Genomic DNA, 128417 nt, shown 5'->3' on the forward strand with positions numbered 1-128417 from the left:
CCAGAGGCGCTGCCCCTTCCCATGCGGGGCGCGACAAGCAGATAGCCACCCTTGGAGCCGCCGACAGCGGAAAGTCCGCGGCCCGCAGGCTACGACAGACGGGCGCCCCTGTGGGTCCTCGGAGCAGTCTGGGTTGGGGAGGCCTGGAGCCTTCACTGCCCTAGCGGGCCGGCCAAACGCTGCCGGTGGTGGCGGAGGCCTCGTGGGCCGCCCTCTTGGTCCGCGAGCTGCAAGTGCTGGGGAGGGGGGGGCGGGGCGGAGGGGGCGGGAAGTGCATCCTGGGAAATCCACCAACATGGGGCGAAGCCGCCGCCGTCGCCGGGAGTCGGGGCCGCGGATGGTGCCGCTTCCCTGACGCCCAGCTGGGGCCTCGCCGCGTGTCGTGGCCCAAGATTCCCAGGCACAGACTAACCAGCGCGCCCTCTGCCCGCTCGCCGGCCGGGGCCATGTGAGGGGGGCAGCTCCCTCCGCCGCCGCCTCCTCCTCTTCCTCCCCCGCCCCTCCCCCTTCCCGTCCCCCCTTCACTTAGGGCCTTAGAGGAGCCCCCAGTGCTACCCGCCCTCTCTACGCAACCCCCGCGATGGACAGGAACTACGCGACCTCCGGCTTTACGGACCCGCCGCCGCCGCCGCCCGCGCCCCCCACTGCCCCGGCCGCAGCCACCGCCGCCAACGCAGCCCCACAACCCCCCGCCTCCGCCTGGGCCTACGAACCCGGAGCCGCGGCCGCCGCCAGTACCAGCGGTACCAGCAGCAGCACCAGCCCCAACCTCAAGGCCAGGTAGGGAGGGTGGGCAGCGAGGTCGTAGTGGGCCAGGCAAGGCCGGGGATGCGTTTGGGGCCTTCGCCCCGGTGCAGCACCGCCCAGGGGTCCGGGCCGGGCGCGGGAAGACTCCTCTTTCGGCCCTCGCCGCCCGCGGGAGAGGCGATTGAAGATTCCTTTGCGGTTGTCTGGGGGTGGGTAGGGACGCCCAGTGCGGTATTCGCTCCTGGGACTGAGCCGGGACTGTAGGTAAAAGGGAGGGCTGGGCGGGAGTCGTGGGTGTCCTTCACCTCCCGGGTTCTGAGCACTCACATGGTGAAGTTTGGGTTCGTGGCTGAACTCGGCTATCTCGGAGACCCGCGAGTGCCTCTGGGGGGCGAGGGGAGCTCCGAAGAGTTGGGGGCATTGACATTCCATTGTATTGGAATCGACAATGTGGTCTTGGGGGCCCTGGCAGGGTGAGGGAGGGGGAGGCGAGAGAGGAAGAGACTCGGAGCCGCGTCGCTGACTTTGGGGGACCCAGGAGAGCTAGACTGCGGGAGAACCCCTGGGCTGTGGGGTCCGGGAGGGGTCCCGGTGGCGCGCGAACCCTGCTGCGGGCTGAGTGACATATGTTTGTAGTGGTGGCCAAGATTAAGCTATTTTTTTTCCACGCGTTCAAAGTTACTCTTTGGTTTCCTTTCCTTTCAACAACAGCAGGAAGTAAGGAATCTTTCTTTGCCCTCTGTGTCTTGGGGTATCTAAAAGTTGGGAAGAAATTGGGGGGTGTCAGTGAAGGCCTTAAAAATTGAATAATAGAAACATGCTTCTTCATCCCGGCTTCCTGGAGCCCTGGTTCATTATGGAGCACGGGGTTCAAGAGTTCATTTCTCCTGCATGACCGAGGGAATCAAAAATGTTGACTCTTACTCGGTATTAAGTTCGCGGGAAATGTGGAGTAGTTCCACTTTGTGAAACGGTCGTTTGAATGATAACTGGAAGGCGTGGTCTGGTTTGGATGATTCCTGAGCGGGGTGTTTTAAAGCCACCTCTGCTTAACAATGCTGAATCTGGTAGGTAGGTGCAGCTTCTGATTCAAGGACCGGGTAATCCTGGGCTGCTAATGACTTCATCCTCAACTACCAACAGGAAGCCTCTTGGCTTTATCTCATCAGATTTTTTCATTATTGTCACCACAGAATTGAACTTCTTTTTTTCTTTATATATTACAGTGTTCTAGGTTATCTTTGTCTTTGTAAAAGTTACACGTTCGTGATTTGGAAAATAGGTGGGAAATCAGCTGGTCTTTGTCTTAGTATCTTGGGATGACTGAAAATCAGAAAAATGTGGTTCAAGAAAAGGGAAATAAGCTTCTTTAGAAAAATTTAGGTCCTTTGTTTAAAAGACCTGGAATTTTTAAAAAATGTGATGTGCCAATTTGGAAGTAAATACTTAAATACTGAAACCTTTCAGAAATAGTCATGATTTTTCATTATATACAATTAAGCAACATTATAAAGAGTTTTATGAAAGATGTTTGGCACCTTTCCCGTTATTATTTTTGGGTGGTAATTTGACTATCGTTTTTCAAGTAGCTTTTGCATTGAAAACGACAATTTACAAATTAAAACTACTTTCTCTTGTGTGAACAGCAATGATAGGTATTTGGCAGCGTTTTTTATGTTTTAAATGAAAAAAATGTCTTATTAGCTAAATGCAACAAATGCTACTTAGTTACTTCTGTTATTTCTTTTAGCAGAATACTTCTGAGGCAAGAAACTAAAATCTACTTGTCATATTTTCCAAATGTTATTTATCAAAATAACCAAGAATGACTTCCCAAACACATTTGAAAACAGTAAGTAGATTCATTTGGAACACATAATCTAAAAGGACTTTATTTTCTGTTTATTGGAAGTTACTGATCCCTCAGTGCTAAGTCCCCCTGCCTAAAAAATATTTTGGAGGATGGGGGTCAGCAAAATTATAGTAGAGAAAATGCAGGCTTTCCCCCTCCCCCGCCAACTCGCTTTGTTAACATCTTGTGTTAGGATCAGGCCATCTGTACAGGGCTACACACACTTCTTAATTGTACTTCATTTTATTCCTCAAACCTTGCAATGCCCTCTTTCATTTCAGTTATAGAGAAAATACTGAATCTGAAATACGCCCTGTAAGTCTTTCAGTATTCTGCACTTTTTACTAGGCCATTCATATTTTTATAACATTTTAAAGAGCTTTTTCATAATTTGGGTATCAGTTGAAATGTTTTTGTTTCTCTTTGTGGCAGTTTCTTCTTGAAGGTACAAATGAGTACTAGTTATGATGATGTAATATGGGTACTTTATCCATAAAGAATTAGCTTGTCTGTCACCTTGTTTCTAGTAACCTATTTAGAAGCTAACAGATGGTAATGACATTCAGTTGTTACTGGCATGCCATCTAACATCCTATTTTCTGTCTGCTTGATCCTGAAATGGAACATTTTCGTGAGTTGATGGGGGAAAGCATGGTGAGGATTAAGTGAGGTAACTTGGAACAATGTTTAAAACAGTGTCCAACATACGGAATAGTATGTAGAATAGCGTATAAAATACTGGCTTTATTGTCAGCACTTAAAATAATGTTTGGCACACTGTAAGTGTCCATTAAACATGCAGTGAATGAATAAAATAACTATACTACTGAGCAAAATATTTGTCTTTTAAATTGTTTTATTTATTGATTTTAGATAAAGAGAGAGAACACTGATTTGTTTTTCCATTTAGCTATGCATTCATTGGTTGATTCTTGTACATGCCCTGACTGGGATCGAACCTACAATCTTGGTATATCAGGATGACACTAACCAACTGAGCTACCTGGCCAGGGCAATATTTGTTTTAAAAAAAACCAATATTTGTTTTTTTATTTGTTTTTGATTTGAAAGAGAGAATAATCAATGTGGAAGACAAACATTGATTGGTTGCCTCCCAAACATGCCCTGACTGGAAATGGAACCCTCCACCTATTGGTATATAGCAGGCACTCCAACCAACGGATCCACACTGGCCAGGGCTTTGTTCCTTTTTAAGAGGTACAGAAATGCTTTGGAGAGTTAGAGGGGAAAAATTACGTTAAGTTCAGTGGAATCATGGAAGACTTTGTCAGTTATACTTCATATACATTGATTAAAATTACTGTTAATATTTCATAAATGGAATAAGGGATTAGAGAAAGCTTCTGAGCGCAAGTGTTCTAAAGAGGGAGGAAGTGGAATCTGTTACACCTGTCAAGGACTGGTTCTTGGACTGGCACAGCATCACTTCTACCACAGTCTACTGGTTCCAGTGCAGAGTTATGGGAGGGAGACTACACAAAGCTATGCTCCATTGGTCACCAGAGTACCACTACCACAATGGATTAGTAGTAGAAGGGGTTTTGAGGGCAGGCCATGCAGTTTAATTTCTACAGCCAATTGGGAGTTTTGAAAGGTATTGGAGAAGGATGATGATGATAATATGAATACGAAAATGTTTTAGTAGTAATTTGGCAATCAAGTACAGAATGTGTTAGAATTGGCAGAGTTAGAAAAGAAGATACCAAATGAAAGGCAATTCATTAGACCAGACAAGAAGGAAGTTGTATTAGTCCAGAGAAACGGGACCCATGTTGGGAGGGAGGGAGGGAGAAAGAGAAAGAAACATCAATTGGTTGCTTCCTGTATACACCCTAACCAGAATCAAACCTGCAACCTTTTGGTATGTGGGATGACGCTCCAACCAACTGAGCTGCCTGGTCAGGGCGAAACAATTTTTTTTAACAGCAGCCAAAAAGCTCTTATCTCAGGGTTTTGGGGGCTGCTTCCTCTAAGGACTGCTCTTCCCTCGATACTCTGCATGGCCTTCTTCCACACTTCATTCAGTTCATAATGTCACATTGTTGGAGAGTCTCCCTTTAATACCCTCAATGAAAAGGTATCCGTTTACCCTACCTACCCTCATTACTGTATAGCCCAATACCCTGCTTTAAGTTTCTTTAAAAAAGCATATTTTTAAAAGTTTGTTGATTTTAGAGAGAGAGAAATGGAGAGCGAGACAGAACACTGATTTGTTGTTCCACTTATGCACTCATCGGTCAATTGTTGTATGTGCCCTAACCAGGTGAAGATGCAACCTTGGCGTATGGAGACAACAGTCCAACCAACTGAGTTACTTGGCCAGGGCCCCTGCTTTAAGTTTCTTCATAGCACTTACCAACCCTTGATATTAAGTATTTGTCTGCTCTTGTTTATTGTTGGTTCCTGTCCATTAACTTGGGTGTTGCTTGACAGTTCAATTCAAACTGTTTGTTTTTATCTATTTGTGTATTATAAAAGTATTTGTTTTATAGTAAGTGTTCAGTAAATATTGATTTAATAAAGAATATATTTTATGATGGAGTATACTCTCTTTTGATGTATTGTCTAATATTTAATTTTGGCCTCCAGAAGTTTAATGTTGTTTAGGAATCATGACCATGTAAGTTAGTCCTATGGTAGGGCTCTACCCATTTATGGGGTGTAACTAAGCGTAAAATAATGAAATTTTCATATGACTTAATGCTATCATTCTCATTTCAGTAGTGTGTGATCACTGATCCTATTTTAAATACTTCCAGAGAAGATTTGTCTGACCCAGTGAAGGGTAGCAAACACAAAAATGTGAATTACCTAAAATACTTTGCTTGAATCTGCTTAAATTAGATGGCTTCACATTTTAAAACATTTCTCACATTTGAGCAGACTGCAAGATGAATATTATTGTAGTACAAAGCAGCTGGTACTGTCCTCACTTAACCAGACATAAAACTGTTTAACTCAGAATTAGATTTAGTCAGAATCACAAAGGATTTAGTGGAATAATGCAAAATAAAAGGGGTAGACCGTTTGGGAGGGTGCTATTTAAGGAGAACTGTGTGGCTCAACAAAACCAAACCTCAGAATAAAGCAAATTGTCTTTTACTACTGGCTAATATCTTTGTTTAACTTTATTAAAGATATATTATTTTTAAACAAGAGCAAGTTTGGGCTCAATCTGATCTTCATCATACTGATTCAAATTGCTTTTAAGTCTCAACTTCTAAGTTGTGTTTTAATGTAGCATTGGAAATGACCATTACAAACTTGCTATTTGAAGCTAATGTAATATACCAGCTAATCTTGATTTTATTGTGAACCCTTTATTATCATCATCATTTTATTATCATATTATATCATCAATAATTATAGTATTATTTTAACATCATCCTCAAAGTATATTTTGGAGTATGTCTGTTATTCACACTTAACAGACATGTTTATTAAGAAATTTTAAGGGTAAGCTTGCAAATTATGACACTTGCATAATGTTTTATGAACTATTAAAACTATTGTTTCAAAATATATACCTTATCTCTAATATTCATTATCATTTCCTCCACATTAACCATTGTTGTGAACCAGAAATCCAGAACATGAATTACCCTACTTAGAAGTTGTTTTTCTGTACTATGAACAATAACAACATTTGTATTATGGAAAATTACAAGCCAAACACATGTAGAGAGAATGGTGTAATGAATTCCTATGTGTCCTTTAGCCAGCTTCAGCAATTTCAGCACATGGTCAGTCTTGTTTCATGTGTATCTTCCACCTAATTTCTCTCTACTTTGGATTTGCTTTGGATTATTTCAAAGCAAATTTCAGGCCACATATGTATTTTTCAACCATAATATGTCTCTGAAAGGTAAAGACTTAAAGTTTTTTTTTAACATAACCATATATGTTATTTTTGATCTATAAGTACCTGCTTTGCTATCTGAAGTATAAGTAATATAGTACAATTATGATTGTACAAATTACTAGTGGTTTTATTATAAGTCTTTGGGGGTGAAAAATTTCTGAGTAATTTTAATTAAAATCTCTAGAGAAAGAAGAAATAGTGTAGTGAGTATCAAAATGAATATTATAATTTTGGATTTTTATTTCACCAGAAAATCTTTTTCTCTATTCTGAAATGTCATTAAGTTTTTATATTAAACTAAATATGTATACACGTTTGTTTGTTTATAAATCTAGTGCACATCCTGGACTGGTCGGTGTAGCTCAGTTGGTTGGGTGTCGTCCTGCAAAGCAAAAGATGACTGGTTTGAATCCCAGTCGGGGCTCATGCCTGGGCTGCAGATTTGGTGCCCCTGTTTGGGATGAGAGGCAACCGATAGATGTTTTTTTCACATTTGCCTTTCTCTCCCTCTTCTTTTTCTCTCCTTCTCTTTTTCTCTCCCTTTCCCTGTTCTAAAAATAAATGAGTAAATAAAATATTTTAAAAATATAGTGCACAAATGTGAAAACTGATAAATATGCATCTTTTGATAGTCTTTCATTACCAAGTGCCAGAAATCCTAGACCATGCTAATCAATAATAGTGAACAAAACTGTGATGTAAAAATTCAGCTCTACTAGTTTCTTAACAGGGAAGAAATTTAATTTGTTAGGGGAAAGACTAAAACAATAAGATGATGCATTGCAGAAGCTAAAATAAAACATGGCATCCATACATTTGAATTATGGAAATATAAACTTGTAAGAAATAACCAGCTGTATATTAATTTATTTTTTAAATATTTTATTTATTTTCAGAGAAGGGAAGGGGGGGAGGAAGAGAGGAGAGAAACATCAATGTATGGTTGCTTCTCACGTGACCCCCACTGGGGACCTGGCCAGCAACCCAGGCATGTGCCCTGAGGGTCACCCTTTGGTTTGCAGGCCAGCACGCAATCCACTGAGTCACATCAGACAGGGCTATTTTAGTTTATTTTTAATAATTCTTTCAAAACCTGAAATGAGAGAGAACCATCCAGGACTCACATGACCATTTTTGTCCACCTTTTGAGTGAACAAGTTAATGACTGGACATTATAGGTAGTCTATACACTGTAGCCATTTGAATCAAAAANATGGTTGCTTCTCACGTGACCCCCACTGGGGACCTGGCCAGCAACCGAGGCATGTGCCCTGAGGGTCACCCTTTGGTTTGCAGGCCAGCACTCAGTCCACTGAGCCACATCAGACAGGGCTATTTTAGTTTATTTTTAATAATTCTTTCAAAACCTGAAATGAGAGAGAACCATCCAGGACTCACATGACCATTTTTGTCCACCTTTTGAGTGAACAAGTTAATGACTGGACATTATAGGTAGTCTATACACTGTAGCCATTTGAATCAAAAAATAACTTGCTTTGACAGATATATTACTTTTAAAAGAAAGGTGCTAAAGAAAAATATTGGAGATGAGAAAAGTTGGACCTAAAGATGTTATCTTTGTTCAAAGGAAGTGTCAATAATACATACAAGTGATGACAGAAATAAAAAGGAAGATGATGAATAAATAGGGTTTTGGAGTTGTGTCCAATTCAGACTTTGGTGACTCTCGTTATCATGGATATAGCCAAGCATACACCCATGCCCATCATATTTCATTTATTTCCTGACAGAATAGATGGGAACTGTAAGTAGCCTTGACTTTGGCATTGTTCTTTCCTTGACATCTACTACAAATGCCAAAATCTCTCTGTTGTGGAAAATGTTTGGAATGGAATGATAGGTGAATATTCTCTACCAGTTCATTAGGCAGGAAATAACATAACTAGTCTTCATTTTACTTTCTAGGGAAAACAGAAACACCTTCTGTTGAACCAGAATAATTGTATTGTTTGTGTATAAAATGAAGTAGGATTTTTTGGTAAAGATCATTAATGATGTATATAATAGTTAAACTTACCTCAAGAAATCATACTTGATTTAGCAATTATTATTGCAAAGTACCAGGTGTACCTCCGGTACCCCAATTATCACTTGGAGTCCTGCATAAAACATGATTGCACTGGATGGTTCATATGAAGCCATTTTAATGAAGGGTTCGATTTTATAGTTGGGAGGCCAAAGAGGAGGGATATGGGGACAGTAAGTGAGTACAGGCCTTGGGAAGCCACCTTCAGTGGTTCTGTGAGGAGAAATCCCTACTGGAGCCCAGAGCGAGCTGTATTTGTGGAGGGATGTGGCGGGACTCGAACCGCACCTGAGTTAGAAGGAGGGAATGGACAAACAGTACAGTTCTCTCTTCTGCCCTCAGGCCTTCCGAGGAACCTACCAGTAGCGTAGGAAGTTACTTTGTTCTGAACTAGTCTTAAAAACGAGCAAATTAAGGCCCAGAGCAGCTTTAACTTGCCCAGGTCCTTTTAGATCAAATCCACCCTGTTTCACTATTCCTGCATTTTAGAAAAAAATTAACAGCTTTATTGAGATTCATTTTACACACTGTAACATTCATATTAACTGTATAATTCAGTGATTTTTTTGTCTTTACATCACTTACCGACACAATCTAATCTTCAAATGTTTTCATTGTCCCCAAAAGAAACCTCATTCCCATTTGTAGTTACCATTCTCACCCCTAGCTCTAGGCAACCATTAGTCAGTATTCTGTCTCTACAGATTTGCCTTTTCTGGATATTTCATATAAGTGAAGTCATAAAAAATGTGTTTGGCTTTGACTAAGCATGATGCTTTTGACATTCATGTATGTGGTAGCATGTGTCAGTACATGTAAGTACTTACATTGGAATAATTCTCAGTTGTATAGATACAGCTCATTTTGTTCATTTACAAGTGCATGGACATTCGGGTGTGTTTTTACCTCCTGGCTCTTGTAACTAATGCTGCTTTGACAGATGTATTTCTTTTAAAAGAAAGGTTAAAGGGAAATATTGGGGATGGGGAAATTGAATCTGAAAATTTTATCTTTGTTCAAAAGAAAGGTAGCAATCTTACGCAAATGCTGTGAACATTCGTATAAAAGTGTTTGTTTGAACACATGATTCATTTTCCTTGGGTAGACACCTAGGAGTGGAATTGCTGGGTCATGTAAATCTGTGTTTAACATTGCAGGAACTACCAAACTTGTTTTCTAAAGTGACTACACTGTTTTACGTTAACACCAGCAGTGTGTGAGGGTTTTAGTTTACGCCTTCAAGACTCAGACTTGTTTTTTTATTATTGCTATTAATATTCTGAGGAGTTCACCATTTTTAACATGTAGGTTTCTCTCTTCCCACGATTTTATGCAAAGTCAGGTTTAAGGGAAGGGAAGTGTCTTTATCATCAACAACCGTGTTATTTTCACTATTTTTTAAACTAAGACATTGCTGTAGAATTACTCAGCAGTTGGTAGCCAAGTTTATTAAACTCTGCGTCCCTTAACATTAATTTTTAAGTAATTTTTAGTTATATATGGAGCTACTTGGGTAGTAATGTGAATATGAGGGGGCAGTAGTTATGACACTGAAAGGTGTATTTGATTTTAGGATTCCCTTTGCTTTCGATTTTAGTGTGGGAACTGATGGAAATGTAGCATGTAGCAGCTAGAACCACCTTTTAAAAGTGTATTTAGTCACAACCCTTGCTTTAAAAACCTTCAGTTTTGCCCTGGCCAGATGATTCAGTTGGTTGGAGTGTCATCCCATACACCTAAAGGTTGTGGGTTCGATTTTGGGTCTGGTCACATGCCTAGGCTGTATGTTCACTTATTTGTTGAGGCATTTACGGGAGGCAACTGATTGATGTTTCTCTCCCCCTGCCTTTGTCTCCTTCTAAAGTTAATAAACATATCCTCCAGTGAGGATTGAAAAAACAAAAACCCTTCAATTGTTTTCTGTTGCACTTGGAATACAATCGAAACTCCTTATTGTCTGCCTTTTGCCTACTGCCTCTTCAGGTGGATGAATCTCCCTGCTACTTTCTCTTCTCTCAGAACACTCAAAACATGATCTCTCTTCAGCTTCCCTATGGAGCAAACTCTTTCCCATGTCAGGCCTTCGTATAACCCTCTTCACTTCCTCAACTTAGTGTTTCCTTTTTGTGGAGACTTGTCAATCACTGTGTCTTCCAAAAGTAGTGTCCCCGTAGCTTCTGTTCTCAACCCATTTCTCATGTAAGGCACTTTTGGCCATGTCACCTAGTTCCATGACTCAGAAATATCATTATTTCCCACTTAAATTTCTTTTCCTGAGTTTTAAATAGGAATGTTCATTAGTGCTCTTTTGAGTATTTCTCACTGTCTATGAACACCTCACCTCAAATTTAAGGCATCCCAAGTCAAACTCTAAAATATTTGTTCAGCCTTATGGGCAGTTTCCTGTCATTCATGATTTCTCCATCTTCCCCCACAACTATTTGTTGGCCATGTTTGCCAATTCTGTTTAAGAGTTCTCAAATAGCTAACCGTTGCTACTTTTCTGTCCTTAAAATGGCTTACCTTATTTCTATGGTAGGATGTTGGCCTTCTTGCCTTCAGACACTCTGTTGTTCTTCATACCACTTATCAGACTATCCTTCTACGAGAGGGATTCTCTACCACCAATATAGAATTGTCTGAAGACAATTCAGGCAGAATTGTCTGAAGAGCTTTTTCAGTAGGTGCCCGTGTCAGAATTACAAATACATAACCGCCAGAAGTGAGAATGGGGAGTACGGAGTGTGAAAACCCCACCAGATGATGCTCATGAGCACCCCTGTTTAAAAACCATTCTTTTTAAAAAATATTTTATTTATTTATTTTTAGAGAGAGGGGAAGGGAAGGAGAAAGAGCGGGAGAAGAACATCAATGCGCACCTGCCTCCCACGTGTCCCCCACTGGGACCCAGCCCACAACCCAGGCATGGGCCCCAACTGGGAATTGAACCAGTGACCCTCTGCTTTACAGGCCCATGCTCAATCCACTGAGCTACACTGGCCAGGGCAAAAAAACCCATTCTTTTAAAATAAAATTTTAATACTTTAGCTGATTAAAACTCTTTACAGGCTCTTGATTCCTTTGAAGATAAAAATGCGAATCTTATTTTTGACATAAATTTTCTATAATCTGGCCTCTGTCTGACTCATCCCCATCCCTCAATAGAACTATGCAGAATTGTGCACAGGTCTACTCACATATCACATTTTTCCGGTTTTTATATATGGTATTCTCTTCTTGAATGCTCTTTGTTTCTTTCCTTGGATAATTCTCCTCTTCCAAATACTCAGGTATCATTTCTTAGAGGTAATGTTATTGATGTGTTATGTTTATTTACTTATTTTATTTTTCTACCTTCTAGTGCTTAGCATAATATTTGGCAGTCAGTAAATGTCAGTCATATAAATGCAGACCTCACCATTAGATATAATAATAGCATTGATTGAAAATGATGTGCCAAACACAGTATTTTGCAAAATGCTAAATATATGCTTTATCATGTATTCTCACAACAACCTTATGAACATGGGTGTTCTTACTACCCATATTTTAAAGTTGAGGAAACAGACAGGAAAAATATGTGGTTAGCCTCAAGTTGCAGAATTTGTAAAGAACAGAACTGGATTCGAGTCCTGTGGCCTATTTGCAAATCCTGTGCTTTTACATAGGTGTTTCATGGTTTATTTTTTCAAATTTATGATAAATAATCCTTTAATAAGTCCTGATTATTCTTATGCTTCAAGTTTTGTTTGTAATTCTTATACCATGAGTATTTAAAATAACATTAAGGTATGAGTGGGACAGATATGCTAGAGTTGTGAACACGGTTAACTGAGTGAACCCGGTGTTTATGTCAATGCAGTTTTAAAGACAGACTTTATACTAAAGAATACTGTGTGATAAATGAAGCAAAAATATTTAGCTTAACTCAGAATATTAGAAATACAAAGAACATTAGATTTCATAAATAGGAAAACTAACACTATAAAAGATAAGTACTTTGCTGAAAGTCTTGAAACGTTATTTGTAGAATCAGGACTGGAATCGAGGCCTCCTGATTTCTAATCTAGGGTTCTTATCCTTTCCAACTATGAAGAGTTGATATATGTAAGAAGGAAACAATATTTCCAAAAACTAAAGAGAATTTTGTTATTATATTAGATTGTATTTTTTCCAGTGGCCAAATTCTTTTTTTTTTTAAGATTTTATTTATTTATCTTTTAGAGGGGAAAGGAAGGAGAGAAGGAGAGAAACATCAATGTGTGGTTGCCTCTCATGAATCCCTTGCTGGGAACTGGCCTGCAACCCAGGCATGTGCCCTGACTGGGTGGCCAAATTCTTTAACACAGAAAAGAGTGATATTACTACTTAAAGGCAAAATCATCCATTCAATTCTTAAATAACTTGTGACTTGTGTGCAAGTTCTGGCTTGTTTGTTGGAATTTAACATATTTCGTGGAACTTTTGCTAACTGATTTTTAAATTTGGAGTGTGTTTTATCTCTTACGTATTATGAACATAAAAGTATCTTATGCAAGGAGCAGAATTTGTAAATTTTTTAATAAAGTATTTATTAAAGAGTTTATTAATTTATCTTTAGAGAGGAAGGGAAGGAGAGAGGGAGAGAAATATCAATGTATGGTTGCTTCTCGTGTGTCCCCTGCTGGGAACTGGTCTGCAACCCAGATATGTGCCCTGACTGGGAATCGAACCACTATCATTTGGTTCGCAGGCCCACACTCAATCCACTGAGATACACCAGCCAGGGCAGAAGATTTTATTTGTTTTTAGAGAGGGGGAAGAGAGGGAGAAAGCGACGGCGAGGAACATTGATGTGTGAGAGAAACCTCAGTCAGTTGCCTCTTGTGAGTCCCATAACTAGGGACCTGACCTACAACCTAGGCAAGAGCCCTGACCAGGAATCAAAGTGGCAGCCTTTCCGTTTGCAGTACAACTCCCAGGCCACTGAGCCACACCAGGCACGGCATATACCATCATATGATCATATACCATCTTCATTGCAAAAACTGTCATCATAAATGACAATTTTGTGTCAGCTGACAGTTTTTTGTGTCAGCTTTCTCGTCTGCCTTAAAACTTTATTTTCTTCGTTAAATAACTTAGATTAAAATCAGGAAAGTTTAGTGAAAGAATGTTCAGACTCAGAATAAAAAAGGTAAAGAGTGGTAACTGAATCATTATCTCTATTGGTTTGTCTTATTTCTAAGGAAAATGTCAGTCAGTTTTTAAAAAGAATTTAAGTGACAGCTCCTGAAGGAAGGTACTTCCCCATGCCAAATTCTGCCCCTTCTTACTAAGATTGAATTTATACTCTGCTGTCAGCGTAAGGGGAGAGAATGGGAGATTAAAGTTTTATGCTAGGCTGGGAAGAAGACTGAAGCATTTGTTGTCGCTCATTCCTTGGCTCCTTCCTCTTTAGACCTTAGCTCCTGTAATGTTTAGAGTATGTAGGAGGACAGTAAAAATCTTCACTCTCTCCCTACCACTCATCTAGGCCTTGGGGGCTAGGTAGAGAGCCATGTCATCATGGTCCTATATTAAATAGATGTACATTTATTCAAAGGAGATTTTACAGTGGCTCACATATGGGAATGAGAAACAGGCCATGTCTTGAGGCATTTTTTTCCAGGAAAAAAATACCTTTTAATTCTCACCCGAGGACACTTTTTTCATTGATTTTAGGGAGACAGACAGAAAGACAGACATATGCGAGAGAAACATTGACTGGTTGCCTTCTTGTACATGCCTCAACTGGGAATCAAACTGGAGACCTTTTGGTGTACTGGATGACACTCCAACCCACTGAGCACCCGAGCCAGGGTCACACATTTTTGTCTTTTTTTAAGGGCAAATATTTGAACAGACATTGCTAAGAGAAGCTAAAAGAATAGTTTATAAACATATAAAAAGATGCTTCTCATCATTTGTTATTAGGGAAATGCAAATTAAACTACAAGGAGATGCCACTATACCTACCTAGAATAGGTAAATTTAAGAAAACTGAAAAAGATCAAATCGTCACAAGGATATAAAGCAAAAGGAATGTTCATTCATTGTTGATGGTAATGTAAAACAGTACACGCACCTATTTTCTCACCCTGTAATTCTACTCCAAATATGTAATTTAGGGAAATGAAAACATATGTCCACAACAGACTTGTATACAAATGTTCACAATAGGTTTATTCAAAGTAGCCCCTAACTGAAAACAACCCAAATGTCCACCAGGCGACTAGGTAAACATGCTGTCACATAGTCATACAACTCACTGGAAAGGAAAGAACTACCTCATGTATACAACAATACGGATTTATCTCAACCTGCTAAGTGAAAAGAGCCAGCTATGAGTACAGACTATAATTCCATTTATATGAACTTCTAAACCAGACAAGCCTAAGTTTTAGTGACATTAGACTTAGTGGCTTTCTGGAGATGAGATGAAAAAGAAACTGACTGCCAAAGGGCAAGATAAACCTTTTGTTGTGTTGGAAATGTTCTGCAAGTTGGTAGGTATTTTGATTATACTGGTGTGTACATTTATTTAAAAATGTGTACACATTGAACATTTAAGTATACTTAAAATGGGTGTACTTTTATTGTGTATAAATTATACCTTAATAAAATTTATCTTTAAAGTTAAAAAAATTTTAGAATAATCCTAAAATTGAATCTTCAAACAGAAACAAAATCTAATTCCTGTATCTAATTAATAAGGTAGCTGTAACAAAGAATTACACAGTACTTTTGAATCAGTGTTCTAAATGTATACACTTGGGATAATCTTGGGACAGAAAGCACTGTGAACAAATACTGATCTTTACTTAGTGGATTTGTTTTTGGCAGAGATTGTGTTACATTATTTTCAAATAGAGCTAATGAGTAAATATGTTGAAGTAGTTATGAACTAGGAGTGTAACTTTAGGAAGAGGGAGATATACCGGTGAAATGATGGAAGATGAGGAGTACTATATTGGATATGAATTAGAGTTGTCAGTATTAACTCCAGTATTTATAAAGACAATTATTTTCCTAGCTTCATCCACCAAAAGAGCCTAGAAGCAATGAATGACACCTTGGGCATTGAACATACTTTACACTTAGATCTTGGTTTCTAAATGCCATTGCCCCAAAAAAGGGCTGGTAGAAATGGTTGATTTCAGGTCTTGTACAGGGAAAATAAAAAGGTGATCTTGAAACATCATGTGCTAGAAGAATGTGTTTTGAACACCAAGGAGGACGTATCAAAAGAAGACAGGACCAAAGGGGCAAATTGAACATCAAGAATCTACAGTAATATATCTTTTGAAAGTATAATATATATACATTCCTAAAAAAACATTAAAAAATAGAAGTACAGTATATAATACACACAATAAGAGGGGAAAAGGCTCATTTTTTTATTTTACAGAAGAATGCTTTTACATATTGAAACAATGATATAATTGGAAACCTACCATTTCCAATTTCCAGTACAATAATTAAAGATCTTGAGTGGATGATATCTAAAATCATTGGCTGTTGGGATCAAGGTATTTATAAGTTGGAATCAAGTGTTAAAATATTACCTCAAAATTGCATATTAATTTCCAAGGAGGTAAAAAATTACATGGAGAGATCTGACAGTACCGTTCAGTTTAGCATCGCCCATAATGAGACAAACTGACACTGTGAGCATCCTCATGTATGCAGTAAGCTCAGAACATCACTGTACTTACCATGATGTAAGGATCAGACCGACCCAGAATTTGGGATAGCCTATAATGCAAGAAGTCTGTCATGAAATCAAGACAAAGGGGATCTAGGATCTGAGGGCAACTGTTCTAAATTTAAAGAGACAGAACCAAATGTAATTCTTGAATTTGATTGGATCCTATATTGAAAAAAATTACATGATAATTGAGGGGATTGGAATAGGACCTCTGTACTGCATGTTATTTAAATTTTTTTAAATTTATTGATTTTAGAGAGACAGAGGAAGGGGTGGGAGAGACAGACAGACAGACATTGATTTGTTGTTCCGCTTTCTTATGCATTTGGTTGCTTCTTGTATGTGCTGTGACCAGAAATTGTACCAGCAACTTTGGTGTATTGAGACGACGCTCTAACCAACTGAGCTACCCAAGCTAGGGCACATGCTATTGTTGGCTCAGTGTTAAGGTTCTTCAAGTCTAATAATTGGTTAATTAAGAGAATGTCTTGTCCATTGGAGATACAATTAAAGGAATCAAGAATGTAGTATTGTGATGTCTCCAAACTATTTTCAACTGGTTTTGTTTAAAAAAAAGTGTGTGTAGAGAGAAAAATAAAACAAATGTAACAAAATGTTAACTGTTGAATGTTACAGACAGGTGTATGGGTTATTCCTTGTACTATTTTAAGTTTCTCTGGGTTTAAAATATTCAAAATAAAAATCAAGGGAAGAAAACATCTTGTTCTGAATGACTCTCCAAATGTACAAGCTTGAAATTTTCTAGGTGAGCTTTTGGAAAATAGTATTAATGATCGATTTATTTGAATTATCTTCTATTCCACAGAATGTTAGAATTAGAGGGACCTTAGAGATGATCTTGTCTGTTATTCATACAGATGAGGAAATTAGTCTGACAGTAATTGAGTCAGTTATTGAAATCACACCAGGGATTGAGCTTGGATAATGAATTCAGCTCTCTTGTTTTCCAAGATACTGCTTTTCCCACTGTAACATGTTTTACTTCTCTCAGGTGGTACAAGTTGAAATAAGGAAAATACTATTTATTATTTTTCTTCCTAGTATATCTTCAATATATTTTTTCTGTTTTGACAGTATTGTGAGACTGTTTGTTTTGATATCTTCGTCTATATAGGTCAGGATTTTAGTCAAAAACTTGTACTTTGATCATTGCTCTCCTAGAATATTTTTTTCTAGAACTGATTTGATCTTATGTTTGGGTGATATATTTTTGGTCACTTATTTTTATTGTCCTCTAGTTTAAGCTATGAAGAAGGACATCCCTCACTCTCTGAAACAAATCTCCTTCAGAGACAGACTTTTGCAGCCTCTCATCAGCCTCCTGGATATTCTACCACAGCTCAGCCAACTGGTAAAAACTCTATGTGAAATACACGAATCTGGGTACATTTAGTGAACAAGAAGAAAACTCGGCTTTCACGTGTTGGGGTGTGAATGTGTGTCAGGATGTAACAGTGCCAAGGGAAACTTGAAAATGAAAGTGAGATTAAAAGCTTCGTCTTTTATTGATAAGGAATATCTATGTAATTAATTAGTTGGAAGATTTTTTTTCATGCATCTTTGTAGATTTTAAATTAAAACTATGCTTGGTCAAATTAATATTTGTTTGCTATTTCAAAATAAATCAGGTGAGGGTTATAGTATAGAACTTTTGCCTTCAAATTTCAGAGATGTTTTTTAAAAAATACAATCAGGAATGTAATTTTATATATTAACAATATTTTTAATTTGGGATATATTTTGTCTTCAAATGTAGGTCCGTCTGGAATATTCGATACTGGTGTGAACAGTGCCAGCACTAACACTAAAGAATCTTCAGTAATGAACTTTCTCTCTTCTGTTGAATCTCGAACAGCTCCGGCTGCTTCTTCAGGAACTACTCTCTTACCACAGTTCAGGGCTCCATCCTGGCAGACAGGTGACGCTTTGTTTTCAGCATTTTTAAGTCTTATAAAAATATACTTTGTATGGCCTTGTCATTATAGTATATCGTTGAGAGGGAAGTTAATTCTAGATTTTCCAGTGAACTTTGAAATCTGGAACTTTTCACAATTTAAAGGTGGACAAAATTCAAGAAATTGTTATTAGCAGAAATTCAGTTTTACAACTTCAGTTTTTTAGATAAAAAACCAACAAGTTGAAGAGGGTGGATAATTAATTATAAAGATAAACATAAGTAAAATTTTCATCTGTTAATTTAAATACAGTTGGCTCTTGAAAAATGTGAGTTTAGGGGCATGTTGACTTTCTGCACAGTTGAAAATTCACATATCACATCTTTTTTTTTTTTAAGGAAATGTAACTTACTTTTTTTCAATTACAGTTGACATTATTTTATATTAGTCTCAGGTGTACGGTATAGTGGTTACACATTTATATAATTTGTGAAGTGATCCCCTAGATAACTAGTACTCACCTGGTATCATATATAGTTATGACAATATTGACTATATTCCCTGTGTTGCATATGACTTTTGACTCCCCTAAAACTTAACCAGTAAGTAGCCTACTATTGAATGGAAACCTTACCAATAACATAGTTGATTAACACATGTTATATGTTATATATATTATGTACTGTATTCTTAGAATAAGCTGGAGAAAATGTTGTTAAAGAAAATCTTAAGGAAGAGAAAATACACTAACAGTATTTATTTTAAAAATTCTTACATAGCCTTGGCTGGTGTGGGTCACTAGATAAGGTGCTGGCTTGCAAACCGAAAGGTTGCTGGTTTGATTCCCAGAATAGGGCACGTGCCTGGATTGAGGTCCAAGTCCCCAGTTGGGGGTGTACAAGAGGCAGTCAATCAATGTATCTCTTGCATATGCATTTTTCTCTCCTCTTCTCTTTTTCCCTCTCACTCTCTAAAAAGAAATAAAGTCTTTTAAAAAAAAATCTCATATAAGTGAACCCATGCAGTACAAACCTGTGTTAAGGGCCAATTGTAGTTCTTGTATACTTGAAAGGAGTAAAGATTAATTTTTTGCATTTCAGCTTTATTGACTATAAAACTGTAAGATATGATGATTTAATATACATTTACATTGTGAAAAAAATTCCCCGTCATCTAGTTAATTTATACATCCATCACTTTATATATTTCTTTTTTGGAGTTTTTTATTTTGGTGAAAGATAAAATTTCACTTATTTTAGTGGCTGTAGGCAAGGTAGGTGGCATGGTAAAAAACCATCATGGGACTGATTTCATCATTAAAGTTATGTAAACTTATCTTTAATCAAAAAGATTGAATCACTACTTAATAAAACTCTTAATAAACTGATATTATATAGAATGGGGAAAAAGTAGGTTTACAGTTCATGGAAAATAGTACGGTAGTTAATAAATAATACAGTGATACACTTTCACATAATTATAACTGTAAACCTACTTTTGCCCTACCCCATGTTGTGTCCATTTATATGCACTTTTAAATTTTATTTTTTTCAGCTGTTTTTCACCCATAATTATTGGTATGTATTTTCTTTTTTTGCAGGATGACAGGAAGGTTCATTTTTAAGGTTTCATTTAAAGAATAAGAAATGTCATAGTACACTTGGCAAAATATTTGTAAATGGTAGCTATAGGAAATTATATTTTATTCTGATATAAATTACATTCATAGAGCTTCTCAGTATTCCTCTGCATTTTTTCTGCTTCCAAGGAGATAATTAATGTTTTAGTGTGAAATATACAGGATATTAAAAAACACAGCGGCTTCATATTTTGCTTCCTGAAATAGTTTTATATTACACATATCCAGTTAGACTTTCTATTCCTGTGGTTATATTATTTTAACCATTAATTATAAGTGTTACTTATTCTTTTAAGTGTTAGTAGGTATTTTCATTCCTTGTAGTAGTAATACTTTTTTGACATTTAATGGAAAGAAGTGAGAAAAAAATGTTTTTGAAAGGGCTAGAGAATCTGTTTTCCCTTGGGGAAAAAAAAATTAAATGGAAGGAAGCTCACTGAAAAGCATGTAAACAATAAAATACAAGGGTATATAAAATGGAAAGTGATCATTTCTAACAACAGTCCCACTCTTTTAGAGCAGATTTAACAGTTTGGTACTTACTCTCTTTTGATATCTTTGTATCTCAAAATACATACCCACCTAATTAATGTTCATACCAACAATATTATTAGGATATGCCGTCTTTATTTGATCTTGATGGACATTTCGGTTGTTTCCACTTTGTGTACACTAACTATAATGAATATCTTTTTCGATGTCTTTGGGTCTACTTATAAGGGAGCACCTCAAAAACCCCAGAATTTATGTATAAAATATTGTGTAATTATTCTTATATGTTTAAATTTTAGTCACCTTCAGAGTACTCTCCATTTGATGCAATACACCTATCAAGACATTTTTTTTCCACTGCCCAAAACAGTTTTTGAACACATTGATTTTGATGCCTTTTAGTGCTTTATTTGTTTGTTTATTTGACCTCTTCCACATCAGCAAAATTTTCCCTTTGAGGATTTTTTTATTAGGAAAACAAAAGTACACTCAGGGTAAGATCGGGTGAGTAGAGAGGGTGGGGCAATGAGGGTCATGCTGTTTTTGGTCAAAAACTGCTAAATGCTCAGCACAGTGTGGGTAGGTGTGCTTGTAAATCACCCGTCATGAAATGTATAAATGTGTTGAGTCTTTAAAAAAATTTTTTTGCTGGAGCCAAATGGAGCCTCTCACAATAGTGCCAGCTGGTCCACTGATAAACTGATACAGATGGGTTCCTAGAACACTCACCCAGGTGGGGAAGCCTGTACTACAAAGGGCTTGCCTTCCAGAAGATAATTCTGGGGTTTTGGGTTCCCCTTGTATTTCCATAGGATAGATTTCTAGAACTGAAACTTTTGGATCACAAGGTGTACACTTTTTTACTTTAGCTTTTTATATGTCTAGAATGCTGTTCTGAAATGTTAGCAATTTCTTCTTGACAATACTTTATTAATTTCGGATTAGCCTCTTATGATAAACATGCATCTATTGCTATTTATTGGAAGTTGTTCATAGGAAGTCAAAACTTTGAAATGCAACAGGTTTTTAAATTTTTTTTTAAAGAATATTTTTCTGAGATGGAAGTAAAAGACAGAAAACTGTTACTGAACAATAATTAAATTAAAAAATGGAGGAAAAAAGAATATTTTAGCTTCTCCATTCGTTTTTTGCATTGGGTAAATTAATCACTAGAGATTATGAACATTTTTACCAGTTTCTTAATTGACCTCATCTAACTATATATAAGCTCATTTTTATATAACAATTATATGTATAAGTTGCCGATACCTGTAACTTTGTTTTTGCTTTAAGAAACCTAGTATTTTGAAATGTAGTTTTCAGAATTTACATGTAGAATTTTTCAGTCTTACATAAATTTTGATGGGTTGCTGTTAATATAAGTATCTACTATGAAAACATATATATGTGTATATATGTTAAGTATTGTGCTGTAATTGCATGAAGATCTTCATGTTTTCTTTTCATAGGTATGCATTCCCCAGCAGCAACTGAGCTGTTTGTGACTGGACCTTTGCCAACCACTGGAACACTTCCGCCTTCTGCCCTCTCTGCTTATCAGCATCCCACCACTTTCAGCAATAGGAACTTTGCTACCACCTCACCTTTGGTGCTTCAGGATTCAACTTTTAACACTACGTCAAATGGAATTTTAAATCCTCATGACCCTTTGCTACAAATCAAAACTTCCCAGGGAACTGTTCCAACTGCTTTGGCATTTGAGCGCCTGGGCAGTTCTGTATTGAGTAACAGCATACCACCTCAGTCCTCAACATATCGCTCTGCTCAAGAGTCTGCACCCCATCTTTTACAACCTCAGTTCAGTTTGTTGCCTTCAGCACTTGGGGGAACCCAGCAAACTCCTCAAGCCTACAGTTCAACTCTCTTTACTAATTCTGCTGCTTCCATTGAAAGAGCTCTTCTTCGAGAATGTAGTGTTATTAAACACCATCAGCGGCCTTCAGGTACCCAGTCTATTCAGGCACAACTGACTGGTTCACAGCATTCCTTACATAGTTATCTGTCAAACTCAAGTGTAGTTAATTTTCAGGAAACAAACAGGCAGTCATCTTTATCTTGTAGCCCAGTCGGAGAGTCCACTCAGGTGAGCAGTGGAGAATTGCAGCAGAAGAGCTCCCAGGTCTCAGTGGAACTTGCTCAGTCGTATTCATCTGCAATTCCATCATCAGGGTATCCTCCTTCCACTACAAAAGTAAAAAGCTGTTCTACAAAACAACCACTCACATCAACTAAGACCCCAACACCTCAAAGTGTAATTCCTCCTGTGCAAACACTAAGCTATTCCAAACCTTTACACAACCAGAGTTCTGTAGTATCAGGCCAAGCACAAATTTATTCTACAGCACAACTACCAAGCCTTTTATCAGTTAGTCAGTCCCAAAATTATGGTTTAGTACAGCCACATAATGTGCCATCTATTGTTCATTCACAGGTTTATAGGTCCAGCAAAGTTGAAAAGTTGCCATCCTTATATAAAACATTGACTTTTTCTGGCTCATCTCAGACTATAACTTCTGAAAATCAGTCACTTGATTATTCTTCTAATCAGCAAGAAGTATTATCTTCAGTTACAAATGAGAATTACCCTGCTCAAACAAGAGATCTGTCTTCAGTTAGCCAGTCTCAAAGTTACTCATCTGGTCATTCTCAGGGTCTGTCACCAGTTAGCCAGACACAGGTTAATTATTCATCTCAATCACAAGTTTTGTCAGTTGTTAGTCCTTCAGAAAACTATGCATCAGGGCAGTCCCTAACATTAACAGCTCCTTCTCTTTCTTATTCTTCTGCCTCTCAAGTTCCGAGTTTGCCAGATTCTAGCACAACCCAGAATTATATTTCTATGCATTCTTCCCAAAATGCTCAGGCTCAAGGGTCATCATCTCCTCAGTCTCAAAAGTTTTTGCCTGCTATCCAATCATCTTTTACATCCTCTACTCACTGTCAGACACTACAGAATAACATATCTTCCCCTGACCCAAAATCTTACGCTGAAAGAAAACTTGACTCAAATGTGTATACATCTTCAAAGCCAGAAGGTGATTTTCCAATGCAAGAGTTACAGGTATCTCTTGAGTCATCAACCCAAAGGCTATCTGATGGGGAAATTAATGTTCAAGAATCAGCTTACAAGGTGTCAAAGGCAGATGAAAGATATTCTCAGAGTGTTATCAGAAGTAATTCCCATCTTGAAGACCAAGTTGCTGGAATTGCTCTACAAGGTTCAAAGAAAGAAGAAAGTATGGTTCATTCAGTGACACAACTTAACCAACAAATCGGCCAAGTCAATAATACAGCAACCCTTGATATTAAAAAAGCAACTGATTTAATGCAAACTCCACAAATAAGGTCGGATACAAAAGACCTAAACCAACAGCACTCTCTTATACATAAAGTTCATGAAGCCAAGGTTCAGGAGCAGCATGATCAAATTATTAATGCCTCATCTCAGATTCAAATTCCAAATCATACTTTAGGGCATGGCCATCAGGCATCTCTTCCTAATACACAGATCCTTCTAGATTCTGCCTGTGATTTACAGATTCTTCAACAGTCAATACTTCAGGCAGGTTTAGGACAGGTAAAGGCATCTTTACATGTACAGCGCATTCCAAGTCCTCAACAAATAGTACATCCTTTTCTTCAAATGGATGGTTCTATTATTCAGAGCAACGGTGATCATTCTCAGCAGCAACTTCATGCTCAAAATTCTGAAATTATGAAAATGGATCTCTCTGAGTCTTCAAAACCTTTACAACAACATCTAACAGCAAAGGACCACTTTAGTGAAGCAAATCAACATGATTCAAAGAATCATTTTGTTTCCCTTGGATCAATATGTTTCCCAGAGGCAATGCTGCTCACTGATGAAAGAAATATTTTGTCAAATGTAGATGATATCTTAGCAGCTACAGCTGCAGCTTGTGGGGTTACACCTTCTGATTTTTCCAAGTCAACGTCAAATGAAACCATTCCGACTGTTGAAAATGGTGATTCTAAATCTCATTTTCAGCAATCATTAGATGTCAGGCATGTGAATTCAGATTTTAACTCTCTAACAGCTACAGTAGGAAAGCCACAGAATTTAAATGATATTGCTCTAAATGGAAGTCAAGTTACAGTAAACCTTTCACCAGTGCCTACCCTTCAGTCAAAAATGACTCTTGATCAACAGCACATTGAAACACCTGGTCAAAAAACAGCTCCTAAACTCACTTCACCAGTGGCTGGGCCAAATCATGAGGTCCAGGAACAAAGTTCTGGCCCATTCAAGAAACAGTCTGCTACCAATCACGAATGTGAAGAAGATTGTGAAGTTCCTATTGATAGTTCATTAAGTAATAATAGAAACCAAGAATTTGTTTCTAGTAGTAGAAGTATAAGCGGAGAAAGTGCTACATCTGAGAGTGAATTCACCTTAGCTGGGGATGACAGTGGTGTGTCCGTGAACCCAGCTAGGAGTGCACTTGCACTGTTGGCCATGGCCCAACCTGGGGAGGCAGTCAGTGTCAAGATTGAAGAAGAACATCAAGATTTAATGCATTTTAACCTTCCGAAGAAAAAAACTAAAGGGAAAGGGCAAACTAAAGAGGAAGATAACAGTATTCAGAAACAGCCGAAAAGACCTGCCCAAGGGAAACGCCAGAATCCAAGGGGAACAGATATGTATTTGCCATATACTACTCCTTCCGAAGGCTGTCATGATGTTTATCAGCATCAAGAAAAAATGAGACAGAAGATCAAAGAAGTAGAGGAAAAACAGCCAGAAGTCAAAACAGGATTTATTGCTTCTTTCTTAGATTTTCTGAAATCTGGGCCCAAGCAGCAGTTTTCTACTCTTGCTGTACGAATGCCTAACAGGACTAGACGCCCAGGGACCCAGGTTGTTCGTACATTTTGTCCCCCGCCATTTCCAAAGACTTCCTCTACAACACCCACACCGTTAGTGTCTGCCACTGGGTCTAACGGTCCATCAGAAAAAGTTAGGGAACTTAAAAACTTAGAGCATTTATCTTCATTTTCTTCTGATGAAGATGATCCTGGAGTATGCAGCCATGATAGTCATAAAAGCACCTCTGCTACCTTAACTACTTTGGATGCTACTTCTGATAAAAAAAAGAAGACAGGTAAAGTTTTAAAATTTAGATACATAATTATGGCTATCTATTATTTTTATGGTTATAAGACTGGGTTTTAAGGTTTCTTCATTTGAAGCAGGTCTGCTTCAGTATTTAATTTTCAGGGCAAAAATGGCATAGGTAGCTATCTTAGGGAATTGACTTAGTTTTTAAAATGTTCCTTGCCTGTAGGAAAGTTCGGGGCTTCAGGTTGAGAAGTTCTGTTTTTATCTTGGCTTTTTACCATATGCAACCTAACTCACATGGTATGCTGTCCAGGCTTGTTTAATCTGAGGCAGACATTTTGAAGTGGCTTGCAGATACGAGGCACTGTATGAGGGCTTTATTGTAGTATAAAGTGGCATACTTTCTTGGTATGCTGATTTTACCTGAAGATTAACATTTTACTATTAAATATGGTTATATTGTATGTGATACGCACATTAATATAAAGCTTTCCTCTGGTTCCAGACTATATGTCCAAATCTTCAGGTATGTGTTTTACTTTACTCTGTAGTTAAGGTAACATTTAGAGAAATTATTTGAAGAAGCACTGCTTTATGTAAATAGTTGACAAGTATAAATGTTACTATGTTAAGGAATATGCAAAGGAAAAATGTTTAAAACAATAAAATAGCTACCACCTTTGCACAAGTAACTAGTAGCAATGGTGGGGAGATACGAATTGTTACCGCCGATGTACAGATGGTATAACAGGATAAATGGATTGCCCGGGTCTATACAGCTAGGAAGTGGCAGAGCTGGAATCTGAACTCAAGTTTGCCTGGTTTTTATAGCCTATACTCTGCCTCGCTCTTTTGTATAAATAGAGTGGTGTTTCAAGAGTTAAACCTTGTTTTGTGGTGTACTTCTTAGCTTCTTTCTTGACTTGAGAGTACCCTTAACTACTAAAAGGGAAACCAATGATGTTCTATTAGCAAAACTATCTCCTAGTATATTTCTAAAGAATTCCTGTTTTCTTATACAGGGAAAGTAGCATAATGGAAAGTCAGTGTGACAAAGACATTTATGGATGTGACTAATACTAGTAAGATTTACACTCCTCTACCCCAATTCAGAGTGCTTTGCGATTACTATTATAATATTCCCTTACATTCCTAGGACAAACTTTTTGTAATTTCTTTTCTAAAATGTGTCTTAAAATAGATTCTTTGCGATAACTTATCTTATTTTTAGTTAAAATCATCACCATTGACCCAATCCTTACTATCATTAGGTCTTTGAAATTATCTTTACTAAATTATCTTTACTACCTCATCTGCAAGAACTCATCTCTTGCTGGGATTATTGCAACAGACTTCTCACTAGAATTCTTCCCACCAGTCTCTATACCAGTCCATCTGCAACATTATCAGATTTATCTTTATAAAAAAGGAAAACTTATTTCTCCAGTTTGAAATACTTCTTGGTGCTTAATGGGAAGAAAGAGACCTAAAATATTAAAATTCTCCTTTTTCAGCTTTTCCAGTACCATTTGTTGAAAAGATCATTAATCCGTTCTCTTTTTGATTGCTTTTGCCACCTCTGTGAAAGTCAGTTGATCATGTTTGTATGAATCTATTCTGGCACTCAGTGCTGTTACCTTATCTTAAGCGTGTATGCTTTCACAAATACCACACTGTATTAGTTGCAGTAGTTTTATGGGAAGTCTTGAAATAAGGCAGTGTGAATTCTCCAAATTTGTCTTTTTCAAAATTGTTTTGCCTATTTTTTAGTTCCTTTCCTTTTTCATATAAATTTTCCAGTCAACTTTTGGCATCTACATAAATTCCTGCCAGGATTTTGATTTTGATTTCTTTGAATCTATAGCAATTTGAAGAAAACGGAACTGTTGACAATATATTGAATGTTGCCCACAAACTGAAAGGTGGCCTGTTCAATTCCCCTACCCCACCCCCATTTAACTCCTGGTCAGGGCACATGCCTGGGTTGCGAGCCAGTTCCCACTTGTGGGCATTAGAGAGGCAGTTGATGGATGTTTCACGTCACATCCATGTTTCTCTCCCTCTCTTTTTCCTTTCCTTCTCTCTCTAAAAATAAGTAAATAAAATCTTTAAAAAAAAAACCCAATATATTGAGTCTTAACAATTTATACACATCTTTAATTTTTTTCACTAGTCTTTTTTGTAGTTTTTGGCATATAGATCCTGCAATACTTTGTTGGGTATCTCCTGAAATACTTTGGGGGTGCTATTTATTATAAATTTTACTTTTTAAAAGTTTTCCAATTATTTAAATTCCAATTATTTATTGGTAGATTATAAAAATGTTGATTTTTATATGTCGATTTTTAAATCCTGCAAATCTGCACAACTCATTTATTCTAGAATTTTTTCTTTTAGATTCCATAGGATTTTTTTATGTAGGAAATGATGTCATTTGAAGATACAGTTTTGTCTCCTTTTCCAATCTCATGCTTTTTTCATTCCTATCTTAATATACAAGCTAGGATTTCCTGTACAATGTTTAATGAGAATGGTGAGTCTGGACATCCTGATCATGTTCTTGATCTTTGAGGGAGAGAAATCAATCTCACCATTAAGTATTATGTTAACTGTACGTGAAAGAAGTGCCTTATGTATCTTAGTTTGCTGACAGTTTTTTAATAATGAATGGAGGCTAAATTTTGTCATGCTTTTTCTTTTGCTGGCTTCCTAATGCTCAACCTTAAAAAAAATTCTGCCTACTCTGTTTGGTCATGATGAGTTGTTTTAACCCATTGCAAGATTTAAAGTTTTTTATCTGGGATTTTTTCACATAGATTCACAAAAGAGAGTAGGTACTGCTAGGTTTGTTTATTTTAATCTTATTCTTGTTTGTATTCAGGAATATTCTGATTTTTTAAGATTTTCTTTATTTATTTTTAGAGAGGCGGAGGGAGGGAGAAAAAAAGGGAGAGAAACATCAATGTGTGGTTGCCTCTTGTGAACCTCGTACTGAGGACCTGGCCCACAACCCAGGCGTGTGCCCTGACTGGGAACGGTACCTGTGACCTCTTGGTTTGCAGGCCAGCACTGAGTCCACTGAGCGACACTAGTCAGGGCAGAATATTCTGATCTTTGAAATTGGAAATGCTTATCTCATATTGTAGGGATTTGGTTAAACTTTCTAAGAATATATCAGAGAGTTTGCAGTGGTTTTCCTGGCATGATCTATCTTGGGTCAATTTAAGAAAGATATATTTTCTAGTAAAATTATCTCTTTCAGTTAAAGTTAGTTATGAAATTATACTTATTCCCTTGTAAGTTTTTGCACCCTCTGTTTCTGTAGTTGTGATCTTTCTTACTCTAAATGTTTATTTGAGTCTTTTTGCTGATCAGTCTGTGAAAAGTTTGCCTATTTGATGATTCTTTTCAAGGAACCGATGTCCTTTCTTTTTCTTGTTCTTGTTACTATTTTTACTTGATTTTTCTTAATTTCTGCTTTTATCAATTCGTTTTCCTGTCTTCCCTGGGTTCAATTCAATATTCCGTCTTTGGCTTCTTGAGTTTATTACTTAGGTAATTTTTATTTACTTGTTTTCTAACTAATGGCATTAAAGTGTGAGTATTCTTTTTGTACCATACTGTGTCTTTACCCCTCTGGCTTCAGTTTGTGTAATGCTCTCACTGTCCTTTCTAAATGATTTGTCATTACAGTTTTCATTTCCTTTTTAATCCAAAAGTTACTAAGAGTGAAGGTTTTTCTGCCTGTTTCTTAGTAGGTTTTGGTGTTTGTTGATTTTTTGGTGTACTTTTATTACTAATTTGTGGCCCAGTTGTATTGTCAAGGGAAGGCTTAAATAATGTCTGCATTTTTAAATGGATGGAAATTTTATTAGCAGTTAGGTAAAAGGTCAATTTTTATAAATTCCAAGTGATAAGAGGTTTTATTTTGTAATATTGTTTACCTTTATATCTTTTTACTTTTTGTTTAATGTAGTAAAGATTAGGTTATATAAGGAAATGTATGTTGTGGGGTAAATGGAGGCAGTCTGGCTCCCAGGGACACTCAGGTGCCTGGGTAACTAAGGGAAGCAGTTTTCCCATAATCTTGAATGAGCCTGATAAGTAGTATTTTCCTGGCCTTGAGACTAGGTCCAATAAACAGTTCCCATATCATGAAGTGGGCTTACCATGCACAGAATCTTACTACATTATATGATTGGCTTGAGGCTGGCTTTATTTGCCTAGAGTACTTAAGCAAGTAGGAGCTTCTCACTAGAGACTTGCAGTTTACAGTGTGTGTGGCTTGCCCATCTGTGAATAAAGACATGTCAAACCTCCCCACAGCTCTGCATTTTCTTCTGTCTGCCCAAATCTAGAATGAACCTGCCAGGTTGCAACACATACGTGTATATGTTGAAAGTAAATGACAGGTTTAGAATTTGCTTTAAAGTATCCTGGCAAATATAAAAGGGGTGTTGGATGGATAGATAAAAGAAGTACAGCAAAGTGTTTGTGGTTAACACTGGGTATGGTACTTCAGGGTTGTATTCTCTACTTTTGTGTTTGTTTGAAATTTTTAATAAAAACGTTTTTTAAAATCCTCCCTATCCTTATTTGTTTTTAGATTGCTTGATCTGTTGATTCCTGAAAAAGGTGTGTTAAAGTTTCCAACTATGTTTCATTATCTGATACTGTTTACTTGATATGTTTCGAAAATATATAATCTGAAGTTAATTTTCTTTTATAATAAAATCTTTTCCCCATTTAATTTCCCACTTCTGTTTTTAATATTGTCCTACTAATTTTATTGTTATTAGCATCTTTTGTCTATTTTCTTATATCTGTTTTATGTATTTCAGATCTTTTAAAAATATTTTATTTATTTTATTTTTAGAAAGGGGAGAGGAAGGAGACAGAAAGGGAAACATCCATGTGTGGTTGCCTCTCTCAAGTCCCCTACTAGGGACCTGGCCTGCAACGAGGCATGTGCCCTAACTGGGAGTCGAACTGATGATCCTGTGGTTTACAGGCCAGTGCTCAATCCACTGAGCTACACCAGCCAGGGCTCAGAACATTTTTTTATGAAATAAAATTCATATGTGGAACTACAACACATATATGGAAAACATGAATAAAAATTTCTCTAGCTTAAAAAATTTTTTCCATAAATTTGAAAATGCAGACATTATTTAAGCTCTACTCCATGACCATAATGCAGTAATTTTATTAAAGAATATCAGAAAGGAAAAATAAAGGTATAAAGAAATAAAGACATGTTTTTATTTAAAAACTTCTAAATAACTTGTTACAACTTCTAAACAAGTCATAGCTTAAAAAGGAAACCACAACTGAAGTGACAAACCACTCAAAACAGAGTGTTATATTTTAAAACCAATGGGATATGCCAAGAATGTGGGGCAAAGACAGAAATTTATGTTAAGTGCTACTCATTAGAAAGCAAAAAAGCACAAAAATAAATTGAGTGTTCAGTAAAACCCAACCCATGTCTTCTAGAATTAACTACTGTCTGAATTGGATGGTGATCACTTCTTTGCTTTTCTTTGGTAATTTTACCACCTGTGTATGCATCCCTAAACACTGTGCTTTTATTTTGGCTTGTTTAAAACTTACATTTAAATACATTTTTCCCTTTACTAATTTGGAAATTACTCATTTTAAAAAATACTTGCTGAACTTTTAATTATGGAAGTTTTCAAACACAAAAGTACAAAGATTGATATCATGCATCACTGTATTTCAGTAATCATCAACATATGGTCAGTCTTGTTTCATTCCAAGCTTTACCTACTCTTGATTTCATAGCTGATTTTGGAGACTTGCCATCCATACAATGTTGTCTTTTGATCTATCAACATGGGATATTTTCCTGCTTATTTAGACTTACAATTCTTTCAGTAGTGTTTATAGTTTTTTCAGAGGGTAAACTTTGCACTTCTTTTGTCTTTTATTTCTAAATGTTTTCTTCTTTTTGATGTTATTATAAATGGAATCGTGTTCCTAAATTCATTTTAGGATGGTTTATTGCAAGTATATAGAAACACAATCGATATTTATATATTGATCTTGTACCCTGCTAAATTGCTGAACTTACTAATTCTAATGGTTTTTCAGTGGAATCCTAAGGATTTATATATGGAAGATCATGTCATCTGTATACACAGTCATCCCTCAGATTGCTGGTCCAGTCCCAGACTACCAAAGTAAAGCGGAATTCACAATAGAGCAAGTCCCATGAAATATTTTTGTTTCCCATTGCATATAAAATTGTATTTATACTATACTGTAGTGTATTAAGTATATAGTAGCATTATATTTAAAAAACTATGTACCTTAAAATGCACTAACTGCTAAAAATGCTGCATTAATTGACTTACAAATAATTTCTATGTTATCATGTGATGCTGTTTGATAACATTTTAAAGTTTTATTTATTTTTTTAGAGAGAGAGGGAGGGAGGAAAATGGAGAGAAACATCAGTGTTTTTCATGCCCCCCAACTGGGAACCTGGCCCATAACCCAGACATGTACCCGACTGGGAATTGAACCAGCAACCCTGTGGTTTGTAGGTTGGCACTCAGTCCACTAACCCATATCAGCCATAGCTGTTTGACAGCATTTTGTCCACATTAGAACTTCTTTTAAAATTGGAGTCAGTCNAGATTGCTGGTCCAGTCCCAGACTACCAAAGTAAAGTGGAATTCACAATAGAGCAAGTCCCATGAAATATTTTTGTTTCCCAGCGCATATAAAATTGTATTTATACTATACTGTAGTGTATTAAGTATATAGTAGCATTATATTTAAAAAACTATATACCTTAAAATGCACTAACTGCTAAAAATGCTGCATTAATTGACTTACTAATAATTTCTATGTTATCATGTGATGCTGTTTGATAACATTTTAAAGTTTTATTTATTTTTTTAGAGAGAGAGGGAGGGAGGAAAACGGAGAGAAACATCAGTGTTTTTCATGCCCCCCAACTGGGAACCTGGCCCATAACCCAGACATGTACCCGACTGGGAATTGAACCAGCAACCCTGTGGTTTGTAGGTTGGCACTCAGTCCACTAACCCATATCAGCCATAGCTGTTTGACAGCATTTTGTCCACATTAGAACTTCTTTTAAAATTGGAGTCAGTCTGCTCAAACCCTGCCATTGCCTTATCAAGTAAGTTTATGTAATCTAAATCTTTTATTGTTTGTTCCATAATCTCATCTGAAAGAAGCAGCTCCTCATTGTTAAAGATGCAGCAATTTAGTCACATATTCAGACTCCACTTCTAATTCTAATTCTCTTGATATTTGTACCATATATGCAATTACTTCTTCCAGTGAAGACTTAACCACTGAAAGTCATCCATGAAGGCTGAAATCAACTTTTCCAAACTCCAGTTAATGTAGATATCTTGACCTCTTCCCACAAATCATGAATGTTCATATATATATATTTATGTAAGATTTTGTTTATTTTTAGAGGGGAAGGGAAGGAGAAAAAAATTTTTTGAGCTGTATATCTCAATACTGGGCTTAAAATATTCAGTAAACCATGTTGTAAACAGATGTGCTGTCATCCAGCCTTTATTCTATTTATAGAGCACAGGCAGAATAGCATAATTCTTAAGGGCTGTGGGATTTTCAGAAAGCTAAACACGCATTGGCTTTAACTTAGAGTTACTAGGTGCACTGGCCTTTAACACAGAGGGATCAGCCTGTCCTTTGAAAATTCGAAGACGGGCATTAACTTTTCCTCTCCAGATGTGTCCTAGATGGCATCTTCTTCCAGTAGATGGCTGTTTTCATCTACACTGAAAATCTATTGTTTAGTGTAGCTATCTTCACTAATTATCTTAGCTCTCTCTTCCAGATAACTTGCTGCTTCACCTTGCACTTTTGTAATAGAAGTTTGTTACAAAAGGCTTGTTTCTTTAAACATCATGAACCAATCTCTGGTAGTTTCAAACTTCCGCAGCTTCCTCACATCTCTTGGCCTTTACAGAATTGAAGGAAGAGAGTTCAAGTCTAGCTCTGGGGTAGGGTTTTAGCTTAGGGAATGTTGTGGCTAGTATGATTTTCTACCTAAACCACTACAATTGTCTTCCTATCAGCAATAAGGCTGTTTTGCTTTACCATCATTGGTTTGCTTACTGGAGTAGCACTTTTTTTTCCTTCAAGAACTTTTCTTTGCATTCACAACTACTTGGCATAGAGGCCTAGCTTTCAGCCTATCTTAGCTTTAGACATGAGAGAAAAGGAGAAATTTTGGGAGAAGTACTAGATACAGACATAAAGAGAAAATGCCATTGGTAAAATGGTGCTGATAGATTTCCTTGACTCAGGATTGCCACAAACTTTCCATTTGTAAACATGCAATATTTGAGAAGCACAGAAAAACAACATCTAGTGGTTTGTTTTTTTTTACCATTAACTGTGATGTTAACTATAGATGGGCTTTTTGTGGACAGATGTCCTTTATCAGGTTGAAGAAGTTTCCTTCTATTTTTACATTGCTGAGTGTTTTTATCATGAAAGTGTTTATTCATGATACTGAATTTTACCAAATGCTGTTTCTGTGCCCACTGAGATGATTCCTAAGCATGCATTGTAAGGATAAAACCCATTGGGGTAACGATATATAATTCTTTTTACATGTTGGTGGATTTTTTCATATGTTGTTGAATAATTTTGTTTATATTCCTAAGGAATATTGGTCTACAGTTCTTTCACAATGTTTTTCTGTGCTTTAGCTATTGTAATAATACTAGTCTCATAGAATATGTTTGGAGGCATTCCCTCCTAGTTTTCGGAGTTTCTGATCCATTGGTAGTCTTATTAAACTGTTGGGAGAATCCATCTGTGAATCCAGTTTGGCCTGTGCTTATTTTTGTGGGATGTTTTTAAATTTATTGGTATATTTTAGTGATTTTCAACCTTTTTCTTCTCATGGCACACATAAACGAATTAATAAAAATCTGCAGTACAACAAAAAATGTATTTTTTGCTCATCTGACAAAAAATGGGTATAATTTTGATTCACATTGGATGGCTATTGTTGTGTTGGCTGTTGTCATTTTATTTGACAATCTAAGGCAAAAGTACCTCGGACTGAAGAGTCAGGTATCACATGTTTTAAAAATTCTTGCTGCACACTGGATGAAAATTGCTGATCTATTCAGATGTTCTATTTCTTCTTGAGTCCATTTCATTAGTTTTGTCTTTCTAGAAAATTTGTCTGTTTCATCTAAGTTGTTTAGGATACAGTTTTTCTTTCTTTTTTTTTTAGGATACAGTTTTTCATATTATTATATTAATCTTTTTTATTTCTGTAGCTTCTAGTGCTGATACAAAATATTTTAGGGGTGTTTTTTTTCCTTTTCCACATCCAGTCTGCTTTTCTTCTAGGAATTTTTCACAGCTCTGGTCAGATGACCCTTACTTAGTTTGTGTGTCTATTTCTAAAAAATATCTTTGCACTACTTAAGTAGACTTAAGAGTCATTGTAGGTCGGTGTAGCTCAGTCTGTGATTCTCACCACTTTACTGAATTAACAACCACTCTTTAATTTTTTACTGCAGTTTTGATTGTTTCAAAATAATTGTTTCTTTTTAAACTGTTAGGGTTTTATTCAAAACAAGTAAATGTCTAATCATTTGTGTTATTTTTTTGCTTCTGCTTGATCTAGTTTCAGAAGCCATACAGGTGGCAACTACTAGCCCAAGTGCCAATGCTACTGGCACTGCTACTACTTCCTCCGCCACTGTGGGTGCAACTTCATCGGCAGTAAACATCCTAGAAAATAAAAGCTCTACTGAACTCCCCAAACCCATCAAACTTGATGGTCCTCCTTCAAACCAACGTGCAAAAGGACAGGACACTGTTGCCATAGAAGGTTTTACAGATGATGAGAACACAGAAAGTGGAGGAGAAGGCCAATACAGAGAACGTGATGAATTTGTGTTAAAGATAGAAGACATAGAGACTTTTAAGGTGATATAAAGTATAAAGGTTATAGTTTAGTGGGAGTACATTATTAGCCATCATGATGACTATAATAGCATATATCTAGCTTGAATTGCAAAAAGTTATATTTTCAAATACTCTGTTGTTAAATAATAAAATCACTACTAGATACCAGATACTATACAAAAGAAAATGGCTTAAGATAATTTTAACTTATAGCTGAGTTTAATATATTTCTGATTAGTCAGTTTGTTATTTATGTACTAGTGATTAGAGAAGTTTTGAAATGTTAATTGTTTTTCAAGGCTCCCAACTATTTATATTATTAGAAGTTTGGAAAAAAGAGCTATTTTTATCTAATTTTATAATTTTTTAAAAGATTTTATTTATTTATCTGTAGAGGGGAAGGGAAGGAGAGAGGGAGAGTAATATCAATGTATGGTTGCCTCTCGTGCGTCCCCTGCTGGGAATTGGCCTGCAACCCAGGCATGTGCGCTGACTGGGAATTGAACTACAGTTGTTTGGTTTGCAGGCCCGTGCTCAATCCACTGAGCTACACCAGCTAGGGCTTAATTTTATAATTTAAAGAAAATAACAGGAATATAATGTAAGTATAATTAGGTGTATTTTTATAATTTCAAATTAGAGAACCATGAGTAGAATGTTACAGTTTTTTCCTAATTTTTATATATTGATTTAAGAAAGGAATATCAATTTGTGGCTCCACTTTTTGATCTATTCATTGGATGATTGACGTATGTGTCCAGACTGGGGATTGTATCCACAACGTTGGCATATCAGGCTACTTAATATGTTCTAACCAACTGAGCTACGTGGCCAGGGCTATAATTTCATACAAGAAAATTTTAGCTATGTTTAAGAAAACCTGTGTTTGAGTTTCTGTTTGCTTGATTTTGGTTTTATTTTTTAAATGGGGTGGTGAGGAATGACATTAAAAAGTACAGTATAGCCCTGGCTGGTGTGGCTTGGTGGATTGGGCGCGGGCCTGCGAAGCAAAGGATCGCGGTTCGATTCCCAGTCGGGGTACATGCCTGGGTTGCAGGCCAGTTCCCAGCATGGGACACAGGAGAGGCAACCATACATTGATATTTCTTTCCTTCCCTTCCCCTCTAAAGATAAATTTAAAAAAAAAAGTACAGTACATTCAACTATCTGTATTACTTTTATTCATAATTAACTGCTGTTAATATTTTAGCATAAATAATATATGACAGTATCATTAGAAGAAAATTTTCCATAAGCTATACAAAAGGGTAATGGGCTACTTTGCATGTTAGTGTGCTATTTCTTGGAGAATTTAAGCAGAGATTGAATAGCCAGCTTATAAGAATGAGTATAAAAGTTCAGCTAGGTAAAAGATAAAAGGTTGAGCTACATAGTTTTTAATGATTTCTTTCAGCTCTTAAGATTCTGTAAATCTAGAATATGTTGCTAGTTTTTGTGAATGTGATGAATTCTGCTTATTACAGGAGGCTTTAAAAACAGGAAAAGAACCCCCAGCTATTTGGAAAGTACAAAAAGCTTTATTACAGAAGTTTGTTCCTGAAATTCGAGATGGGCAAAGAGAATTTGCTGCTACAAATAGTGTAAGCAAAATGCTTGTGTATATTAGCCTTCATTTTTTTGACAGTTATCCTGAGGAAATATAGAATGGTTTAAACATTTTATATTGAGCATTTCTAATATAAAATAGCATCAAGTTTGAATTACAGAGTACACGCACACCTCAGAGATATTGCAGGTTCAGTTCTAGACTATCACAATACTGCAATCTTTGTGCTGGTGGAAGGCCTCGCCTTCAATTCATTAAAAAACACAGTATCTGTGAAGTGCAGTAAAGCTTGGTGCGTGTGTGTGGTACTCTCTGATGGACTGATTTTAAACTAAATTTACAAATACCAGCCACTTAAAACTATATCATTTCATACTGTTGCTTAACCTTTTCTTATTCTCTAATAAAGGAAAGAAATTAGTGCTAGTTTGTGGTGAGCTAGAGGGGCTCAGAGACTCTTATTCTGCCAAATACCCTGATTTACCAGAGGACTTACAGAAGTTACTCTTTTGTGCTCATGTACGTGTTTAGTATCATAGAGTTAAGTAAGCATCTGATCATTAGCCAAATGAGATTGCTTCTATGTATGGGGCCTGCCGTTAAGGACCATTTTTGTAGAGGGTGAAATTAGCTTGGCAAGAGCTGAATTTTGAAAAACTTGAAGGATAGTTATGAGACAGTCAAGCTGACAAAGTAATATATTCTGTGTATGGAATGTATAATTATGTAATTCAAAGTGGTCTTTTCCTTAGTACCTTGGATATTTTGGAGATGCAAAGAGTAAATACAAAAGGATATATGTGAAGTTCATTGAAAACACAAACAAAAAGGAGTATGTCAGAGTGTGTTCCAAAAAGCCAAGAAGTAAGCCCTCACAGACTATCAGGTATTTATTTTCTTACGTAATATATTTGTTTAGTAATTATTGGAAGGCTTATTGTTGGTGATGTCTTGTACAAAGAATTACGTCACTTAAAAAGACTGATTTTTTATTATTCAAGTCTAAGAATTCAGTGCCCTATGAAATAATAGATTCCTTTTGAAGTAATAAGACAGGAATTGTAAAGCTCATGGCTATTTGTAGTGGGACAGGGACCCTCTTTTTCCTGAGTCCTTTGGAGTCACTGTAATGTAGTTCATGGCTATTTGTAGTGGGACAGGGACCCTCTTTTTCCTGAGTCCTTTGGAGTCACTGTAATGTAGTAGTGAGGGAACAACAAAGAATTTGGAGACAAAAGGTTTCAGTCTAGCTTTTTGTGACAGAGTCAGATAACCTTTATTGTATATAAAATGAAAATATTAATGATGTCAAGTTTAAAGTAATGTAAATTTTGAGATTAAGACCTGTATATTACTAAGCAAGTATACAGTAGACTTATTGTTATATTAAGGTAATTCTGAGTCATCTGGAGCATGAATCTGGAAGATTACTGACCTGCACACATGCCCTGTGATCTGTACGGAAAAGGGCATATAACTAGTTATTTTCAATCTAGTGCAGAGAAGGTCTTGTTTGTTTGTTTTAAATTTTGTTTCATCTTTATTGTATTTTCTTTCCATTACCATTTAGTCCCTTTACACCCCTTCCCCCAGCAGTCACCACACTGTTGTACGTGAAGGTCTAGTTTAATTAAAATTCTAACCCATTGGAAACAACTCACCTCATTTTTATAATGAGTTTGGTCCATTCAGATCTCCAGAACTAGCTCACAGCAGATCTTCTTAAGAGACTCAGGACAGATGGAGTTGTGTCTCCATATCAAACCTGCACCACCTGTGAGAGTCTCTGATGCTCAGAGCCAGATGTGGCTATCAAGGGTTTTATCACACGTTACTTCCCAAAGCCCACTGACGATCTGTTGTCCAACCTCATACCTGGGAAAAGGAGTTCATAAAGGGACGGGGGAGGGAGAGAGTGAAATAGTGATTGAATTAGTAGTCCCTTAATAACTGAATAGTGAATGTTAATAGTTAAAGAATGTACTTCCAGAGAATTGGGGGGGAATCATCATTGGAGAAATATAGGACTTGGGCTTTATTTTGGAGGTATTGTTGGGGTAGTTAAACTTTTCTTCTCTAGTGTTTCTTTTTTAAAAAGTTTTATATATGTTCTTGTTTATGCTATTACAGTTTTCCCAGTTTTTTCCCCCGCTGCCCTCCAGCCCACCCCCCACTCCCATAATCAATCCCCACATCATTGTCCATGTCCACAGGTCATTCATATATGTTCTTTGACTAATCCCCTCACCTTCTTCCAATCAGTCCCCACCTCCCCCTTTGTTTTATTTTGTCTGATTTATTTTAATTTAACAAGATTTCCGTGTATTAATGAAGTCTGTTTATAACATTGCAGAACTGTTCAGGCTAAGCCTAGTAATAGCAGTAAAACTTCTGATCCTCCAACACCAAAAACTACAACTACAAAAGCCCCTTCCATAAAACCCAAAGGTAAACAGCTGAAAGTAAAGGCTGAGCCACCACCAAAGAAACGGAAGAAATGGAAAGAAGAATTTTCATCATCCCAATCCGAGTCATCTCCTGAAATCCATTCTAGTAGTGATGATGAGGGTGAGTTCTCCATGAAGTGAATACCTTGATTACCTAAATTATCTGCATAAATGGGGATGAGCAGTGATGCTGACAACTCAGGACTTACTTATTTTTAGGGGATTTAGCTACCTATTAAGTTCTGCTTAGACTTTTATAAAAATAAATTCACTTTCCCTGAGCACAGTTTGCTTTGTGAAGTAGAAAATGCAGTGAAGTGAAAGAATGTTATGGGTTCTAGCCTTAGAATGCCAGTTATCTCAGCTCTTTGGGTCGGATGAGGGTTAGATCACATGACTGACTAAGAGTCTTCTCATTCTAAACTTCAGAGTTTGTGTTCATGCCAGAACAGTAAAGCCTAGGAACAGCAACTCTGAAGCTATATATACAATAATGTAGACATCCACATATATGAAATCCTTATCAATTACAAATGCATACTACTGTATTATATAGTATATAATACATACTGTAATGCATGCTGCCACTTGCCAGCTAGTTACCCATGGCTAAGCTAGGCAGCCACTCTGTGCCTTACTTACTTTTGTAACGTGAAAAGGATGAAATAGATCAACAGTTATCAGTTTTCTTTATTTACCTTAGAACCATTGTACATTCTTAAAAACAAGGACACCAAAAAACATTATGTAGGCTAGATATAGATTTTACTTTATTACAAGTAAAACCTGAGGTGCTTGTAAAACACAAGAATGCATCAGTACTTAACTGTGTAATATACGCAAGAAATTTCAAATGTTTCGGTAGTCTAGAGCAAAGGTGCAAACTGTGGCCAGAGAGCCAAATCTAATCTGCAGCCTATTTTATAAATACAGTTTTATTAGAAAACTGATCCATTTGCATATTCTCATAAAATTGTTTTCCAACTACAGTGGCAGGGTTAAGTAGTTATTACAGAGAGCGTATGACCCTTAAAGCCTCAAATATTTACTATCTGGCCGTTTATAGAAAACGTTCGCTGATCCCTCCTCTGCAGCATAAAGTTTAAGGTAGGAAGGAAAAGACGAAAGGTTGGTGGAAAACTGTGTGTCATGCTAGAGTTAAAAACCTTTGGATCCTGTAAGCAAAGGAGTCTTTGGAGAGATTTAAGTAGGAAACTTCATGAGAAATTTGAAACTGAATTACAAGACACCGTAGTTCACTTAAAAATTGAAAGTCTGAACCTAAGTTATGGCAGCAGGGATGGATGTACGGATGGGAGGGGATGCATTTGAGAAATTGAGTTTATTATCTTGATAGAACTTGAATGATGAATCGGGTTCTGGGGGTGCTGTTTATTGAGAATGGTTTCTGACATTGTTTACAAGTATCATTGCTTGGGAGCTCATCTTAAGAGATTATTTGAATTGGAAAAGAATCATCACAAAAATTCTTTTTCAGCCCTGACTGGCTCAGTGTGTTGGGCGTTGTCCTGCAAACCAAAAGGCCACCAGTTTGATTCCTGACAATTACCTGGGTTGCAGATCAGGCCCCTGGTTGAGAGAGAGCCTGTGAAAGGCAACCAATCAGTGTTTCTCTTGCACATTGATGTTTCTCTCCCTCTTTCTCTCACTTCCCCTCCCTCACTTCCCCTCTCTGAAATAAATAAAATACTTTTTTGAAAACTTCAGTGCAGAAGTTGACTTAAAATGTATTGTTTTTAAATCCTACTTAGGAATGGTTTTTTAGAAATGTGCTTATCAACATTTCTAATGAAATTCAATGCTTTTAGTATATAAGCAAAGCATTATACATAATTTTTGCAGTTAGCATTCCTACTTCCTGTTTAGAATACAGAGGTTTTGGGTTTTGAGCTTACATTAAATTCCCCAAAGGACAATCAAGATAAAATTTGTTTTTCCTTCTTAAATGATAAAATTTCTGTTTCATTGGTAAGATGAGTTACCACTAGGTGTCACTTAAAGTTAGGCAAAGGTTTCTAGTACTTTATATTTAAAAAGCAAATATTAATAATAAATAAAAATTTCTAAGCTGATGGTTTTCAAACTATTTGTTTCAGAATTTCTTTATAATCTTGATATGTAATGAGGATTCCAAAACACTTGGCTTTTTGTGGATTAATTGATATTTACCAAATATCATCAATTAAATAGAAATTTTAAAAATGTTAAAATAAACCTATTAGATATTAATATGTTTTTTTGAACAGCTGTGTTCTTAAGATAACAGTATTTAGAAAAGTAGCATTTTCATACTTGCTTCTGTATTCAGTTTGTTACATATTTTGGTTAAAGCAAGTGAAGAAAACTCAGCCTTACATAGATATGTAGTTGGGAAAAAGAGTATTTTAATTACCTTCTCAGATAATTATGGATATTTTTATTTGCTATTCAAGGAAAGTTTTTTACTTGATAAACTTCAACTTTTCCTACTTGTTACATTAAAATCCTGGTTTATCCTACCTTTTGAATATGTCTTTCATCCATAAATGATTTTATAACATTTCATTGGTTATGTGAAAATACTTGTTTGCTCACTGACATACATACTCTATTTCATTTTCTTTCACTTTTTAAAAATCCTCACCCAAGGATATATTTATTGATTGTTATAGAGAGAGGGTGGGGGAGAAAGAGAAACATCGATCAATTGCCTTCCATAGGTGCCCCAACTGGGGATCGAACACATAACCCAGGTATGTGCCATGACGGGATCAAAGCCACAACCTTTTGGTGTGTGGAGTGACGCTCCAACCAAGTGGTTGACACTTATGCAGGGCCATTTAAAAAAGTTGTATAACAAAATTTGCTGTGTTAACCATTTTAAAGTGTACAATTCAGTGGCATTAATTATATTCACATTATTATGCAACTACCACAGCTGTTTCCAAAACTTTTCTTCATTCCAGACAGAAACTTTGTAACTATTAAGCCCCTGTTCTACATGTCTCATGTAAGTGTATCTGGCTCATTTCAGTTAGCATGTTTTCAAGGTTCATCCAGGTTATAGCATGTATAAGAACTTTATTCCTTTTTATGGCTGTATACTATTACATTGTAAGTGTATCCACTGTATGTTCATTCTGTTATCTGTTGATAGACATTTGGATTGTTTCTACCTTTTGGCTATTATAAATAATGTTGCATCAAACATTGGCATACAGACATCTGTTTGTGTTCTTCTTTTCAATTCTCTGGGGTATATACCTATGAGTGGAATTGCTGAGTTATATGATAATTGTATGTTTAGCTTTTTGAGGAACCACCAAACTATTTTCTATATGGTTGCACCATTTTATATTCCTACCAGCAGTACATAGTGGTTCCTATTTCTTCACATCCTTACTAACAATTGTTATTGATAGTATCTCATTGTGATTTTGATCTGTATTTCCCTAACCACTAATGTCTTTGAGCATCTTTTTCATGTACTTGCTTATTGTTGCAAAAATGTCTATTGAAATCCTTTGCCCATTTTTTAATTGGGTCATTTCTCCTTTTCTTGAGTTTTAGGAGGGTTTTTGTGTATTCTAGATATTTAACCCATATTAGATAGTGGGGTACCTCAGTACTCATCGTTAATTTGTTCTGGAACTTGTGACAAGTGATGCATTTATGACAAAGCATTTTTTTCTGTGGGGCAATGTCATGACTCATACAAGACGCAGTAAGTGTAACGAGTCCCAAGCAAGTGCCAAGTGCTGAAACATTTTTTTCTTCTCAAAATGTGCTGAATACAGGATTTGATGAGGTCTGAAGCTGATGAGTACCAAGGTATAATTATATATGATTTTAAAATATTTTGTTCCATTTTGTAGGCTGACATTTCACTTATGATAATGTCCTTTAATGTACGAGATTTTGAAATTCTAATGAAGCCAAATATATTTTTTTCTACTGCTCATGCTTTCTGTGTCATATTTAAAATTCACTGCCAAATCCAAGATCATAAAGATTTACTACTACATTTTCTTATAAGGTTTTATGGTTTTAGCTCATACATGTTCATAGTACCAAAACTAACATTTATTAATACTGTCACTGTTTTCACTGATGAAGTCTTTAAGTATTGGGACATTGCCAAGCTCACAGTGGTAGGTATGTTTTCCAGAATTCTAATTTTCACTCTAAATTTCAAATATTATTATTTGCAACAAATACCATTGTTTTCTTTGAAGTAACAGATTAATTTCATTAATTTTTAAGAAAATGTTTGCTAAGTACCTAAGTCTGAATAGGCCTGTTGTATCTGTCAGTCATTCTTTCAGATAAAAAATGGTGTCCCATTGGGGCAGGGGGTAAGTGTCTAGTTTATTTTGTGGCTCAAACAATTGCATGGGTGTTCTTCTTGGACATTACCATCATATTTCATAGCAGAAATGCTTTATATATACCTCTTAATTCAAAGAGGAGAGATATAGTACAATTAATCTTTACTGCTTTATTATGGACTAGTACATGACACTGGCTTTTTTTTCCTCTTCAAATTCATGGCAGTGAGATGACAAAATCATGGCAAATATATGGCTGCTAGACAGTTTTGGTGTCAGTCCCTTAATGCACGCTAAGTAAGGCACCAGCAGTGTTACCCCACATTTCCAAATGTCAGCAGAGTAAAAAAGATATATAGCATCTTAATATTATGAAACAGTTTTGACATCAAGAGATCCCTGAAAGGGTCTTTGGGAAGGCCTCAAGGATTCATTGGACCATACTTTAAGAACTGTGGTTAAAATCTGTGATAATGGTTATACATTGGAATGGGAAAAACAAAATTGAGATACTTCTAATCTTGCAGTTCTTGCCATTGAATTTTAGAGAAATTTTCTCTAAGCAAAGGCTATGTTTACATTAAAAATTTTTTAGATAGTCTTGGCCCTAGTCTAGAATTTTCTCTTTTAAAGTTTTATTTACCTATTTGTAGAGAGAGTGGAAGAGAGTTAGAGAAACATCGATGTGCAGTTGCTTACTGTTTGCCCCCCACCGGGGACCTGGCCCGCAACCCAGGCATGTGCCCTGATCGGGAATCAAACTGGTGAACCTCTGGTTCATAGGCTGGTGCTCAATCCAGAGAGCCACACCAGCCAGGGCCCTAGTCTATATAGTGATATAAGTGTGGAAGTGAAAAGAAGAGATATCTATTAACTCATTAGCTGGATGTCTTACAGTTTCTTTACTACTTAAATACAGAGAAACCATCATTCTAGAGTAGCACGACACAGCACTGATGTCCGTGTTGGGCTGGGGCGGACAAACAGGGTCCAGTGAGGCTGATGTTTCCAATTCAGAGTCACCTAGGAACCTTCTGTAAAGTACATTTAAGTTTCATTGCAACAACCTCCCCACCAAAAGACTGATTTAATAAGTCTAACAACCTGGGGGGTGGTTTTTTTTCCTTCATTTTATTTTGCTTTAAAAGCTCTACAGTGATCGAGATGTGGAAAACCATGTTTGAGTTTTTCACCTGGGTGATTTTAGGGCAGAGTGGGAGAATTGTAATTTGAGAAATTTTATCTACAGCCTTTCATCTGCTTATATGGTCTTGTTAGAGAGAAATATGCTCTAAATTTGTGAGGAAGGAATATTTAATATTTCATCTTTTCTCCCTCCCAGAATTTGATCCTCCAGCTCCCTTTGTCACTCGTTTTTTGAACACAAGAGCAATGAAGGAAACCTTTAAGAGTTACATGGAATTGCTTGTTAGCATTGCCTTGGACCCTGACACAATGCAAGCCTTAGAGAAGAGCAATGGTACAGTCTGCTAAGTAGTACTTTCTTGGGTAGTACTTTCTGGATCTTTTACTATTGTCTTTTAGTTATATGTTTAATATATGTTTTTTAATATATACCTATACTTTCAGTTAACAAATCCATGATATGTATATATATTGTATAAAATGGTAATTTCTTTTCATGAATTGCCTGGGTATATGAACAACTTAATATTGGATGTGTTTTTATCAAGTTCTACTCATGGGGAAATTAAGCAACTACCCAATGGTCTCTTTCAATTCTAGAATCTTTATCATCCTTATAATATTGCACTAAATGTCTGTATTATATGAAAGATCCAGATATCAATATATTCTGTTTTCAAATAATTGGAAAGATGAATCAAATACTAATGGTATAAAAATAAAACTGTATATTTGTGTCCAGTAAAAGATACTTAACAGAGTAATTATTTTCTAATCCATTAATAGTAAAATATATTCATTGGGTTTATTCTTTAGTATTATTCCTTTATATTCTTACATTAGTATTTTTTTCTTGTAAAATAGAGATGAAATTGTTAGTGTAAGAAACATTTAAACCTATAAGAATTTTTGGTCAGTTTATTTGAGCTAAACTGACAGCAACTGCTGGGAAGCAAAAACTCAACAAGTTGAAATAATGCTACAGAGAATGGTAATTTTGCACCTTAGTTTATACATTACAATCAAAAGAGGCCAGGTAACTGAGTTAACATGAAATCCATGGGCAATAGATTAGGGGGGCAGGAGTAAGCAAAGTGGGGAAAGCTGGGATTGGATAAAAAGTACAATGATAGACACTCTTACACAAGTGGGTACAGGATAGGTAATAGCCAGCAATTAGCATGATAACAGTAACAAGGAAGGGATTTTTGGTTTCCCCCTGGTGCTTTGAGGGGTCTGGAAAAGGGAAATATGACATTTGAAAAGTATGTTGTTACAGATGCAAAAACAGAACAGATAGGCTTAGTTAAGGTAGAGACTAACCTTTGTTAGGCAAAAATTCCAGCCCAGGACATGACTTCTTGCCATGAACTGCTTTTAGTTAGGTTTAAAACTTTTCTATGTGGTTAGTTTAAGTGTCTGATTTGAGAGGCCACCAAGCAGGCCTCCCCTCAGCTTTGTCAGGTTTAGTGTATGGCTCCCCCCCGCCCATCTCCTTTTCCTCGTAAATCAATCCAAAGCAGGCACTGATATCCAACCTTTTGGTTGGCCAACAGGGTCCATTTTGCTAGGAAGGCATATTCCTACGAAGTTCCAGTGTCGGTGTTCGTCTTGTTGAGTGATCTATCATTGAGAGGGGGCAAGACTGTAACCTTGGATGGAAGTCTTGGCCAGATTTTTTCCAAAGTGAAAGGCAGGTAAATGGGAGGCAGTCAGGTCTTCAGGTCTTATGGGCCTTTATTAAGAAAAACTCTGGATCATTTCTAACCTGAGTTATCACAATTCAGATTTTGTTGCCTGTCTAATTTTTTTAATATTTTGTATCTAGTGTACCATTTACTCACAGGTTAAGGGTACACCATACACCTTGTCAGTTTTCATAATCTGACATGAGATGGGTTTTTATTTATTATAGACCATTTACTTCCCAATGGAAGCACTCAGGTGCAATTATTAATTTGATTTCCAATAGTTGTATAATTGGAAGCTGTAACCTTAAGTTAGAGCCAAGGCTGTAAGAACACAATGGTGTAAGTTATAATTACCACTTAAAAATCTCTGAGTCCAGGTTAACAAGAACAATTTTGTAAGTAAATTTTTCTGTGCCTCAGCACCAGTTATAGATAGCCATGTTTTTATTGTCATTTCAGCTCTTTTTTTCCTCCAGGTTTTGTTCTTTTTACATTTTCATTTCAGCTCTCATTTGAAGTAACAGTAGAATTTGTTGGGCTATGGGGTAGGCATATTTAGGACAAACTTTTTTTTTTAACCTTTATAAATATGTGCATCAGACTTCCGATCAAGATGGTGGCATAGGTAAAAACACAGGTCACCTCCTCACACAGCCACACCAAAATTACAACTAAGCTGTAGAAACAACAATCATTCAAAACCCTCATAAACGGAACCAAATGGAAGTCCTACAACTACAGAATTGAAGAAACCACATTGAGACTTGTAGGAGGGTCTGGTCCAATACCCACATATGGCAGCTAAAAATCCAGAGGGCTGTTTCTGGAGCCAGGGGTCCCAGCCCCACAACAGGCTGCCAAGGCCAAGGTTATAGTGCCAGGAAGATACGTCCAGTGACTTCTGGCTGTAAAAACCAGCAGGGATTGAGGCTCTCGAAGACAGAAAATGCTGGACTCCCAGGCAGTTGTTCTTAAAGGGCCTGCGCACAGACATGCTCAGATTCACTCCCTCTGACCCCTCCAGCCCTGGGGCAGCAGCTTGAAAGGCATCAGAAACGTGGGGTGGGATTGAATTGTCTGGTGTCATGGTGAGTGACAGGTGGCTTTCTCCCAGACAGATGTGCTGACAGAGACCATTGTTCTTTTCCTGAGCTCTGCCACCACAGAGCCAGCAAGAGGGTGCCATATCTGAGACTCCATCAACCTGGGTCACACTGCTCACCCCAACCTGGTGATTTCCCTGAGGCCCTGCCCCACCCTACTTTCAGACCCACCTAAGCTGTTTTGTGGCTTTTTCATACAAATGGCTTGTCTTGGTTCATGCTTCAGATTTTCCTAAATTATCTCAAACAAGTAGCATTTAGCCTCTGTGAACCCGATACCTCTCACTAAGTTGCCCCAGGCCTGGCACTAGAAGCAGGTGGCTGTGGTTAACAACTCAGCCTCTACTAGGAACCTCTAAGCCCAGCACAAGTAGCAGCCATCTGTGGATTGCTTTGTAGCTCATGCTGTGTGACCACTGAGCGCAGGTGGTAGATGACCGTGGATGTGCCAACAGCAATCAAGGTTCAACTTCATACAACACAAGGCTGTACACAGCCCACACAGTGTGCACATCTTGAGTACCCAGCTTGGGTACTAGGGGTGGCTGGATCACTGGACACCTACTATATCACACCTGGGAAACAGTAGCTCCACTTAATACCTAAAATCACACAGGGAGGCTACCAAAATGAAGAGACATACATGGCCCAAATGGAACAGAACAAAACTCCAGAAAAAAAACTAAACTAAATGGAGAGAAGCAATCTACTAGATGCAGAGTTCAAAACATGTGTTATAAGGATGCTTAAGGAACTTAGTGAGGACCTCAGTGGCATAAAAAAGATGCAGTCAGAAATGAAGGATGCACCAATTGAAGTAAAGCACAATTACACGGAATCAGCAGTAGAATGGAGGAAGCGAAGAATCAAATCAGCAATTTGGAACATACAGAGGCAAAAACAACCAATTTAGAACAGTAGGGGAAAAAAATCCACCACACCCACCCCCCCAAAAGTGAGGATAGTATAAGGAGCCTCTGGGAAGACTTCAAAAGTTGCATCATAAGGATGCTGTAAAGAGAAGAAAAAGCAAAAAAACTGGAAACCTATTTGAAAAAAATAATGAAAGAAAAATTCCCTAACTTGGTGAAGGAAATAGGGACACAAGTCCAGGAAGCACAGACAGTCCCAAAGAAGATGGACCCAAAGAGGCCACTCCACGACACATAATCAAAACGCCAAAGATTAAATACGAGAGGAAGAATTTTAAAAGCAGTTATCTACAAGGGAACCCCCATAAGACTGTCAGCTGATTTCTCAAAAGAAACTGTAGGCTGGGAGGGATTGGCAAGAATTATTCAAAGTCATGAAAAACAGTCCTACAGCCAAGATTGCCCTACCCAGAAAAGCTATCATTTAGAATCAAAGGGCATATAAACAGCTTCACAGATAAGGAAAAGCTACGGGAGTTCATTATCACCAAACCTGTATTATGAAATGTTAAAGGGTCTTCTTTAAGAAGAAAAACAGTGAAATGGCAATTAATACAAATCTATTGACAATTGAATCTAAAAAACAACGTAAAGAAGCAGAACAGAGCCCTAGCTGGTGTGATTCAATGGACTGAGTGCCAGCCAGCAAACAGGCTCACTGGTTCAATTCCTGGCCAGAGCACATACCTGGGTTGTGAACCAGGTCCTTGGCTGGGGACATGCGAGAGGCAACCTTTTCATGTGTCTCTTGTACGTTGATGTTTTTCTCCCTCTCTTCCTCCTATCCCTTCTCTAAAAATAAATAACATTTTTTTAAGCAGAACAGAAAGAATCACAGATACAGAGACTGTTGCAGTGGTTGCCAGATGGGAAGGGGGTTACGGGGATGGGTGAAAAAGGTGAAGGGATTTAGAAAAAAGTACAAAGTACAAATATACAAACTGGTAGTATAGAATAGTCATGGGAATAAAAAGTACAGCACAGGGAATAGAGAAGCTAAAGAACCATATATGCAAGATTCATGGATGTGGACAACTGGGGATTATCTGAGGGGGTGTGTGTGGGCTGCGTAGAGGGGTCAAAGGGCAAAAATTTGGGACAACTGTAATATAGACTAATAAAATTAAAACAAATACACATCTGTTTTTCAATAGCATTTCTTCTAAATCCAAAACCTTACAAGAGTAGTATGGATAATATAAAAGTTATTTTATATACCTTTAACAAATAACAGTTGGGCTGTATATGTGAGGTTTGATAAAAATCTAAGGAACAAACAAGTACAATTATCAATATTTGAAGACAGTGAAAGACAAAGAAACAGTGTAACATCAATTTGTAAGTACATAGGCTTTGTTGGTGTTTTGGGATAGTCATCACTGGGGTCTGGCTTTTCAGTCCTAGGAAGCCTTTGATCTCCACTGTAGGTGGAGACGAGGGTCAGAGGCAGATACCCTTTCCTGATGAGGCCCCCTCCAACAGTGTTGGATAGTCTTTAATGTTTTTTTTTTTTTCTAACAGACAAATCTTTTGTAAGTTGTGGTTTTTGAAGTCTTCGTCTCCCAGGAGTGTGTTGAGAAATGACTAATTTATAGTCCTTATAAGATGGTTAATGAGCCCTTAATACATGTAGAATATCTCCTTTTAGTAAAGCTGGTTTATATGTTCCTTTATCTAGATTTATAGGGTGACTACTAACTATTTTCATAAGGAGAAAGGTTTATCACAGATTTCAGGTTGAGTACTGTGAGAAGAGCTCCTGGCCAAGGGAGATTAGAAGTCTGCATATTTATCTAGTTGTGTTTTTATTGTATTTGTATGTTTTACCAATCCAGAGACTTGGGGGAGACAGGCACAATGAAAATGCTATAGGATAGGCCAAATATTCTGAATGGGTTCTATTGTTTGTTCCTCAGTCACCAACTTAGAGGGAATTCCCTAATTGGGAATTGAGTCTTTAAAAAAAAAAAAAATTTACCTCCCCTTAAAGGTATTGTTCTGTAAGGGAATGCCTCAACCCATACAAAATCATAACTAATACAATTTTTTCATTCTTGGATGGTGGCATTTGGATAAAATCCAATTACTATATCTAAAAATGGATCTAAAAGGAAGTGGGAAATGTTCTTGGGACCCATGGAATAATTTTTGGCACCTATAGACAGGACATTTGTTGTATACTTTATGACCTATACGTTTTCGGTAATATTACTAATTCTATGAAATCAAGGGTGCTAATTTTAGCTCATACATGTTAAAAGTATAGTATAGGTAATTAAGCTTCTATAGGCAAGATTCAGTTCTGATTGGGGGTTCAAGCCAGATCTGTTTGTCTGGAACAAAGTTTTCTTTAGTTTTCGTTTTCTTCTTTCTGCCTTTTGGAGTTATCCATTGAAACTATAAAAGAGGTGTTTTTTCTTTTTTTGTTTTAATTAGTAAGGAGCATTCTCAGGTTTGTGTAATTTGGCTGTTTAATGCTGTCTGTCTAGCTGCAGCATTGGCTAAATTTCCTTTTGCTTTCATGATGGTAGCTACAGAAAGCCTTGAAATTTTGATAATTGCCACTTGTGTTAATTTCTAATAATAATTTCTATCTAATAATTTTGCAACACTTTCAAAGATGCATCTGTAAACTGAATTAAATCAACATATTAAGGAGTTTCCTATAAACCATTCCCCAAAACAAAAAGGTGGCCCGGTCAGTTTGATTTTAAGAAGACATATAGGGGCTGGGCCATTAATAAGAATTGGAATCCACCTGTGACAACATCCAGTTAAAACTGAGGAATTCTCTAAGCTGTTTTATTGTTTCAGAAAGAGGAAAAGATGATGATTCCTTTGAGGCGTTCCAGGTCAATTAGCAGTCCATCTTAGGAGTCTGGTGATTTCCTGGACCATAAATTGCATTCTTCACATATTGGATTAGAATGGGATTTTTAAGAAATTTAACATTATTTAAATTAGCTTTTAGTATCTAAAACAATAAGTGGGACTTAAGTCCCCTAATGCCTGGGGCAGTACTGTCAGGGAAATCCGTAATCCTCACGAGTGAAAGCAGAGAGGTGTATAATTAGAACACAGTTAGTGTTATTTTGGCAAAGCTTCCCAAGTAACTTCAAGCATCTCACAAAGCTTTATAAGAAGTGAATAAATTCTTGAAGTATTTTAGGGCCCATAGGAATGACTCAAAGTTATTTCTTGACTAAAAAGTTCTCTAAAATTTAAACTTTGGGAAGGTTTGTCAAGTATACTTAACCAAAATACCATAACATAAACCTTTTTGTAATTCCAGGTAAAACAAATACATATTTTATGATAAAACTCTAACACACACTAATCAAACTTACACTGGATTTTAATATTAAATATTTTGTCCAGACCATAAGATCCTGCTTTATTTACAGAAGTATTTACCATAATTTCTTTGGGCCAATAAAATATCATACCCTAAAATGCCATGCAGGGGCACGGGGGTGGGGGGAAGCACTACACATGATACACAGATGAACATGTATTACATCGAGACCACACATGTGATCTGCATTACTAATTTTTGTAGAGAAGGCAAGAGCAACTTTAGCTGCTTAAGGTTTTAGCTTAATGTTACAAACTTAAAATTTTCACAAACTCCTAGAACTACACAACCTTCTATAATACTCTTACAGCTTTCACATTTTTACANTGATACACAGATGAACATGTATTACACCAAGACCATACATGTGATCTGCATTACTACACATGATATACAGATGAACATGTATTACATCGAGACCACACATGTGATCTGCATTACTAATTTTTGTAGAGAAGGCAAGAGCAACTTTAGCTGCTTAAGGTTTTAGCTTAATGTTACAAACTTAAAATTTTCACAAACTCCTAGAACTACACAACCTTCTATAATACTCTTACAGCTTTCACATTTTTACAAACCTTATCCAGTCAGAAGTATCTTTAGAACTCACTTTCTTTTCTCTGAAGAATGTTTCCATTGTATGCCTTCTATTATCAAAACCATTCAGTGTCTTTCCAACGTAATTTTAATTCTTAACTTTTAGAAACTATTTCCAATTATAACCAAAAATAAACAGTATTCCTTAGGTTGACTTTTATGAACACAAAACCTATAGAAACAGGTTCCTTTATTGGTGAATAAGCTTACTTTCAAAGTAAGTAAGCTTTACTTACACACCCCTAAAAAAGACATTTATTAACAAGACACTCATTAACAGCTTCAAATCCAGTCCATAGCCTCTTTGCAACAGGACCCAAGACTTGTCTAGCAATCAGTATCTTAGCATTTCAAAAGTAACTATATACCCCATAACTTTAATCAAAATCCACTAATTTAGCCCTAGCTGGTGTGGCTCAGTGGATTGAGCTCCATCCAGCCTTTGAACCAAAGGGTCACCAGTTCAATTCCCAGTCAGGGCACATGTCTGGACTGCGGGCCAGGTCCACAGTTCGGGGTATGTGAAAGGCAACCACACATTGATGTTTCTCTAAAAAAATAAAACTTTTTTGAAAAAGAGGATCCATTTTAAAAAATGACTAATTTAGAAAGGAATAGCTGAAATTGATTTGATCAGATATGGCTAAGGTATTTTCCCCAGCCCTTTTGATTTATCCCAAAAAATTGGATTTTAAGAAATGGTCCATCCAGGCCCTGGCTGGTGTAGCTCAGTGGATTGAGCACGGGCCTGCAAACCAGAGGATCGCGGTTCGATTCCCAGTCAGGGCACATGCCTGGGTTGTAGTCCAGTTCCCTGCAGGCCAACTCCCAGCAGGGGACGCACAAAAGGCAACCATACATTGATGTTTCTCTCCCTCTCCTTCCCATCTAAAGATAAATAAATAAATAAAATCTTAAAAAAAAAAAAGAAATGGTCCATCCAGACGAGTTCTTGGAGACCAAGTATTTGCATTTGAAAGACAGACTTTGGTGTAAGAGTCTTGGACAGGAGGAATAAAGGGGTGGCATTTATTAGCTTCGGAAGCTGCTTTTTTAGCTGGGACAGTCTCTAAAATTTCTTATTAACTATTTAAAAGAATTTAACTGCTTTGAGAAGATTCCAATTCCCAAATCAAGGTGTATGCTTCTCATTCATTCAGTTTAATTTTAGGGCCACCATTTTTTCTAACTTTGCATGCAAAAAATTAACTTAGGCATCAGAAAAAAACTGTTATTTGCTATTTTATGTTTCTATCATTTTTAATAGTTAAATGGTTCCATTGTGTAATGCACTTGCACATGAAGGCATCCTACAAGGAATATTAATGAGGGCCAGGGTCTGGGATTGTCTTGCCTCGGAAGTACAATTTCCCATCTTAATTTTAGTTTTATTTTGGGATCTGGAGAGTCTGCACGTCAGGCTGTCAGAAAGCAATTCCAATTGAAAAGCCAAGTTAACACCAGCCACTCATTTTTCCCTCCAGTCCCACCTTAAAGTGGGTTCTGTCAACCCTTAATCTCAGCTCCACGGCGCAGATTTAAAAAGACAGGCCAAATAAAGTCAGGTCCTCACACCATAAAACAGGGAAGTACGGAACTCCAACTGAAACTCGCCCAGGTTCACCCTTTGCAAAACGGGGAGCTGGTGAGGCACAATAAGCCTGTGTGGATATCCAGCAAAAGAGTGCGTCTGCAAGGTGGTCCTGGTCGGGCTTCTTTGGAATCCTGCCAACTACACCAAGTGAATGTCAATCTAAGAAACATTCGATCCTGTGGAGAAATCTTGGTTACTTCATTTGAACCAAACTGACAATTGCTGGGAAGCAAAACCTCAACAAGTTCAGATAATGATACAGAGAAGGCCAGTTTTGCATCTCAGTTTATACATTATAATCAAAAGAGGAGGGGTAAGTGGGTTATATGAAATTCTTTGGCAATAGATTAGGGAGGCAGGACCTCTGGGATTGGATAGAAAGTAAAATGAGACACACAGATGGGTACAGGACAGATACTAGTCAACAATGAACATGATAACAGTAATGAGGGGATTTGTGTTCTGGTTGAGGGATCCAGAAAAGAAATTTTACATTCCAAAGGTATCTGGTCATAGGCGCAAAAAGACAGCAGACAGGCTCAATTAAGGTAAAGACTGACCTTTGTTAGGGAAAAATAATGGCTCAGTTTTTTTTCTCCCTAACAAAATATAGATACCAGCTATGAACTCCTTTTTATTGGAAAGTTTTCATTTCAAATGAAAAACTGCTGGATATGGACTTAGGCCAGGGTGGAGGTGTAGGTAGACACACTGTCTCCTAGAACAACCAAAAGAAGGAAAACAACAAATTTAAAAACAACAAAGGACAAGAACTACCAGAAAACCTAACTGTGTGGAAGTCCAACAACCAAGGTGTAAAAGAAACATTCATCTAGACTAGTAGGAGGGGCAGAGACAGGCAGCAGGGCAGAGAGCACTCGTAAGGTGGCGCCTGGAAGACCCAGTGAGGCAGATTTCGGACTGGGTGGTCCCACATTCAGGTGCAGATAAAGTGGGAAGAATAACAAGGGAGTGAGACAGACCTCGCAACCCAGGGGTTCCAGCTTGGGGAAAATAAAGCCTCTAAGCCTCCCGTTGAAAACACCTGAAGGTGTTGAGGCAGCAGGAGAAACTCCCAGCCTCACAGGAGAGTTCATTGGAGAGACCTACAGGGTCCTAGAACATATATAAGCCCACTCACCCAGGAATCAGCACCAGAAGGGCCCAATTTGATTGTGGGTAGTGTGGGAAGTAACTGAAAATTTGCAGAGAGCAGAGCAAGCACCATTGTTCCCTCTCAGACCCCTCCCCTACATACAGCACTAAAATGCAGTGACATGGTTGTCCTTCCCTGGTGAACACCTAAGGCTCCGCCCCTTACTACAGAATGTGTGCTGAGGTCCAAAAGAAAAAAGAGAAAAAGGCCCAAATGAAAGAACAAATAAAAGCAAAGCTCTAGAAAAAATACAACTAAGTGATGAAGAGACAGGCAACCTATCAGATGCACAGTTCAAAATACTGGTAATCGGGATGCTCACAGAACTGGTGGAATATGGTCGCAAAACAGGGAAAAGTGAAGGCTATGCTAAATGAAATAAAGGGAAATGTATAGGGAACCAACAGTGAAGGGAAGGAAACTGGGACTCAAATCAATGATGTGGACCAGAGGAAGGAAACATCCACTCAGAAAAGAACGAAGAAACAAGAATTCAAAAAAGTGAAGAGAGGCTTAGGAACTTGCAGGACATCTTTAAAACGTTCCAACATCCAAATTACAGGGGTACCAGAAGGGGAAGAGGAACAGCTACGAGTGAAAAACTTATTTGAACAAATAATAAAGGAGAACTTCCCCAGTCTGGCAAAGGAAATAGACTTCCAGGAAATCCAGGAAGCTCAGAGAGTCCCAAAGAAGTTGGACCCAAGAAGGAACACACCAAGGCACATCATAATTACATTAGCCAAGACCAAAATGAAGGAGAGAATCCTAGAAGCAGCAAGGGATAAGGGGACAGTCACCTACAAAGAAGTACCCATCAGACTGTCAGCGGATTTCTCAAAAGAGACCTTACAGGCAAGAAGGGGCTGGAAAGAAGTATTCCAAGTCATCAAAGGCAAGGACCTACATCCAAGATTGCTCTATCTAGCAAAGCTTTCATTTAGAATGGAAAAGCAGATAAAGTGCTTCCCAGATAAGGTCAAGTTCAAGGAGTTCATCACCAAGCCCTTATTATATAAAATATTAAAGGGACTTATCTAAAAAAAGATGATGAAAAACATGAACAGTAAAATGCAATAAACTCACAGTTATTAACCACACCTAAAACAAAAACAAACTAAGCAATCAACTAGAACAGGAACAGGATCACAGAAATGGCGGTATCAGCAGAGGAGTGGGAGGGGGAGAGAGGAGAAAAAGGTACAGAGGATAAGTGGCCTAAATAGTAGGTAAAAAATAGATGTGTGGGGAGGATTAATAGTATAGGAAAAGCCAAAAAAGAACTTACATGTATAACCCATGGACATGAACTAAAGTGGGGGGAAAGGGTGTGCAGGGTAGAGGGGAATAAAGAGGGGGAAATGGGACAACTGTAATAGCATAATCAATAAAATATTTTAAAAAATTTACCTTCAAACCTGTGTGGTTACTTTAGGTTTCTGAGTTTGAAAGGCTGCCATGCAGGCTTCCCCTGAGCTTGTCAGGTTTAGAATGTCGCCCCTTCCACAAATTGATAAATGAGATAAACTGGTAATTGACATAGCTAATATTGCTTACTAATATTTAGCCTTCGGCTACTTTAGTGTTCACCATGGACAACTGAAAGAAGGAGTGAAAGGGTCAAGGAGCCAATTTTCATTATCCTTACATCAAAATGAATCAAACCAGTGTAAGATCAAAGGACAGTAACAATATATTTCCACAGCAATGTCTAATAATATATATAGTTTTATTATTTCCATATACTTTAACATGATATTCCATTTCAATCCCAGAACAATTTGGACATCTTTTTTGGTGGATGTAGACAGTGAGGCTGTGAATCTTGGAGGTTAAGTGAATTGCCTAAGGGCCCATGGCAAGCAGCAGAGAAAGGATTAAAATCCAAGGTTTTACAATTTCTGATCCGTTTCTTTTCTGACGTATAGTCAGAGACAGTAATCTGTACCTCAGTGATCTTAGAGTCAGGTAGAGCTGGAAGAGATTTAGAGATTATCTAGTCTAAAATATTTATTTTGTAGACTAAGGTTCAGAGAGATTAAGTGTATTTTCTAAAGTTATAGAACAAGTTAGTGGTAGATAAGCCATGATTAAAACCCAATAGTTAATTCCCTGGGTTATTTTTGCCATTAATTGTTTGCTCATCAATACTCCTTGAATCATGGGGAAAAAAAACTTGCATCATAAAGTTCACCTCTTAGCAGTGGTCATTTTGGACAGTTGTGTTTTAAATGATTTTTTTCACTGTTTTCTGGTATTTCTCCATTTCATGTAAAGGGGAAAGATTTTAATAGTTATATTTTAAAATAATCCACAAATGTTTGAAACTTGTTTTTGTGAAATCTTACAGTGTTTGAATAGAATCAATCGCTACTAGAAAGATGAAAGACAACTGTCAGGCGTTGCCATAAAAAGTGCTCCTCACTAAAGACTCTGTCTTCAGTTCTAGGAAGTGTTCTTTCCCTGGTTACTGTGCTTGGGTTTGTATCCCAAATACATAAGGGGTGGTTTTACTCAGCTCTGAAATTAATAACTAGAGCCTGAGGCTTATACATTTTCAGAAAGGTCATTAAAGCTAATTAGTGTTATAAAACATGTCACTTAGCCCTGGCTGGTGTAGCTCAGTGGATTGGGCACGGGCCTGCGAACCATACTATTGCGGTTCGATTCCCAGTCAGGGCACATGCCTGGGTTGCAGGCCAATTCCCAGCAGGGGACTCACGAGAGGCAACCGTACATTTATGTTTCTCTCCTTCTCTCCTTCCTTTCCTCTCTAAAAGATATAAATAAATAAAATCTTTTTAAAAAGCAAACAAACATGTCACTTAAAAATTGTCTAGTAACCTGAAATATTTCATATGGTACCAAAAGTAATTAACTCACACTCCAAGGTGCTGTCCTTAAAAGACCTTAAAGTTTCAAAGGCGTAAAAAATGGAAGCAACAAGTTTTGGGTTGGAATCTGTGTTTTAATTTTACTCTATCCTTTTCTAAAATAGTATGTTGACTCTTGTGTTCTTGAAACTGGATTTTTATCATTTTTCTTCCCCTACTTTCCCACAGACTAGTGACTTAAGAAAATTTGTCGTATTCTTTAAAATTTCATAACATTAGATAAATATATAATGGTTGTAATATTGTACAGATGGTAAATAAGGTCTGGAGGAATTAGCTTGCCATTCATCAATTTTGGTGGTAGAGACAAGGGTAAAACCTAGGACTTTGGATTCTGTCATGTTACATCTTTCTCGCCAGGCGAGAAATCTATTTCAAGTTAGCTTTTTTTTTCTGAAAACTTCTTGTCCTTTTTTTTAAAGGAGTACTTTATATAACCCAGTGAATTTAATGTCTTAATATTATTAATGTTTTGAGAAAAGTTGGGTTTTAACAAGTTTTTGTGTTGATAGCTTATCCTGTTACAATAAATTTTTATCTTGTTTTAGATGAGCTACTTTTGCCTCATATGAAAAAAATAGATAGCATGCTGAATGATAACCGAAAGAGACTTCTTCTAAATCTTCATTTGGATCAGCCATTCAAGGTATTTTCTTTAGATGATTTATTAGCAAACTCAGTGGCAATCACAGTCTTAAATAGGAAGGAAAATTTATGACAGTTCTTTTCCATTTAATAAAATTTCTTAACCAATAAAAATTTGATTTTTATTCATTATGAGTCTTTTTAGCTTGTCTTTTTTATTAAGCACATTCTTAATCTTCGCTTTTCTCTGCTTAAATTCATTTTTCAGACATGTTCATGTAGTATTCCTTCTATAATAGTTCTGAAATGTTTTAAAAAATCCTTTAAATTACCACTGTATTTTAGGTTTTTTACTTTTAAACCTTTTCAAGTTTTTCACATTTCATCTATGATAAGAATTGGCCACTTGGCACAGTTACCAAAATTCCCTTTACTTGCCTGATTTACCCAATCAATATCTGAGAGAAAATGAATCCTCATGTAATGGTAGGAAATATATATAATTGTATCTGTTAATATATCTTGCCACTACAAATTGTTTTTGGTATTATCAGAAATATAAAAATAAGCTAAATCTACACTCAGAAAACTTATCACAGAAGCCACTTAGTTATAAAAGAATGTAGCTTTTCTTATTTGGAGTATAATATATAACATTTAGGAGCATTTGAGTCTATCTTCTGTGGGGGAAATTTTTTTTACACATTTGTATAGCTTTTCTTTTTATTAGTAGAATTTTTTTTAGAGAAGTTTTATATTCACAGCAAAATTAAGTTCCCACATGCTCCCATCCCCACACATGAACAGCCTCCCCAGTTACCATCTCCCACCAGAATGGTACGTCTCCCACTACCAGTGAACCTGCACTGACACCTCTTTATAACGCGAGGTCCACCGTTTACATTACAGTGTTGTACGTTTCATGGGCCGGACAAATGTATAAGACATGTCCACTATTACAGTATTTTTTTCAAGTAGTTTCACTGCCCTGAAAGTCCTCTGTGCTCTATTTATCTCTTCCCCCCATTGTATGGCAACTAGTGATCTTTTTACTGTCTCCACTGTTTTACCTTTTCCAGAATGTCACATAGTTGAAACCATACAGTATGTAGCCTTTTAAAACTGGCTTCTTTCACTTAGTAATATGCATTTAAGTTACTGCTGGGTCTTTCAGTAGCTTGATGGTTCATTTCTTTTTAGCGCTGAATAATATTCCATTGTCTGAATGTACCAGTTTATTCACCTACTGAAGGATAGCTTGGTTGCTTCCTAATCCTGGCAATTATCAATAAAGCTGCTGTGTACACCCATGTATAAGATTGTGTGGACTTAAGTTTCAACTCTTTGGGTAATATGTATAGCTTCTTCACATCCCTATTTTATCTGAACCCCAAAGAAAAGTGAAAATTAACTTCATTTTAGCTAGATGAAAATTAAGGTTCTGAGACTGAGTTCAAAGTGAATCGACACCAGACTCTCCTGGTAGTCCTGTATTCCTCACTGACGTGCACTTGTAGAGAAAAAAAAATGTCAGAGGCTGGTAAGAAAGCCATTACTAAGAATTCGTCTGCTGACTCCTAGTGAAGTATTTTCCACTTAGTTGCTACCTTCAAATACCATGTTTTCTAGAGACAAGAGAATGTTATTAGATGTGTGTTTTCTAGAGATTTATTAAATCTTCATAATGACCAGTTTGGGCTATTTTTATAATGTCAAACCAGTTCTGCAAGAACTTGTACTAAAATAAAGCCAGCACTTGGAATTTAACAGATTCAGTAGATATTTAAAGCTTATGCAATAGTTTATGACGAACAAGTGAAAAATTAGTTTTCATATTATTATTTTCACAGAAAAACACAAAATTTATATTTTTTAAATTACAGTTAATTTTGATAATTTTCATTTATAGCAATTTGCATTTTGGAGCTACAGTCCACACACAGTACTGAGTTAGAATGATTTGATGTGAAATATTGCAAACAGTGGATTGTTTTAAGTACCACTCCCTGTGATGATACTGTTAATTTTAGGAATCCTAAAAGCCATTTGAAATTAATGATCTGTTTTCTTCTGAAACCTATGTACTTCCAGTCATTGTTAGCATCTTACGCTTTTTAGAAGGATCATTTGAATTTTCTCCTTTCATCTCCACTGACCTAGTGTAGAAACCTTTTTTTTTCTGTCTTTAAATTCCATTTGTTGTAAAAAGTAGGTCAAGCCTAGGCATGTTTTACATGGAAAACACCAGAATATATAATGAAAGAACAAATAATCTAAGAGAATGAAGCTAGAAATTAATAATAACCACTCTGGTAGGAAATCTTAAAAATTTCATTGTGTCTATTAAATAAAACTCACTTCCCTCCTACACTCGTATCTAAAAACATTAGGTTATCTGTTTAAAAATGCACTGTTGTTGGGGTCACAGTACCAAGTGCTTGGGACCTCCTGCGGGGTTTGAAAAAGAGCTTACCAAGTGAAAACTACATTCTGTATAATAAACATAATGGGGGAAATAAATATCATGGGACCCCTTCTAGTATCAAATATTAAGTAAATGATACTAGTAGCTCAATTTTTAATACTATTCAAACTACTTAAGTTTAGCTACACATATCATTCAGTTATAGTTTGTAGCTTTTCATGTCGGTATGATTTGCCTGGTAGGTAAGGGCATAAATATGTCAGTGGCTTTTGGAAGAATGGACTGGCACTGAATCTGCCATTTGGCTGATTGTCAGGGGTAACTATCATATCATTGTGGTCGTAGAACTCACCAAAGACGGTTTTACATTCTCATTTCACAGCTACTTTTCCTATAGTCAAAAGAAGCAAGAGACGCGGTGAACCCAGAGGAACATTACAATGCTGTTTCCCTCTCTCTCACCCTGATCCAGGGCTGGGCCAAGTTTCAGAACATTAACAGTGGTTCATCTAATAGGGTTTTGAAGAAACTTAGATTTACAGTGGCTCAACTTAATTTCTTAACTTGAGGATGGTGCAAAAGTTATGAAGTTAGTAGACTTCAAGTTTTACGTTTTGATCTTGGGCTACAATACGCAGGGAGCCACCGGCTCCCAATCAAACACACGATCACGAGGGTAAACAACAGTGCTCTGCATTGTAGTCTTAAACGCGTTTCTGACTTAACAGTATTTTCATCTTAGGGTTTGTCAGAACATAACCCCGTCAGAAGTTAAAAGCATCTGTATGTCCCTTTCCCCTACCTTGAAGCCAGAAAGGCTTTATTACAAAAAACGTATGCCTCATTCAGGAGTTCCCCATGTCAGGTGCTGTTGCTTAAAGCGTGTTATAAGGTTCACCCAGATTCAAGGGATGAAGAAATAGATTCCACATTTTGTCACTGAGGTATAACTACAAACAGTATTAGTTTCAGGAACATAGCAGAGATTCGATATTTGTATATATTACAAAATGATCACAGTAAGTCCAGTTACATTCCTCTCTTGATGGGAGGAACTACACAGAATCTGGCCGTGTTTAATACCCCACTTGTGTGTATTTGTATATTGTATATGTTTACCACACCCTATTAGTGCCCCCCACAGATATTTGTGTGTATATGTACATGGATGTACACATTTCTATGTTTTTGGTTTTTGTTTCCTTTATTTTTTGTTTACACTTAGTGTTGTCCTTGCTTTTTTTCCCTTTTCCCACCTATACCCAGCCCCCTGCCCCCCTCTCAGTTATATTTCTATGGTTTTTTAAATAAAATTTGAATAGCTGGAAGTAGTACAGATTAGTTTTCTTCTGATATCAGTTGTTTTTGCTTTATTTTAAAGAATGCTTTGGAAAGTTTTCCTGAACTAACAATAATTACTCGAGACTCTAAAGCAAAAAGTGGGGGATCTGCTATTTCTAAAATCAAAATGAATGGCAAAGCTTATAATAAGAAAACTCTAAGGACTTCTAAAACAACCACTAAATCTGCACAAGTAAGTATATCTTTACTGATGTAATTATACTTCTGGTTGTTAATATAATTCCTACTTAAAATATTGTAAAAGACATTTTACTATAATGTTGTTGTTAAATGTGAATTCTTCTCAGGTAGGAATGAGCAGTTCTGGTCTAAAAAGCAGATACTCAGTAAGTGCTCATCAGTTTGTTTGTTTTTTTAAAGATTTTATTTATTTACCTTTAGAGGGGAAGGGAAGGAGAGAGGGAGAGAAACATCAATGTATGGTTGCTTCTTGTGAGTCCCCTGCAGGGAACTGGCCTGCAACCCAGGCATGTGCCCTGAATGGGAATCGAACAGTGATCGTCTGGTTCCCAGGCCCGCGCTCAATCCACCGAGCTACACCAGCCAGGGCTCATCAGTTTTTTAAATCAGCAAAGCAGGGGATTGTCCCATGCTGGTGTTTATATTTTTATATAGTTTATGTCATTGGGTACAAATGCACACACATAAATGAGCATGCATACATTCTATAACATTTAGTGTTAATTACATATCTGTAAAATTATTAAAATAGAAATTCATTCATTTTCAAGCATGGTCTAAATTAATACCTTTTCAGAAAAAGAAGAGATTCACGCATTCTTTCTGGAAACATTTTTAAGTGCCTATTATATGCCAAATACAGTTCTGAATACTAGGAATATGACAGTAAAAAACGGTCAAAATTCTCTGCCCTCATGTAATTTATATTGGGGTGTGGTATATATAATAAATAGAAAGATATCCAACTTTTAGTTAGATTTTTTAAAAAGTTATAAAAATATAATTGCACAAGAATATGTATAGTACGATACCTTTGCATTACAAAATTAGTGTTAGTATGTGTTATACATGGGGAAAACATGGAAAAATACATAATATTCTGTTAACCTCATTTAACTCTGAACCAAGAAATTATAAGATTCTTTTACTTTATAAGTCATCATATATGTGTGCTGTTTAAGCTTTTCTATAATGGTTAAGTATTTTTAAATAGTATATATTTATATTCAGGAAAAAGTGAAGATTTTAAAATGCAATTTAAAATCTTATTTTAAATTAAGCCTCTTATTAATAGTAGCTTATTAATACAGGCTAATATTTGGCCATACAAGTCACTTTAAGATTGCCATTGAGACTTCGATCTAGTATTTTCTTAAAAGTATTCTTAGCTAAGATGCTCCATGAAATAAATAGAGCTATAAACTGTTTTCTTATAGGAGTTTGCTGTTGATCCAGAGAAAATCCAGTTATATTCTTTGTATCATTCACTCCATCATTATAAGTACCACGTTTACCTGATATGTAAAGATGAGGTAATTATTTTTTCATTCAATTTTTAAAACAAACTTTAAGGAGACTGTAGCTATAGTATTTTTTTTTAAAGATTTTATCCATTTATTTATAGAGAGAGGGGAAAGGAGGGAGAAAGAGAGAGAGAGAAACATCGATGTGTGAGAGATATACATCAATTGGTCTGCAACCCAGGCATGTGCCCTGACCAGGAATTGAACCAGCAACATTTTGGTTCTCAGGCCAGCACTCAGTCCACTGAACCATACCAGCCAGGGCTGTAGCTATAGTATTTTTTAATGTGTTAAAGAGAATTGTTTAAAAGTGTTATGTGTTGCCCTGGCTGGGTAGCTTGGTTGGTTAGAGTGTCATCCTGATACACCAAGGTTGTGATTCTATCCCCAGTCAGGGCACAGACAAATATCAACCAATAACTGCATAAATAAGTGGAATAACAAATTGTTCTCTCTCTCTCCCCCCTCCTTCCCTCTCTCTCTCCTTCCCCATCTCCCTCTCTTCTTCCCCCTCTCTAAAATCAATAAAATAATTTTCCAACTATAAATAAAAATGCATGTGTCTGTATTCTCCTGTAAATAACGACTAGAAGATTGCTGTGAACCTCTGTTACTTACTCTGCTGATTAATCTAAGACTCGCCACCTGTTGCATGAGCTATAAGTGATAATGTTTTCAAGTTGTTAGTGTTTGCTTTACATTGCCATAATAAATGGAACGTCATTGTACTTTCTTCTCTCAATGTATGTTGATCCTATTTTCATTCAGTTTAGTCACTGCCGGTATACCCCTGTCTTCCTCACCACTAAATTGGCCCTAACCCACTTACTCATAGAGAACTGGGGTTTCTGTGCCTTGGCATGAAGAAATGATAGTTAAAATTTAGTTGTAGTTTTTATGAGCATATCATAATTTAAGTTGCTCAGAAATTATGTATGACAGACAATAATACCACTTTGTGGTGTTTAAATGGTTGTAGACAGTACTACCTTTTTTGACCAGCACTATCAGTTTTTAAATTAAAAAGGGTTAAGTTCACTCAAAGCTGTAACTGATGTATTTGAGAACGGTCTGTTATCGGAAGATGTTCATAAATCTAACCTTTATTTAGCAAAGAAAAGAGCAAAGGTGGTCATGCAAAATATGCTCTGAAATGAAGAATTGGCCCTGAATTTTGTCATTCTGCTTTTAACACAATTGAAAGGAATTGAGAAACTTTGAACCACTTTTCCTAGCCTTCTTCCCTGCCCCCACAGGGCCAAAATAATAGGACTAGACTTCATCCAGTTTTAATATGAAATAATTATTTTCCATGGATGGATTTTTTTTGAAGATCAGTACTACATGTCCTCTTTTCACTCAGGATATAGCAATAGCAAGCCCTTATGGACAGCTCATAAAGTGGTAGGTTATAAGCTAATGTGGCAATTCTCTTTATTTTAGATCTCCTCTGTGCAGAAAAAAAATGAAGATTTAGGACAGGAAGAAATTGTTCAACTTTGTATGAAAAATGTAAAATGGGTAGAAGACCTATTTGAAAAGTTTGGAGAACTTCTAAATCATGTACAGCAGAAATGTTCCTAACATTTCCACAAAAATTCCATCTATTTTATAGCACTAAAGAAATGGTGGAGGGTCTAGGGCCTCAGATAATCAGACGTCAGCAGTGGCCTTCTGCAGGCACACCTGCTCTGACCCTGGAACTGGCTTGCTTGACCTCTGCCGGAGGACAGCGGTGCTGCCAAGCAAGTCGGTCCTTCGGAAACGGACCTGCATCCCACCGCGTTTCTACCCTAATGAATGTTTTCTATTTTGTAATCCTTTGGGTAACTGAGTTTTATTTTCACAAATGTTTTTTGACAAATGATGAAGCATGCACTAAATATAGTTTTTCTTTATTACTAGAGAGATAACACTTAAGTAGCTTGATTATTTTTTCCTGACTCTGACTAAACACCAGAATGAAAGACGGGTGGCAGAAATCATGTTTGTATTCATGTCTGGCCACAAAATGGAAAGTATTGTACATTGTGTAAACAGGTCTGGTGTGCTGTGCCATTCTGTAGGAGAGGGGCATCAGTTTAAAATAGAAAATCCAGAAACTGCATTCTTCTTTATGAACTCCTTTTACTCTTAACATGTTCAGGAAACTGGATATGGAATTGGTGCAATTCTATAACTGCTTTTTGTGTCAAATTATATTGTGATGAAAGAAACAATGACATACTATTTTCCCTATCTGAAAGAAAAGTATTTTCCTTTATACTGTTTTTCCTTTGGAAAATTTTTCAATTGTACATTTTATTTCACTAATAGTTGTATTTTTCACAAGGAAAATGTGATTACAATTATGTTTGATGTATCTGTACTACACTTTTCATTATTTTCAGTAAATCTTATTTAGTTATATATTGAACTTCTATTGTGACTTCTGTCTTGAGGTAACCGTTTTTGTTTCTACATATTTGCTTCAGTGTTATCCAGAATATGCATTCAGTACTAGAATGAGTTTAGCTTTATAATGGGGTTGTGTTAGACACTGCTGTGATTTTCTGATTCATGAAAATAAATTTCTTATTAAACTAGCACTTGATTAACTGATTTGTTGAAACAAAAATCTAATCACATTATACATCTTAAAGACTAAAATTTATAACTAGACTACATGCAGTGTTAAACACAGCTTACCGACCTTTCGAACTGGAAGTGGTAGAGCCCTCCTTTCGGTGCCTTTCCAACCTTTATACGGGCTATCGGAGCTTTCTTTAGTGTGCTAGCTAGTGTGTCAAGTACGTTAGCTGAGACAGTGAATGTATTACGTTCAACATGACCTTGTGTTTTATTTGTGTTTGCCAACAGGATGCCTTATTTGTTTGAGAAAAAGATGTACTAGTGTCCTTCTAAATGATCTCCTTTTTTAGGATTCTAAAGAGGTGGTTGGTTAATCATCATACTTTTGTTTGTTTTATCACCAGTTAGTGCCTTATGTCCTATCAAGAAAGCAGTGTTACTGCTCAATGCCCAAATAAGCCCTGCTTTATGTGGCTGTTGCTACTGTCTTAATTTTGAGATAACAGGCCAACTTTTTACAATTAAAAACCTCAGCAAACTGGCAAAGAACTGAAGGTGACATGTGACTTGATTTGAGAATAAAACATTGTAGCATTGAAAGCATTGAGTGAAAAATGAATATTTGAGTTAAGCTTACATATTTATTTATGATGGTTATCTTTTTAAAAGCAATAATCTTTCAAGAATCTTTGTACCTGCCATTAGACAAGATACTCAATAATCAAACTTTCTCTCAAGGGTTAAATGTTTCATTTCTGAAGGTTTTTTTTAACCTGTTTAAGCATCTTATTTTTAAAACAAAAATAATCTTAGATTAATTTTGCTAACTCAAATAAACTATCAGCAGTGAGAGAATCATCAAATTAATTTTGCTAAGTATAGAAGAGTAGGAAGCAGCCATATTTCTTTCTGGTATTGACTCTGGACAGAATTGGTTTCTTTCCCTTCCAAAGTGCAGAGTAGATAACTACATGTCAATGTAGTGTTGTAAGTGTACATCTTTACATTACTCCCCCAGCTTACTTGCTTGAATCACTGGTGGTTTATATATTTTTAGAAGCCATCTACATTTAGGTAACTTGAAGTATATGCTTGAAATCACTAGCCACATTTTCTTCGTGATAAGGCCCATGGAAAACAGAGATGTTTCCTGCAGAAAAATCACCTGTTTTCAACCGCAGTTGTCCTAAAACTGTTTGCAGTTGTATTAATCTTAATGAAACGAGTGTTTTCATAGTATCAGAGGCCAAGTCTGTAACACTGCCTGGAGAAGACTACATTGTTTTGCACCATCTTCTCTCATTTCATCCATACTGCATAGGCAAGGACATCAAATTCGGGCCTTAGGGGAAAATAGGACAGTTATTAAAACAACCATACATAAGTCCACCCTTTATGAAGTTGAATAAATATCTAACTGGTTAGCATTCACATTCCTTGCCAAGGAGTTTGGAATTTACATAGAAATAACTTTAGGTTGTAGACTGAGTTAAAGAGGGTACAGTGTATGTTGTTGCAACCCAGGAAAACAGTTTTGAGAAAGATTAGGTTTTTCTAACTACAGATACCTGGAAATAATTTAATATAAAAAATTGTATGTTGGTGTTTGTTTATAGTTCAGGTTAGTGATGGGAGAAGTGGCCTAGAAAACATTAGAAAGGTGGGAAAATCTTAAACTTAAAATGGTTTAGAAAGTGTTCAGGTTATCTTCAAGTTTCTAAATTTAAAGATGAAAATTATAGATGATTCATACATTATTACTATTTTCAAGGCTTTCCTCATATTTTTTGAAGTCTCACTTTCCTTTTACTATACCTATTTATTTTCATTAGAGCAGCTATTTTCCAACTATGACTTTGGAGATAGACCCAGAAAACCAGTAAAGCAGCAGGGTTATTGAATGAGCTTTGGGTCCCAAAAGTTTCTTCAAATGTACAAGTTGTGAATTTTATTGTATTTGTAGAATACAATTTTTGTTTTAAACTGCAGTTCCATCTGTTTCTACAAGTGCTTTTGAGGTAGAGTGAAATATCCCAGGATAATTGCTTCCGTGTCAGTTGCACTTGACACACAAACTGCACAAATGGACAGTGTGCACTATTGGTTGTGCATTAACCTACTTACATGTGCAACTTTTGGCATCCGTGTTCACAAATGCATGTTTTCGCAAATCACCTTTATTTATAAGTGACAGTTGAAATCAAGGATACAGAGAAACCTGCATTTGTAGTCCAGAGTTTTAAGTGGTCCATAATACAATGTATGAAAATGTGAAAGACAATTTTGTATATTTGTTTGTTACTAACTCAGATCATTAAAATGAAAACAATTTTTTAAACAACAAAATCAGAATGTTTTGGGGTTTGGTCTGTTTTTTTAAGAGTTGAAAACTGGTATTATACAAAAGCATCATCATGGTACAGATTTCTCATACAACACACAGCAGGTGGGGGAGTCTTAACGTTGCAGGTATAGGACTCACCCATGACTTTCTCAAATTCAGTCAATACTGATGACATATACTACCCCCAGCTGACAATAACAAAATATTTGAGTCTGTGTTAAAATAAAACTTTTTACGCCCTGGCTGACATGGCTTGGTTGGTTTGATTCTCAGTCAGGGGACATGCCGGGTTGCAGGCCAGGTCTCCATTGATTAATACTTCTCTCTCTCATCAATGTTTCTTGCCCTTTATCACTCCCTTCCCCAATCTCTGAAAACAAATAAAATCTTAAAAAAAGAAACTGTTAGCCCTTTTCTACCTAGAAGTATGTATAAATCCATTAACTCACCTTTCTAATTTTTTATTTGAAAATAAAACAAAGCTAAAAGTAATTGCTACTGTCAAGATATTTTTATTATCTATAAAAAAGGAGTTCCTCTTCACCTATTTCAAGTAAAAATACTGTCAGCATATTTGCAGTGTTTTAGTTAGTTTTGTTGTAAAAGCACTTATTCCTTGATTTACTTTCCAAAGGTCAAAACTAAAGATTCAGTGTAATCAATGATCTCTATGAAAAAATGTTTTAAAATTTGGTAACATTCCCCTTTTCTTCTCCATTTGGTTGCTGAACTTGCTGTTCGTTTTTAGTATTTACCAGAAAATATTTTAGAATATAGTCATTATTTATATTATCCCTATGCAAATCTAAATGATAGAACTTAATATTACACTGTTTTGTTAATGTCACGTGGTTCTTTTTATTAGTATGTTTAAACATACTTTGTATCTCAGAGACTCTAAATTCAGTTATTTAACATGACTCTTCTCAAGGAAGATGTGAAAGGGGATACTGCTTCTCTTTGTTTTCCATGTGGAGATATTTTATTAGCAGAAAAATTAAGATATGCATAATTGTTGTGTGTTTTTTTTAATTTATAAGCCATTCCCTACTAGGTCTTGACATCAGCCTAACACAAGCTTCCAGTTCCCAGTATGGGAGGGGTCACAAGAATGTGTATTGTGGACTGGCCCTTTTCTGCATTGTGGCTTTAAGTAAATTCCTAGGTTTCAGAGATACCTGTGTTTAAATAAAAATTAAAAAGCACATTTTAAAGTGACACAGGAACTCTCTGGATTAGTGATCATTTTAGGCGATGTACATATCTGTTCTTGAGTTAGAATGAATAATTTAGAGCTGACTGGTTTCAGATAAAAGGGAGATACAGTTACCTATTAGTCTGTTGTCACACCTTTTATCTACTTTGTGATGTCAATCAGGAGTCAAGAAGTTACTCTGCAAAAATAACGAGTTTTACTTATAATTTACCTGTGATACATGGAAAGTTAACTGTTCATACCCAAGTCAAATATAAAGGTTCTTTTAATTTAGCTCCTTACAGTATTTAGATAGAATAAGACAACAATGATCATCATTGAAGACATAGAATAGAAAATAATGGATGTGACAGAAAGGTTTTTCTAAAATTGCAGCCAAAATTACCTTCCTCTTGCCCTTACCCTCCTTCACAACCTTCCCGTGGCTTTTCCTAGCCTCTGCCCCAAACTCTATCATAGTTGACGCAGTCCGTCCCAGCACCGTCCCTCCTCCCTTCTTCCTCCATGAACTTCTCTAGGTTCCTTAAATGTGTTTGGTTTTTCTTGCCTCCAGTGTTTCATCTTCCCTCGCCTGAAGTATTCTTTCATCTCTAATTCCTCAGATTTCACTTTAACATCACTTCTATTAACCAGATTAGATTGTAACCCTCTGGACCAAACAGGTGCCCCGTGATCCCTCCGATGGAACATTTACCACTCTGGTGGTTGCTTGATTGGTGCTCTCTCTCTCTGTCCTGTCAGCTCCTGATGGTACGACCCATGTGTGTTTTGCTCACTATTGCAGTCCCAGTATCTAGTGCAGTATCTGGTCTCATTAAATATTTGATGAATAACTGGATATAGGAAAGGAAGGTTACAGGGAGCATTCACTAGGTTTTTGCAATAAAAGCATTAATGACCTTATAGTGAGTAATAGTAATGGCCAACATCAGGAGAAAATATCAATACCAAGAGTTCATGAAATACAAAAGTTGCTGGTATTTTATGAAAAAAGTGAAATGCAGTGGCCATCATATTTGACATTTGTCCTCATGCAGACATAGCCCAGGGCCCAGGATTTCATATTCCTGACCAGGGTTTGGGACTCTCCAGCTAGAATAATTAGGGAAGAAGGTCCTGGTATAAGTAAATGGCTGTTTCTGGTAGATGCACTCATTGTGAGAAAAAATACTTGCAGGAAGGCTTCATTTACTTGGGGGAAGTCAGGGAAGGTTTCATGGAAGCAGTAATGACTAACCCGAGCCTCAGGTCGGGAGGATTTTATTGTAAACAGCTGGATGCATAAGATGACATAATATTTAGTTTGTATTCAGGAGAATGGTTTCTGCTTTTCTGCCACTAAACTAGTTCTATTCTCAGGCATGTTGTGTGAAACAACCTAAGTGTTTCCCATCCTCAAATTTAGGCAACTCTTCAACTAGTAATGTTCTTGGCAGACTGGAATGTTAGGTGAAACGCGGAGTGGTTCAGTTTGTCAGCACCAAAAAAGATACAGCAGAATAGTACGAATGGTAAGGACTTACCACATTATTTACTATCTTTTATGAACTTGCAAGACTCTCAAAATAATTAAGCACCTATTTTACAGTGCTTAGTGTTCTTCTTGTGACTAGTGTAAGTTTAATTACACTAGTAATTAATGTCTGATATCAAGTTAATTATGGAATACTTGAGATCTATATTCAGTTAAGTCTGCTATCTCCAATAGCATGTGTTTTACATAATAGGCACTTAATGGGACTGTATTTGATAGATGGATGGGTATATAAATAAGAGTTTATTTGGAATCAGTGTGGTGTTTGCAAGGTGGCTCCTAAGCAGTTCAAAATGCCAAACTGTCAGTGATCCATCCATGCATTTCTGTCTTTAAAAGAAAATATCTCTTACAGTACCCATTTTTGCACGTCACTTCCTTAGTTCTCACTGTGCTTTTCAATAGACCAGAGTCTCTTCTCTTTTTATATTTACAATTTCCACTTAATCTATAGAAGCAAATGGACAATTAGCAGAGAGCAGGTGTCTTTAAGCAGTGAAACAAGAGAATTCAAAACACTAGCAACAGCCTACAGAGGGAACCTGGCTTCCAAATGAACTTTTTAAATTAGCTTTGTTTATATACAGTCTTTATCAATGACTTAAAAACTGCTAATAGGCCAATCAGGTCTTTTAAATGTCAGTCCTCCATTGGGTTTATTATTACAAGATAATGTTATTTGACTTATGGAGAAGTCAGGAAGTTAGGGCTTTTTCACAGCCAATGCTAAGGCAACTGCACTAACATTATCACAGGGGTTTGCAAACAATTCATTATCAAAAAGATTTTGCATTAAAGTACCATTCACAAAGCACTGTGAAGGAAAAACTTGTGTTTTTTTTAAGTATGTCCATACTGCTCATGAGTAAACACTGCCATTCAAATGAGAAAGGTGAAAAGCCATCACCATAACTGGTAGTTGAACACCACTATGTTAGCTGTTACAACAAAATGTAATAGACTAGGTGGCTACAGAAAGTTATTCTCTCACAGATCTGGAGACCAGAAGCCCCAGATTGCAGCAGTCAGTTGCTGGTGAGAGCCCTTCCTGGCTCGCGGGTGGACTCCTTTCGTGCTGTGTCCTCATGGCACTGAGAGCGAACTCTGGTGTCTCTTATAAGGGCACTAATCCCAACATGAACCACCCCATGACCTTATTTCACCCTAATTACTTCTCCAAGACTCCTTTTCCAAATACCAGCACATTGAAAGTCAGGGTTTCAAAAATGAATTTTGTGGGACAAAAACATTCAGTCCATGAGAACCACTGAGTTATCAACTATGGCATAGAAAAGCCTAAAGCTAGCTTTGCACATAGTCATCATGGATTGGCTTAAAAAGATCTCTCTGGTCTCTCCAGAAGCAAAAACAATTTATATACACACCTGTCTCCTGCCCTAAGATTTTCAAAGGTTCATAATGAAACTCCCTTCACATATGGGTCAGACTTGCCACTGTGCCATATTCTTTGAACTAAACAAGGCAATAGTATGTTGTCAGTCCCTAAATAAATCTTACCTTTTCCAATTTCTATCTTCCATTCTCATTTTCTTGGTCCAAACACCATCAGTTGTCAGGACTGCTATATAATAACCAAAGAATTACTATCTCGCCCTTTCCCATCTTGCTTTCCTTCTGTCCATTCTCCACACAGCAGTCAGTGATTTCAAACACCTGATCATGTGACTACTCACTGGAAACCCTTCAATGCAGTCTCTTGTTCTTAGGATAAAGGCCAAAACTAATGGTCACTTTCATGATGGGCTAATAGGGACCACATATAGCTTTCTACCTTACAAAATATAAAATTGCCCTGACCAGTGTAGCTCAGTTGGTTGGTCATCATCCCACAAAGCAAAATGTTGCAGGTTCAGTTCTGGGTCAGGGCCCCAATTGGAGTGTGTCTGAGCATCAACCAATTGGTATTTCTCTCACACATCAATGTTCCTCTCCTCCTCTTTCTCCCTTCCTTCCTCTCTCTATAAATAAATGCTTTTTTAAGCATAAAATTATGAGGTTTTTAAAAATTCATGCCATGGCTTGTGTGGTTCAGTGGATTGAATGACAGCCTGTGAACCAAAGAGTTGCCTGTTCGATTTCCAGTCAGGGCACATGCCTGGGTTGCCAGCCAAGTCCCCAGTAGGGGGCATGAGAGAGGCAACCACACGTTATTGTTTCTCTCCCTCTCTTTTTTCCTCCCTCCCCTTCTTCCTCCCTCCTCCTCCTCTCTCTAAAAATAAATAAGTAAATAAAATCTTTTTTAAAAATTAACTATAGAAAGCACCCTGGCCAGATAGCTCAGTTGATTAGAGCATCAATCATCCTGATACGCTAAGGTTGTGAGTTCGATCTCCAGCCAAGCACATTACAAGAAGCAACCAATGAATACATAAATCAGTGGAACAAATCAGTATGTCTCTTTTTCTCAAATAAAAGAGTTTTTAATTAAATTTTAAAAAGACAGCACAGGACAGTAATCCTAAAAGAAAGGAAACGAGTAAGTTGAGCCTTATGTCTGTTGTAGATTACTGCCTGTAATTTCTAGACTACATAAAGAGTGAACTAAACAGCCTGTAGGTCTTACTAAATTAAAGAGATAAACCTCACGCTTTGGTGAGACCTAGGCAGCTAGAATTTGCAGAGTAGAGTACCAGAGAGAGAGTAATGAATAAAGATTGAGTTGTGGAGATTTGGAGAGTGTTCCCCTCAAAACCCCAACTAAGTACTGACCAGCATACTTGTAGCAGAAAACTCCCAAGGCCAAGGAAAGGGTAGGTAGAGTACCATACTGTAGAGTCAGGTACAATAATCCTCTGAGCTCACACATGGACTCCTAGGGTTCTTGTTCCCACCAGTGAGACTGTAAAGCTTTCTAACACAGGGCATCAGCTGAGTACTCAGAAGATCGTTGTCTCACTAACGTGACAAAATTGGACCTCAACTAATGGCTGTACTGAACCCATCTAACAAAGCTTAAAAGCAAGACTAAAAAAAAAAAAGCAAGATTGAAAAAGATTGCCCTGGCTGGTGTGGCTCAGTGGATTGAGTGCGGGCCTGTGAACCATACGATCGAGGTTCGATTCCCAGTCAGGGCACATGCCTGGGTTGCAGGCCAGTTCCCAGTAGGGGACTCATGAGAGGCAACCATACATTGATGTTTCTCTCCTTCTCTCCTTCCTTTCCTCTCTAAAGATAAATAAATAAAACCTTTAAAAAAAATCACTCTCCGTCTACCATTAAAAAAAAAGATTGAAAAAGATTACATTGTTTCTTAGTCACTTAATTGCATCCAGAGCAAAGCCTAAAATATCTAAAGGAATACAGAAAAAAAATTCCACACCCAATAATGTAAAATTCACATTGTCATCAAATAAACAATTACTAGGAATGCAAAGACTCAAGACAATACAACTCACATAAGAAAAATAAATCAGCCCTGGCTGGCGTAGCTCAGTGGATTGAGCGTGGGCCTGCGAACCAGACAATCACGGTTCGATTCCCAGTCAGGGCACATGCCTGGGTTGCAGGCCGGTTCCTTGCAGGCTAACTACCAGCAGGGGATGCACAAAGGCAACCATACATTGATGTTTCTCTCCCTCTCTCCTTCCCCTCTAAAGATAAATAAATAAATAAAATCTTAAAAAAGAAAAATAAATCAATCCACATAAACAGACCCAGAAAAGACAAAAATAAAACTAGTACAAAGGATTATAAGGCAGCAATTATAAATACATATGTTCAAGAAGGTAGAGGAAAGCATAAGCAAAACAAGGGGAGATGTGGAAGATAAAAAGAAGATAAACTCAACTTTTAGAGATGAAAACTATAATTTTTGAGATAAAAATATACTGAATAGGATTAATATCAGATTAGCTATTTTAGAAGAAATGATTAGTAAACTTGAAGACATTGCAATAGGAACTTTCCAAAATGGAACAGAGGAAAAAGTTTAAAAAATGACTAGTGTACAGAGTACTAGAATAATTGTAAGCAGCCTACTACAGAAGTAAGTGGAGTCCCTGAGAGGGAAGGTATGACAGCAAAAAACACTTAAAGAAATAATGGCTACAAAACAAACAAGCAATATAGGACCCAGAGACACTGAAATAAAAAACAAACTGACAGTGACTAGAGGGGAGCGAGGAATGGAGATAATAGGGAAAAAGGAGGGAGGGTCAAATAAAGGACCCGTGGACAAAGACAACATGGGCGTTGGGGCAGGTGGAGAGGACTGAATGTGGGAGGCAGGGGGTCAGCAGGGCAGGGGAGAGTATTTGAGAAGAAATGGGGACAACTGTAATTGGAAGCCAATAAAAAATTAGGAAAAAGATAATGGCTAACATTTTTATAAATTTCATGAAAATTATGAATACACAATTCCAAGAAGCTCAAAGACCCCCAACATGAGAAACATGAAGACAACTAGATTAAAGCACATAATCAAATTGCTTAAAGCCAATGATAAAAACACCATCTTAAAAGCAGCCAGAGGAAAAAGACACATTACTTAATAGAAACAAAGATTGAGAAGACAGGCACACCTAACAAATCAATAAAGGAAGTAAACTGAATTACAAAATTAATCCAAAAGTAACCCACCCCTAACAAAGAAAAAGGCACACACACACACAAAAACAACTCAGACAAGTAGTAAATAATGTTTGTTCTCTGAGCACAATGAAATTAAAGCATAAAGTAATATCAGAAAAATAGCTGGAAAACCCAAACATTTGAAAGTTAAACAACAAAATTCTAAATAACCCCTAGTCAAAGGAGATAGTGATAAAGGCAAATAGTATTTTCAGCTGAATTAAAACCACAATGTCAAGCCCTGGCTGATATGGCTCAGTTGGTTGGACCCTTGTCCCATACACCAAAAAGGTTGGGGTTTGATTCCTGGCCAGGGTGAGACAGGATAGTAAGAAGCTACAGAGAGTTGAAGACAATGACCAAGCAATTTACAGACAGGTGCAGGTGGTCACCAGGGTGGGGAAGCCCCTGAGTGTCTGTCTGGCAGGGGGCAAAACTGGGAAAACAAGGACCTGGCCCCCAGAGTAACCTCTATCCCCCTGACCTTTCCTCCCTGATGATAACCTCTAGGCCTCAGTTGCATTTCAGCTCATGCCCCAAAACAGCAAAACGAGATGGACAAGGCCAGGACCCACTAGAATGACTAAAGACCCTCTGCCATGCCATTGACCAATCAATGGAGACCATGACCCTGAGGGGCACAGATGGAGAACTAATTAATATTCTGCTGAAATCCTCCCCTAAGATTACGGCCTGCAAAAAAAAGAGATAAAAGCCTCAGGACAAAGTAGCTTGTGCCATTTCCTTTTCCATTCTCTTCCCCTTGTTTCCCCACAGGCACATGTCTCCTAAACTCTAAGGCAATGGGCAGCTGCTAGCTTGCCCCAGGCTACTCCCCTGAACCTGTCCCCAAAGCCCCCTTTTCTCTGGCTTTCCAGTGAACTAAGACAGCCTGGCCTAGGCTCTCCTGTTGCTTCTTCTGTGCTAAGCCCTTCCTTGTTTCACTGTTCCCAGCTTTAACAAATGTACCCCTCATAGTCACCTGGACTCCTGCCGTGAAATCTTTTCAGGTGACCGAGATTCATTTTGGTTTTGTTTTTCATTCTATTAACATGATTTATTACATTAATTGGATTTTAAATATTAAACCAACCTTCCATTTTTCAGGTAAATCCTACTTAATCCATGTTATAAATTCTTATTTTAGGTTGCTAGAGTGTTTGTTAGTATGCTGTTGAGGATTTTTGCATCCATATTCCTAATAGATATTAGTCTGTAGTATTTTATTTTTGTGGTATCTTTGCCTAGTTTTCAATAAACTTGATAAGTTTTTTCCCATTATTTCTTCAAATATATTTTTCTGCTCTTTCCTCTCTTTTATTTTTTTAAAGATTTTAATTATTTTTAGAGAGAGGGGAAGGGAGGGAGAAAGAGAGGGAGTGAATCCTCAATGTGTGGTTGCCTCTTGCACACTCTCAACTGGGGACCTGGCCCACAACCCAGGCATGTACCTTGACTGGGAATCCAACCGGCAACCCTTTGGTTCTCAGACCAGTGCTCAATCCACTGAGCCATACCAGCCAGGGCTGCTCTTTTCTCTTTATCCTCTTCTTCTGGAACTCCCATTACACATATGTTGTGTTAGCGGTATCCCACATTTCTCCTGAGGCTTTCCCTCATTATTGTTCTTTTTTTTGGGGGGGGGTCTCTCTGTTCTTCATTTTGCATGACCTCTTGATCTGTCTTAAAGTTTACTTAGTCTTTCTTCTGTCACTTCAAATGTACTACTGGGCCCCACTCATAGGTTTATTATTTCATTTATTCTACTTTTCAACTTTGGAATTTCCATTTGGTTCTATTATTTTTATAATTTCTATCTGTTCCTACTTGAAGCAATGCCATTATACCTTCCTTCCTTCCCTTCTTCAACTGTGGCTTCCTTAGTTGTCGAACACATTCATAAGAGCTTCTCTGAAGTCTTTTTATGATAATTCTGACACCAGATCACTCTTAGAGACAACTTCTATTGCCCGCTTTTACCCTGGGTTATAGGGTCACACGTTCCTGTTTCTTTGCAGTTGTCATAGGTTTTGTTAGAAACTGGATGTTTTCAGACAATATATTGTAGCTTATAGTAATTCTATTCCCCAGCCCTTCCTAGGACTTGTCATTTGCTTAATTGTTCAGTGATGTCTGCCCTCCCTACTCACCACAGTGTTGAGCCTCCGGTGCTGCCCCGCAGAGGAGTACAGATGTGTGTGGGCCTGCAGTCATGCTGGGCTGACAGAGGCTTTGGTAAGGCTGTCTTCCTCTCTGCCCATGACCACACCCAGGTGGTCAAATTCACTAATTTCTGACTGATCGTTCTACAGTTTTCAACAATGGCCTGGGCATAAGTTGCTCTACAAATTAATCCGATCAAAGCTCATTTGAAGGGATGGTTACTGAGGTCCGTGTTCAATAATTGTTCCCAACCTTCTCCCAGTTGTCTCATTGTTGGTGCTCTTCTGAAAACTATCCAGCCTACAGTTTAGCTTCTATCTTGAACTTCCTACTGATTTCTTTTACCACAGCCTGCACTGTTCTTGTGAGTGCTCTTAAGTTTGATCTTCACGCTCTATTGAAAATGAAGTCAGCGTCTTTGGGAAGAGATTGGTAGTGATCTTTTCTATGACCTGCTTCCCCTACCAGGCAAAATCTCTGAGCCTGGATGGGTCATGATAGTAAGCTTCTTGGAAGAACACCCCCACTCAAGCAACTGAGTGCTTCTGGGGGACAGTGAGGGGGTGTGGGTACAGGGAGCATTGTATGGAGTCCTCTCGGCTTGCCTCTTCTGGAAGGAAACCATGGCTTCATGAGCCAGGACAAGGATGATCAGGGTCCTAGTATTCTCAGCATGCCACACCCGAGGGAGAGCCTCCATTGCACGAGGCTGGACAGAAGGAAATCCCTACCTCAACCATACTCGCCCAGGACTTAGCCTCAAATAGGTATTTGGGGGCAGGATGAGAAATGCTGATGTTCTGCTCCTCCAGGAAAGCGTGTCCTCCCACTGGGAGCGGGGGGAATCGGGAGGCCTGCCGCTCTCTGGAGCGCTGGGAAAACTATATCCATGTACAAAAAGTGAAATTGGACACTTACCTCATAACATACACAAAAATTAACTTAATATAGATTAAAGACCTACATGTAGACCTAAAACTATAAAACTCTCAGAAGAAAACAGTGGAAAAGTTTCATGACACTGGATTCGGCAATGGTATCTTGTGACACAAAAAGTATAGTCAATAAAAGCAAAAATTGACAAATGGGACCCTATAAAACTTAAAATTTTTCTACAAATAAAAGGAAACGTTCAACAAAGCGAAAAGTCAACCTACAGAATTGGAAAAATAATTACAAATCATCTATCTGATAAGGGTGAATACCAGAATACATTTAAAAAACTCCTATAACTCAACAACAAAGAAAAACAAATAACCAGATTTTTAAAAAATGGACAAATGACTTACATAACCATTTCTCCAAAAAAGATATGCAAGTAGAAGATATGAGAAGATGCTTAACATCAATGATCACCAGGAATATGCAAATCAAAACCACAAGATATCACATACCCATTAGGAGGGTCAATATTAAAAAAAAAGCAAATAACAAGTGTTGACAAGGATGTGGAGAAATTGAAACCCTTGTGTACTGCTGATGGAAATGTAAACTGGTGCAGCCATTATGAAAAATATGGAGGTTCCTCAAAAACTTAGAATTACTATATGATCCATATATGCATAGAGACCACTTCTTGGTACCTATCCAAAAGAACTAAAAGAAGTATTTCAAAGATATCTTTGCACATCCATGTTCAATGTAGTATTAGTCACAAGAGACAAGAAATGTAAGTAACCCAAAAGTCCCCTGACAGATAAAAAAATGTGGTATATGAATATAATAGAGAATTATTCAGCCTTAAAATAAAAAGAAATCTTGTCATATGCTTCAACATGGCTGAACATTGAGAACATTTTGCTTAGTGAAATATGCCAGTCACAAAAAGAATGATATGATATGAGATACCTAGATGAGTCAAAATCATGAAGACAGTACATAGAATGGTGGTTCCCGGGGGTTGGGGGTAGAGGGAAATGGGGAATAGCTATTTGATAAGTATAGAGTCTCAGTTTTACAGATTATATAGAAATCTATTTATTATACAGCAATGTGAATCCAGTTAACACTACTACACTGCACACTTAAAAATGGTTAAGAGCGTAAAAATGTTATAGACTGTGTTTTCTTACATAATTTAAAATTTAAAAACACATTAAGAAAACATAAACTGGTCCTGGCTGGTGTGGCTCAGTGGGCTGAGTGCTGACCTGTGAACTGAAGGGTCGCCTGTTCGATTCCCAGTCAGAGCATGGGCCTGGGTTGTCAGCCAGGTCCCCAGTTGGGACATGCAACAGGCAGCCAATCGATGTATCTCACACATTTCTCTCCTTCTCTTTCTCCTTCCCTTCCCCTCTCTCTAAAAATAAAGAAAATTTAAAAAGAAAAAGAAAACAAAGACCGTGATCTTGTTTAAGATCCACCCTTATCTAAACACTATGGTCATCAGAAGAAGTCTTGAGTTTTATATATTGATACATAAGATGAATTCTTGGAAGAGTCTCTCTAATTTTTGACCTTTATTTAAAATTGTAGACACTGCCCTAACTAGGTGGCTCAGTTGGTTAGAGCGTTGTCCCATACACCAAAGGGGGTGGGTTTGATTCCTGGTCAGGACACATGCCTAGGTTGCAGGTTCAATACATGGCCATGAACGGGAGGCAACCAGCTGATGTTTCTCTCTTACATTGCTATTTCTTTCTCTCTTTCTCTTTCTCCCTCTCTCTCTTTCTCTCTTCCTCTCTTTCTAAAATCAATTAACATATCCTTGGGTGAAAATTAAAACAATTTTTTAAAGTGTGGATATCACCACTATGCACAATTACCCAAACTTGAAGTTCTCGGAGTCACCTTTGATTCCTCCTTTATCTTCTCTGACCACATGTAATTGTCCACCTCACTCTGTATATTCACTGATCTCAACACTTGTCCACTAGTGGGTGCTCAAGAAAATGTGTAGAAGGAAGGAAGGAAGCAGTTAAATATTCCTTTTTTCCCGTTTCCACTTCTCCTTCAGCAAAAACTATTTTAGACCAGGTCCCCATCATCCGTCTCTTTCATGGCTTTACTGGTCTCCTCATCCCTAGATTCTTTTTGTTGTTGAATAAAAACATTTATTGTAGCTTCACCAAAAACAACAACAACAAACTGGCATCTCAATTGTCCCAACAAACGTTTGAATCAATCTGACATATTTTACTTTTTATGCTATTACAGTTGTTTCTACTTTCTCCCACATCCACCTACCCCACCTCACTCCTAAATTCTTAACCCGTCAATCTTATCTCTACATTATCACCAGAATTTGGTTTCCTGATCACCAAAGACCCCTTGTGATGTCGCCCACCTTATATTTCTCGCCTAACCTCCATTCAGTTCTCCCGTGTCTACTCTGTAGCCACACAGAGCTCTTTATTGCTGCGGATGCCATTTTAAGCATGTTTTCATGGTTTTACATATTTCTTCTGCCTGCCTGGAAGTCCTCTACTTCCTCATCTTCCTCCTCTATCTGGTAAACATCCTTTAATGCTCAACTTTAACACAGATCCACAGGGAAGCCTTCTATATTTCCCCAGAGTATGGCCATTTTTTTTCTGGGATCCCAGAGAATTCTAAAAATGCCTCTATTACAAAACTCACATGGCCTCACTGAGAGTAAATTAGGGGGCAAATAAAGATAAGCCCAGTAAATGTGGCTTTTTGGAGATTAGCTATGCAGGTCCACTAGTGACAGTTTTCAGGGAAAGGGACTTTTTGAGGTGCTCCTGTTCTGTCCTGTCCTGTGGCTGCTAGGCTGCTGTTTTTCACAGATACTGCTGTGTGGTTTTTGAGGCTCCTGCAGAGCTGGGGAGAGTGGGGTGGGAATAGAGCGATTCGAACACCACAAATACCACTGTTCTGAGGTTCAGCCATTTTTCTTGAGTAAACAGTCCTTAGGTTGTTGTAAGGCCTTGGTTACATTCTACAGCTCTGAAAGTTTAGCTAAACAATTATTACCAGTTATGTCATTGCTTTATGGAGGAGTAGATCTTCAGAAGTCCTTACCTAACATTAGGGAAGTTCTTTGCCATAAATGTTTATTTAATTATGAAGAATCACATTATACACACACACACACAGCTGCATAACACATACACCAGAACACAAGATTTACAAAAGAAGTAAAATGTCAGTTCCAAATTGCAATGGGATGTAGAGAATATTCCCCACAAACCATGGCTTGGGGGATGGGAGAAGCAAAAGATATGACTTAGGATACTTTTCATAACAAAGGCACGCTAAGAGCTGTGCTACCACCTTGGGGCAAGGGGTGTGTGTGTATCCTGACTCACGGCATAACCAGGGGAGGCAGTTCCCCCTGATCATTTCATCAATGTTGCCCTGACTGGGGATGGCAGCTGAGAGAATGTAAACTATACAGAAAACTGGCAAATGTAGCTCATTGTGGGAGGAGTTCGAGACGAGGTCACTCAAGAGGGTCCAGGTCAGGATTTAAATGAAGGGCAGGTAGCCATGAGGGGATTTGGCCATGCTGTTTGAAAGGGTGTAGAGGGGTCCCCTTCAGCCGGACATGAGGTCTGGTGTGTAAGGAGGTGTTACGTGGTTTTGGATTAAGAGCTGGAGTAGTGGGAAAGAAAGCCATGTTGCCAGTAGTAAGGAGAGCCATGAGGAAGGAATGAAGTAAGCAGCCATGTGAGAGGGAGAAGTAAGCAAGCAGCTGTGTAGTTCGTCGTCAGGATCCCGCCACTCAGCCTGGTGTGATAAGGAAGGAGACATGCTGCTGCTTTGATCACGCCTGCTCTAGCTGGCACCAGAGACTCGCCCTTGCAAGACGCCGACCTGGTGCCTTGCAAACCTGGACTCTATCTGGACCCTTGGGACTTGCACCTTTTCTGGACTCTACCATGATGCAGTACATCACAGCAGATGCTGACATGGACTAATACACAGCAGCTAATGACAACGAACCCCAGATCCCAAAGGAGACTGTTTGCGCAGCCAGATTAAGATCAGATAAGAACATGGGAAACTTTTAGTGTTTTTGGCTTATAGCTTTTGGGGAAACAAGGGATGTGCTGGGTTTCATGAGAAAGAAGGGCTCCAATCTGAAGTGCTCCCAGAGCCCCCAAGGTTGGAATGTTGTAAATAAAAACCTGTTCCTTCCAGCATTAATTGCTGGGTCTCTCACTGAGGTGCCACATGGATGGGCCTCTATCTGCTTGGTTACAAAACCACATTTGTCTAAGTCCTAATTTATAAGGTTTTTTTTTATATTTACTTCATTAGGCTACCTTAGTTAATATGTACGCCATTATTTAATGTCTCGATACTATAGACAATTGCAAGGCCTTATGCAAAAACATAGGAAGAATGCCTGGTTTCACACTCTGCCAAATGACCCTTTAGTTCTAAGGGCCTCATCAAATGAATGTCCCAGAGGAAATGTAAACTAAAAGTAACATGCAGCTAAATGCCACAAGAAGGCAAAATAGGGCCCTGGCTGGTGTAATTCAGTGGCTTGAGCACGGGCCTGTGAAGCAAAGGGTCACGGGTTCGATTCCCAGTCAGGGCAAATGCCTGGGTTCTGGGCCAGGATCCCAGTAGGGGACACATGAGAGGCAACCACACATTGATGTTTCCCTCCCACTCTTTCTCCTTCCCTTCCCTGTCTCTCTAAAGATGAATAAAATATTTTTAAAAAGAAGGCAAAATATAAGAGTTGCTATAACTAAAGATTTCATTTAATTATTTCAATTAGGAAAAAACTATGTATGTTATAATGAAATGTTTAAGTGAATGTTGGTATATTTGTGATAAGAGTATGTAGATTAAAATGTTTATGAAAGTTTTTTAAAAGATTTTATTTATTTATTTTTAGAGAGGGGGGAAGGGAGAAAGAGAGGGAGAGAAACACGAATGTGTGAGAGAAACATCAATTGCTTGCCTCTCATAAGCCCTAACTGGAAATTGAACCAGTAATCTCTCGGTTGGCAGGCTGGTGTTCAATCCACTGAGCCACACCAGCCAGGGCTATGAAAGGTTTATAATGTTTTAGCATTAAGCAAAAATATACAAATACAAAGTCTTACATACAGTAGGATCTCAAATACATAAAATATATGTATTGTTCTTTAAAAAAATTTAAATGCCTCAAATGTTAATAGTGATTGCTTCCAGACTGTAGAATTTTTTTAATGCATTCTTTAATTTCAAGTGTTCTCCAGCGTGCAATTATTTCTATTCTAAGCAATGAAAAGTAACTTTTGCTTTAAACGTAACTCCTTTCCTCTCCCAACTTGTAATCATAATTCTGAACTTAGCTATTGGCTGTTAAAGAAAAGGAGGAGAGTGTCTACAAAGTCACAGTTTGTTAACAGCAGAGCCAGGACTAGAAGCAAAGTGTCTCTTACCTTGAAGTCTTCATTCATGCTTCTCTGTCCAGAGAGAGCAGGCTTTTGTGGGGCCCGTTTGTTTGTGCCCATTGGTGAATCCAAGTTGCCAACTTCTTCAGCTTTAACTCTGGAATACATGAGGCAAAATATGTGAGGCGAAATGATCATGTCATTCCTGGGTCCCTAGGCTCCACCAGTCTGCCTTCCTTTCTCCACCCTTCGGAGTCTTCTTATGTTTGTTTTATATACAGTATGTAGCATTTTTTTTTTTGCACTTAGTAGGAGGAATGGGGGAGATGTACTTCAATCTTCCTGGAAACAGAAGCCTGTACCTAATTTTGAACTTACAGTTCTGCATATTCTCCTATTCCTCCTCTTTCTTTTCCTCCTTTTTTTTTTTTAAAAGGAGGCCTTCAAATTTGTAATAAGTTTCAGGCCTCATAAAACATGGATTCACTTCCAGCACATGGCACATAAAAAGAGATCAATAAAGTTTTTTTGAATTGATAAATGATTAGATCCCATAATCAAGATCTAATAAAATTATGGTACTAGGCATTGAATCCTATTTAAAAATGGTTCCCTTGAAACACTGGGATATTACAAAAAACATCTAATTTGAAAGACCCCACAAGCACTGATAACAATTTGGTGTCTTCAGTATCTTGAAATTTTAGGTAATCCCTTCCAATTTTGGGAGGGGAAAGAAAAAAGAAGAACTGCTAAGTGGCAACCAGTTGAGGGTGCCCCTGAGGAGTGAAAAAGAACAGAGATTGCCAACCTAAAATATGGTTCTTTGGGATACTGATTATTTTAAGCTGGTTATTTTTTAATATATTTTATTATGATATTACAGTTGTCCCATTTCCCCCCCCTTCACTCACCTCCACCCTGCATACCCTCTCTCACCCACATTCCCCTCCTTTAGTTCATGTCCATGTGTCTTAAGTTCTTTAGCTTCTACGTTTCCTATCCTATTCTTGCCCTCCCCCTGTCTATTTTCTACCTACCATTTATGCTACTTATTCTCTGTACCTCCCCCCGCTCCTTCCACTCCTCTGTTGCTATCCCTCCATGTGATCTCCATTTCTGTGGTTCTGTTCCTGTTCTAGTTGTTTGCTTAGTTTGTTTTTGTTTTGGGTGTAGTTGTTAATAATTGTGAGTTTGCTGTCATTTTACTATACATGTTTTTTATCTTCTTTTTCTTAGGTAAGTTCCTTTAACATTTAATAAAATAAGGGCTTGGTGATGATGAACTCCTTGAACTTGACCTTATCTGAGAAGCACTTTATTTGTCCTTCCATTCTAAATGAAAGCTTTGCTGGATAGAGCAATCTTGGACGTAGGTCCTTGCCTTTCATGACTTGGAATACTTCTTTCCAGCCCCTTCTTGCCTGTAAGGTCTCTTTTGAGAAATCAGCTGACAGTCTGATGGGAAGTCCTTTGTAGGTAACTGTCTCCTTATCTCTTGCTGCTTCTAGGATTCTCTCCTTCATTTTATTTTTTTTTTAAGATTTTATTTATTTATTTATTTATCTTTAGCGGGGAAGGAAAGAGGGAGAGAAACATCAATGTATGGTTGCCTTTTGTGTGTTCCCTGCTGGGAGTTGGCCTGCAGGGAACCAGCCTGCAACCCAGGCATGTGCCCTGACTGGGAATCAAACCGCAATCCTCTGGTTCGCAGGCCTGTGCTCAATCTACTGAGCTACACTAGCCAGGACCCCTTCATTTTAATCTTGGCTAATGTAATTATGATGTGCCTTGGTGTGCTCCTCCTTGGGTCCAACTTCTTTGGGACTCTCTGAGCTTCCTGGACTTCCTGGAAGTCTATTGGCTTTGCCAGATTGGGGAAGTTCTCCTTTTTTATTTGTTCAAATAATTCTTCCACTTGTTGCTCTTCCTCTTCCAGTACCCCTATAATTTGGATACTGGAACGTAAAGATGTCTTGCAGGTTCCTAAGCCTCTCCTCATTTTTTTGAATTCTTGTTTCTTCCTTCTTTTCTGTTTGGTTGTTTCTTTCTTCCTTCTGGTCCACTCCATTGATGTGAGCCCCAGTTTCCTTCCCATCACTATTGGTTCCCTGTGCATTTTCCTTCATTTCACTTAGCATTTCACTTCATTTTTTCATCTAATATGTGACCAAATTAAACCAATTCTGTGAGCATTCTGATCACCAGTGCTTTGAACTGTGCATCTGATAGGCTGGCTATTTCTTGGTCGCTTAGTTCTATTATTTCTGGAGCTTTGATCTGTTCTTCTGTTTGAGCCATAATGTTTTGGTCTGTTTGTGCCTGTTACATATGAGGGGCGGAGCCTTAGGTGTTCACCAGGGTGGGGCAACCCAGTTGCTGGGTTGTGATGCTATATGTGGGGGCAGGGTCCAAGAGGGAACAATGGCGCTTGCTCCACTCTCTGTCAGACCTCAGTCCCTTCCACCACTTCCCACAAGCAAACTGGGCCTTTCTGGTGGTGGTTGCCAGGTGGGTGGGCTTGTGCACATTCTAGGACCCTGTGGGTCTCTCCAATGAACTCTCCTGTGAGACTGGGAGTCTCTCCCTATGCCTCAACCCCCTCAAGTGTTTTCAATTGGTGTTTTGAGGCTTTATTTCCCAGTGCTGGGACCCTGGGTTTCGGGGTCTGTCTTGCTCCCCAGTTATCTGCGCAGGAATACAGGGCTGCTACCTGGTTAGCCAGCCACCCTGCACACAGTGCCTTGCTTCACAACAGCCACCTCTCTGGGTTGCCACCCCACACCCAGGGTCTGCCAGCCACCACCTGTGCGCCCAGGGTCCACCCTCTGCTGTCTTGCGTGCCCAGGGTGCCTTGTATGCCTGGTGTCACTGCTTCTTGTGCCACGACCCCTCTCTGCTCAGCTGCCTGACTCCACACCACCTACCAATCTGGACGAATGTGTCTATTTCAGCTCCTTGGCTGTCTGACTTCCAGGCGGTTCAATTTTCTGTCAGTTCTGGTTATTATTTTGTTTCTCAATTTTTGTTGTCCTTATTTTGGTTGTGCAAGGACGCACAGTGTGTCTACCTACACCTCCATCTTGGCTGGAAGTTTAAGCTGGTTATTTTTAAGAAAGAAAAGACCCAAGAAGAATCTATGACCTTACCCCTAACTGCCTAAAAGAAGTTAGATATAGGACCTACTCCAAGAAGGGAGCTATCACAACAGAATAACTATAGTTTTACTTGAACTGGATGTGACAGACAGGAAGGAACCAAGTGAGGCCCTTTGAACAAAGTCCTCTCATTGTTTCAAGACGACCTAGTGAACCACTGTTGACTAACGGTTAACTCATTTCACCTCCCTGTGAACTGCCTTACTTCCCTTTCAAGTCTCAGACCCCTAACTCCTTCTCCTTAGTCCAGAATGATGCATGTACCTCATTTTGCCTACTGTCTTTGAAACTTTTATGCTTATATAAATTCCCCATGTGCATGAATTAAAACTTTATTTTTGTCCTCTTAATATGTCTTATGTCATTTCAGTTACTCGCTAGGCCAAAAGAACTAAGAGGGGAAAGGGGAAGTTTTTCGCTTCCCCATAGGATTCTCAGGTATATTTTTCGTCATCACAAGGTTTTACCTTTTGTCAAAATCCTAAGTAGAAGCTTCACTGATCATTTACTTTAGCAACCCCTAAATCTGGCTGCATCCTTAAATCATTTAATGAGCTTATTTCCAAGTGCAAAAGAGATGAAATTTTTTTGCACACACCCTACTGGTAATTATTAAATTATATACTCTTTGCACTTCCAAGGACCAATTTATAACTGGCTCCTGAAAAACTAGAAATGAAAAAGCAAAAGGAAAACAAGGGAAAAGCTCTGCATCAATTAGTAGGTATGAGCCAAATACTGTGAACTTACAAAAATTCTGCTACACAAAGTTGAATGAGACAAGATCAAAGAAAGACACCAGATAATGTGCAATTCCTATTCCAAAGAAAGCAGGATGTTGGTATTATTGACATAAGAAACATCCAAACCTGTATATAACTTTTATGAGTTAGCAACAACTGCCAGGAAGCAAAGTCTCAACAAATTGAGAAAATGCTCCAGACAATGAATAATTTTGAAGATTATTTTATACATTAGAATCAAAAGAAGAGGCATAAAGAGGGTTACATGAAATCTACTGGTGGGAGATTAAGGGGGTAGGAAAAAGCAAACTGAAGAAATCTCTGGGACTGGATAAAAAGTAAAACAGAGACAGCTACATCTTTCACATTGGTGGGTACAGAGAGTTAATGATTAACATTTATAGCACAGAGATGGCATTCAGAGAACAAGGTAATATGAGGGGTTCTGAGGTCTGGTGCTCTGGTGCAGAGGATGTGCCCTGAGGATCTGGAAAAGGAGACTGCTCTGACACGTCAAAGTGATGCTATCTTCGATGCAAAAAGACAACAGACAGGGTCACTTAAAGACTGACCTTTCTCAAGAAAGCTACAGTCCTTGGATGTTACTAACTGCTGTGACCTTCTTTTAGTTAGGAATTTATTTGTTCAGACCATCCTATATGGTTGCTTTTGGTCTCTGAGTTTGTAAGGCCACCATGCAGGCCTCCCCTGAGCTCCTTGGGTTTAGTATGTGGGCCCTTATTTATCCATACTTCCCTGTTTGGGTCATAAATTAATCTGAAGGATACACCTTGGTTGGATAATGTGTTTCCACAGTTCTACAAAGACGCATTTGTAGAAGTCTTACTGTTGTCATCTGTCTTGCTGAAATGGTGGGTTTCCCACTGGGGATAGGGCAAAACTGTAACCTTGGATAGAAGTCAGGGCCAAATTTTTCTCAAAAGGGGAAGACAGGTAAATGGGAGTCCGTCAGATCTCAGGGGACTTCATTAAAAAAAAAACAAACAAACAACAACAACGACAACAAAAACAACCCAGAACAGGCTGGTATGGCTCAAGGATTGAGCGCTGGCCTGCAAACCAAAGGGTCATGGATCATTTCTAATGTATATCACATCATGATCCAAGTTTTGCAGTCTGTCTCATTTTTCTGTTATTTTGCTTCTAGAATGACATTTACTCATAGTGCACCATATACTTCTATGGTTTTCACACTTGAGCATGAGATGGATTCAATTATTCTTGTGATATTATTATTATTTTAATATAGTGCATCTAACTTCTCATTGGAAGCATGCAAGTGTCACTCATTATTATTCTGATTTCTGCTAATTGGCAATTGGAACTGTACCTTTAAGGTTTAATTTGGGCCAAGACTGTAAGAAAACAATGGTATAAATTACAATTACCATGTAAAAATTTCCATAGGCCAGGAAGACAGCAAGAGTTTCATGAGTAAATTTTCAGTGCCACAGCAGCAGTTACAAAGGGTCATTTTAAGTTTTTTATTGAATTTATTGGGGTAATACTGGTTAGTACAATTATACAGGTTTCAAGTGTATAATTCTGTATTACCATCTGTATATTGTACTGTGTGTTCACTACCCAAAGCCAAATCTCCTCCCATCACCATTATTCCCCTGTACCCTCTTCTACCTGCCCTGCACCCTGCTTTCCCTCTGGTAATCACCACACTGTTCCAAGTATTTAGGAATTTTATTTGCTTAATCCCTTCATCTTTTTACACCCAGTCCCCTAACACCCCGTCCCCTCTGATACAGAGTCTGTTCTCTGTATCTATGAGTCTTTATATTTTATTTGTTTATTTTGTTCATTAGATTCCACATATAAGTGAAATCATATGGCATTTGTCTTTCTCTGACTGGCTTATTTCCCTTAGCATAATACTCTCCAGGTCTATCTATGCTGTCTCAAAAGGTAAACTTCCTTCTTTTATATAGCTGAATTGTATAAATGTACCACTTTAAAAAAAATCCTCACCTAAGGATGTTTGTTTATTTTGGAGAGAGGGGAAGGGAGGCAGAGAATCATCAATGTGAAAGAGAAATAACAATTAGTTGCCTCTCATTTGCACTCCAACCAGGAACCAAACCTGCAACCTAGGCATATACCCTGACTAGGAATCCAACCTGCCACCTTTTGGCTTATAGGACGATGTCCCAACCAACTGAGCCACACCGGCTAGGGTTGAACCACAGCTTTTACGTCCACTCACCTAGTGATGGACACTGGGGCTGCTTCCAAGTCTTGGCTATTGTAAATAGCACTGCAATGAACATAAGGGTACATACACTTTTTTGAATTAGTGTTTTGGGTTTCTTTTAATATAGTCCCAGAAGTTAAATCACCGGGTCATAAAGTAGTTCCATTTTTAATTTTTTGAAGAAATGGCATACTGTTTTCCACAGTGACTGCACAAACACGCATTCCTTGCTACAGTGCTCGAGGGTTCCCTTTTCTCCACATCCTCACCAACACCTGTTGTTTGTTGATGTACTGATGATAGACTGGTGTGAGGTGGTATCTCACTGTAGTTTTAATTTGCATTTCTCTGATGATTAGTGATGTAGACCATCTTTTCATATGTCTATTGGCCATCTGTAAGTCCTCTTTGAAGTTTCCATGCAGGTCCTCTGCCCATTTTTTATATGGATTGTTTGGGGTTTTTTGGTATTCAGTTGTATGATTTCTTCATAAACTTTGGATATTAACCCTTATTGAATGTATCACTGGTGAATATGAATATGTTCTCCATTCAGCAGGTTGTCTTTTCATTTGTTGAAGATATTCTTTGCTGAGCCAACACTTTTCAATGTGATGTAGTCCCATTTGTTTATTTTTTCTTTTGTTTCCACTGCCCAAGGAAATATATCAGGAAGAACATTTTTAAGAGATTTTTTACAACTCATGTTTTGTTTTAGGAGCTTTATGGTTTCAAGCCTTACATCTAAGTCTTTAATACATTTTTAGTTTATTCTTGTATATGGTGCAAGAAGGTAGTCTAATTTCATTTTTTTGCATGAATGTGTCCAATTTTCCCAACACCACTTACTGAATAGACTTGTCTTTACCCGGCTGTATGTTCCTGCCTCCCCTGTCATATATTAATTGATACAGGTGTGGGTTTATTTCTGGGCTCTCTATTCTGTTCTATTGATCTATGTGTCCATTTTTTATGCCAATACCATACTGTTTTCAGTATTCATTACTAAAGCTTTGTAGTATACTCTGATATCAGTTAGCATGACACCACTTATTTTGTTTTTCCTCAAGATTGCTGTGGCTACCTGAAGGTACTTTGTTGTTCCAAATAAATTTTTGGATTATTTGTCCCAGTTCTGTGAAAAATGCCATTGGTATTTTGACACAAATTGCATTAAATCTATAGATTTCTTTGGGTAGTATGGTCATTTTATTTATTTTAAAGATTTTATTTATTCATTTTTAGAGAGAGGGGAAGGGAATGAAAAAGAGAGGGTAAGAAACATCAATGTGAGGACTTCCGCCAAAATGGAGGCATAGGTGGAAACACTGTGCCTTCTCCCACAACCAAGTTTGGATACAACAAAAGTTTTGGTGAACTAACACACACCCAGAGGCCAGAAAACCGAATTATACGGAAGTCCGACAGCTACGAACCATTCAACGAGGACGGTAAGAGGTGGAGCCAGGAGTGGAGCTGGGTCAGGCAGGGCAGACCTAGGAGCGCAGGCAGCCCAGAACTAGTCGGGGTGCAGGGCAGACTGACCAAGGTCGCACATTCGCGCGCGCAGTGAGACGGACCACACAGGCCCCAGGGGGCAAACCCAGTGGTGGAGGGCTGACGGTGGCACACTCAAGTGCCGAGGAGTGGGGCGCGTGGCCCTGGTGACGGTGGTGGCTGCGGTGCTGGTGGGGGTCACGGCGGGCCGCCGCCGGAGGGAAGCCATTGTCCCTCTTAGACCCCGCCCCCACATACGACATCACAACCCAGCGACTGAGTTGCCCTGCTCTGGTGAAAACCTAGGGCTCCGTTCCTGCTACTTAACAGGCACAAACAGCCCAAAGGATGGCTCAAGAAGAACTCAAAGTCCCAGAGCCAATAACTCTAAGCGACCAACAGATTGCCAGGCTCTCAGAAGCCCAATTCAAGACACTTTATCAGGATGCTAACAAAACTGGTTGATTATGGTCACAAATTAGAGGAACATATGAAGGCTAAACTAATTGAAATGAAGGGAGATGCACAGGAAACCAATAGTGATGGAAAGGAAACTGGGACTCAAATCAATGGAATGGACCAGAAGGAAGAACAAAACATCCCACCAGAAAGGAATGAAGAAATGAGAATTCAAAAAAATGAGGAGAGGCTTAGGAACCTCCAGGACATCTTTAAACGTTCCAACATCCGGATTATAGGGGTACCAGAAGGGGGAAAGAAACAGCCACGAGTGGAAAACTTATTTGAACAAATAATAAAGGAGAACTTCCCCAGTCTGGCAAAGGAAATAGACTTCCAGGAAATCCAGGAAGCTCAGAGAGTGCCAAAGAAGTTGGACCCAAGAAGGAACACACCAAGGCACATCATAATTACATTAGCCAAGACTAAAATGAAGGAGAGAATCCTAGAAGCAGCAAGGGATAAGGGGACAGTCACCTACAAAGGAGTACCCATCAGACTGTCAGCGGATTTCTCAAAAGAGACCTTACAGGCAAGAAGGGGCTGGAAAGAAGTATTCCAAGTCATGAAATCCAAAGACCTACAGCCAAGATTGCTTTATCCAGCAAAACTTTCATTTAGAATGGAAGGACAGATAAAGTGCTTCTCAGATAAGGTCAAGTTCAAGGAGTTCATCATCACCAAGCCCTTATTATATGAAATGCTAAAGGGACTTATATAAGAAAGAGATGATGAAAAATATGAACAGTGAAAGGACAGCAAACACACAGTTATTAACAACAACACCTAAAACAAAAGCAAACCAAGAGGACAGCTAGATCAGGAGTGGAACCATAGAAATGAAGAACACATGGAGGGTTAGCAACAGGGGGTTGGGAGGGGGAGAAGGGGGGAGAAGGCACAGAAAATAGCATAGATGGTAGGTAGATAATAGATAGGGGGGAGGGTGAGAATAGTGGGGGAAATATAGAACCTAAAGAACTTGAGACACGTGGTTATAAACTAAGGGGAGGAGAAGGGTGGAGGAGGGAGTGTGCGGGTGGAGGGGAATGAAGGGGGGGAATAGAACAACTGTAATGGTATAATCAATAAAATATATTTTTAAAAAATACAAAAAAACAAAAACAAAAAACAAAAAAACAAAAAAAAAAGAAACATCAGTGTGAGAGAGAAACATTGATCAGCTGTTTCTCATACAAGACATGACCAGGAACTGAATCCACAACCCAGTCATAGGCCCTGACCAAAATCAATCTGGTGACCTTTCACTTTGCAGAATGATGCTCAACCAACTCACACTGGTCAGAGTTAGTATGGTCATTTTAATGATGTTACTTATTCCTATCCATGAGCATGGGATATGCTTCCATTTACTTTTATCTTCTTCAATTTCTTGAGTTTCTTACAATTTTCCAAGTACAGGTCTTTTACCTCCTTAGTTAAATTTATTCCTAGGGAGGTTTTTTGATGCATTTGTAGATGGGATTGTTTTCTTAGTTTCTCTTTCTGACAGTTCCTGATTGGTGCATAAATATTGCTGAACATTTATTTTGTATCCAGCTACTTTACTGAATTCATATCCGTTCTAGTAGTTTTTTTGTAGAATATTTAGAGTTCTCTATAGATAGTATCATGTCATCTGTAAATAATGAGTTTTACTTCTCCCTTTCCAATGTGGATACCTTTTATTTCTTTTAGGATCGCCAAGGCTAGGGCTTCCAGTACTAGGTTGAATAAGAGTAGTAAAAGTGGACATCCCTCTGCTGTTCCTGATCTTAATGGAAACAATTTTAGGGTTGTTTTCCTATTGAATATGATGTTAGCTATGAGTTTGTCATACATAGCCTTTAAAACGCTGAGATATGTTCCTTCTATTCCCATGGTACTGAGAGTTTTTATCATAAATGGGTGCTAGATTTTGTCATATACTTCTTCTGCATATATTGATATATCATATGATTTTTATTTTATTTTTAGAGAGAGGGAAAGAGAAGGAGAAAGAGAGGGAGAGAAACATCAATGTGTGGTTGCTTCTCACATGGCCCCCACTGGGGACATTTGTTCAGGGCACAACCCAGGCATGTGCCCTGATTGGGAACCGAACCGTGACCCCTTTGGTTTGCAGCCCGTGCTCAATCCACTGAGCTACACCAGCCAGGGCGATATATCATATGATTTTTATCCTTTGTTTTTTTTATGTTAATTGATCTGAAGATATTCTACCAACCTCAACTAATATGATTAGCAGGCTGGTAAAGACAATCAAACAAATGGTTTTTTAAGTTCAACATAATTTATGTAGATATACTGGCCTTCTCCAGGCTGTGAGAAAGCTGTCTACTTCTGATGTAAGCTGCTTCTCATCCTTGCGGAGTCTTTGATGTCCGCTGTACGTGGAGTTGATGTCCTCCTGTCTGAGTCAGGAGCAGATGTCCATTTTGGGTTAAGCACCCTATTTTTTATGAGAAATTTGAATTCTTGAATTTACATCTTTATGTTTAGCTGCACATGGATTAGTTACTAATATCTGATAAGGTCCTTTACAACAAGATTGGAGAGTCTTCAATTGATGTCTTTTCCAATGCAAAAAACTTCCTGGTTGTAAGTTGTGGTCTTTGAAGTCTTTGCCTCCTGGCAGCACATTGTATATGAACCAGTTACTAATTTATCAATTTCTTTAAGTTGATTAATAAGTCCTTGATAATAAAGCAGAATGTCTCCTTTTGCACAGAGTGACCAATGACTATTTAATGAGGAAAAAGGCTATGTTTACCAAACAGAGATCTCAGGTTGAGGAACACTATAGAGAGAGCCTTTGGCCAGTGGAGATTAAAAGCTTCTGAAAATTTACCGAGTTGAGTTTTAATTGTACCATTTGTGTTACATCAATCCAGAAGACTGGTGGTAATAAGCACAATAAAAATGCAATAGAATAGCCCTGGCCAGGTGGCTCAGTTGGTTGGAGCATCATCCTATGTATCAAAAGTTTGCAGATTCCTTTCCCAATCAGGGCCCATACCTAGGTTGTGGGTTCAATCCCCAGTTGGAGCTTTCATGGGAGACAACTTATCAATAGTTCTCTCTCACATCAATGTTTCTCTTTCTCTCTCTTCCTCTCTCTCTAAAAATTAATAAACACATCCTTGGGTGGAGATTTTTAATTAATTAATTAATTAATTAAAGTATTCTTTTTTTAATGTTTTATTTATTTATCTTTAGAGGGGAAGGGAAGGAGAGAGGAAGAGAAACATCAATGTATGGTTGCTTCTCATGCATCCCCTGCCGGGAACTCGCCCCTGCCAAGAACTGGCCTGCAACCCAGGCATGTGCTCCGACTGGGAATCGAACCTCGATCATGTGGTTCAAAGGCCCGTGCTCAATCCACTGAGCTGCACCAGCCAGGGCTAAAGTATTCTTTTTTTAAAGACTTTATTTATTTATCCTTAGAGGGGAAGGGAAGGAGAGAAGGAGAGAAATGTATAGTTGCCTCTCATGAGTCCCCTGCTGGGAACTGGCCTGCAAAACAGGCATGTGACCTAACTAGGAATAGAAACTCGATCATGTGGTTCGCAGGCCCGCGCTCAATTCACTGAGCTACACCAGCCAGGGCTGGGTGGAGATTTTTTAAATGCTAAAGAATAGGCTAGATTGCATTATTTTCCCAGTGAAATGAGTCTCTTAGTCACTATGTAACTCAGAGGGAATTACCCAATTGGGAATTTTTTTCCAATAATAATAATTTACCTACTGTTAAGGCTGTTTTTTAAAAATTATTTTATTGTTGTTCAATTACAGTTGTCTGCATTTTCCTCCCATGACTCCCCCCCACCCCAGCCAAACCCATCTCCCTCTCCTGCTTCCACCCTCCCCCTTGGTTTTGTCCATGTGTCCTTTACAGTAATTCCTGAAAACTCTTCCCCCTATTGTCCCCTCCCACCTCCCCTCTGTTCTTAATTTCAATGTCTCTGGATATATTTTGTTTGTTTTCTTTTGTTGATTATGTTCCAATTAAAGGTGAGATCATATGGTATTTGTTCCTCACTGCCTGGCTTATTTCACTTAGCATAATGCTCTCCGGTTCTGTCCATGTTGTCACAAAGGGAAGGAGCTCCTTCTTTCTCTCTGCTGTGTAGTATTCCATTGTGTAAATGCACCATAGTTTTTCGATCCATTCGTTTACTAATGGGCAATTAGATTGGTTCCAGCACCTGGCTGTTATAAATTGTGCTGCTATGAACATTGGGGTGCACAGGTTCTTTTAAATTGGTGTTTCAGGGCTCTTAGGATATAATCCCAGCAATGGAATTGCTGCATCAAGAGGCAATTCCACTTTTAGTTTTCTGCGGAAATTCCAGACTATTTCCCACAGTGGCTGCACCAGTCTGCATTACTACCAACAGTGCGCTAGGGTTCCCTTTTCTCCACATCCTCTCCAAAACTTGTTTGTCAATTTAGTTATGATAGCCATTCTGACTGGTATGAGGTGGTATCTCATTGTGGTTTTAATTTGCATCTCTCTGATGGCTAGTGATGCTGAGCATCTTTTCATATGTTTCTGGGCCCTCTGTATGTCCTCCTTGGAGAAATGTCTGTTCAAAGCTGTTGTTTTCCTGCAAAAGAATGCCCCAACCTAGTGAGAAAACATACAAATCATAACTAACACATATTTGTATCCTAGAGATGATGGAATTTGGATAAAATCAATGATCATACCTCAACTGGACCTCAAGGAAGTGGGAAATATTCTTGGAACCCATGATGTGATTTTTCTAGGGTTACATATTGGACAAACAGGACATCTACTAGACTGTCATCAAGTTAAAGTAATATTAGGCACAGAAAGCAAAAGTCATAAGCAGCCAGTCATCTGACAGTGTTAAGTGTGATAAGAGTTCATTGGATAGTCAACAGAATGAAAACCATAAATAAAGAAGAGTCTATAACTATTCTCCTGCTTGCTTGCATAACATGGCTGTCACGTAAGAAGACAGTACGTGGCTGTCATGTACTGAGTCTAATTGCTGACTATAACATTCTATAGGTCTGTGATGATCTCCACGTTTTTGAGTTAAAACTCCTAAAGCATTTTTTATTTTTATTTATAAAAAGAACGTTTATAATGAAGGTATCCCAGAACAGGAGCTTTAGGTAGTATTTCCTCTGAGTTTCTTCAGTTTGTTTCCCTTCAGGGTTCCACGGAATTGAATCAGTTTGATTTGATTTTAATAAGACATATAGAGGCTGGACCTTTAATGAAAAATTTAGAACCAAATTGTGACAGTATCCAGTCTGACCCAGGAACCCTCTGAGTTGTTTTTAGTTTGTTTGTTTTTGGAAGAGGAAATGATAAGATCCTTCTAAGTCTTTCTGGGTTAATTAGCAAGTTATCTTTAGATATTAGGTGACTAAGACATTTTACTTGGGGTAAAACAGAGTTGAAGCTTGTCCTTTAATAGCCTGTGTCCCTTTATAGCTAGCTGTTATAACAGGCAAACTATCTACTCTTTGGAGTCTCATCTGTCCTAGAGCATAAAGGTAAATCACCCACATTTTGGATTAGAGTGGAATCTCTGGGAAATTCAGTATCATTCAAATCAGCTTTTAGAATCTGAGAGAAATAGGTAGGAAGCTTTGTATATCCCTGGGGCATTACAGTCCAAGTAAACTTATAGTCTTCCCAGCTGAAAATAAGAGATATTTCCTATCTTTTTCCCCCAGGAATGCTGAAAAAGGCACTACATAAATTGATCACTGAAAAATTGTTAGTCCACAGGAATAGCTGATAGTAGGGTACCTGGGTTTGCAACCACAGGATGTCTTTATTTATAGCTGTGTGATCCTGTACAGATCTCCATATTTTCCCATTGGGTTTCTTTACTGAAAGGATAAGAGAATACAGGGGCCCCTTTTCAAGTAATCTTGTAGAATGGACTTAATTCTAGCTAGTGCATCAGATCTTAAATGATATTGGTAAATATGAGGTAGAGACAAAATACTATTAATAGTTTGATATTAGGACTGACTTTTTTTCTATTGTGCACTAACTAAATAAATAACTTAGGTGTCAAAAGAGTTCATTTTGACCATGTCGAACTGATACCGCTTTTACTTGAATCTTTACATTTCTTTAAAATCACTAGTTTGCAAGTGAAATCTCCTTACAAATCATGCATCTACAGGAGTATTAATGGGGGCCGGCAACTGGAAGCTTGTTAGCCTTGGAGGTATGATTTTCGATGTTAATTTTAGTTTTCTTTTGAGATCTGTAGAGTCTGAGCAAATTTCTAGGGATAATGAGTGGTGGGTTAAAGTGTGCTCCTTATGGGTTGAGCATTAAAAGGCTGTCATCTCCTGAGTCTCTCCAACCCTCTTAGGTGCCTCAGTTTCTCTCCCAGACTGTCTAGTACAACCATGAGTACTCAGAGCACTAAGTAACCAGCCCCAGAAGAGTCCATTATTTAATCACAGTTGCACTGTAATTTTCTTGGGGGTCCTGCTTATCTTGAGGAGTAACCTCTGACACCTCCACATAAATTCTTAGTCACCTAAGAATACCCAAGATTCGAGCTGGAGGTAGTAAGTGCCCCTGATCTTCGGAACCCGATGAGTTCAGACTCTCCTTATCTGATGAAAGGTTTTGGTCAGACTCTCAGTTAGCACTTCTAACTAAAAGCCAAAATCAAAAACCAGCCACCCATTTTTTTTCTCCTGTCCCTGAGTTATCCAACCCTTATCCTTGGCCCAGGTTATCCAAATCTTAATGTTTGGTGCCACCTCAAGGATTTTTTTTTAAGGGAGAGAGGGGAAGGGAGGGAGAAAGAGAAGGCGAGAAACATTGATTTTCCTCATGTGCCCCTACCAGGGACTGAACCTGCAACCCATGCAGGTACCATGACTTGGAATCAAGTTTGTGGAATGATGTCCAACCAACTCAAGGATTTTGTTTGTTTGTTTAAGAACAAACACAACTCAAATAAAGTCAAGGCCTCCTACTTAAAACAACGAGGTCCAGAATTCCAAGAAAAACTCAAGTCCACCTGATACAAAGTTGGGGGCCAGTTGGGCACAATGGGCCTAGTACCAGGTCTGGCTCCACAGGGTGGTCCTAGGTGGCCTTCTCTGGAAGGCAGCCAACTGTGCCAAGTAAACAGACATAAGAAATGTGCAAACCTGTAGATAATTTTTATGAGTATATGTGTGCGAAACTAACAATAACAGCCAGGAAGCAAAACTTCAATGAATCGAGAAAATGCTCTGAAGAATGCCAGTTTTGCTAATACTTCACACACTAAAATCAAAGAAGGAGATATAAAGAGGTTTGCAGGAAATCCATTTTGGAGGTAGAATAAAGCAAAACAGGGAGCACATTGGTGGGTACAGGATAATTAATAATTAACATTGACAGCACAGAGAGATGGTCGGGGAACAAGTAACAGGAGCGGTTCTGAGGTCTGGTGCTCTGGTGCAGTGGATGTGCCCTGAGGATCTGGAAAAGGAGACTGCTCTGACATTTCAAAGTGATGCTATCTTTGATGCAAAAGGACAATAGATAGGGTCACTTAAGGTAAAGACTGACTTTTGTCAAGGAAGCTACACATCTAGGATGTTACTAACTGCTTCTAGTTACAAAAGTTTATGTTGAGACCATCCTATATGGCTGCTTTTGGTCTCTAAGGCCCACCATGCGGGTATCCCCTGAGTTTCTCAGGTTTAGTATGTGGGCCCATGTTCATCCACAATATGGTAAGTAAACAGAAAAGATCTTGGCAGAATGCAACTGTCGACCCCTAGTTCAAAGGAATAAAGAGTGGCAGAAAGAATAGGTCACAAGACTTTAAGGTCTTTAAAGGCTGCTGAAAGCCACAGAAATTAGAAGGCTCAGGACAAGCACACCCACACCAATCATGAGCCAGTAGGTGATGTGGGATTTTCTCTCTCAGGAAGTTGCAATAGGAAAGACAACGAATAAGGTCACACAATGTATATAAAATTAAAAGGTGGAAAACTGAGGCTAGTACAGAGATTTCACCACACACAAAAAATAAACTCTTGGGACGATAGATTATAGACCTAGGTCACAGCAATAAACTCTTCTGCTTAAAGATTGGAGAGAAGGTGCTCAACACCACAAATGCATAATGTGGAGATCCAAGGAGGACCCCTTTCTCCTCTTTTTAGGTAAATATTGGAGGAGCCTATGGGACAATTCTGTCAGGTAAATAAGAGAACCCAGTGGCAAGGAGGAAAGAATCTACTTTTCATTCCTTAAATCATCAAAGATTCATTGAGTACTTACTCTGCAAGATTCTGCACCCAATTCCAATGTGTATGGGGGGCTTTCACACACCACCAAGTAAGCAATTCTCCAGCACCAGCTGAGTGCCCTACAGTGCAACTCAATTCTGACACTATGTAACCAGTGAGAGTACCACTTTCACAGGGTGAAGGCTCATTCCCACACGATTACCCCTCACCACCACTTTAGATGCCAGTCACAAGCCCAGCTTATCACCCATATTTCTGACCAATGGGCTACAGTCTGAGAGTTCCAAGAGCACCCTCCTTGGGTTACAGGGTAGGTAAGGGATTAGTCTCACAAGGCTGCCTCCACTTCAAATGCCAATTGCAAGTAGTTAGCTACAGCTTTTGTTTAACTTGGCTTCAAATCCAAGGTCCCGATCACCACTTCCTTGGGTTCTATTCATTCGCTAGCTAGGATGGCTCACGGAAGTCGGAGAAACACTTTATTTACAAAATTACTGGTTTAGCCCTGGCTGATGTAGCTCAGGGGATTGAGTGCCAGCCTGCAAACCAAAAGGTCATCGGTTTGATTCCCAGTCTGGGCACATGCCTGGGTAGCAGGCCAGGTCCCCAGATGGGGGCGTGTGAGAGGCAACCGATAGATATATCTCGCACACATCAATATTTCTCTCCCTCTCTTTTCTGCTAAATACATAAAAATAAAATCTTTAAAATTACTAGTTTATTATAAGAGTATATAAGATGCATAAAGCAATGATGATGGAAGAGGCAGAGGGCTTTCATGCTCTCTGCAGGCTCACCACTCTCCCTGAATTTTTAGGTTTTCACCAACCTGAAAGCTCTCTGAACCCCATCCTTTTGGATTTTTATGGAGGCTTCACTACATAGGCAAGACTGATCAAATAAATAAATCACTGACCATTAGGGACAGATTCACCTGCCAGCACCAGCCCCTCTTCCATACACGGAGGTCAGAGGAGGGGACTGAAAATTCCAGCTCTTTAATCTTTTTTTTAAAAGATTTTATTTATTTATCTTTAGAGGAGAAGGGAAGGAGAGAGGGAGAGAAATATCAATGTGTGGTTGCCTCTCCTGGGTTCCCTGCTGGGACCTGGCCTGCAACCCAGGCATGTGCCCTGACTGGGAATCAAACCGAGATTATTTGGTTCGAAGGCCTGCACTCAATCCGCTGAGCTACACCAGCCAGGGCTCTTTAATCTTTTAAAAATTTTTATTTTTAGAGAGAGGGGAAGGGAAGAAGAAAGAGAGGGAGAGAAACATCCATTGTTTGCCTCTCACACACTCCGACTGGGGACCTGGCCTGCAACCCACGTATGCACCCTGATCAAATTGACAACCTTTTGGTTCACAGGCCGGTACTCAGTCCCCTGAGCCACACCAGCCAGGGCAGATTCTGGATCTATATTTTAAAAACAAAGTCAGCAGCCAACAGATTTCCTCATGAATTGGGTGTAGGGTGTGAGAGAAAGAGAAGAGTCAAAGATGATTTCAAGATTTTTGTCCTGAGCTACTTAGAGAAATGGAGTTGCTATTAACTGATCTGAAGAAAGTTTACGTGGAGCAGATTTAGAGGCGGGAGATCAGGAGTTGGGTTTGGGGCATGTCAAGTTTGGGATGCCTACTGAACATCTAAGTAGAGATACAGAGTTGGCCACAGGATAAATGAGGCTGAAGTTTTAATAAACTATTTAGAGTACAGATGCAATGTGGGGAGTCCTCAAATATTTGTTTAAATGTATTGATCTGAGAGAGAGGAAAAAAACATTGGTTTGTTGTTCCACATAGTTATGCATTCATTGGTTGCTTTTTATAGGTGCCTTGACCAGGGAAGGAGCCTACAACCTTGGTATATCAGGATGACACTCTTAAGCAACTGACCTACTTGGCCTGGGCTATTTGGTTTTTATGATTAAAGTATACAAGTACAACTGTACAGAAGTTAACATTAAAAGTGTTATCCTTTTAAAAACATGTATTTAGTTTAATTACGGTATTTTTCCCATTGCCATTTATCCCCTTGCCCCCTCTTCCACCTCTACCCACCCCATCGCCCCCAGCAAATACCAGTGATATGATTTTTTAAAAATTTGGGGCATACCATCACATCAAATATATTATGGATATAGAAAATTATATATGTGGAATGCATTTTTTGCTTGATACTTATTGCACCTTATTTTAGTTTTTCAGGCATTCACAAAAATTGTTGAAAGCCTATATGAACCCGCTTCTGAACTAAAGGCTACAGATAAGTAGTAAAAAGACAAAATTCTTGCTGTCTTGGAAATTATATCCTACGAAAAAACCCTACCAGGTAAAAGGAAACTTTGGGAGGTGTATTTCTCAAAATGTGGTTCTATGAATTATCAGTGGAATGTGTTTAAAAATGATTAAGAATTGTATATTTTACCACAATTTTAAAAAAGATGGAGATTTAAAATTTAAAAACAATTTTTAAATGTAGTTCTCTGAATTATCAGTGGAACATGTTTAAAAATGATTAAGAATTGTATATTTTACCACATTTTTAAAAAATACAGAGATTCTCAGAAGCAGAAAATCAAAAAGTGGTGTGGCAGACAGGAATCTGTATTTTTAAAAAGCACATAGCCCTGGCTGGTGTAGCTCAGTGGACTGAGTGTGGGCCTGCAAACCAGACGATCGCGGTTCAATTCCGAGTCAGGGCACATGCCCGGGTTGCAGGCCAGTTCCCAGCAGGAGACCCACGAAAGGCAACCATACATTGATATTTCTCTCCCTCTCTCCATCCCTTCCCCTCTAAAAATAAATGAATAAAATCTTAAAAAAAAAAAAGCACATAGTGGTAGAAGCCATTATCAGTAAAAAAAAAAAAAGTGTTTTAGAATGTAATTGTTATAGTATATTTGAAGTCCTTATATATACCCAGGGTCTTTGGTAGCCTAAAAGGCCACTGTAAGGATATAAAAGTCTAAATTTTTTATTTTAAATTATGTGTAGATGGATTCAGACCTGTTGAAATATACTCATTTGAACGGACATAATCTATATTAAGTAATGTAAATTCCCTCTAAGAAAAATCTTCTTTTTAAAGGACAGAAGAGGATAATTTCAGTATGTTGTATACTTAATCTTTTAAGACTTTGAAATAGTCCAAATAAAAAACCCCAAAAATTAAAGAAAGAGAGAAAAAGAAATTATAAAATATTTCCCCTATAATAGTTAATTATGTTAAAGGGTTAGCCTCAAGGCTGCGTTATATCAAGGCTTCCTGCCGTGGCTGGTACAGTTCAGTGGACTGAGTACAGGCCTGTGAACCAAAGGATCGTTGGTTTGATTCCCAGTCAGGACACATGCCTGGGTTGCGGGCCAGGTCCCCAGTAGTGGGGCGCATGAGAGGCAACCCACACATTGATGTTTCTCTTCTTTTCTTTCTCCCTTTCTTCCTCCCTTCCTCTTCCTTCCCCTCTGTCTAAAAATAAATAAGCAAAATCTTATTTAAAAAATGCTCCCTTTGTTTCCCAGATATGTTCATTATGTAATATGCTATTCCTCAAAATGTCTTTAATGGAGGACAATCTTGTTGTATTCTATTAAAAATTAAAATGGAACAATCTTGGGAAAGGTAACTTACTAACAAATTCACACAAATTTATCAATCATGTATTAGATCCTTTCCAGAAAATAAATTGTAATTTCCTTTTCTTTTTAGTGCCCTCCTCCCCTATCACTTGGCAGTGCACCCCCCAAAACAATGAGAATGAAATGAGAGGGATAAATTCCTAAGCACAAATAGTCTTACTATAACAATTTCTGGTAGGGTGAACCCTGGTTAAGATAAGACTGAAATGTGATTAGCCAACATTTGAAGTAGAAATTCAAAATTTACACTTTCAATGTTTTAATAGTGAAAAGATGCAGATTACCACCTTAATAACACAATTTTTTAAAACTCCAAAAGATTTTTACTCATCATTGGTTTACATTGCTAGAGAAACCAGAAGTGTTGGTTGGTTTTCTTAGATTTTTTGTTTTGTTCTGTTTAATAATTTTTTTTAAATTAAGGATTGCACCAGAACAGGTTAATGAAACAAACTTCCTGTTCTGTTTTCTACCTCTTGACCAGCTTAGACAACTACAGATTATGTAAAGTTTTCCCATATGCTAAACAGAATACTAACTTGCCACACTTATTTGAGATACTCAATAAAAGTAATTTTAAAGCATTAGAAGTGAAAAAAAATCCTGCCAAAATTACCACTTGGGTGCATGCTAGTGGCAGTTTTATAGTACAGAAAAAAATTAAAAGAAAGAAAAAGGCTACAGGCTATGCAGCAATTCGCTAGATTGATCAGAAAGGGATGGGAGAAATTTTCTTTCATATCATAAACTGACTGTGACACTTGCTGGAGATTAAAATAAACTTTATGAATTTTTTAAAGATTTTATTTATTTATCTTAGAAGGGAAGGGAAGGAGAGAGGGAGAGAAATATCAATGTATGGTTGCCTCTTATGCATCCCTTGCAAGGAACCAGGAACTGGCCTGCAACCCAGGCACGTGCCCTGACTGGGAATCCAACCGCAACCGTGTGGTTTGCAGGCCCGTGCTCAATCCACTGAGCTACACCAGTCAGAGCTGAATTTCTTTTATTTTTTTATTTTTATTTTTATTTATTTATATATTTTTTAAATACTATTTTTTAAAATATTTATTTATTTATCTTTAGAGAGGAAGGGAAGGAAAGAGGGAGAGAAACATCAATGTATGGTTGCTTCTTGTGCATCCCCTGCTGGGAACTGGCCCCTGCCAGGAACTGGCCTGCAACCCAGGCATGTGCCCTGACTGGGAATCAAACCTCGATCATCTGGTTCGCAGGCCCACGCTCAATCCACTGAGCTACACCAGCCAGGGCTGAATTTCTTTTAATAGAGGTTTCTAACCATCCAACTTTAAAAAATATGATGCTGTTATATTTTAAAGCACTGTGTATTTTTAAAAAGATTTTATTTACTTATTTTTTAGAGAGAAGGGAAGGGAGAGAGAAAGAGAGGAAGAGAAACATTAATGTGTGGTTGCTTCTCTTGGGTCCCTCCACAGGGGCCCTGGCCCACAACCCAGGAATGTGCCCTTACCCTTTGGCTCACAGGCAGGTGCTCAATCCACTGAGCCACACTAGCCAGGGCAGCACTGTGTATTTTGATGAAGAAAATCAAGGTATCTACTTTGTGCCCAACACCACAAATACTGAAAGAAATCTAAAAGGTTAAAGTGTGTTCCCTGCTCTGGACAATTCTCCAATCTTGTTAGATAATCAAGATGAGTGTACTGAAATAATTAGATAGTATCTAGTTACACAAGGGGGGAGGAGGCTAAATAGTAAGGTACTTGATAAGTGCCATCAGTGGTCAAAGTAGAAATAGGGTGACTAGAAAACAATGTCCATTGAAGAAGGAGGGATTTGAGTTAGGACTCTGGGGTACACAGAATGTGGCTGGGTAGAAAAAAGGAAATACAACATTTCAGGTGAGATACGAATATAACACAAGCTACTAAAATTTTTTTGATATAAATGATCAAAATGGTCGCTGAAGTTACCAACTTCTTCAAAGACCCAATGTAGGTGTCCGTCAAGATTTATTTTCAGAAATAGGATGAGCTTTTTCTATCCTAAGTAGTGAGGATGGAAATGCTATAGATAACAGGCCTACTGCGTTCTGGAAACGGCTTCTAAATTCTATCTTATCTCTGAGCAGTAACCAACTGAAAAATTACAAAGGAAATTCCTCTAAGGGAAGTGAATCCAGGTTTTACAACCACCAGGGGGAGAGAGCACATTAAAAAAAAGGGGTGGGGGTGGGGGTGGGGAGGCAAGCCCTTAGTCCTCCAGATCTTAGGAACAGCAACTGCCCAGTAAACTCAGGCCCCTAGGGTCACAACTTTTTAGTATGTATTCTCTGAAACAACCGCATGTAGAGCTTCTTCCAATAAGCTAAGTAATCAACTCCCCCTTAAATACCATTCTAATTTATAACCCGATCACACAGGCATTCTCTTTCCAAGACATTTATACGTACCAAAGGTTTAAAATAATTGCAAAATCCCCAAATTTCAAAAAGAAAAAAGGGCAAATACTGGCAATTGAATTATTGGTCTCTTAGATCACTCATTCTTTCAGAGAACCACCAAAGGACCCCAGGATTCCCTGGTTTCAACTCGCCATTAACAGCCCTCCCTCCCCTTTTTTCTTGGCTTCATTCCCTTTCCACGGCAAACTCTGTCCTTACCCTTCTCATTCAGAGTTACTTTCCATGGAGGCTGCAACAATTGCCTTGGCAGCCAGCCCTAAGGCCTGCCAGATGCCCTCTCGATTATGACCTCTAAGCACTGCTCTCTTGGGCCAGATAAAGATTTGTTTGTTCTTTATAGGGAAGGATGTGTGAAAAGCTAGATGTATTTACTACCTTTAGATAATTTAAAGCGCTTATGTTCCAGACCCAACTGCTAAAACGCTTAACATGAATAGTTTATGTAATCTTCATTTAAAAATGTGAAGCGGGTACTAATACTACCCCCGCGTCACAGGTGAGGACCCTGAGGCACAGAGCAGTAAAACGACAGGTCAAGTCCCAGAGCTAATCTCCGATGCAACCCGGTCTGAACTCAGCTAGTCCCAGCCGGCCCGGCACTTTCCCTTGCCTGCGCTCGGGCGGTGCTGAGCGGCGGTGGGATGCGGGCCGCGTTGGCGCCGGCGTGAACTCGCAGGGCTGGACACACCGAAAGACTCTCTACCTGGGCATCGCGTATAGAGTGGCCAGCGTTATCCTTGAGGGCGTGGTCTGCACCTTTTCCTCGTTCGCAGGACCGCGGGGCACTTGCAGCCCCGAGGGGCACGTGACCGGAGCGGTGCAGCGCAGGGTAGCCCGGGCCGCCGGGCCAATCCTGGGTCCCGGGCGTGGTTGGCGGGAGCCCCGCCCCATCTCGGGCCAGTTAACTGTGAGTCGGGCCAGCTCCGACTTCACAGCGCAGTGATCGGAGGAGGTGGTGTCCTGTCGGCTCTGGTCATGGCCACTGTGCGGGAGAAGGCAGCTCTGCTGAACCTCCCGGCTCTCCACAACCCGACGCGCAAGCCTCCAGGTAAGTTCTGAAGACCCTTTCTGGCGTGGATGGGGGTCACCGGGTGAGCTGGCGGGCTGGGGCTACGGTTCTCGGGATACAGTTTCTGCATAAGCAATATTTCAGTAAATAAAAGTTTTGAACTTAAAAAAAAATAAGTACATGACATTAGGAAATACGGTGGTGAATTTTGCCAGCAGCTTTAATCATATCTTTAGGGGCAGTTTGCTTAGCATCTTGGTTTCTTTAAGTGCCCAGATAAAAGGAATGGGGTAATCAGTTATAAAATTACGATTCTACCGAATCAATAACTCAGTAAATATAGTTAAGATATCCAGATAAGACGTGGCTTTTTTCCCCATGTAGACGAGTTACAACTTTTTCTGTAGCTGCAGTGTGGCGAGTTATAGGAATTGGTTCCCTATCTGACAACAAGCCTTTTCATTTGTAAAATGCTGCCAGGTGACAGTGGTCAGTGAATTGACTTAAATCAAATGGGGGCAGGCCTGGCTTGTGTTTGACTACCAATAAGTAATGCTCCTTTTCATCCTCAAAGCGCCAATGATAAATTGTGATAGAACTACTTTTCATCTGTACTTTTCTAATGAATGATCATAATACTGACCTTATTCTGATTCAAGTTAAAGGATTCAGAGAAGCCCATGATAACTACATTCAGAATTTCTCTCTCTTTTTTTGCATTGTGAAATGAAGGGACATACTTCATTTGAAAATTTAAAATCAAACAATATTGGAAATAGTCATGAGAAGTCTTTAGGCTCACTTTCTGAGTGAAAGAAATTCCCAAATTTTACATGATTAAAAATATGGCATCCTGTTTTCCCCAACAGATGAAATAACAATTCTAAGCTTTGGGCATTTGTGAGCAGGTTCTTAGATGGTGTAGGAGAGAGTCATCTACTCAAAATTAAGTAGATGGCTCCAGGAGAGTGGAAGTGCTGCTTAGCCAATTTGAAGTGAAGGAAAAGACCATTGGTTCTCTGTACACCAGGTGCAATAAAAAGGCAGTAGCCTTTTCTCATTTGTTTTGCTCACTACAGTTGGAACCCTACCTGTTAGCATTTGTTAATCCCTCTTCCACACTTTAGTTGCCTTGTCACAGTCCCAGTGAGCACAGTAATAGGAGCCTCCCTTCTTGGTTCCTTGCCATTCCCTTTCTATGTGCTCCGGCAAGCAGCTTTGTACTTTTGTTTCTCTACCAGTTAGTAACGCGTCTGAACCGTAAAGGGGCTGTAATGACTAGGGACCTGATTTATGTAGAAATGAAGTCTGTATGTTAGCTTTCAGCAAGTACTTTGAAGATATTTGTCTTTCAATATAAACAAACAAAGTGGTATGTTATACTGTCATCCCTCAATACTGTAACTTAATTCTTTGAATTCACCTGGTATCACTTTTCCAGGGAGCTCAGAGTACTTCCCATATGCTATCTCATTAATCTGTATGAATTAAAGCAGCGGCCAATGCCTACTTTGGATGATAGGTCTCTTACCCTATTTTTACATTGTTCTTATTAGTAGAGATTTAATTTATATACTTTACAGGCCCGCAGCCTTCTTTTAAGAGGCAATCTCGGCATTCATTCAGCATGACAAGTCTAATACTATATAAGAAGAAAAGAAACTTTGGACTTCCAAGCCAATATACAGTAAAAGTGTTGCAGTACTCATATCAGTGTGCAGGAATTTTATCTACTTAGTCACAGCTGCCTAGTTTTAACACCCCAAACACAGTTCTCCACCTTTATCTATTGTGAGGTTTGGGTTAGTGCCCAATAAATGTAGTCCTTTTCCTTTGTCTTGACAATTCTCTAAGTAATGTTTTAAAACCTCTTTTGAAAAAAAAAGAATCCTTAAATAAAACTCTCTTTTATCTTAAATGATTTAGGATTTTTATATTTGTTATTTTCTGATGAAGAGTTAAATCTTCTGGCATATATCACATCTTGTCTTCACATCTGCTAGTGGTCTTTATTTAAGTGAATACTGTTCAAAGCTTGACATCGCCATCCAGGTGGAATGAATAGGTGAAGGGTTAGCTCTTTGAGGGCAGACTGTCCCTCTTAGTTCAGAGAAAGAGGAAGAAAGATACCCTCTCTTTTCTTTTTATTTACTTATTGTATGTATATGGAAATGTTTTAGAGGTTTCTTAGATACCTTTTACTTTTAAAATAAACCTTTAAAATTTTAGAATAGGTTTAGATTTACAAAACAGTCATGAAGTTAGTACATCAAGTTCCCATATGCCCTTCATTCAGTTTCCTTTATTAACATCTGAGATCAGTATAGTACATTTGTCACCATTAATGAACCAATATTGATACATTTTTATTAACTAAGACCATACTTTAACTCAGATAGTCTTGGTTTTTGCCTATTATCCTTTTTCTATTCCAGAGTTCCATCTAGGATATTACGTGCATTACATTGAGTCTATATCTCATTATGCTCTCCTAGATTGTGACTTCCCCCTTTGTTTGTAGTTATACATCTGTTAATTGCTGGGTACTGTGCTAGCTTCTTCACCTATATTGCCTCATATGATCCTTCCAGTAACTGAGAGAAGTGGAATTAACTCTGTTTTGAAACAAATTAGGCAGTGTACCGAAGACTGCATTATTAGTGAATGACAGAGGGGAGAATGGAACCCAGGTTTCTGGGACTCCAAAACCCATGCTCTTATTTTACGCTTTGTATTCAAAGAACCTAGCACTGTGTCTGCTGTGTTAACACAAGTTTCCATGTGTAAACAGTATCCGATCGAAAGTTTCTGAACTTTGGCACTATTGACATTTGCTTTGTTTGGGGGGCTGGCATTATTGGATGTTTAGCAATATCCCTGCACCCTCAACCCACTAGATGCCAGAAGCACCTCCCTTTGCTCAGCTTGTGACACCCAAATGTCTCGAGACATTGTCAAATGTCTAGTGGGGAGTAAAGCCATCCACTGTGAACCACTGTGTTAACCCTTCTTTAAAATGTTTTAGTAGTTGGCAGTAATCTACAACTAACAAGTATTGAATAATCGACTGTATTATGTGAAGCACTCTATAAGGCAACTAAATAATTTGAATTTCTGCAAGCTATAAGGAAATTTGAAAGAAATAAGGCAATAGCTCACTGTTCTTCAATTTTTGTGGTAACTGCCAACAATGAACTATTTGAAATTTTTTTGGAGGGGGGACAGCTTAGTAACTGAAAATGAAAATAAAATTATTGCATATTCATTTTTAACATGTTTTAGTAATTCTGTGTACATTTATATTATACTGGAGCCCAATTTTATAACATGTACATTGATCTGCTAAGGAATTAACATAATCTCACTATTCAAAATGATTATGTAAGTGTTTTAGTCCTTCGGGAGGCTTTCGCAGCAGGGCCAGAGTTGATGCTGACTGCACAGATCATGGTTGAGGCTGATTATCACCTTGTAACTCTTGAGTGAGTGTAATTTCCTGACATGCCTGTCTTATGACTTGATGTTTAGGAAATTACTTCAGTAGTAGCTTGATTGTTTAGTGTGCACTTTTAGAAGTGAAGATGGTTATTTGTTGCATTACAAATATACATCAGGGTTCAATGCTAGAAGTTCAACTTTTTCATTATTGGTAACTCTTTGGTAGACTTCAAATACATAAGAAGGCAGGTCTTTGCTTTTTAAAAACAGATACTGTTTTCAGGCAAATAAAGATGAGGCTGTTTGAAAAATGAATGTTAACTGGCTTAGATTTATATAGTGCTTAAAAGCATGCATAGTATGTTATAGATCTCGTTTAAAACAATTTCTGAGCTTCTTGTTAGGTCACCTTCCAAAAAGCTTTTTATCTGGGATTGTCAATTTTTTTGTATGCTTCATTTCTTGCTACATTGTATTTGGTGTTAAATATCCATATCTAAATGGAGAGGTGTAATTTCAGCTTCTAAAATCCTACAATCAGCCCTGGCTGGTGTAGCTCAGTGGATTGAGCGCCGGTCTGTGAACCAGAGGATCGTGGTTCGATTCCCAGTCAGGGCACATGCCTGGGTTGCAGGCCAGTTCCCTGCAGGCCAACTCCCAGCAGGGGAGGCACGAAAGGCAACCATACATTGATGTTTCTCTTCCTCTCTCCTTCCCCTCTAAAGATAAATAAATAAAATCTTAAAAAAATGAAATAAAATTTATATATAAAAAAATTTATATTTTAAAAAAATAAAATAAAATCCTACAATCAGTTTAGACCTGAAACCAGCCTTAACCATAGCATCAACTCTTGTAGCAGTAAATGAAGAAACCAACCTATAGAGGTTAAATCTCTTATCAGGGTGACTACAGCTGATCTGCTGACTCTTTGACCCTTTGGTCATGATTATTTTCAAACACACTTGATCAAATATAAATAAGGAAGCATCAAGATATAGAGAGTGACAAATTTTAAAGAATTTTAAGCTTATGCAAGTGAGGTTTGAGGACAAGCTGAAGCTTCGATTCTAGTTGCTAGGCTTACAAAGCATTCATTGTATACTTCTGATCTCTCCAACTCTGTTTAGAAATCACTATAATTCATCCTACTGAACATGGCCTGCTACACCAATATCATTTCAGCTACTAGATGGTGATAAATAAGAAGTTTCAAACCAGCATGTGGGGTATCTGTGTTCAACTGGTGAAGTCAGCATTTAAAAAACAGGTTATCCTGGTGTGGGTTTTGGCACATTTACTTGTTAGGTCCAGGGTATATTATGTATTAAAGTATCTGTATGAACATGAGCTAGTTTGGGTCTGTGGGTGATGATGCTTGAGGGGAAATATCCCAGGATGCAACAGTGGGGAAATAATGGTCAGTGAGAACAGAAGGGACCTGCAAGGGCTGAATTGTATCATGCCCGGAGGACTGTGGAAACATTGTGTGGCTCACAGGTGCCTACTATCCTGCTCTAACCTGTTATTTAATCTTTTATACTGTGTTATCCAACCTTCAAAACTTCCTGATTTCCCATATTTAAGCAGCAAGTTAATATGGGGAAATTTGTTCTTTTCTTCTTAATTCCCATGTGCAGATTAGCCTTTTCCACGTCATTGAGGCCGTGTATCCCTTCCCTCTTACCCACTTCAGTTGTCTTACTGATCTCAGATTAATAAGTGACCCAGCCTTATCTTTCAGAGTTTGTATGCTAACCCACTTGTAGCTCAGCTGACTTATTCGTTTCATTAATATTATCACTAGCCCAGAAGTCTATTGCACTGGTACTTGAAGGGCAATCTGATCACTACAAATCGAATCTGGCTTATTTTCCTTTCCTGTTTTACCCTGTTTACTGTGGACAATATATAGTATAGAATTTATGATATCCTGCCTTATTTTAGGAGTATTGACTATCAAATGTTTTTAAACAACTTAGTTAAGGGTTCATAAATCTTTTTTTCCCAAAGATTTTATTTATTTATCTTTAGAGGGGGGAAAGGAAGGAGAGAAATATCAATGTATGGTTGCCTCTCATGAGTCCCCTGCTGGGAACTGGCCTGCAACCCAGGCATGTGCCCTGACTGGAAATCGAACCGTGATCCTTTGGTTCACAGGCCTGCACTCAATCCACTGAGCTACACCAGCCAGGGTGTGGGTTCATAAATCTTAAAGTTGTGTATTTTGTTTCTTCTGAGCTCATTGGCTCACTTAAAGTTCTTTCACTTAATCCAGTTCTTCAATGAGAGTTAATGCTGAAACTATCTAATGGCTTGTTCTTTTATAAATTCAACTTATTGGGGTAACATTGGTTGGTGGCTGTATATATATATATATATATATATATATATATATATATATGTTATATCTGATATATATTATATGTGTTATATATATAATGTATATCTAAAAAGGAAAGCTACTTTGTAGATATTTACTACCTGTGAAACTGGAGGAAAGTTTGTTTAATTCACTAAGCCTTAATTACCTCAAAATAGGACTATTAATAACTATTTCAGAGAAGGTTTTCAGGATTAAATGAGAGAAGGCAGAGTTTGTCATATTGTAAGTACTGAATGTTAGCTATTAACAGTGTGATGAAGATATGAAAAAGACTGAAGAGCAGGTTTAAGTTCATTTGCATCTTCACTGTAATCTCTGGTAGTTTAAGAAGTCACACATAGTAATGGCTAACACTCCTTTTGTTTAGTCATCGTGGTTGGAAACAGTACAGCTGCTCCGGTGTTCTAAACACCATGAATGACCGCGACATATTTTCAGATTCCATCAGATGCCTGATTCTGGCTTAATTCAGTGGAGACTAAAGACTGTACCAGTAGTCCATCTAGTTCCACCTTGATTTATCCAGTTGATTGTCTGTAATTTCATTCTTCAAACTGCTCACACGGTATTTGGAAAACTGGCATCAATTTCTTCCATCTTAGTTTCTTATTGAATTATGTACCTTGAATTTTAAAATGGAATTTTTACAATTAGGAACAATCAATGTTTACTTTAAAATAATATAATAATGGGTAGATAGTAAATTATCCCATCAGCTTTTGGTACTGGAAATATACAAATAAAGAGTAAAGGGCTTTATGTGTGTGTTGGTATGTTAGTAATTTTCATGGTACAGATGTTAAAATTTCTAGTAGCTATAAAATTAAATGTAATGGTTCACTATACTCATTATATTACTTGCAACACAAAAGGTAAATTCCAATTCACACACTTAAAATTTCTGACTCCATTGCATTAAAGTGTAGTTTTAATGTCCTTCAGGAGCTTATCTTAGCTTTCACCTTACATATTCTGCTTTATCTAAGAAGGCAGAAAGGTAATTTCCAGTAGCTGTTTCTTTAGTTATAATTCCCTTTACTCCTTACTGTTGTAGTGGTGCATATTGTTTTCCATCTTAGATTCCCTTAAGGGAAGTAATAAGTTTTCAACTTCTCTGTCAAAATATCTTAGAAATAAAGGAAGTAATACACTTAACAAAAGTGGACTTTAAAAAATTAGAACCACTGAATATTCAGAAGATCACTGAGAAGTATAGCACATAAAAAGGCATAGTCTGTGTTTATATGAAAAGAGAGAGAAAGCAAAGAGCAAGCCAGCCGCCACAAGGACGATTAGCTAAGCAGTTCTGTCGGTTTACTAAACCTAAGGTCCATATCCTTCTCTTTCAGCGGTCTCTCCTTTTCTTCTTTGTAGTTTTGCCAAATATCAGTTTATTACAATGAAGGAAAATATAAGAAATCTTTGAAAGCAAGTTTTCTTTTTTGTTAGGTTAGAATCTTGCTTTATTTCTGAGCTTATCTTTGCAATAGGCTCCTGCTGGGCAGAAACTAAACTGTTAGTTTTCCCTGCTTACAATGTACTTAACTCATAAGCCTGCATAGTAGGAAGCTTTAAAAGTATTAGTTTATTCCAACAACTGCATGTGTATGTATAACTGTACCTCTATCTATTCTATCTATTTGATTGATAAATGCTTTAAAATTAATATAGAACATGGGGGTAGGAATGCATAGAAAAAATAAATAAAATTATATAGAACATGAGCCAAATATTAGGATCACCCCTTACAATATCTGGAATTACACTCAACCTCTGTGAATCTGTTTTCTATCTTTCAAAAAGATAGAAGCCTAGTAGAGTTGCTATGAAGATTAGATCATTTTATGCAAGGCACTTAATAGAGTTCCTTTCACATAATTGATAACTGCCACAGGATCCTATTTGATCTGCACCCTCCCATCCCCAAAACCCATCTCCACTTCTGTCTGATCTTACTTCCTCCTCTTCTCTCCCTTGGTCTCCCACTCAGGCCAGGCTGGCCGGTCTCCTTCCTCTTCTCAAGACCTTTGCTCTTTCTGTTCTCTCTGCTCTTTCCCCGGATATCTGCACAGCTTGTTTCCTTGGTTTTAAAATGGTGCCCTGAAACTCATCACATTATCAGAGAGATGTTTCCTGACATCCCATCTAAAATACCATTCTCTTCTCTAACTAGCTTTATTTTTCTTCTTAGCATTTATTCAACACATATGTATTGTCTGTATCTTCTCATAACGTATAAATCCGTAACAGGGACTGTTTTTTGTTTTTGCTTTGCTCACTGTTTTATGCAAGCACATAGGTCAGTGTTTAGCATATGGCAAAAACTAAATTTTTAAGTGAATTGTTACTAATAATTCAATATTTTAATAACAAGCTAACATCATAATTGCTTCTGATGAATAACTTTGGATATTATCACTTTTTGCTTAAGGATTGGTTGGACCTTATCACAAATGAATTGTGATGAGGTTACTTATCACAAATGAATAAGGTTACTCTGTGATTTTTTTTTTCCATCCCAGGTTTCAGTGTGGCCCAGAAACCATTCGGAGCCACATACGTATGGGGCAGCATTATAAACACTCTTCGGACACAAGTGGAGGTGAAAAAACGGAGGCACCATTTAAAAAGACACAATGACTGCTTTGTTGGTTCGGAAGCTGTAGATGTCATTTTTTCTCACCTAATTCAGAATAAATATTTTGGTGATGTAGACATTCCTCGGGCCAAAGTGGTAAGAGTATGTCAAGCACTTATGGACTACAAAGTATTTGAAGCAGTTCCAACCAAAGTCTTTAGAAAAGACAAAAAACCTACATTTGAAGATAGTAGCTGCAGCCTTTATAGATTCACAACAGTACCTAATCAGGACAGTCAATTTGGCAAAGAGAATGAACTACATTCACCTTCCAGGTTAGTATATAATATAAGAGTATCATGGGGTTGGATTTTGCAGGACTTTGTCTACTTTTTAAAGAGATGCTGACTGGCTTTATGTTCCTTTTGAATTAGTAAATTAGGCAAAAATCTAGGTCTGTGGATATATTTGATAAAGTAGAGTGGACTTTTATTTATGTTTCTGCTAAATATAAAATATGAACAACTGACAAACTTTTTTCAGCTTCAAGTTATAATTATTATGTAAAAATGGTAGAGAGTTTATGCACAAAGTGGAGTGATAACACAGGAGGTGAAGGCGGGCAGGTTGGGTATCACGAGACTCCACTGAGTGGCAGGTGTGAAGTATAAAAGGCATGCGGGAGCCAGAATGCATGGGTTTCATGTGACATTAAAGAGTCTGTGCTCCATCATACCATTTTGAGAGGCCACAGAAAGATTTTAAGCATGATGAGATTACGTTTTAGAAAGGTCATCCTGGCAGCTGTATGGTCAACTTAAGGGGGACAGCTAGTTCAGAATCTATGGCAACACTGCAGTCTACTGATGAGGGTGAAGAAGCAAAAGTAGTGGAGATGAGGGAATCATTTAAAGGTAGACTGTAGCACAGAATTGTAAAACCCAGGGATTGGAATGGGTGTAGGCGATGAGTACATAATGAACTGAGTTATTTGTTATAAACAGAACTTTTTTATTCTTCTCAGCTAAACTTTGTAGAGGTAATTGAAACTTTTATAATTCAGAGCTGACCCAAAGTCAGAGTTTTGGTGTATTGACTTCCAAATATTTTAAAACTCTACTTTATTTAATTTCTTTTATTGATTGATTTTAGAGGGAGAGAGAAAGAGGGAGAGAAACATCGATTTGTTGTTCCACTTATTTATGCATTCATTGGTTGCTTCTTTTTTAAAATTTTATTTATCTTTAGAGGGGAAGGGAAGGGAAAGGGAAAGAGATATCAATGTATGGTTGACTGTCATGCATCACCTGCCGGGAACTGACCTGCAACCCAGGCATGTGCCCCGACTGGGAATCAAACCACGATCCTCTGGTTCGCAGGCCCACGCTCAATCCACTGAGCCACACCAGCTAGGGCTTCATTGGTTGCTTTTTATATGTGCCCTGACCAGGGATTGAACCTACAACCTTGGTGTATCAGGACAATGCTCTAACTGATCTACCTGGCCAGGGCTAAAACTGTATACTTAAAACATAAAATTTACCACTATATGTAGGAAGCAGATATGAGGATAAGGCAGGGCATAGTCAACACTGTCTGGACGCAGTTCCACGCGCTTTATGTGAAAACCCTGTTCCCTGACTCATGCATTTGGGAATTTGGAACTTCTGGAAATCTTTGAAAGGTATTTTGTACATATATGAGATAACACCCCTAGAGTGATCTAGGGTAGCATCTGTTAATCAGCTTGTTAATATTTTTGCAGTAAACTAAATATTCATACTCACTGGTATAAATAAAAGATATGGTTGTCTCAGCACAGATTTTGTCATCAAATGAGCTCTGAACAAACTAAAGGTTTTTCTAAGGTTTCAGAATTGGGGATAAATGATGTAGATCTTTGGAAATTATTTGGAAAAAGATCAGCACTGTCTACCAAAGAATGTCCCAGAAATAGACATACCTGCTAAAAACAGCCTAGTGAAGCTTTTTAAATTTTTAGTATGCTTACTGTTTTTAGCAGGTATGTCTATTTCTGACTAAATTTTATTCGTTGAATTACTTGAGTCTAAATTTTCAAAGGAGAATTTAGTGTATGTATATTTAGACTGGATTTAGAAAAAGGTGGGATGTTTTGTATTTTATTCTATTTTTAGAAAATGCTTTGGTATGTTTTTGCTCTGAAACACATAAACCCTCCAGAAACTCTTGGCTCTTGCATACTGAAATATTTACATAGGCTTACTAATAAACATTCATTTATGAAATAATTCATTTTAGGTTTACAGATACATTATTGAAATCATCTGATATAAAATCGGCAAGTTTGGAGGATCTCTGGGAAAATTTGAGTTTAAAGCCGGCTAACTCCCCTCATGTAAATCTCTCTGCAACTCTGTCTCCACAAGGTAAGGTAAAGATGGCACAAGTGAGAAATAGAAAACGAACTTCAAATGAAGTTATTTAAAATGTTTCAATCTTAACCTTTCTAGAATTTAAATATGCAAAGCACAAAGAAAGAGCGCACTGTGTATTAAAGCTGTTTATGTTAAGTTTTAACAGAAGTCTATTATCTTTAACAAATAGATCAGTGTTGTAATTCTTGAACACTGACTTTTGTCCTATCAGCTGGCAGAGGTTCAAATCTGAAATGTTTTGCATGTGGATTTCTATTTTAAATATGTTCTCAGATATTTCTTTCCCTGAGATTTTATTAGGTTAAATAAAAAACTGGAAGTTACATTAAAATAGTAACCTAAATCTTATTTTGTTCTTTGTCTGTAGGAATGGAATATAGTTTAATGACTGACTTCCACCTTCCCTCCCCCATCCGAAACTTGTGGAAACCCTGAGTGGAATAATTTGCAGCCCAGAATTTCAAACCAGTTTTCAGATTGAATGAATCATTCTTTCTTCCAAAGTCCTTATTAACATGTTATATGACTTGATGGCTTATCTCTGCCATATTGCTTTTTATAGTACAAAAATGAAAAGAATTCCTGTTGTCCAAAGTCTGTTCTCCTACAAACAAATCTTAAATTGTTTTAAAAAACCACTTCATAAGGTTGACTCTTTGTCTTTCTTTTTCTATTTGCCACAAATTTATTACCTTAGACCTGCCTACACAAATTTGTGGTGAACATTTAGTAACTATTGTTACTTTTCACCCTCTCTCTCATTTTTCCTGTGTAGTTGTTAATGAAGTATGGCAAGAAGAAACCATTGGGCGTTTACTACAACTGGTAGACCTTCCACTGCTTGACTCCTTACTCAAACACCAAGAGGTTGTACCTAAAGTTCCTCTACCTAAGAGGCAGCCTGACTTAGTCAGCAACAGTAACTATCTGGATCGAGGAATTCTCAAGGCTTATGGTGACTCTCAGTATGTGGGAATACATGTAATAATTCGAGTATGCTTTAAGATGATCATAGCTAATGGTTTAACATAATCTTTTGAATTCTTCTGTCCATACAATCAGATATGCATTGTTAGTTGATATTATCAGTATTTGGAAAGTAAAGAATGAAATCATCTTGGTAAAACTAGAAAAAGTGATTTATATTTCACTATTTTTCATATTCATTTTTGTTTCACATATAACTTACTTGCACATCAAGTGAAGAAAATGATCATTCTCCATTTTCTTATCTTTGTTAAAATGTAGGCCTGTCTGGTCTCTTAGAGATGTCTGGTCTTCAAAGAAACCTGGAAAAAACAGATTTGGCAGATTCTTAGAATCCTTCGACTTCTTTGACCACATATGCTTTTATATGCCTCTGGAATACTTGTTAAATATGTCTTTTTAAAGTAACTAGTTTTTTTTTAATTTTAGGTTTTTTTAATTGAGCAATTCTTTTTTTTAAAGATTTTTAAAAATTCATTTATCCTTTTTTATATTTTTTTGAATTTATCTTTAGAGGGGAAGGGAAGGAGAGAGGAAGAGAAACATCAGTGTATGGTTGCTCCTCATGCATCCCCTGCTGGGAACTGGCCCCTGCCAGGAACTGGCCTGCAACCTAGGCATGCGCCCTGACTGGGAATCGAACTGTGATCCTTTGGTTTGCGGGCCCGTGCTCAATCCACTGAACTACACCAGCCAGGGCTAAATTAGTTAGTTTTATTAAAGAAATATAATGAAAGTAACTTTTGTTCTCACCTCTACTCTATTCTCCCGANATCATGTGGTTCGCAGGCCCGCGCTCAATCCACTGAGCTACACCAGCCAGGGCTAAAAATTCATTTATCCTTAGAAGGGAAGGGAAGAAGAGAAGGAGAGAAATATCAATGTATGGTTGCCTCTAGTGGGCCCCCTGCTGGGAAATGGCCTGCAACCCAGGCATGCGCCCTGACTGGGAATCGAACTGTGATCCTTTGGTTTGCGGGCCCGTGCTCAATCCACTGAACTACACCAGCCAGGGCTAAATTAGTTAGTTTTATTAAAGAAATATAATGAAAGTAACTTTTGTTCTCACCTCTACTCTATTCTCCCGATTATAAATCTTAAGGTTTAAAGGCTTAAATTAACTTCAGGTAATAAAAGAATTATGTTTTTTATTTCCTTAAGGAAGAATGTTATATTCCTTGTAACTTTGAAGCTCCTTTCCTAAATAAAATTACTAAAGGTTAAATTTTTATATTTTTAAGCTTATTTGACTTTTCACTACTTTGCCTTAACAGATAGTGTTCCAGTAGTTAGGAAGATGGAAATGTGAGAAAGGAGTACAACTTACATTTTCAGTACTTCACCAGCTCTGCATTTCAATGAACTATTAAATAGTTGAATGTCAAAAGCTAGCTTAAAAACCTTATGTGAAAAAGTTAATTCCAACGTACTAGTTATTTAACTCTGCATGTGCAATAGGAAGCCTATTATTCTATAAGAATTTAAATTACGCTTCTTCAAGCTAAAGTAACGTGAAAACATTATTACCTTAAATTTTAAATACAGAATCCGAAATTGTGCTAGAAGTAACATTAAAGATTGTCTAGCTGAGTCTTACTATAAACTTGATGAAACTGGTATCCAGAGAGATGATGCCCACAATAATGCCTCTGCATGGTAGATTAGCTGTCCTGAGAGTAGAGTATATGAATCTTTTCTTAGACTACATATTTTAACAAATTGAATATTAGAAGTTATTTTATGTCTTGAATTATAGCATTTTTCTGAAGTTATCCAGCTGGTATTTTATTAGAAATGGTATTTAATGTTTAATTATTCTGAAACCTTGCCTTATCTCTCTTTATTCTCTCCTAGCCTAGGGAGATGATAGGTCATACACAAAGCTCCACAGTAAAACATTGTATTAGAAAAACAGTGGTCTAGAAGTCAGATCCGGGCTCTAGTCTTGCCTGGGACCCTTAGAGCAAGTAACTTAGAGTTTCTTTGTCTCCGCCATAAACGTAAAGAATAGAATGTGAATTTTGATGTCCTTTTCTGTTCTGTATTGTACTGGATGGGTTCCGTGTTGTCACTTTTTTTAAGTGTAAGAAAAAGAACATAATAAGCGACACCTTTTATCCGTGATACATGACCTACCATATATTAAAAATAGCTATACGTATCTTTATCTAAGTGTGTAGAAGCTTATCCTGGTGGCAAACTTGAAATGGCTAGTAAATTGGGAACTGTAGGTATATCTGTTACTCTTTGCCTTTAAAACGGTTCTTCTCCCTCCCCACCCCCCCGCCCCCTCACAGGGAAGATGAATGGCTCTCTGCGGCAACTGACTGCTTGGAGTACCTTCCAGACCAGATGGTGGTGGACATAAGCAGAAACTTCCCTGAGCAACCAGACAGAATGGACTTAGTTAAAGAACTTCTGTTTAATGCCATTGGCCAGTATTACAGTAACAGGGAACCTCTGTTAAATCACTTATGTGACGTTCATAATGGAATTGCAGAACTCTTAGGTAAGTAAGATCTTAATGGATACTAGAATTTGTCTTTCGGGTGAAACAAGAAAAAAGTTAATTGTCCTCAAAATTAACCAGAATGGTACAACTTCAAGCTGGGAGTGGATCTGGATTGATTCATGGGAAGTACGTTTATTCCAAAACTTATGGGGACCATTTGGAAAAAGACTTCAATAAGCTATGAAGTTAGCCCCAACTTCTGGTGGCCACAGGAGAGTCCTGCTCTTTTTCACTGGAAGCTTATTAAGCAGAGAGTAACAGTTCTCTTCCTTCGAAAGCAGTACCACCAGCACCACCTCCACTCCCCCTCAGTCTCTTCAGAATGGCAGACACTCTGCTTTGTCCATCTACCGATGAACCAGACTGTTCCACATGGTTTATTGAAAACAGATTGGGGGATTTGGAGATCCTGTTTTTCTCAGGTAGAATTGGATCTCTCAGTACTGTACAAAGAGTGTATGTACCCTTGGAATGTACTGAATAATGAAAAACAGGCTGGGAATTTATGTACAAAGCTAGGAGTTAGATTTAACATCCTAAAATTATTATATTACAAGGATTTAGGGTATTAGTTGCCAATTTGAAAATACTCTTCCTTGATGGTATCAGTTGTTTATTGTAAATCCTAGTCTTTTTGTTTTGTTTTTACTTTTGAAAGCTGTTTTAAATTTACTTTTTAGCTTAAGCTTTCATTTGAATATTGTTCCCTTTAATATAGTCCTATTTGGTCAAAATTAAAAGTACCTTTTCCTTTGGCTAAAGTGAATGGGAAGACTGAAATAGCATTAGAAGCTACGCAGCTCTTTATAAAGCTTCTGGATTCCCAAAACAGAGAAGAATTTAGAAGGCTACTGTATTTCATGGCTGTTGCGGCACACCACTCTGAATTTAAACTACAGAAAGAAGTAAGTCTTTTGTGTCTAAATGTTAATTGTATTCAGTAGCCTTAATACCTATAGGATCCAAGTGTCAGATTATACCATCATCAGCACCATGTATGCTGAAATGGATAATCACTATTAATATTTAATATGGCCTTTTATATTGCATCTTTAAATATATACCATTAGGCATGCTTTGTTTTGTTTTTATAGAGTGACAACCGAATGGTTGTGAAAAGGATATTCTCAAAAGCTATTGTTGACAATAAAAATTTATCTAAAGGCAAAACTGATCTTCTGGTACTCTTTTTAATGGATCATCAAAAAGATGTTTTTAAGGTAAAACTATGATAGTTAATTTGAGCTTATGTAATAGATCACTAGATTACAATGCATTTGAATAATGTCTGATGTCCCTTCTTTTTTTAAGATTCCTGGAACTCTACATAAAATCGTCAGTGTTAAGCTCATGGCCATTCAGAATGGAAGAGATCCAAACAGAGACACAGGTAATCTGAAAACTATTATTTTCCTAATCTTCCAAAGATATATTCCTACTATTTATTTGAAAGTAGTTGTACTTTAATTACAACTAAATTTTACACACAATCTCCTCAAACAGCAGAGAGCCTTCTGCTCAAAAACTGCTTGACCAGGGTTAGAAAGTCAGGAGTGCTTAGCATCTTCAGTGCATTTTACAAAATGGGGAACATAAACATAAAGATATTGCTTGATTTTTATACTTAAATCTGGATAATCGATTTATTAACTGAACTTTTTACTTTTAACATTCAAGGATATATTTTTTGCCAGAGAATTGATCAAAGTGATTATTCTGACCATACACAGAAGACAACCAAGGATGAGCTGTTGAATTTATTAAAAACTATCGATAAGGATCCAAAACTGCCTGCCAAAGAGAAGAAAAAATTGTTGGGTCAATTTTATAAGTGTCACCCAGACATCTTTATTGAGCATTTTGGAGACTGAGTTTCTAATATCTGTATATAACTTGTGTATTTTAAAAATTATGTATCCTAAAGATATAATCATGTTTGTAATTTTGAATGTTCTTCTAAATATGAAACTGTACTTAATAAAACTTTTTTGTATAACCTTTTGTGTCTGAAACAGTTATTAGATGGTATATTGCTGTTAAGTATTGACTTACGTGAGTTGATTTATAATTATTGTGCACAATATATTATTAGAACATCATAGGAATTTAATGATATGACATTGTAGTGTTTACATAAGAAAGTGTTAAAACAATGATCTCCATAATCATAAATCAGTAGGAGTGTGGTTTGGATCTTAACAGGTTTTCCTTCATGATAGGAGATTTTATGAACTTGCTAATTACCATAAACTGTAGGTAAGTCAGAAATTGAACTTTCCTAATGCTTTTAAAAACTTCACCATCTTTTAAAACTTATGTGGAAATTTTCAAATATATATATTGCGAATAGAATATTGAACTCCCACCCACTTAGCAAGTTTCAATGACTGTCAGCTCATGGCCAGTCTTGTTCCATCTATACCCCACCCAGTCTTTGGTCCCACCCCAGCAAACTTCAGACATCTTATAACTTCATCTATAAATTTCAGTATGTTTGACTAAAAGATAAGAACATTGATAACCACAATATCACACATACACAGACCCACAATTCCTTAATATCATCAAATGTGCAGTGAGTGTTCAAATTTTTCTCATCTTAAATGATTTTGACAATTTATTGAAATAGGGATCCAACTTAGGTCCAAAGTTTGCAATTGGCTAATGTGCTTAAGTGTCTTTTAATCTATAGGTTCTTTTCTTTATTCCTCCTCCTCTAGTCTCACATCCTTCCTTCCCTTCCTCTTAGCCTGCTCACTTGTTCATATCTACTCGTACATTTCTTGGTCATTAGAGCTAAAATCTTTTAACATCTTTTTATCCAAGTTAATGATTATTGTGGAACTACTGGACTGTCAAGATACATTTAGTAAATATACAAGCAATAGAATACAATTTGAAGTTGTTCGACCTTACAATAAGACCCAAAACTTCAAATTAGACTGAATTTCATCTATTTAAACTTATACTTTTAATGAAAGGGAAAACTAAAATGATGCACCGATATGCTAGCATGTCCATAAATACTAAGCTGTAACTGATAGTCTTTACATGGAAGAAATTCCTAACTTCATGTCAGCTTTTTGTTTGCATAGTCAAGAAGGGAAGGCAGCTCTCTGCAGTGAAGTGACATGAAAGAGAAGATAGTTCACGGTCTCAACGTGAGGAAGTCTTCAGAAACAAGCTACTGAGAGTGGTGAGACCATAGATGGTAGAGCAACTGTGTGTGCACTGCCTGATTTGCAACCTTTATTTTGCACATAATCAAATGGCATAATTATTTCGCAGCCAAAACTAACACCTCTCCTTCCGGGTAATGAAGAACTAAACGCCTAATTATATTCACAATCCTAGGAAAAATAGCATTCTAATAATGATAATTTCATGGGAAATCTAGTAAAACCACAGTTGACCTCAAACTTCATAATCAAGACTAGGATCAAGTTTTCAGAAATATGGGTCATGTTTGCTGCAAGCACTGTCAGTGGTATCCCGAATGCCTTGGCAACCCTCCTGTATCAGGAGAACTGTCAATCATTTGCTGTGTGCCCTCATTCACTCAGAATGCCCTCCTGGGGACCCATTCCCACGTATACCCCTGATTTTTAGGTGTCTGTGAGACTCACCACCAACCTACCTGAGACAGACTACCTGTCAAGTGAGATAGTCTTTGCACAAAATTATCTTGGTCAATCAAATTCTGTATATAAAAATCTAGACTAAGAGAGAACAACTAAGAAAACAAACCAGTCTGTAGGATAGAGAGAGGAGTGAAGCACACTGCAGCAAGAAGCAGAGATGTGATGAGAGATCCTGTGTGACTTGAGATGACAGAGTGGCACTGATCTGTAGGGCAGCTGCCAGCATTCTCCCAAACCCTGTGCAGCCTTGCAGTGAACTCCCTTTACCTTGGGGCAATTTGAGTTTCTAGTCTTTGCAACCAAGGCTGAAATGTATCGCTATGTTTTCAATATTTAAAGGAACAACTTAGAATATATCAAAATGTTACAAGACATTCCAAGTCCAATCAGTGGTTTTTGTATTGTCACAGTGTCTCTCCACATGTCAAAATGGTTTATATTAATCCAAAGGCGGCAGGGCACTCTCACTAGGGGCCTGAAGGTAGGAGGTAGATCTTGCTAGGAAGGTGATTCTAGTCTGGCTATGTCTTAGAATCATCTGGGAACCTTAAAAAGTCTTGCCTGGTATCACCCCCCCCACACACACACACACCAAGTTAAGATGAGTTTTAGACTGCCCCCAGGAAATTCTAAGGTGTAGTCAGGGTTGAGAACCACTAATATGGAGACTCTATGGTACATCAACCTGGACTCAGACCTGAGAACTGAATGTTTTCTTTGTGAATCTTAGATCCAGTTATTCGAGTATATTAAGAGGTTTTTTCCTCCTAGTGAATACTCACCTGAAGACGGGTATGTATATTTAGGGAAAGATAATGTGCTACTTAGTAAATGGCTTGAGGGTGTTGTATTACACTTAGCCTTCAGTATGTTAGCAATAACTGTCCACATGTGATTTGTTTAGTAGTGTTTGAAAGCACCAATTTCACTCCATCTCGTTTTGTTCTAATTCCTTAGGTGAAAGACAATTATTACCTTATTTTGTTTAAGGCACATGTGATTTATGTTCACTCTTCAAGTGTTTTTTACAAATGAACAGTAAAGAATTACCTACCTTTTACTTTTTACGATTAGGCACAAAGACTATCCATGTTTGCTATCTTACTGCTAGAAGGGGGGGGGGGGAGCATGGCTTCCTTGGAATAGCCCCGTGATCATTTCAACCCCCACTACCTGAGATGGAGGAGAATGAAGCCCCAAAATGAGCTTGCCCTAACACAGTTTTCCTTTCTAGAATTCAGATGGAATATACGCTCCGAGGGCTCCTTGTGTTTATGAACTACCTAACCCGAGCTGAACCCTCGTGGAACCGTTTGCCCCCTTGCCTTCAGTCTATTCAGGGCTAAAATCTTGCTCTTCCCATCCACAAAGTGTAGCAGCCACTTAAATGTAAGAGATGACCCCCAAACCGAGCCTCTTCTGTGCTATTAAAGCTGTTACCAGACAGGAGGCCTGGCCCTGAGTGGGTCTGCCTAGGGCTAGTGGTTAGGTAGAGTGTGGGTTCTTCATTTCACGTGGGAAAGATTTCCCCCAGGTGCCTACAAGGGAAAGTTGATTAAAGCTGGGGCCAGGAAACACGGAGGGGCTTAGCACAGAAGCAGCAACAGGAGAGCCTAGGCTGTGCTGCCTCAGCTCACTGGGCAGTCGGAGAAAAGGGGGGTTCGGGGACAGGTTCAGGGGAGTAGCCTGGGACAAGCTGCCACTGTCCCTTGTTCCTCTGGTTGCAACTGTTGCGGCGGCCCTTAGAGTTTAGGAGAAGCATACCTATCGGGGAAGAAGAGTGGGAGGAGAAAGGGAGGAGAATGGCATGGGCTGGGTCCTTTGTCTTGAGGTTTTTATTCCTCTTTTTCTTGCAGGAGATGATCTTAGAAGGGAGGAGAGGAGGATTCCAGAGAAAATAATTGTTTTCCAGGTGTGCTCTTTAAGGGTTGTGGTCTTCTGATGGGTCAGCGCCAGGGCAGCTGGTCCTGGCATTGCCCACCTGGTTTTGCTGCTTTTCTGGGCCTGCAGCTGAAATACAGCTGAGGCCTAGATGTTAGGGGGTGGCGGGGGTTGGAGGGCGACCTCCTGTACCTGGCTATAAATGGCTTGGCCAATTTGTTCGGCTTTTTCCCTATTCCCTTACCAAGGAATTTTCCTAGCTTCTCACTATCCTGCCTGGTCGCCTGGCTATCCAGGCCGTGGCCATCACTTGTTTTAATAGCCCGAAGGAGGGGGAAGGAATATAAACTATGTGCACCTGTAACACATGTTACAC

At 37.9% G+C, this 128417-nt stretch overlaps 2 protein-coding genes across 4 annotated transcripts; both read left to right on the plus strand.

Moving 5' to 3' along the window:
* The first annotated feature begins 276 nt into the window (after nucleotides 1–276).
* On the plus strand, nucleotides 277–68190 carry QSER1 (glutamine and serine rich 1). 3 transcript variants are annotated; one of them, XM_037040462.1, is made up of 14 exons: nucleotides 692–780; nucleotides 2501–2599; nucleotides 17518–17630; nucleotides 18036–18197; nucleotides 21775–25449; nucleotides 35092–35396; nucleotides 36860–36976; nucleotides 37695–37828; nucleotides 39296–39510; nucleotides 45060–45197; nucleotides 58734–58831; nucleotides 62577–62729; nucleotides 63955–64050; nucleotides 65485–68190. In XM_037040462.1, exons 4-14 carry the CDS (start codon nucleotides 18101–18103, stop codon nucleotides 65623–65625), a joined length of 5169 nt encoding a protein of 1722 aa, XP_036896357.1. In that variant the 5' UTR covers nucleotides 692–780; nucleotides 2501–2599; nucleotides 17518–17630; nucleotides 18036–18100; the 3' UTR covers nucleotides 65626–68190. The 3 variants fall into 3 exon arrangements, with proteins under 3 accessions (XP_036896355.1, XP_036896357.1, XP_036896356.1); XM_037040461.1 differs by having other exon boundaries at nucleotides 696–780; nucleotides 2498–2599; XM_037040460.1 differs by lacking the exon at nucleotides 2501–2599 and having other exon boundaries at nucleotides 277–780.
* A 39916-nt stretch (nucleotides 68191–108106) lies between these two features.
* DEPDC7 (DEP domain containing 7) lies at nucleotides 108107–124516 on the plus strand. Its single transcript, XM_037040463.1, has 9 exons — nucleotides 108107–108240; nucleotides 116548–116938; nucleotides 118884–119011; nucleotides 119796–119985; nucleotides 122305–122516; nucleotides 123282–123424; nucleotides 123614–123739; nucleotides 123831–123909; nucleotides 124197–124516. Exons 1-9 carry the CDS (start codon nucleotides 108168–108170, stop codon nucleotides 124388–124390), a joined length of 1536 nt encoding a protein of 511 aa, XP_036896358.1. The 5' UTR covers nucleotides 108107–108167; the 3' UTR covers nucleotides 124391–124516.
* Nucleotides 124517–128417: the final 3901 nt, after the last annotated feature.

The sequence above is a fragment of the Sturnira hondurensis genome, unplaced genomic scaffold, assembly GCF_014824575.4.
Source record: "Sturnira hondurensis isolate 20B ecotype Veracruz unplaced genomic scaffold, ASM1482457v3 Scaffold0002638, whole genome shotgun sequence".
Lineage (NCBI taxonomy): Eukaryota > Metazoa > Chordata > Mammalia > Chiroptera > Phyllostomidae > Sturnira > Sturnira hondurensis.

What these genes read in the sequence shown, in the direction of transcription:
- QSER1 (XM_037040460.1), top strand. Translation starts at nt 581, where the DNA reads ATGGACAGGAACTACGCGACCTCCGGCTTTACGGACCCGCCGCCGCCG. An exon ending in TTCTAGTAGTGATGATGAGG is followed by an intron (nt 39,511 to 45,059) that starts GTGAGTTCTCCA and finishes TCTCCCTCCCAG; the next exon opens with AATTTGATCCTCCAGCTCCC. An exon ending in ATTTGGATCAGCCATTCAAG is followed by an intron (nt 58,832 to 62,576) that starts GTATTTTCTTTA and finishes TTTATTTTAAAG; the next exon opens with AATGCTTTGGAAAGTTTTCC.
- DEPDC7 (XM_037040463.1), top strand. Translation starts at nt 108,168, where the DNA reads ATGGCCACTGTGCGGGAGAAGGCAGCTCTGCTGAACCTCCCGGCTCTC. An exon ending in AAGGCTTATGGTGACTCTCA is followed by an intron (nt 119,986 to 122,304) that starts GTATGTGGGAAT and finishes GCCCCCTCACAG; the next exon opens with GGAAGATGAATGGCTCTCTG. An exon ending in AGATCCAAACAGAGACACAG is followed by an intron (nt 123,910 to 124,196) that starts GTAATCTGAAAA and finishes TTAACATTCAAG; the next exon opens with GATATATTTTTTGCCAGAGA.